The sequence below is a fragment of the Diceros bicornis genome, chromosome 4 (assembly GCF_020826845.1).
Source record: "Diceros bicornis minor isolate mBicDic1 chromosome 4, mDicBic1.mat.cur, whole genome shotgun sequence".
NCBI lineage: Eukaryota > Metazoa > Chordata > Mammalia > Perissodactyla > Rhinocerotidae > Diceros > Diceros bicornis.
In genome coordinates this window covers 79987728-80131906 of record NC_080743.1, presented here as the reverse complement: position 1 = coordinate 80131906, position 144179 = coordinate 79987728, and the positions used below count along the sequence as shown (strand labels likewise).

The 144179-nt window shown below is 38.5% G+C and overlaps 1 protein-coding gene across 3 annotated transcripts; it reads right to left on the bottom strand.

The window, feature by feature from the left end:
* Window positions 1–70427: 70427 nt before the first annotated feature.
* CENPF (centromere protein F) lies at window positions 70428–128392 on the bottom strand. 3 transcript variants are annotated; one of them, XM_058539848.1, is made up of 20 exons: window positions 128284–128392; window positions 125554–125753; window positions 124499–124695; window positions 120152–120273; window positions 119359–119450; window positions 117393–117678; window positions 116074–116276; window positions 107539–107664; window positions 106041–106169; window positions 101947–102069; window positions 96226–96361; window positions 91080–94471; window positions 86965–89811; window positions 85074–85226; window positions 82306–82482; window positions 81801–81962; window positions 79287–79449; window positions 77618–78091; window positions 75766–75944; window positions 70428–71421 (listed from the first exon to the last, which is right to left on the bottom strand). In XM_058539848.1, exons 2-20 carry the CDS (start codon window positions 125713–125715, stop codon window positions 71218–71220), a joined length of 9327 nt encoding a protein of 3108 aa, XP_058395831.1. In that variant the 5' UTR covers window positions 125716–125753; window positions 128284–128392; the 3' UTR covers window positions 70428–71217. The 3 variants fall into 3 exon arrangements, with proteins under 3 accessions (XP_058395831.1, XP_058395832.1, XP_058395833.1); XM_058539849.1 differs by lacking the exon at window positions 128284–128392 and adding an exon at window positions 127998–128253; XM_058539850.1 differs by lacking the exons at window positions 101947–102069; window positions 106041–106169; window positions 107539–107664; ... (5 more) ...; window positions 125554–125753; window positions 128284–128392 and adding an exon at window positions 101566–101647.
* Between the last annotated feature and the right edge of the window lie 15787 nt (window positions 128393–144179).

Genomic DNA, 144179 nt, shown 5'->3' with positions numbered 1-144179 from the left:
TCTTCTCCCTCAAGTTCTTTATGACTTGAGCTTGTTACTTGCTTTAGATTGGCAAGGCCATGTCCTCCAGGATACAAAGAGATCATTCTGGCCACAGACATGCTCAGGCCTTGACTTTTCTTTAGTCAAGGAGGCAATTTGCCAACAAAATAAACTAGGACATGTCTCAGCTGACTGCAAGTCAGTGGTTTTCCCTAAAAGTTTATCCCACCTACCCCAGACATGACATAAAAATTTAGTAAAAAGTAAAAGTATGGGTGTCATCTTGAGCTTTTAGCTTTTTGTTTATTTCAAACAAGAAAATACGAAATGCACATTTTCTTTTTAAATATCTGGAGATAAGAATTAGAGAGAGCCATCGTAAATATTTCAATTTCTTTAAATATTTTAACCTCCTAACAAAATACTATGCACTAAATAAATATTTGTGGACCCATGAGCAAATGAATGAATAAATTTTAGCATTTAATAAAAATGTAGAGATCAGAAACCAGAGAGCAGGAGTCCACTTGTGTGTGTTTCATTGTTGCGGAAAGAGGTGGCAAAAGAAACACGTTTGAGTCCTGTCACCTCTGTTACTAGTTTTGTTTTTGTGCAAGTCATTCTGACCTTTGTTTTCTGCATGAAAAAAATATATATCTCTGAGCCTCAGTTTCCCCATCTATAAAATTACATTATAATAACTTGTCTTCTCACATGGGGGTGATTAGTTGAGATAATAATGATTTTTCATATGTTGTAACCAGCAGAGTGAATGGACTTTGGAGACCAACAGACTTCAGATCACATTCAGCTCCTCATTTTTCAGCCGTCATCAGAAACTTATTTAGGGATTGTGATTCAGGCTCATCATGACACATGTAGCCCAAGATAGGCGATATCAGAGCGCAAATCTAGCGTTCTCTTCTTCCAGTCTCCGGGCTCCAGCTCTTCCTTCAGGCTGCACCCCCTGATCTTTTCCAGCCATTAAATACTCCTTTACTCTGGAACTAAAATTGTTTAAACTTAAGAACTTTTTAGATACAGATTAAGCTGTAATTATGTTTTAAGAACTCTTGATGCCAGGATAGTAAAAGCGGGGAAGAAGACTTGTTTGTATTTAATTTTTTTTTCTTTTTTCTCCCCTCTGCTAGTTTCCTAAAATAGAACAACTTTTACTCTTCCTGACATAGATATCAGGCAGAATTTTAGGAAACTCCTAGTATTTAACTTCAAAGACATTTGGCTGGTATTAATGATGAATTTTGTGTTCAAACATTAATAGTTTTCATAAGAAGTTTAAGGAGCAGACTTCAGAATTACAGTTATGCTTCTTTAATGAAATGATTACCAGCAGATAATATAATCTCAAGAACACAGTTTATTAATAAAAGTGTAATGAACAAAAGCCAACTACAATGTTGAAGTTGCTAAAGTGATTTAAGTTTATTTGAAATATTTTTGCTTCCATTCACATCTCTGCAATGTGAATTTTTACGTTTTTCAAAATAAAAAGGAATTGAGCCCCCAGACACAACTCCTCCCAGAAGCTCACCCATTAGGAAGCCATGTAAACTCCTGCAGAAAATTGTTTAATGCATAGTGATAGACTGTAGCTCCCAAAGTCTTGCAATAGTTAATTCGTGTACCATGGATTAGCGATAGTTTATTTCCAGATAGCTGTCATTATTTTCTTTCCTCCTAACACAATTCCTCCATCAAACAGCAGAATCTATTTTTGATGTCATTCCCGCATCAAAAAGTGAAATCGATTGCCTCTCTCCCATTGAAACTGGGCTGTATTGGAAGACTTGCTTGACCGATAGAATGCAGAGGAATGATGCTCTGGGACTTTTGAAGCTAAGTAATTGGAAGCTTTACAGCTTAGTACGTTTTTGCTTTTTCTTAAAATGCTTGCTCTGTGGGGAACTAGGTACTGTGTGAGAAGTTTACTCCTCTGGCACCACTAATATTATAAGTCCAAGCAACTTGGAGAAGCCCTGGAGAGTGAGAAGCCAAATGGAGAAACAGAGGTACCAAAGAGCACTGAGCAGCCAGGTATGGGAGTGAAAAAGCCATCTTGGGAATGAGTCCTGAAGGCCCAGCCACCCTAGTTGACACCACAGGGATCAGAGAAGAATTGTCCAAGGGAGCCTTTCCCATAATCCTAACCTACAAAATTATGAACAAAGTAACATGGCTGTTGAAGCTAATAAACTTTGGCATTGTTTGTTACTCGGCAATAACTGCGATACAAAAAATATTCTTTTAGAAAATTGGTGTCATTAATCCCTCAATAGTCCACAAGTCCTCAATTGTTCCCATCTGACCTTGCTATGAGCTGATCTACTTACACTCTCTCACCTGGTTTCCATTGTGATCTGTCACAAGCATTTATAAGGCCGCTGGGAGAGTCCAAGATGCAGATTCTGGCTGGAGAAGAGGGAGACACTAAACGGCTCATATAGCAGTTGAAACTCTGACCCTGGCCTCATGTCGCTCCAGGAACTTCTAGGACATAATGGGAAAAGTGTGCAGGATTCAGCCTGTCAATTTCATAACAATGTATTTCCTATCTAATATTCAAATTAGTGTGGTCTCACCCACCAACTAATCGGAGAGAGCCTGCAGGGAGGAATTGAGTGGAAGAGTTAAGGAAACGTTGCCTTAAACAAAGTGAGTAATACAAATGCAGTCTACTTAAGCTTAAGATCTATGATGATTTGGGTTATAACTAATTTGCCCTACAATCACCTTTAGTAAGATAACTGCAAAGTTTAAATTGCAAGCCCTGTAATCAAAACCCTGATAGTTATAAAGCAGAGAGACTTGTGACAAAGGCTTGACCATGGGAAATGTCTGAAATAATTTCCTTCTAAAAGTAGAAAAGATTGAAGCCGGCCCGGTGGCATAGCAGTTAAGTGCGTACGCTCCGCTGCTGGCGCACACCAACACACCGCTTGTCAGGCCATGCTGTGGCAGCGGCCCGTATAAAAGTGGAGGAAGAGGGGCACGGATGTTAGCCCAGGGCCAGTCTTCCTCAGCAAAAAGAGGACGATTGGCGTGGGTGTTAGCTCAGGGCAAACCTTACTCCTCTTCCCCCCAAAAAAATAGAAAAGATTGATACATCAATAAATTGTGGTGATGAATCAAAATGTAGATTTTTCTTTAAGAAACCAACATGAACAACTAGAGGAATTCAAATTATTTTAATAAAATATATTTTCTTCACTATAGTTTTAGAAATAAGAGATAAGAGGATTGAAACAAAAAATATGACCGCAAATGACAATACAAAAATTCTGCTCTAAGGTAACGCTCAGATGAAAGTAAACATACTCATGTGTCATAAGTGTATCTTTTGATCATGGTTTAGCACTGTAATACTAGGCTTTGGCATTTCCTTTGTATTAAACTCTTTTAGCCCTAGTGGGAGACTATAAATTAGAAATTAAAAGACACTGAGTTTTAGACGTTTTTGCAGCCTGCCATGTCATTGATTAAATATTTAGAGCTTAGAAAGCTCCAAAAAGTTACAACCTTATTTAGAAAACAAAGGAACCTGCCACATACTTAGAATTTGTACCTCACAGCTATTGTATCACAATCAATTATGCCATCAATATTTTTGCTTTATTTTTTAAGGGAATTAGATATTGTGTTTTTATTTTATTTTTCTAATAATCTCTTTTTATTATTTTATTCTAAATCAAAGTACATTTGACTGCATTCCAAACACATATTAAGAATAGATAAGCCTGAGCTTAATGAGATGGCTTAGTTTAAATATCTTAAATTTGCATTTTTGTAGCCACTTCACACTCATTTTTATGTCTTCCAAAGCAAGCTTGAAAATTAAACAGCTGTTTTAACCCACTGTGTTCACAGACAGTAAAGAGAGCCTCCAAGCTTCCTTTTATATTTTTAAACATATTTTTTTACTTCTGCCTCCAAAATTTTAAGTTAAACCATTTGGATACTGTACTTATTGGTGTAAATTCTTTAGGCCTTGGTGGAGGTGCTATTTGTCACTACAAATTTCTTCTCTGTCATGCGTGAGGCACGGGGAGAATCAGCATATAATTCTCTTGTTTTGAAAATCAGTCTCAGGCTAGATCCACTTCAAAAGCTTAGGGACCAACTTTGAAGTTCGCTCCACTTCAAAAGCTTTGCCTTGAAGTGTATTATGGAGAGAAACACACACCAAGACATCCTGAATTTTAAGGTTTATTGAGAATTACTTCCTGTGGTGAAAAATAAAAGCAATATAATAAATGGGGGAAAGTCATTCTGAAAGAAAACTTGAAGAGATGCAGAAATCACCTTTTCCTTATCAAAAAAACTAAATATTTATTTTGCAAAAGTTTTAGCATGCTTTTTCCTCATGGTTTATTCTGTTAGTAACTTTCAAGCAAAAAATACATGTTGTTCATCCTAAATAAGATAATTTTGTAAACTGTTTGAGTATTTTTAAAAATCTTAATAAAATTTAAAATAGTGTTAAGTAGAGCCTACCACAAAGAGCCAAGGGTAAGAGGGAGTAGTGCTATTTGTCTTTGTCATGTAAAAATAATGTTACTTTGTGAAATGAGGAAGAGGAGAAAGATAGTATAAAAGACATACACCATTCGTTTTTTATTTACAAGTTACACTTAAACTATGGTAGTTCCTTAAGGATGGAAGTGTTTGTCTGTTTTGTTGACTGATATGTCTCTTTCAACAGATCAATGCCAGCCACATGGTAGGTGCTCAAAAAACATTTGTTAAACATGTGAATGAATCACTAATAAACAGAGAAAGCACAGAAAAGAGAGCAAAGTTTTCTCAGGAATAGAACGTGATGGCCTACTACTCATAGACCATTAAAATCTAGAGCTGGAAGAAACCTTCAGAAATTGTCTAGATCTTTGCTTCTCAAAGTGTGGTCCACAGACCAGCAGCATCAACACCCCCTGAGAGTTTTCAGACATGTAGATTCTCAGAGCCCACCCAGATGTATTGAATCAGAATCCGCATTTAAGCAACCCCCAGGTGATTCACATGCACAATAAAGTTTGCAAAGCCCAGACTTAGATGACTCTAGTGCTCACAGTACAGTCACATCTCGAGACCCAGGAGGTAAGTATGGTAGCCTACCGCAGGACAGGACAGAAATAAAGGCCTTGGGAAACGCATCCCACAGCTGATATGATAAAGAAGAGTCAATCTGAGGAGAAGGCCCAGGATCCAAAAGAAAACAGAAGTCTCTGATCATAAGCTGAGCAAACTGTTAACAAAATATGGTTGAAGTCCAAGCAGAAAGAAGTATTTCCCAATAGGTGGGGAAAAAAACGGCAGTGGTACATTCAGTTAGGTTTCTTAGAAGTCCAAAACGGTAGTAAACGCCTTTTGGTTCCTTCAATGGTCCACGTAGGTTACAGAACCTAAGACACTGAGCTGGAACGTAAGAGAAGGGCTCTGAGGTTGGGATGACAAAGGAAGAAAGAAAGGAAAGAAGCAGGGAGACAGGGAGGGAGGGAGGGGAGGATCCAGAAATGTGTGAGAAGACCAGAAGATAACCTTAGGAACAGAAGAAAAGAAAGAAAAATTTCTGTTAAAGATCTACTATGTGACAATGCTAAACCAGATGCTTTGCATAGAGTATCTGGTTAAACCCCATAAGAAATGCATTATTATCTGAATTTGCAGATGAAAAAAAAACTGAGGCTCAGAGAACAAAAAAACATGAACAGTGATTTCAGAAGAATCACATATGACCAACACATACGAAAAGTTCAGCTTCACAAGAAATCAGGGAAATGCAAACTAAGACCAAATGAGATCCCATTTTATAACCACAGATCGATAAAAATGAAGAAGCCTGACATCAAGTGTTGTAACAGATGTGGATTAATAGAATCTCTTATGCATTACTAGCAGGAGTATAAATTGGGATAATCACTTCAGAAAAACCTTTAGCGTTGTCTTTTAAAATTAAAGATACCTTCCATTCTTAGACATACACCTTTAGCTAGAGACAATCTTGCACATGTGAACGAGAAGACATCAAAAGGAATCTTCATTGTAGCATGAAATAATAATAGCCAAAAACTGGAAACTACTAAAATGTACATTGACTGAAGAGCAGATGGATAAATTGTGGTATATTCGTACAATGGAATAATATACAGCAATGAAAATGAATGAATTAAGCCATATTCAGCAGCATGGCTGAATCTTTACAATATTATATTGGGAGAAATTAGCAAGTTCTAAAACACAATATATAATATGAAAGCTTTGTTTTAAAGTCCAAAAGCAAACAAATCTAAGTAAAAAGTTGAAGCAAAGGTGAGTGCTAAAACTAAAAAAATAAGGCAAAGGCATGATAAACACAAAATTCAAGATAGTGGTAACAGAAAGTGTAGAAGCAGATAGAGGGAAGGGAGAGGAGCACAAACGAAGATGTAAATTGCCCCATAGCTCTTGAATTGCATCGTGGATTCAAGGGTATCAATTATATTATTAAATAAATAAATCCAAAGGCCAATGATTAGACTATATCACAAGCAAAGATGATGATCAACTCAGTAACGCACATGGACATCCAAATTTTGAGAAGAAAAAGAGAGGATAATCAACAAAGCATTAAATCTTTTTGACCAGGTTTCACAAGTTAAACTTGTGAGGACTATCACATCATACCATCATCTAATGTAATCAGAAATAATTTACTAAAAAGCATTTGATTTATTTTTATTCCAAGAATTAATACATATGTGCATTTAAAACCAGAATTTTGTTAACTCTAAGATGAAATAAATTTATTTTCATAATTTTAGTTCCAATTTTAAGTCTCAAAACTTTTTTTTTTTTTTTTTTTTGCTATTTATTGTATTTTCTGTTCAAAATGGTATTTCTTTAAGTGGTCTTTTCTTAGAACTAATAATTTTTCTTTTAAGATTTTATTTGTTTATTTTTTCCCCCCAAAGCCCCAGCAGATAGTTGCATGTCATAGCTGCACATCCTTCTAGTTGCTGCATGTGGGACGCGGCCCCAGCATGGCCGGAGAAGCGGTGCGTCAGTGCACGCCCGGGACCCAAACCCAGGCCGCCAGCAGCAGAGCGCACGCACCCAACCGCTAAGCCACGGGACTGGCCCAGAACTAATAATCTTAAACTAGTATGGCTCTCCATATTAGAAAGAGCTTCCTTATATTAGGCCAAAAAATCTGCCCTTTTGTAATTTTTGTATTGACTCTAGTTCTGTCTTCTGCGATGCTTCTCTACTTATTTGAGATCATCTTCCTTCCAGAGTTCTACCTCCTCCTTTACAAATCCTACTCTGAGAACTCCAACCCTCAATGATTGCTGTCTTTTATGAATCCCTGTCTGCCATCATTAAGTTGACACTCACAATACTTCAAATTTTTAATTAAATTTTATATGCTTATTCCTGGCCTCCTCAACTACATCATAAGCTGCTTGAGGACTGCAGCTTTATGTGTTTGATATCTCGTAATATGAGAGATTTGCAATGTCAATCACTCACCTTTCCTCCCATCAGGCCCTTCCCAGTAGAGAATAGCTATATAGAGAACTATACAATTGGATCTATCAATTGGAAGCTGCATGGAGATCTAAAAATCAGTTTTGTTAATGATGATACAATAAATTAAAAAAAAAAAGACTGATAAAGCTGGATTGGAGAATGTAACTAGAACCTGAGGCCAAACTGGGAGCCCTTGAAAACTGCTGAGCCTGCAAAGCATCTGCAACCACAGAAAATAGAATATGTCAGACTTTCCCTTCTCTAGCCCTAGTTCCTTACAAGGTCCCACCCTGGGGGCCTAGGATGTGGAGAATAGTCATGTAGACCCATTTTGCGTGAACATAGGCCACAGGCACTTCCCAAGAGAGACATTTCCCATTGTCAGGCAATAACATTGACCTATAAAATTGGTTGGTCCAGCTAATTAGGTGAAAAAAGAAAGAAGCTGAAATGTTCACTCCATTAGTCCCCCACCCACTGGGAAAGGAGTAGCACTCTCCTTTAGTAAAAGTATGAGGGGAAACATGGGCATCCTCTATTGAATGAATGAATGAACTGAAAATGCTCATGGGACAAAAAGCAAATTTTTTGTGATGAGGCATGCCCCTGTCCAAAGAGAACTGAACACAGATATTCAGATGCAAGTGATCCCCAGCCTACAACCTTATCAATTCCTTGGACAACAGCTACAAGTCAAGGTCTTGTAAACTGGGCTGATATTCTCCATAGGCACAATATTATCAACTAAGTTTTCACGTCTGGAAACACTTTTCATACCCAAAAACCTGAAAATAAAGCACAAACATTTTTACAAACAACTAAATATAAAGCCACATACGAATGTTCCTTTTGCTGGGGGAGGGTTCCCTGACTGATTTGGACTAGGAGAGGCTCTTTCAAATACATGTCCAAGGAAGTGCCTCTTTCCCAATCAATCTCCCTACATCAAACAAAGACATTCTTCTTTCCTCCAAGGAACTTTGATCTGCATTCAAAATCAAGGTCATCTTCTCTACAATTATCATTGCCCAATGTGCATGAATGTGTCCAGATGCTTTTGAACAGTAAACGGTATGAGGGTGGGGAGTGGAGGGGAGCAGAGATTGCAGTTTCCATAGTGACTTTTTCACTGTGAACAATAGATGCAGCAAACAATCATTCACCCTGGGTCACATTCTTTAGGCTGTCATCCATAAATAAGAGTTAGGATCAGGATCATAATAGCATAAAAGCAGCAATGGAGGGACTGTTAGATCAACTATTTATGAATGTCCTGTGCCAGTAAGTGACTTAAGATGTGCCTGTTTATTCATATCCTAGTCTCTGCTTTTTAAAACTAAGAAAGTAAAAAATGGAAACTTATACATATTTATCCCTTTCAGGGATCCAGAAATAATGACTCTTAGTTCATCATTTCTAGAAAGTGATAAACCTCATCATCCATTTGAGGTGGAAAGAGAGGAGTTTCAAATATCTTTGGCAGATAATGAAGGAGCCATACGTGTGAAGCTATGGGATATAAAAATAAGAAACGGTAGCATCTATAGTTCCTTCTCAGTCATTTAGCCTAACCGGCCAACAAATAAATACAGAACTGGAATCAGCGCTAAGTCGTTAGTTTTCCACCCTTTTGCAGGTTTCTGGCATGAATCTACCATCACGAAAGGAGAAGGAAAGTTGCTCAGTGACTTAGGTCGACATATGCGCTGCATCAAAAAGAAGAGTGTAATCATCTACTTGCAGTTCTTAAGCTTTATGTGTGTTCAGTGGACCTCTTCAGCTGGGTCATTTATAGAGTACGACTTTCCTGAGAGGATAATTGTTTACAGTCTGGCACAAAGAAAAGCAGTCATTAGAACCAGCAATGACAATAATGCTATTGTCACGCTGTAAGGATGTAAAAATCAATTTAGTAATTTCCTTCTGCAGATTACCAGTTTTATCATAAAAGTGCATTAAGCACTTATAGAGGTACAAAATACCTGTGGTGGGTGTTAGAAGGAAAGACAGTGAGGGAAAACACACAACCTCACCCTCAATGAGCTTATAGTCTGATCTAGAGGTGATAATACAAAAGAATGAGAGCTGGCTTATCTGAAAAGAAAAAGATATTCTAATAAACAACAGCTGGGTTAAAGAAGAAATTATAAGGGAAATTGTTAAATGCTAAGAACTGAATAACAATGAAAGCACTGCGTGTCAACATTTGTGGGACACCACTAAAGCAGTACTCAAAAGAAATTTTATAGTTTAAATAAGAAAAATTGAAAATAAGTGAGCTACATGTTCAACTTGAGAAGGTAGAAAGAGCAACAGAATAAGCCCCAAAGAATAAGAAGGAAGGAGATGACAACTGTAAGATATCAACACATTAGAAAACAAGAGAATCAAACATGATAACTTACACCAAAATTAGATTCTTTGGAAAGTTTAATAAGATGGAAAAACTTCTGGTAACAAGATGGGAAAAAAGAAGATCTGGCTAAACAAAATACATAATAAAAGGGAAAAATAACAAAAGATATATCAAAATGTCAAAAAATATTTTAAAATAATAAACAAAAAGAAAACATGAAAAATTATATACTATTATATCTTATAATCTAGAAGAAATGGACACAATTTTGGAAATACATAAAATGCCAAAATTGGAAGAAAGAGAAAACTTGAACAGACCCAGAAGATTGCACAAGTGAATTCCACCCAACATTAGCATAACAGATAACTTCTATATCACAAAAGTTGTTACAAAAAACAAAGTTAGAGTAGCCCACTTTATCTTATGAGGTTAAAATAATCTTGATTCCAAAATTGGAATTTAAAAAACAGGAAGAAATGAAGAGTATAGGACTATTTCACTTAAGAATAGAGATGAAAAATATCCTAAATAAAATATTAACTGAATCCAAAAGTTTATTTAAAATACAGTAATACATCACGATCAAATGGAGTTCATCACAGGAACACAAGATAGTCAAATCTCAAGAAAATCAATGTGGTTCACCACATTAGTAAACCATGGATGAATAAAATCACATGATCATCAGGATCAACCCAGAAAAGGTTCTGATACAATTTAATAAATTAATTTCTAATTATTGGTAACTGGTAATAGAACAGAATTCCCTTGACTTTGTAAAGGCTATTTACCGAAAACCTCAGTAAATACCATGGTTAGGGAGAAATTTTATTTGAATTCTCTTCAATATAAGAAGCAAGACAAGAATGTCCTTAGTATAGTGAAGAAGGCTTTGTTTGCCACAGTGGCTAGAACAGTGTCTGGCATAAAACAGGTGCTCAATAAGTATTTATAGAAGGAATGATGTTGGTACTGTGAAGTCCTGGTCAGTACACTGAATTAAGGGGAAAGAGCAGTTCTTATAAAAATTGGAAAGATACAAGTTAGCATTATTTGCAAATGGTTTGATCCTCTACATGGAAAACTCAAGCAAATCAATCTAACAGAATCCTAGCTGTTCAATAGAACTAATAAGAAAATTCTTCAAGTTTATTAGACGCAAGATCAATCTACATAAATTAATAGTGTTCCCCTATGCCAGCAATATCCAATTAGGAAATACAATGGAAAATAAGCCACATATCAGTTAAAGCTTTTGTTCAGCTACACATAGCGCTCCACTTATAGCAATTTAAACAAACAGGAGTTGATTTTTCTCACATATCTGAAGGTAGATGTATGCTTGCCTTTATTCAGGGCTGCAGCAATATTGGGGAAATTGCTTCTGCCAACGCTCTTGTCTTTCCCCTCTTGGGTGCAAGATGGCCGCTGAGGCTTTGGGCATTGTATCCACACTTAAGGCAGAATGAAAGAGGAAAGGCTGTGCCAAGTGCATCCATCTCTTTTTTTCAAGAGAGCAAAATTTTTCACAGAAACCACCTCCTCAACAGACTCCAGGTAACATTTCATTGGCAGAACTGTATCACAGGATTACCCCTAACTGGGAAATCAGAGTGTTTCGTTAGGGCATCCTTGGTAGCTAGAAAAGGGGTTGGAAAGAATGATTGGGTCATCCAAGCAATAATGTCTGCACAGATAATGTTCATGGTTCTCAAGAACTTTATGGAGAAGGGTTTTTTTTAATTCTATTAAAGGACATTTTATTTATTTATTTATTTATTTATTTATTTATTTATTTATTTTATTTTATTTTTTTGTGAGGAAGGTCAGCCCTGAGCTAACATCCAGGCTAATCCTCCTCTTTTTGCTGAGGAAGACCGGCTCTGAGCTAACATCTATTGCCAATCCTCCTTCTTTTTTTCCCCCCAAAGCCCCAGTAGATAGTTGTATGTCATAGTTGCACATCCTTATAGTTGCTGTATGTGGGACGCGGCCTCAGCATGGCCGGAGAAGCAGTGCATCGGTGCACGCCCGGGATCCGAACCCAAGCCGCCAGTAGCGGAGCGCACACACTTAACCGCTAAGCCACAGGGCCAGCCCTATTAAAGGAAATTTTAAAAGATCATGTAAAGAAGGGTTAAAACATGAACACAGATAGAATGACTTAACATTATAATGCTGTCAATTCTTCCAAAATTAACTTATAAAATCAAAGCAGGTCAAATTAAAATTCCAGTAAGGTTTGGAGGGAAACTTGACGAACTTAATCTAAAATATATAATAGTGAATAAAGATCACAAATAATTAAGATGATTTCAAAAAAGAGCAGCAGGTGAAGGGGCGATAAAGAGACTCTCCTTACCACATATTAAGACAAACCACAAAGCCATACTAATAACACCGTGGTACTGGTGAGCACACACACACGTACACACATCAATGCATCAGAACAGAAAGCACAAAAATAGTTTTTGGAAGCTTGGTATATGATTAGTGGCATCAAAGATCTATGGAGATACCAGTAAGTAAAGGAGTGCTCAAAAAAAATTTTTTTAAAGATGAGGACACTTCAAAAGGACACAGGAGCAAACCTGAAAGAACTCCCATTGGCCAAAATATAACATAAATATACATGAATTCCTAATGATATAAATGAATAATTGGATAAATAAATGGGAGACAAGAGACAAATCGTCCTTACAGAGGAATGCGAAATAATATATGTAGACACTGCCCACTTCAGAATGTGGAGCTAAGTCTCCCCACCCAATGAGTGTGGGTTGGACTTAGTGAACTATTTCCAAAAGATAGAGAATGGAAAGGGAAAACTCGTAATTTTACAGTTAAGACACCTGACAAACACTACCTTCACCAAATTGTGTTCATTTCTTAGGGCTGCCATAACAAATTACCACAAACTTAGTGGCTTAATACAACAGAAGTTTATTCTCTAACAGTGCCAGAAGCTAGAAGACCAAAATCAAGGTGTTGGCAGGGCCACTCTTCTTCTGCAGTGTCTAGGGGAGAACACTTGCTTGCCTCCTTTGGCTTCTGGTAGCTCTGAGTTTCCTTGGTTTGTGGCAGCCTAACTCCAATCTCTGCCCCTGTCTTCACATGGCCCCCTCTCCTGTATTTTTGTGTTCAAATCTTCCTGTCCTATCTCTTATAAAGACACCTGTCTTTGGATTTAGGGCCCACCCTAAATCCAGGATGATTTCATCTTGAGATCTTTAACTAATTACATCTGCAAAGACCCTATTTCCACATAAAGTCATATTACAAGGTTCTGAGTAGCATGAATTTGGGAGAGACACTATTCAACCTAATACACAAATAATCAAGGTCAACATCACCAGTGATATCACGCGGACATCGTGTGCCCACTTGCATGACGTGATAAGAAGGGTGATTTAGCTCTGTGGCTTTCTTCCCAAGCATCCACAAACACAGTCTAATCATGAGAAAGACATCAGACAAACTCAAATAAAGAACATTCTACAAAATACCTCACTATACTCTAAAACTATCAAAGTCATGAAAAACAAGGAAAACTGTCATAAAGCAGAGGGGCCTAAGAAGACATGACAACTAAATACAATAATGATAACCTAAACTGGATACTAGAATCAAAAAAGGACTTTAGTGGAAAAATTGGTGAAATCTGAATAAAAGTCTAGAGATTGGTTAATAGTAATCAACCAATGTAGATTTCTTAGTTTTGACAAACGTACCACAGTGACATAAGATGATGACATTAAAAGAAACAAGAATTGGATGAGGGGTATACAACAAATCTGTACTATCTTTGCAATTTTCCTGTAAATGTAAAATTATGGGAAATGATGGATAGTTTAATAGGTGGTAATGAAGAAAATTACTAAGAATATGAAAAAAAAAATGGCTCCCTATCTTATACTGTATACAAAGGTGAGTTCCTAAATGTGAAAAGGCCAATAGAACTCATAGAAACAAAAAATAACCAGGACATTTCACAGGCAAGAGATGAGGAGAAAATACTTGCAATTTCCAAAACTGTTGAGGAATTAATATCTAAAATATACAAAGAACTTCTGTTCAACATGAAAAAGACAAAAACCGGTACAGAAAAATGAGTAAAGAATATGAATAGACAATTCACAGAAGGAAAATCTCACATTTCCTTCTTAGTTATGAAAGAAATGCAAAGTAAAACAAACATTTACACTCAGCAGATTGCATCAATTTGATGTAGGATAACACAGGTGCTGCAGGGAAATAGGATTCTCATGAAATGCTGGTGGAAGTACAAACTGATGCGGTCATTCTTGAAAACAAGATGGTAGTCTTTGAAGAAATGTATTCTGCCTATAGCTTACAGTCTAGCAATCCTACTCTTGAGCACACATCCCAGAAAACTTTCACACAGATCCATAAGAAAGCGTATACATGGAGGTTCATCCAGCATTACTGTTAGCAGCAGAGAGTTGAGATCAACCTAGGTGTCCATCACTGATGGAGCGGAAAGGTTAAGAAAAAAGAAAGTAACATCATCCAATATGCAACACAGGACTCTCTTAAAAACATACCAGTGAAAAAAGATAAAATAACAGAACGGGATCTCTGTATTATAACTCAGAAATTTAAAATTCACACACGTAAAAGAATACTATTTTTTAACGAGATATATATCCAAAGAACTATTTCAAATCCATTAGAGGGGATGCTTGAGCAGAAAAGGGGGAGGAGAAATAGAGTGTGGATGGGGAGTAAAGGTTAAAAAGAAAAAACGAAAGCAATAAAATAAAGCAAGAGTTAGACCTTTCATGGACCAATCATAATATATCATGAACTGGGTAGGGTTAACTCTGAGCTTGAGATTGAGAAAAAAGAACCATATTCCAAAGCCAATTATATATGTTATTTTTCCATTAACTCACTTATTGCACACCTCCTAAGTGCCCAACACTCTTCTAGGTACTGGGGCTCCAAGGCTAAAGGAGACAAAATCCTTGTCCTCAATAAGTTAGCCTTCTAGCGTCAGTGACAGACAGTAATCCAGTAAACAAGTGAGCATACGATATAATATCACGTATAAGTGCTACGAAGAAAGAAAAATCGGAGCGGGGAGTTAATAGTGAGGGGGGTGATGGAGCTATTGGACAGAGGGATCACAGGTCATGACAGACTTCCTGAAGAAAGCGACATGTGACCACTGGGAGATAAAAACAAGAGATTATTATGGGAAATAAAAATGAGGTAATGAAAAGTGTCATTTGAAAATGGTCGTGAGGATTGTTGGATTGCGACAAGTGGTGTTCCCAAGGTAAGGGGACTATCTCGAGGGTAATCCTCTTGAATGTGAGTGCTGTATAAAAACGTGTGATGGCGCTCAAATGGAAGGCCAGCGCTAGAGACCCAGTGTGGCATAGCGCAAACAGCAAAGCAGGAGCACTGGATGAGATTGATGAGGAAGCAAAAAAAGAGAACTGTAGAGAGTGTCTACATTCAGTGGGCAGAAAAGAAAAGAGAAATCAATGAAGGAGACAGTAAAAGCAACAAGGTAGGAAAATTAAAAGGATTCAATATTGTGGAAGTCCAGAGAGAAGGTAATCAAATAGATGAAATAATGCAAAAAGGTCGAGGAGATGGAGGACTGAGAAATCGCCATCAGATTTATATATTTTTGTTTTGCCTTGTATTGATAATCTGAAGACAATTTCAGTAGTGTGGAAAAGCAAGGAAATAAATATTTAATGAACATTTTCTATGTCCTAAGCATTTTATATATATTATCTCATTTAATTTTCCCACCCTAAAATGTAGATATTATTGTCACTGTTTTACATATTTTTTTAAAACTATCACAAACTCACACAGTGTAGAAGTAAGAATTCAAATCAGGTTTATTTAACAACCAAGTCCATGCTCTATCCCCACAGAGCTCCCTAGCATTTAAGAAATGAATAAATGGTTAAGGATATTTTTTTAAATTCTCCCAATAATGAAATAACAAAAGCTAGCATTTATTGAGTGCTAACAACGTGATAGGTCCTGTTCTGAGTGTGTTGCTTATAGAATCTCAATCATCCCAACAACCCCCTGAAAGGGGGACTCAGTGGCGTGCCGAAGCCAGCTGGCACCTGCTGCCCAGAGCTGAATGTGAGCATCTCATCCCAACTCAGAGTTCAGCGAGGTCACGTTGGTAGCTTGAAATCAGCCACGGTAGAAGTATTTACACGGTGGAAATTGGCACACTCACACATCAGGGCTTCCTCTCTCACTTGCCCCCAGAACTGGTTTAACAGCTTACCACTGTTATTGTTATGCCCGTTTTACAGAGAAGGAACTCTTGCAGAATATCACACAGCTAATAAGAATCAGAACCTAGGGAGTCTAGCTTAGATTCTAGATTTTTAATCCTTGCACTATACTGAGATACTTAGAACTGGAGGTGCCGGTAGGATCAAGGGAAAGTACATTGTACTGGAAGACTTGATCTGTTTAGAGTCAGAAGAGGAGGAGCAAGCAGGCAAGGAAAACGTGAAGAGGTGAAAGAGACTGGGGATCTCACATGAAGTGTGACCACGGCGGAGGACAGGCAAGATGGAATCGCGAGCTCAGATGTTGGCTTTGGACTTCGCAAGGACAAGGACCATTTTTGCCTAGAAAAGAAGTGAGCAAAGGCCTAGGGAATATACACAGGGGTCTTAGAGGTGGCAAGGAGGAAAATCAAGACACGCATGTGATATGGAATTCAATCTTATCCATAAAATTGAAAGCAAGGTCATTTATCAAGAAAGAGATAGACAATTAGTCTTTGGGTGGTGAACATGAACATAGAAACAGAAATACAATGATGTACACCTGAAATTTGCATAATGTTATAAAACAATGTTACGCCAATAAAAGAAAAAAATTTCCAGATTAAAAAAAGATGCTGGTAGAAAATGTAAAATAAACAAAGAGACAGATGGACAGAGATTAGTTGAAAATATTAAAAAAGCAGAAAATATTTTTAAAATCTTATTGTCTACAGTTTCATCAGCCCTGAATATTATATTTGAAAATGAATATTATATATAGAAAAATATTAACAGAGAGGCTGAAATCCACCATGTGGTTGATATGCTGCAATTTGCTAAACTGATCTTACAAAAACCACTTCATTCATTCAATCTGTGCTGCCATTTGCACACCTGCTATCTGGCCAGTAGGCCCGTGTCAGGGAGTGTGGAGGAAGCTGGTTTTATTTACCGGGTTTGCCTTGCCTAGGCAAAGAACAATTAGTAAAATACATTCAGTAGGATGATGAATATTGGCACTTATTTTGACCACAGGATGAGACCCCTAAGAAATAAACCAGAAATCTTCCCTAAAGGAAATGTGTTTGCAACCAATTTGATTTTATCTAAAATAATTATAATGTATTTGAATCTTAGTAGTGATAGCTTCCTCGAGATTTCCTAATAATATTCATATGCATTTAGCCATTTTCTGGCAACCAAATCAGAAGCACAGATGTCTCTGAAACGAATGTGATGTGATTTTAAAGTTATTCAAATTGTAAAGGAATCAGATTGACTCTACTTTTTTGAAAATTTGCCATAAATTTTTTTTCTAGTATAATCTTTTTATACAGACAATGTCAGCATCCTGATGTTTGGTTTTACATTCTTTTACACGATAGATATGTGGGAGTGAAATGTGCACAATGATGAAAATTGAATTACAATCTACACACTTTGAAAGTGCACTAAATGCAAAAAATAACCTTGGATTCTTCATGAGGTCTCAATGAGTATAGAATGGATGTTTTCAGTGGTTGTTTAAATTTTAATTTGAATAACATATAGTAGGCAGTGAATAGTCTCTTAGGGAAAAATAAGGTGAAATCTTTTAAAATCAGTTAATCTTTTTGACAAAAAGGAACTTTGTAGAAAGAAATGCGTGCCTATTATGATGCGTGCTTTCCCCCTTCTAGATTCACTTGAGAATTTTTTCCTTTTTATTAGCTTTTCATCCACATGACTGTTGACTTTCAACTGGTTGTTGCTATCTGGGGGTTCTCTTAAAAATCAGCCCCAGAGGGCCTGGCGTGGTGGCATAGCGGTTAAGTTCACGCACTCCGCTTCAGCGGCCTGGGGTTCACAGGTTCGGATCCCAGGAGCAGACCTACACACCACTCATCAAACCATTCTGTGGTGGCATCCTGTATACAAAGTAGGGTAAGATTGGCACGGATGTTAGCTCAGGGATAATCTTCCTCAAGCAAAAAGAGGAGGATTGGCAACAGATGTTAGCTCAGGGCCAATCTTCCTCATCAAAAACAAAAAATATCAGCTCCAGGCATTACCTTATAGTCCGTCAGCGTCGGCCAAAGCTGTAAACTCAACCCCGTTCCACGGAACATTGTGACACCTTTCTTTGGGATTTATAACGGTATGTTAAATTTTTATTTTATTTACGATGTGTACTAATCGCTCTCCCTGTGTGTTCTGTCAACCCAAATAATCCATAATCAATCTATAAATCAAACTGGGGTGAGTTTATTACGAGCCAATACTGAGAACCATATAGCCCAGGAGAGAACCTTCCCCGAGGAAGGAAGCACTACAAAGAAGCGGGGCGTACAGAGAGGTTATATACTGTCTTGGAACATGGAACAGACATAACATATGACAGGAATATCTCTTTTGCTACTGTCACAAGATGCTTTGCTAGCACAGCAGGTCAGTGGTCACAAGACGAGCACAGCAGGTCGGGGGTCAGCAGATTAGTAATTAATCCTTAGTTTCTGGGAAGAAATGCTTATCTTTAAAGAAATGCTGATATAGGCGGAGGCATACATCCCTATCTTTAAGGGGATCATTCTTGACCTTGGGACATTGTCAATGTTTAAAGCAGATGTACAATGCACGCTCAACAGGCCACGTCAGGCCTTTCCAGAAAAACAACGTCAGGCCGAATTAGTTCTAAACCAAATGGCTTCCTCATATACTCCAATGTATCTTATTGCCTTTCATTTATTCAACAGTTCCCTAGCAAACAAAGAAAGCTCCTTGAGAATAACTCCAAAACTGTCTTGTATGTTCTCCCTCTTCAACTGGAGTGAACATACAGAGAGACAATTTCTGCACGCTGTAAAAGAAACAAACAACTGGTCTCCTGCTGCTTTTCCTTTTATCTGCCTGTTACGTTTAGTCCATGCTCCACATTCAGGAGCATTTTGTAGTCTGTGATGTACTTCTTAATAATACACCAAAGATATCCTATTTGGCAAAGAACAGCTAACAGAAATTTAGATCCAGACGTTGTACAGTTTTTAAAACTTACATGGGCAGCTTGTGCCAGCAACTAGAACAGCTAATTCTAGAAACCCAGCTACATTTCAAATGGAGAACTGTGGCTTTGTTCCTCACTGAAGAAGGTTGGTTCATAAATCCAAACCAGTTCTCAAGTGATACAAGGACAGCACACAGATCTGTCTAGGAGAAAAAAAAAAAATCAGAGCTTTCCGGGAATTATTCTATAAAGCACCAATAAATATAACCAGTCACACACCAGGATAGGAAAAGATATGAGGAACTGCTTCTTTTATTGTAGTTCTGTGTTTTTCCAGGATTACTTTTCTTGTGTTTTTCATGTTAGTTTTTCATGCTGTTTCAGCACCAACCGCAGATCCCTGTCATGCTGGGAGTGGCTGGTTACTCTTCCTCTGGACTGATCCAGATTCTCACACCTCAATGCACCTGTGAACACATCTGCACAGAGCTGCCAGTGAAGGTAGGGTGGGGGTGCAGGTTTTATAGTTGGCCTGGAAGGAAAGTTCAACATTTTTAAAATTGCTCTCCTGCTGTACAGAAGAGTTGACTTCTTGTTTCCTGTGTCATGTGATCCAACATGCTACACCTTCTCTCCCCAACTTCATCCCTACTCACCCACCACGAGGAGAGCAGTCTAGGATTTCACTATTTAAAAATGTCTTGCCCCATATGCGGTCTGTTTGGGCAATTTGTACAGATTGAACCGTATGAAATTGTCAATATTTGACCTACAAAAATGATGGTTCCATATGGTTCCAACCTAAAAACCTCTATTCAAATACCACCTTCCAGTACAGTGAAATATACTATGAGTTTAAGAAATGTTCCTTTTCAGGCTGCAAATATTGCACTAGCACAATTTTTCCACAATTTAATAATTAAACACTATTACTTATATTTTATATCTACATCATGATATGAAGACGTTTGATTGGTATTTCAGATTCTATAATTTGAGAAGAGAATATTCCAGCTAACTCTGGCTAATACAGTCATCTGCTTCCTTTGTTATTATTTCAATCTGTCTTTCACATTGCATTAGCAACAGTCTCAGAAAATAAACAGGTAGAGGCGAGTATAAATCACACTAATTTCCTTGATAGTTTATAGTTTGGGTAACTTTTTATTATGAACAGAGCTGAAATGAGGTTTAGAGATTAATCCAGTGCCTATGTCCCCTTTCCCTGGAGAAAATTGAATGCCAATTGCAGCTGTAATAGTGAAATAGATACCTACATTATCATCCGTAAAATTTCCCAAAACTTCCAAAGTAATTTTCATCCAGTCCAATACAGTATATGTGATTATGTGAGGCCAGTAACACAAAACCAAGGAATGTAATCCTCTAAAATACTTTTCTGAGGAAACTAGATATGCTGTGAATTCTCAAGAGCATTGTGTTACAAAATTAATACTACATATAAAAAGCACATAAGAGGCTGAAGGCATCTTGGGAAACAGGAAAAGTAAGCCATTACCCTAAAAGGAAACTTATATGTAGATAATATTTCTTTCTTTATTGGGACCTAGTAATTTGATGCATTTAGTAAATTACAGTATGGTTCTATTATATCCTTAAAAAAATCATTTAACCCTCACAGAGACTATTTATCTTACCTAGATTATCAAGAGTTCTACACCTTTCAAAGGAATTCTTATCTAAGTACTTCCAATGCTTTAATCTTATGTCTCTTTTGTGCATTGCACAAAAATAACAAAAATGTAATAAAACAGGCTCTCTACATCTCCAGTTTTAAAGGAATCTCTGACATCTCCATGATACCCTTGTAAATTGAACATCTTCATTTGATTTATAAATATTTTTCTTCTTTTTTTTACAACTAGAGATATCACAGTAGGATGAAAAAATTTCCAGAAATGCATATATTTTTTAAACTTCCTTATACACACAAGAAATGTAGATTGACTGATATTTCACTAAATTTTTTTTGTCAAGTCTTTTACATTTTGAACCTTAAAATTTGTAGCACCTTGTCAGCCCTGATGGCCTTGTGGTTAAGTTCAGCACGTTCCACTTTGGCAGCCCAGGTTCGATTCCCGGGCACCACTCTCTGTCAGTGGCCATGCTGTGGCGGCAGCTCACATACAAAAAGAGGAAGATTGGCAGCAGATGTTAGCTCAGGGTGAATCTTTCTCAGTGAAAAATAAAATTGTAGCACCTCTATAATTTCATAATTTTGCTTCAAATTGAACTCGTTGATATCAAATTTCATATACTAGCCATTGGCCAGTCATATTTCTTTCTATTTTAATGGTCTGTTTTTGTTTTGCCCATTTTAAAAAATTTTGTCTTCTTAAAAATTCCTGGGCTGGCCCCATGGCTTAGCGGTTAAGTGCACATGCTCTGCTACTGGCGGCCCGGGTTTGGATCCCGGTTGCGCACTGACCGCACTGCGTCTCCGGCCATGCTGAGGCCACATCCCACATACAGCAACTAGAAGGATGTGCAACTATGACATACAACTATCTACTGGGCTTTGGGGAAAAAAAGGAGGAACATTGGCAATAGATGTTAGCTCAGAGCTGGTCTTCCTCAGCAAAAAAAGAGGAGGATTAGCATGGATGTTAGCTCAGGGCTGATCTTCCTCACCAAAAAAAAAAAAAAAATTCCTGTGACTGAAACGGTAAAAGACTTCTGAAGCAAAATTCAAAGATAAGTTACAGCTGGGAGAAAATACTTGCAATACAAGTAACAGAAAATGTATTAACATTTGGATACTAGAAGAAATCTTAAAAATCAATGAGGAATATTTTCACATCTGGAAAGATGGAACTGATATACTTTTCCCTATTCCTCTCACCAAGAACAACTAAAAACCCTGGACATTTATAAAACAAACATAAGAAGACTCTGAAAGTTGGAGAGAAGAAGGCAAATTGGCTAAGGACCTTGGGACTCAAGGAACAACACATTGATGAGTCTACTGTGTTGTTGTTGTTGTTGTTGTTGTTTTGGCCTCAGCACAGAATTTAAGCTGAAGAAGGTGCCAATCCAGAAATGACAATGGGCACAGACCAAAGAAGTCCCAACAAAAGTATGCAGTCTCTAGTCAAAGGATCAGGAGAGGAGAAGCCTAGCAAAACAGAAACATTTACTACCACCAATCTACTCCACCAAATGCCACAGAAAACACTGTGACCCCTCTCCTACCCATGCCAGCAAAGGGCAAGTGGAGTGGCCAGACTCCCACCCTAGTGAGGCTGTAACAAAGTACCCAAACACTGCTCCATAGGGGTGGTATCAGAGGAGGTCCAGTGGAGACTCAGGGCTTTCACCATCACCCAGCAGTAGCAAGGAGGCATCTCCCTCACATGTCAATGGAGGCCAAGTGGGGAAACTGGACTTCTACCTCCACTTGGCAGTAACAAGGCGGAGCTCTCCTTCCCCTACTAGAATGATGTTAGAAAAAGCCAGTTAAAGCAGAAGATTTAAATAAGACCCAGAGTCTCATAACATAATACAAAAATGTCCAAGTTTCTAATGAAAATTACTTGTCACAGCATGAATGAGGATTATCTCAAACTGAAGGAGAAAAATAAATCAATAGATATCAACAGAGATGACAGAGATGTTAAAAGTATCTGACAAAGATTTTAAAGCACCCACGATAAAGATGCTACAATGAGCAATTAGGAACATTTGCTTGAAACAAATGAAAAAAGAAAACCTCAGCAAATAAATAGAAAGTCTCATCAAAGGAATATAAAGGTGATATAAAGAAGAACCAAGCGGAAATTTTAAAACTGAAAAATACAATAACCAAAATGAAAAGCTCAGTGAATGAGATCAATAGTAAAATGGAGAGGACAGAGAAAAGATACAGTGAATTGGAAGCTAGAACAATATAAAGTACTAAATATGAACAACAGGGAGAAAATAGACTAAAAAGTGAAGAGTGCTTCAGGGACCTGTGAGACTACAACAAAAGATCTAATACTCATGTCATTGTAGTCCTGGAAGGAGACGGAAAAGAGGATGAGGCTGAAAAGTACTCAAGAAAATAATGACTGAACCCTTTTCACTTGGCAAGAAACATAAACCTACAAAATCAAGAACCTGAAGGAATCCCGAAAAAGACAAATCAAAAAAAATCCATAGCAAAACAATTAGAATTAAATTTCAAAATTCTGTAAACAAAAGACAAAGAAACAATCTGAAAGCAGCCAAAGAAAATAATACCTATCTACAGGAGAAAAACAATTATTTCAGAGCAGATTTTTTTTTATCAGAAACTATGGAGGCCAGAAGGAAATGATACAATATTTTTCAGGTGCTGTCAACCCAGAAACCTATAGCCAGTGAAAATATTCTTCAAGAATGAAGGGGAAACCAAGACATTCTCAAAGGGACACTAAGAGTATTTGTCATCAGCAGATCTACCCTAAAATAATGGCTATAGGAAGTCCTCTAAATAGAAAGGAAATGATAAAAGAAGGAATCCTGGTATATCATAAATGAAGAAAGGGTACTGTAAGCAAAAACATGAGTAAATACTTTCCTTCTCCTCTTCAGTTTTCTAAGTTAGGGTTGACAATTGAAGCAAAAATTATAACACTGTTTGATGTGGTACTACATGTACATAGAAGAAATATTTAAGGCAATTCTATTATAAACAGGGAGGGTAAAAGGACCTAAAGGGAGTCAAGGTCTCTATACTTAATTCAAACTGGTAAAATGGTATTTATTTGGGTCATATTTTTTTTTTTGGTTGTTTTTTGTTTTTGTTTTTTTTTTTGCCTCAAATAGCACAGAATTTGAGCTGAAGAAGGTGCCAATCCAGAAATGCCAATGGGCACAGACCAAAGAAGTCCCAAATAAATACCATCTAAAAGAAACATAACTCAAATATAATGATAGTGTGAGTTGCAAGTAAAAAACGGAAAAACATTAACCAAAAGAAAGAAGGAGTAGCCAAATTAATATCAGATAAAATATCCTTCAGAATAAAGAAAATTACCAGGGCACTGAAGGACATTGTATAGTGATAAAAGGGTCAATTCATCAAGAAGACATAGCAATTCTAAACGCATATGCACAAAACTACAGATTTGCAAAATATGTGAAGCAAAAAGTGATAGAATTGAGAGGAAAAATAGACAACTCAACAATTATAGTTGGAGTCTTCAATATCCATCTCTCAATAATTTATAGAACAACTAGGCAGAAAATCAGCAAAGATATAGAAGAACTTAACAACACCATCAATGAACAGGATCTAATGATATTTTTATTCCACTCAACAACAGAATATACATTGTTTTCAAGTGCCCATAAAACCAAGATAGACTATAACCTAGACCATAAAATCTCAATCCTTAAAGAATTGAAATCAGTACACCTAAAGGAACTGGAAGAAGAAGAAAAAACAAAGCCCAAAATCAGTAGAAGGAGGGAAATAATAAAAATCAGAGCAGAAATAAATGAAATAGAGACTAAAAAAACAACTAGAAAAAAATCAATGAAACCAAGAGCTGGTTCTTTGAAAAGATAAATAAAATTGACAAACCTTTAGCTAGACTAACCAAGAAAAAAAGAGAGAAGGCTCAAATAAGCAAAATCAGAAATGAAAAAGGAGAGATTACAACAGACACCTCAGAAATACAAAAGATTATAAGAGAATACTATGAAAAGCAATATACCAACAAATTGGATAATCTAGAAGAAATGGGTAAATTCATAGAATCATACAACCTTCTAAAACTGAATCAAGAAGAAATAGAGAATTTGAATAGAGTGATCACAAGTAAAGAGATCAAAACAGTAATCAAAAACCTCCCCAAAAATAAAAGTCCAGGACCAGACGGCTTCCCTGGTGAATTCTACCAAACATTCAAAGACTTAATACCTATCCTTCTCAAACTCTTCCAAAATATTGAAGAGGAGGGGAAGCTTCCTAACTCATTCTACAAAGCCAACATTACCCTGATACCAAAACCAGACAAGGACAACACAAAAAAAGAAAATTACAGGCCAATATCACTGATGAATATCGAAGCAAAAATCCTCAACAAAATACTAGCAAATCAAATACAACAATACATTAAAAAGATCATACACCGTGATCAAGTAGGATTTATTCCAGGGATGCATGGATAGTTCAAAATCCACAAATCAGTCAACATGATACACCACATTAACAAAATGAAGAATAAAAATCACATGATCATCTCAATCAATGCAGAGAAAGCATTTGACAAGATACAGCATCCATTTATGATAAAAACTCTGAATAAAATGGCTATAGAAAGAAATTACATCAACATAATAAAGGCCATATATGACAAACCCACAGCTAATATCATTCTCAATGGTGAAAAACTGAAAGTTATCCCTGTAAGAACAGGAACCAGACAAGAATGCCCACTGTCACCACTCCTATTTAACATAGTATTGGAAGTCCTAGCCAGAGCAATCAGGCAAGAAAAAGAAATAAAAGGGATCCAAATTGGAAAGGAAGAAGTGAAACTGTCACTATTTGCAGATGACATGATTTTATACATAGAAAACCCTAAAGAATCCACCAAAAAACTTTTAGAAATAATAAATGAATATGGAAAAGCTGCAGGATACAAAATCAACATACAAAAATCAGTTGCATTTCTATACATTAACAATGAAGTAGTAGAAAGAGAAATTAAGAAAACAATCCCATTTACAATTACAACAAAAAGAATAAAATACCTAGGAATAAACTTAACCAAAGAAGTGAAAGATCTATACACTGAAAACTATAAAACATTATTGAAAGAAATTGAAGACGACGCAAAGAAATGGAAAGATATTCCGTGATCTTGGATTGGAAGAATTAACATAGTTAAAATGTCAATACTTTCTAAAGCAATCTATAGATTCAATGCAATCCCTATCAAAGTTCCAAAGACATTCTTCATAGAAATAGAACAAAGAATCTTAAAATTTATATGGAACAACAAAAGACCCTGAATAGCTAAAGGAATCCCGAGAAAAAAGAACAAAGCTGGAGGTATCACACCCCCTGATTTCAAAATATACTACAAAACTATAGTAACCCAAACAGCGTGGTACTCGCACAAAAACAGACACACAGATCAATGGAATAGAATCGAGAGCCCAGAAATAAACCCACACATCTATGGACAGCTAATCTTTGACAAAGGAGCCAAGAACATACAATAGAGAAAAGAAAGTCTCTTCAATAAATGGTGTTGGGAAAACTGAAGAGCCACATGCAAAAAAATGAAAGCAGACCAGTATCTTCTACCACACACAAAAATCAACTCAAAATGGATTAAAGACTTGAATATAAGACCTAAAACTATGAAACTTCTAGAAGAAAACACAGGCAGTACACTCTTCGACATTGGTCTTAGCAACATATTTTCAAGTACCATGTCTGACCAGGAAAAGGAAACAATAGAAAAAATAAACAAATGGGACTACATCAAACTAAAAAGTTTCTGCACAGCAAAGGAAACCATCAGCAAAATGAAAAGACAATATAACAATTGAGAGAAGATACTTGCAAACCAAAAACTGATAAAGGGTTAATATCCAAAGTATATAGAGAACTCATACATGTCAACAACAAAAAAACTAACAACACAATTAAAAAAATGGGCAAAAGACCTGAAGAGACATTTCTCCAAAGAAGATATACAGATGGCCAAAAGGCACATGAAAAGATGTTCAACGTCATTAACTATCAGGGAAATGCAAATCAAAACTACAATGAGGGGCCAGCCCGGTGGCGCAAGCGGTTAAGTGCGCGCGCTCCGCTGCGGCGGCCCGGGGTTCACTGGTTCGGATCCCGGGCGCGCACCGACGCACTGCTTGGTAAGCCATGCTGTGGCGGCGTCCCATATAAAGTGGAGGAAGATGGGCACCGATGTTAGCCCAGGGCCGTCTTCCTCAGCAAAAAAAGAGGAGAATTGGCGGATGTTAGCTCAGGGCTGATCTCCTCACAAAAAAAAAAAAAAAAAAAAAACTACAATGAGATATCACCTCATGCCCGTCAGAATGGCTATAGTTAATGATACAGGAAACAATAATTGTTGGAGAGGATGTGGAGAGAAGGGAACTCTCATACACTGCTGGTGGGAATGCAAACTGGTACAGCCACTATGGAAAACAGTATGGAGATTCCTCAAAAAATTAAGAATAGAACTACCATACGATCCAGCTATTCCACTGCTGGGTATTTATCCAAAGAACATGAAAACACAAATGCGTAAAGATACATGCACTCCTGTGTTCATTGCAGTGTTATTCACAATAGCCAAGACTTGAAAGCAACCTAGGTGCCCATCAAGGGACGAATGGATAAAGAAGATGTGGTATATATACGCAATGGACTACTACTCAGCCACAAGAAACGATGAAATCCAGCCATTTGTGACAACACGAATGGACCTTGAGGTTATTATGCTAAGTGAAATAAGTCAAAGGGAGAAAGTCAAATACCATATGATCTCACTCATAAGAAGATAAAATCAACAACAAACAATCACATAAAGACAGAGATTGGATTGATGGTTACCAGAGGGGAAGAGGGGTGGGAGGAGGGTGAAAGAGATGATTAGGCACATGTGTGTGGTCATGGATTATAATTAGTCTTTGAGTGGTGAACTTGATGTAATCTATACAGAAATCGAAATATAATGATGTACACCTGAAATTTATATGTTATAATCCAATATTACCACAATTTTAAAAAAGTGCACTACAAAAAAAAAAGTTAAAATCATAAAGTGTATGTTCTCTAACCACAATGGAATCAAACTAGAAATCAATAAAATAAAGATAAGAGGAAAATCCATAAACACTTGGAAACTAAACACTTATAAATAATCCATAGGTCAAAAAAGAAATCTTAAGGAAAATCAAAAAGTACATTTAATTGAATGAAAATGAAAAGATAATGTATCAAATTGGTGGGTCACAGCTCAAGCAGCACTGAGAGAGAAATTTATAGCACTAAATGCATACATTAGAAAAGAAGAAAAGCCTCCAATCAATCATCTAAGCCCCGATCTCAACAACTTAGGAAAAGAGCACAATAAATTCAAAGCAAAGAGAAAGAAGGAAATAATAAAGATAAGAGTAGAAAACAATAAAATTGAAATTATAAAAACAATAGAGAGGAGTGACGTCAGCATCATGGCGGAGTGAGCTTTCCCGTGAATTCTTCCCCCACAAAATACAACAAAAGTAACAGCCACAGACCAACAACGGAATCCCAGACAGTCAAAAGCTGGAGCGGAGGGATCCACACTGCCGCACATCTGAGAGCGGAACGTGCTGGGCCCCCGGAGGAAGTGGGGAGAGGTAAGGAGAACTCCGCTCCCTCCCCATCAGATCAGCGATCCGGTCCGCGCGGCTCCCAGAGAGGGGGGAGGGGCGGCCCTCGGCGGGAAACTGTAGCTCTTCGGGCTCTCTCAGCCAGTGGGAAACTCCCGCACAGAGGGCTCAGAGGAGCCACAGGGCTACCATCAACATCTGAGCAACCCAGAGAGCGGATAAAGAGGGGCAAACGAGAAGCCTCCCACGTCAGGGACCCAGAGGGCAAAAGAGAGAGCTCCCCCCTCCCCGCAACCCGGAGTCTGCAGCTCGACCAGATCTAGCGGTCCGAGGCAGACCTGAATAAACTGGACTGGACCCGTGGATCGCAGTGGGGAAAAGAAACAAAACAAAACAAAACAAAACTGCGGATCGCAGCAGAAAAACTGGGGCAGAGCGCAGGGGGCTTAGACTACACAGCCCTTTACCACCACACAGTGGCGGCAGGTGGAAATTGCAACCAGAGACTTCCAGGATGAGGAAAATCAAAACCAACACAGGAACCACAATGCAAAAATATATGAAATCACCAGACCAGAAACAAAATGACAAGCACCCAGAAATCAACCCCGAAGACACAGAAATCCATAAACTAAATGACAGAGATTTCAAAATAGCTATCATAAAAACACTCAACGAAATACGAGACAACACAGACAAACAATTAAATGAGATTAGGAGTTTCTTCACAAAAGAGATTGAAATCATAAAGAAAAACCTATCAGGGCTGATGGAGATGAAGAACACAATGGAGGAGATAAAGGAGAATCTGGAATCTTTAAAGAACAGAGCTGACAATATGGAGGAAAGAATTAGTACTTTAGAGGATAGGAATACAGATATACTCCAGATGGAAGAAGAGAGAGAACTAAGACTAAAAAGAAATGAAGAAAGACTCCGAGAAATATCGGACTCTATTAGAAAATGTAACATAAGAATTATAGGTATTCCTGAGGGAGAGGAGAGGGAAAGAGGAACAGAGAGCCTATTCAAGGAAATAATAGCTGAAAATTTCCCAAATCTGGGGAAGGAGCAGGAAATACCAGTAAGCGAAGCCAACAGGACTCCTATATATATTAACAGACAAAGGCCTTCACCACGACACCTAGTGGTAAGGCTAGCCAGGGTCAACGACAAAGAAACAATATTAAGGGCAGCTAGACAAAAACAAAAAATAACGTACAAAGGAACTCCCATCAGGCTCTCAGCGGATTTCTCAACAGAAACTTTTCAGGCTAGAAGAGACTGGAATGATATATTCAAAATACTAAAAGACAAAAACTTTCAGCCAAGAATACTCTATCCAGCAAAAATATCCTTCAAATATGATGGAGAAATAGTAACTCTCCCAGATAAACAAAAGCTAAGGGAGTTCATGGCCACGAGACCGCCACTACAAGAAATACTCAAGAAGGCCCTTAGGCCTGAAAACAAGAAGAGAAAGGGAACACAAAGCTTGGAGTAAGGAGAAAAGTAGGTAGACAAAATCAGAGAAATAGTAGATCTTTACCGGAATAGGTTAGCAACCACTTAAATACTAAACTCAAAGATCAAAGGAAGAAATTCACCAAAAATAAATTTAACCTCATCACTGTAAACACACAGCCACAACACAAGATAGAATAAGGTATAACAAGAGCAACTTAGAAGGGGAAGAGGAAAGTGACTGAATTGACTTAGTATAAGGAAATAGGAGGCTATCAGATAATGGACTATCTCATACAGAAGATTTTTCGCCCAAACCTCAAGGTAACCACTAAACAAATAATCAAATTAAAACCACATATGATAAACAAAGAGAAAACTAGAAGAATCATAAGACAGAACAACCAAACTGAATTGGCAGTCCAAAACAAATGGGACAAGAAACAAAGGAAATGCAAAAGAACCAGAAAATAAGTGACAAAACAGCAACATTCAACCCTCATATTTCAATAATTACCCTAAATGTAAATGGATTGAACTCTCCAATCAAAAGATACAGAGTGGCAGGATGGATTAAAAAGCAAGACCCAACAATATGCTGCCTTCAGGAAACACATCTTAGCACTAAAGACAAGCACAGGCTCAGAGTGAAAGGATGGAAGACAATACTCCAAGCTAATGGCAAACAAAAGAAAGCAGGTGTTGCCATACTCATATCAGACAAAGTAGACTTCAAGATAAAACAGGTTAAGAAAGACAAAGAAGGGAAATATATAATGATAAAAGGGACACTCCATCAAGAAGACATATCACTTATAAATATATATGCACCCAACATAGGAGCACCAATGTACATAAAACAACTATTAACAAACCTAAAAGGAGAAATCAACAACAACACAATAATAGTAGGGGATCTTAACACCCCACTTACAGCAATGGATAGATCATCCAGACAAAAAGTTAATAAAGAAATATTAGACTTAAATGAAAAACTGGACGAGATGGACCTAGTAGACATATACAGAGCACTCCACCCAAAAACAGCTGACTACACATTCTTCTCAAGCGCGCATGGAACATTCTCTAGGATAGACCATATGTTGGGAAACAAAGCAAGCCTCAATAAATTTAAGAAGATTGAAATCATAACAAGCATCTTTTCAGACCATAAGGCTATGAAACTGGAAATGAACCAGGAAAAAAAAACTGGGAAAGTGACAAAAATGTGGAGATTAAACAACATGCTACTGAACAACCAATGGATCATTGATGAAATTAAAGGAGAAATCAAAAACTATCTGGAAACAAACGAAAATGATAACATGCCATATCAAACCATATGGGACGCAGCAAAAGCGGTCCTGAGAGGGAAACTCATAGCGATACAAGCCCACCTTAACAAACAAGAAAAAGCCCTAATAGGCAACCTTAAATTACACCTAACAGAACTAGAAAAAGAAGAACAAACAAAGCCCAAAGCCAGCAGGAGAGAAATAATAAAAATCAGAGCAGAAATAAATGATATTGAGACCAAAAAAACAGTAGAAAGGATTAATGAAACAAAGAGTTGGTTCTTCGAGAAGATAACAAAATAGACAAACCCTTAGCCAGGCTAACTAAGAAAAAAAGAGAAAAGGCTCAAGTAAATAAAATTAGAAATGAAAGAGGAGAAATTACAACGGATACCATGGAAATACAGAGGATTATAAGAGAATACTATGAGAAATTATATGCCAACAAATTGGACAATCTAGAAGAAATGGATAAATTCTTAGACTTATACAACCTCCCAAAATTGAACCAAGAAGAAATGGAGAATCTGAATAGACCAATCACAAGTAAAGAGATTGAAATAGTAATCAAAAACCTCCCAAAAAATAAAAGTCCAGGACCAGATGGCTTCTCCAGTGAATTTTACCAAACATTCAAAGAAGATTTAATACCCATCCTCCTCAAACTATTCCAAAAAATAGAGGAAGATGGAACACTTCCTGAATCATTCTATGAGGCCAACATCACCCTGATACCGAAACCAGACAAAGACAATACAAAGAAAGAAAATTACAGGCCAATATCGCTGATGAACATTGATGCAAAAACCCTCAACAAAATATTGGCAAACCGAATACAACAATATATTAAAAAGATCATACACCATGATCAAGTGGGATTTATACCAGAGACGCAGGGATGGTTCAACATCCGCAAATCAATCAACGTGATACATCACATCAACAAAACAAAGAATAAAAACCACATGATCATCTCAATAGACGCAGAGAAGGCATTTGACAAGATACAACATCCATTTATGATAAAAACTCTCAATAAAATGGGAATAGAAGGAAAGTACCTCAACATAGTAAAGGCCATGTATGACAAACCCACAGCTAACATCATACTCAACGGGGAAAGACTGAAAGCCATTCCTCTGAGAACAGGAACGAGGCAGGGCTGCCCACTCTCACCACTCCTGTTCAACATAGTACTGGAGGTTTTGGCCAGAGCAATTAGGCAAGAAAAAGGAATAAAAGGAATCCAAATAGGTAACGAAGAAGTGAAACTCTCACTATTTGCAGATGACATGATTGTATATATAGAAAACCCTAAAGAATCTGTTGGAAAACTGTTAGAAACAATCAACAACTACAGCAAAGTTGCAGGGTACAAAATCAATCTACAAAAATCAGTTGCATTTCTATATGCTAATAATGAACTAACAGAAAGAGAGCTCAAAAAGATAATACCATTTACAATTGCATCAAAAAGAATAAAATACCTAGGAATAAATCTTACCAAGGAGGTGAAGGACCTATACAATGAGAACTACAAGACATTATTGAGGGAAATCTACGATGACATAAAGAAATGGAAAGATATCCCATGCACGTGGATTGGAAGAATAAACATAGTTAAAATGTCTATATTACCTAAAGCAATCTACAGATTCAATGCAATCCCAATCAGAATCCCAATGACATTCTTCACAGAAATAGAAAAAAGAATACTAAAATTTATATGGGGCAACAAAAGACCCCGAATAGCTAAAGAAATCCTAAAGAAAAAGAACAAAGCAGGAGGCATCACAATTCCTGACTTCAAAACATACTACAAAGCAATAGTAATCAAAACAGCATGGTACTGGTACAAAAACAGACACACAGATCAATGGAACAGAATTGAAAGCCCAGAAATAAAACCACACATATACGGACAGCTAATTTTCGACAAAGGTGCTAAGGACATGCAATGGAGAAAGGAAAGTCTCTTCAATAAATGGTGTTGGGAAAACTGGACATCCACATGCAAAAGAATGAAAGTGGACCATGTGCTATCGCCATTCACAAAAATTAACTCAAAATGGATCAAAGACCTGAAGGTGAGACCTGAAACTATAAAACTCATAGAAGAAAATATAGGCAACACACTGTTTGACATGGGGTTTAAAGGAATCTTTTCGGATGACATGCCTACCCAGACTAGGGAAACTAAAGAAAAAATAAACAAGTGGGACTTTATCAGACTAAAGAGCTTTTGTAAGACAAATGAAACCAGAATCAAGATGAACAAACAACCAACCAGCTGGGAGAGAATATTTGCAAAACATACATCTGACAAGGGGTTGATCTCCATAATATATAAAGAACTCACACAATTGAACAACAAAAAAACAAACAACCCGATCAAAAAATGGGCAGAGGAAATGAACAGACACTTCTCCAAGGAAGATATCCAGATGGCCAATAGGCACATGAAAAGATGCTCAACATCACTAATCATCAGGGAAATGCAAATCAAAACAACACTAAGATACCACCTCACGCCCGTTAGAATGGCTATAATCACCAAGACAAAAAACAACAAATGTTGGAGAGGATGTGGAGAAACAGGAACCCTCATACACAGCTGGTGGGAATGCAAATTGGTGCAGCCTCTATGGAAAACGGTATGGAGATTCCTCAAAGAATTAAAAATAGAGATGCCCTATGATCCAGCCATCCCACTACTGGGAATCTATCCAACGCACCTGAAATCAACAATCCAAAGAGGCTTATGCACCCCTATGTTCATTGCAGCATTATTCACCATAGCCAAGAAGTGGAAGCAACCTAAGTGTCCCTCGACTGACGATTGGATTAAGAAAATGTGGTATATATATACAATGGAATACTACTCAGCCATAAAAAAAGACAAAATCGTCCCATTTGCAACAACATGGATGGGCCTGGAGCGTATTATGTTAAGTGAAATAAGCCAGAAAGAGAAAGACAAACACTGTATGATCTCACTCATATGTGGAATATAAACCAACACATGGACAGAGAAAACTGGACTGTGGTTACCCGGGAAGTGGGGGTGGGGGGTGGGCACAAGGGGTGAAGGGAGTCATATATGGGGTGATGGACAAACAAAAATGTACAACCCAAAATTTCACAATGTTAGAAACCATTAAAATATCAATAAAAATCAAAAAAAAAAAATAGAGAAAATCAATTCACCATTTAACTAGTAAAACTGATAAAGAGAAAAAGAGAAAACTCAAATTGTCAATATCATAAATGAAGCAGGGTATATCACTACAGACCCTGAAGATATCAAAAAGACAATAAAAGAATACTATGAGCAACTCTACACACATAAATCTGAAAATTCAGATGAAATGGAACAATTCCTCAAAAATCGCTAACTACCACAACGCATCCAGTATTAAATAGATAATTTTAATAGCCCTGTAACTATTAAGGAAATTGAATTCTTAATTTAAAAATTCCACAAAAAGAAATCTCCAGGCTCACGTGGTTTCACTGGCAAATTCTATCAAGTGTATAAAGAAGAAATAACACCAAGTCTACATAATCTCTTCTAGAAAATAAAGGAGAAAGGACTACTTCTCACATCATTTTATGAAACTAGTATTAACCTGATAACAAAACCAGGCAAGAATAGTACCAAAAAAACCTACAAACCACTCAATATCCCTCATGAATACAGAAACAAAAATTTTTAATAAAACATTATCAAATAAAATTCAGCAACATATAGAAAGAATTATAAAACATGACCAAATAAAGTTTATTTTAGGGAAACAAGGCATATTCAATATTCAAAAATCAATCACTGTAATTCACCATATTAACAGGCTAAAGAAGAAAAACCAATGATTATATCAACTGATGCAGAAAAAGCATTTGACAAAATACAACGTGTATGATAAAATACATGTATGTATGATAAAAACTCTCAGAAAAATAGGAATAGAGAGAAACTTCCTCAATTTGATAATCTATAAAAATAACCTATAGCCAACACACGTACATCAACATGTTGAAAGATTGAATGTTTCCCGTAAGATGGGGAACAGGGCAAGAATGTCCGCTCTCACCACTCTTTTTAACATAGTGCTAGGAGGTCTAGTCAGTGCAATAAGGCTAGAAAAGGAAATAAAAAGCATACATATCAGACAGTAAGAGGTAAAACTCTCCCTATTTGCAAATGACATGACTTTCCACATAGAAAATCCCAAGGAATCTACAAAAAAAAAAAATTAGAAATAATAAATGAGTTTAGCCAGGTCACAGGATATAAGACAAACATACAAAAATCAATTGTGTTTCTGTGTACTAGTAATGAGTTCAGGGAGACAGAAATTAAAATGCAATATCATTTATAGTCACTCCTAAAAAAATTAAATACATAGGTGTAAATCTAACAAAACAGGTACAGGACCCATATGCTCAAAACTACAAAACACTGATGAATGAAATCAAAGAAGATCTAAATAAATGAAATACATACCACGTTCACGGATCAGAAGACTCAACATAGTGAAATCATCAATTCCCCTTCAAATTGATATACAGGTTTAAAGCAATTTCTACCAAAATACCAGCAATATTTTTGTAGACATAGGAGAAACTATTCTAAAATTTACATAGAAAGGCAAAGGAACTAGAATAGCTAAAACAATTTAGTACAAGAGCAAAGTAGAAACAATCAGTCTACTCAATTTCAAGATTTATGATATACCTACAATAACCAAGACTGTGTGTTATTGGCAGAGGGATAGATACATAGATCAACGGAACAGAATTGAGAACCCAGAAATAGACCCACACAAATATGCCCAACTGATTTTTGACAAAGATGAAAAATTACTTCAATAGAGGAAAGATAACATTTTCAACAACATACTACTGGAGCATTGGACATCCATGCGACAAGAAAAAGAATTTCAACTTAGGTCTCACGTCTTATACAAAAATTCACTCAACGTTGATCACGGACTTAAATATAGAAGATAAAACTATAAAACTTTAAGAAAAAATCATAGGAGAAAAATCTTCATGGTTGAGCTAAGCATAGAGTTCTTAGACTTAACAGGAAAGGAATAAAAATAAAAATGTCATAAATTAGACTTCATCGAAATTCAAAACTTATGCTCTGTGTAAGACTCAGTTAAGAGAATGAAAAGACAAGCTATGGAGAGTGAAAATATTTGCAAACTACATATCCATCAAAGGACTGCTATCTAGAATATATATATATAGAACTCTTGGGGCCGGCCCCGTGGCTTAGCGGTTAAGTGCATGCGCTCTGCTGCTGGCGGCCCAGGTTTGGATCCCGGGCGCACACCGACACACCGCTTCTCCGGCCATGCTGAGGCGGCGTCCCTCATACAGCAACTAGAAGGATGTGCAACTATGACATACAACTATCTACTGGGGCTTTGGGGGAAAAATAAATAAATAAATAAATAAAATGAAAAAAAGAAAAAATACTTTATAGAACTCTCAAAACTCAACAGTGAAAAAAAGTAAACAATCCAATTAAAATATGGGCAAAAGCCATGAAGTGACACTTCACCAAAGAAGATATGCAGATGGCAAATAAGTACGTGAAAAGATGTTCAACTTCTTTGCCACTACGGAAACGCAAATTAAAACCACAATGAGATATCACTACACACCTATCAGAACGGCTACAATAAAAAATAGTGGCACCACCAAATGTCAGCAAGAATGCAGAGAAACTGCATCAGTCATACATTGCTGGTGAGAATGTAAAATATTAGAGCCTCTCTGGATAATAGTATGGCAGTTTCTTAAAAATTAAACATGCAGCTACCATATGACTCAGCTATTACCCCCCTGGGCATTTATCCCAGAGAAATGAAAATTTATGTTCACACAAAAATACCTGTACACTAATGCTTATAATAACTTTATTCAGAACAGTCAAAAACTAGAAACCACCCAGATATCCTTCAAGGAGTAAATGGTTAAACAAACTGTGACACATCCATACCATGAAATACTACTCAGCAATAGAAAGGAACAAACTATGAATACATACAACAACCTAGATGAATCTCCAGAGAATTATGCAGTTTAAAAAAAATCCCAAAAAGTCTCCAAAAAGGTGCATGCTATATGATTTCATTTCTATAACATCTTTGAAATGACAAAATTATAGAAATGAAGAACAGATTAGCAGTTGCAAAGGGTTAAGGAGGGGGTAGGGGTAGAAAGAAAATGGGTGTGGTTATAAAAGATAACCTGGGTGTTCCTTGTGGTGAGGGAAAGATTATGTGTCTTGACTGCATCATTGTCAATATCTCAGTTGTGCTATTGTACTATAGTTTTGCAAGATGTTACCATTGGGGGAAACTGAGTAAAAGGTGCATCAAATGTCCCGTGTTGTTTGTTACACTTCAAGAGAAGCTATAATTATCTCAAAATAAAAATTTTAATTAAAAAGAAAAAAATCAATGAGAAATTAATTTTTAGAGTCAGTTCTACAAGTTTTGTCTTTATAACTCTAGTGTTATATCTGCTTGGGAAGCCATCTCCCCCTCCAAGATTATAAAAATGCCCTCCGATTGCCAATGCTTCGATAGTTTTATTTTTTAAATATGGAACTTTTCTGCATTTGGAAGTTTTGAAATCTAGTAAGATATGGCATTCCTCACCCTGGATCATACTACAGGTCTCTTGATAAAATGCTATATGCATATATGCTCTTTTCACAACACCACACACTTCATCCACATTCTCTAAGAGACAAGGGGTGATACAGGGATATCTGTATTCTCTATTAAATACCATAAACCGTGCTTTTGACAACTATGATGGATTTTATAAGTTCTCAAAGGAAGTTGCTATTAAAATACTTAATTTTTTCAATGTACTAGAAGTGTTTTCATAAGCAAACCTAAACACTTAATTAGGAAGTTAGTTGCCAATACTCAAAGTATACCAGTAAATCTTCAAGTCAAAGTTCTGTTACACTATTATTCTGGTTAAGGTGGCCCCAGGCAGTGGTGCAGGTAGGCATAACTCCAGATAACACCATGAACGTGGACTACAACCTGCACAAACTTAGGTGGCAGTACTTTTAATTCAGCCAGGTCACCCTTGGGTCCATTCCGTCTCTGCCAGTTTACAACATTCAGGTGCTATAGACCATGGCTCTGCAACAGAAGAAAAGCTTTGGGGTGAAGGGAGGAAGGTTTAATATACAGGCAACAAGAAAGGCTTGTTAGGAGAGGAGAGTGACTGAGCCTCCTCCTCAAACACCTTGGCCAGGCATTTCACTGTGCTGAGAGAGGGAAAGAAAGGGCCCTTTTCTCTACCACGTTCCCCCGTCTCCTGAGTTCCGGCTCTCTAAATCTAGAGTAGGACCCCCAATGACTGAATGCAGAGAGAAAGGGTCACACAGGAAATGGACCCATGGGCTTGGCCTGCCTGAGGCCATGGCGCTCCCTGACATTTGGAACAGTTTCTCTGACATTCTACAGCTGACAGTTCAGAAGTGCAGCCTGGGGAGATCAAAGAAAGCACAATAACTACAGCCTTCTGGTGAGCAGCAGAAACATGTGATTGTCATGAGCAAACTGGTAACCACAGATTTGGAATCCTGTTTAGTATATTACTCAAATTTCCATAAGCACTGACAAAAAAAATCTAACCTCCAGCTTAATTATTTAGCTTTCTTGAGAAAACAAGAAAATGACATCACATCAAGCCTACATAGTCAAAGAGAATAACTGTCTTTAGAAAATGGACCAAGAGAATGTCCTCAAAATGTTTAATCATGAAGACTGATTATAACAGAGATTTGCTGAGCACCACCCCCAGGGGACAGCGTTCCCAGCGGGTTCTGAATAGAGATGGAATCTTGTAGGTAGAACATCTTTTATCAACTTCATTTGCCCCCTGCCAAAAATGAATGCGTACACAATTAAAACAAATGTATGAAATGAAATAAATGTAAATGAAAGAAATTCTAAATAAAAATCTAGCTTTTTCATCCAGGTTGTCATAGAACTAATGAGAAATCTGCATTTCTAACATAATCCAAACACATTTTTCCCAGTCAACCAGACGCTAAGAATTTTATGTTAATGTTTTGCAGATTGAAAACTAAGAGATTTATATGTATAAGGAGAGAATATTCCAGAAGTTGAGTTTGGCTGAAATAACACCAGCACCTTTGATTAAGATGGTGCCTTCAGTACCAAGAGTTCGAAGTGCCTTCCAGGGGAGGTGCTCCATGTGCCTGTAAATCCAGAGATTATTGGGATTCACACTGTTCCTCATGTTTGCAACCTGATTGATGTTAAAAACTAGAAATTACTTGCAGTGAATGTTACTTGAAATAAGCAGGGAATGAAAATATTTTTTATTAATTTTATACTGATATTTTTGTTTGTTTGTTTTGGTTTTCCTCATAATGGGATTACATCAAACAATTACATACTAGGCATAACACTAACTGCAAAAAAACACGCTCTTTATGTGCGATTTCTAAAAGTTTACCTCTAAAGTACGGAATCCTTGTCTACTGTTTTTTTATGGCTTTAGCTACTGTTACTAGTAACGATATTAATAATAGCTACCTTTTTTTGAGCATTTATGATTTTCCAAATGCTATCACTTATACAAACTCATGTAATCCTCACAATAGCCCTTTGAAGTAGGTACTATTGTTATACTCATTTTAAATATAAAGAAGTTGAGCCTAGGAGAAATTGAATAACTCCCCAATATCACAGAGTTTATAAGTGAAAGAGGCAAGATCTGATTCTGATCTGTCTGCCTCCAAAGACTGGGTTTGAACCACTAAGTTCTACTGCTATTCTGAATGTTTTCTCCCCACACGTGAGTAACGCAGGTACTAGAGAGCGCCTCTCAGCTCCGCGGTATTAGGGATGACTTCACACTCCCTGAAACACACTCCACTTGTGAGTTTTCTCTAGATTGTAGTGGAAAGATAACTCTTTCTTAACTGAATGTTCCCTAAAAACACTTCACCTTCTACTTAGACAATTCTTCACCCATATGCAGTTAATAATCATTGCAAACACTTTGAAAGTACTTGCTATGTGCCAGGCCCTCTTCTAAACACTTTATTTATGTTAATTCATATACTATCACCTAATAATCGGTACTATTATTGTCCGAACTTTACAGCTGAGAAAAAGAACTTTCCTGAGAGCATATGGCTAGTAAGCAGTAGAGCCAACATTCACACAAGGCAGCGTGGCACTAACCTGCATGGTAGGGTCCCCTAACATTCCGTGAACCAGAGCTACATGCTCAGTTATGTACTGGGCTCCAAGGAGGCAGCTATGAACCAAGCAGACTGAGCCTCTGTCCTCCTGGAGCTAACAGTCTGGTGTGGGAGACAGAAATTAATCACATCAATACAAATACGATTACAAACTGTGAGAAATGTATAAAGGAAATGAAGAGGGAGCTGAGAGAGTGTAACAGGAACCTGTTTTAGCCTTGGCAGGCAAAGCAGGCCTCTGTGGGAAGCTACGTCCAAGCCGAGACCTGAAATGGAGAAGGAGCTGGGCACATGAAGGCTCCGAGCCCGGAAGGAAGGTGTTGGGAGCAAGGGAGAATTAGGGGACATCCTGAAAACCTCAACTTGTTTCTTTATTATTTTAAAGTTGTAAGGGGATGCTAAACTATGGCTCGAAAAGTCTGAGAGCAAGAATTTCTCTGGAGAAGCTGTCGTCATGCTGTGCCTCCACTCCCTTCTTCCGTCTCTTCCACAAAGGAGAAGAGGGTGTTCTAGCCCCACGCTTCGAGATCTAGTGAGGAGGCTCCAGGGGACTGCCCAATGGACCGGTGTCTGACTCAGCTGAAATATCCAAAGGCGAGAGGCTGTGGCTCATCCATGCCAAGGAGCAGCATTCAGAGGAAGTGGCAGCCTCGGAAGAGAACTGCACTTTCACACAGGCAAGTATATAGGAGAGGTTCCCATCAACCACATATGGGTCTCGGGGGAGCCAGGCCGGAGCCATCTTCAAAGAGACCTTGCTCAAGAGGTTTACCAGAGAGTCTTGTGGGGACGAAGGCCCGATGCCAGGGGCCAAAAGTTTGTGTTGTTGAGTGGCCAGCCACATCCCACAGCACAGGACTGGTCATTGGAGGTTCTCAGTGAGGAAGTTTCCTAGAAACCCACAAAATGTATCCCAAGGGAAAGACCTAAATTTGCTAAGCCTCATGAACACCAAGGACAGATTGTAAAAATGCCAATCTCTGTGCATTTCCCTAGTTCTCTCTTCCCAATTCAGAATGAGTCAAAAGCCTGGGCCAGTGAGCAAGGCTTGGAAAAGTAGAACAGGGTGGGATATGGAACAGAAGCATCCATGCTCCCCTCTCCAGTGCAGGATTCAGAAACTGCGCATGCAGAAACTTTAAATTTGCCTGAAGCTCTGAATTTTAGTATTACATGGAACTGGGTCATTTAAAGCACTGAAATAAGACTGTCCTTGTGACAGGAAGCACTCCACAGCCTTTTCATTATCTAACTCTAACTGGAAAAGCTATACAACCTGGTCAAGTCTTTATCTAAAAGCAAGGGGAAAAACGCAGACCTTGTTGCACAGGGTTGAAAATTCCTGGATGAGTTACAAAGAAAATTGTTTTTAATCACTCAGCAAGTATTTTTTGAGTGCCTACAATATACTATGTATAATTCCAATCCTTGGGATATATCAGTGAACAGACCAAATATGTACATTCTATTGGGTGGGGGTTTGAGGGGTAGGATGAGAGGCAAACAATAAATGTGATAAATAGGTAAATTACATATTATGATAAAAGTGATTAGTGCTGTGAGAAATTGATCAAGCTAAGGTCGTTGAGAATGCCCAGGGGAGGGTAGCTCATAATTTTAAGTTGAGTGTTTAATGTAGGTCTTATTGAGTGAGTGATACTTGAGAGAGGAGACCGTTTTAAAACAAAAGTCAGATGCTATCACTCCTCTAGTCAAAATCCTGCGATGGCTCCTACATTCTGGCTGCCGGTCAAGAAACTGTAAATGAAAAAAATAGAAGCAAAGAGAACAGCTAGGAGGCTACTGCAATAATCAAGGTGGGAGATCGTGGTGGTAAACAGTAGCAGTGGAGGAGGTGAGAAGTTGTCAGATTCTGGAGATATTTGAAAGAGAATTTCCTGACTGGTAGATGTGAGATGTGGAAAAAAAGAATTAAGGTTGATTCCAAGGTTTTTGGCTTAAGCAGATGCCATTTTGGAATTACCAAAAACTGACACAGGGAAGACTATTGCTAGAACAGATGTGGGGTTGAAGGACAGTTTTGGACACTGTTAAGTCTGAGATGTCCATGGGACCATCAAGTGGAAAAGCTGCCTAGATGATTGGGTATATAGATCTGGAGTCCAAGAAAGAGGTCTGGGCTGGAGCTACAAATTTGGGAGCAGAGACTGAGAATTGTCTATAACTTGTAAAAAGAGCCTCGATATAAGAGAAAAAGCAGCCCATTGTAAACCAGCCTGAGTAAATCATGAAGTGTCCAGAACCTAGATAGAAAAGAAAAAAATGAATGAATTTGCATAAAACCGGAACAGAGATTTCTGCCAAATCTCATTATTCAAAGAAATCCTGCATATATATTCTTTGCTAATTTGGAAAGTTCTTTTTAAATAATAGCTATTCTTCTAAAGATCTTCCGGGTCTTTTTGTCTAGATTTTTGTTTATTGAATTTCTTTAGATGAGAAATGCCATGTTTCTTCCATGCTCAGGGGAAGGACAAAAAGCCTAGGGTGAGGGGTGGCTTGAAAATGTGGTAGAACCTCTCTATTCACAACACAGAAAATGTTCTATTACACTTCTCTCTCTTGTTTCATCTGTTCATCTTTTGTCTTAGTTGACATAATAATCTGTCAATCACATAATCAGATGGTTGGCCTTGGAGCAGCCCACTGCCCCAATGGTCTTCCTAAGGAGCACACAGGTCACCAGCAGAGACTTAGTCTGCTTCACCAGGAGAGCCTCTCGGTCACCCCATCCTGTTAAGCCTTCTTTGGAGCCCAGTCATTTCTGTAGCTCTTGGCAACATAACCAGCACATCTTTCTGGTAGAGGAAATACAAATAAATGTCCAAATTGCTGTTATCAATAAAGCTGAATATGGTGACTTTACTTTCTTAGGAGTTGTGGTGAAGTCATTCTCTAGCAATTTATTTCAACTTTAGAGTACCACATATCTCTTATATAGAGAAAATTATTTTTTATAAAAGAGTGTTAATTTCTTTAAGCCAACCAGTCAGTTAAGAATATTTTTGGAGTCCTCTCTGTCTGTAAAATATTATTTAGTTATGCAGGATTTAAGAATTCAGAGCTGCATTCATGCCATTGTTCCTTGGTGAACCCTCTAACCACAATATAAAGAGAAATTTAGTCTCCCTCTCTGTAGCCTAGTCAAAGAAAATTGCAGCTAGAGGTCAGAGGGACAAACTAAATGTCATTCTGACCCAAAGGTTTGGAAAGAACGTAAAAATTCCATTATGAAAAATGGGGGGACTAGAGAAATCATGGTGGTAATGTCCAACTGCTAGATACCCCTCTGGGCTGATTATGGTCCCATGGAGGATGGGGCCTAGAACACAGGAAGTATAAACAGTCTGTTCAGTTGAATTCTGGACTGGAGGCAAAGATACAGACTAGACTATTCAGTCCTTAACTGTCCTCTGGCTCTGAGACAGTGAGTAATTAGGGTACAGAATACAATGTAACAAACATTAAAAAAACATAGAAGTGAGAATAAACATAGCCAAACAAAGAAAAACATTTGTCATGTATTTAAACTCGGAGGATTTAGCTTTGACTTAGAAGGCGGTAAAACCAGTCCCAGATCAGGCTGGGAGGGTTGTTTATTTCGCTTTGCTCAAGTCAGATCTAACGATCCTAATGACTTTAAATGTTCCTAAATTATTCCCCAGACTTGGTTAGGTTTTGTATTTGGGCCATAGTTTAGACAGCAAACACTGATTTATTTACTATTCAATCAACCCAACTCTCAATTTGCCAGCATTCTGGTCCTCCATCAGAACAGTGAGTGTTGAAATTCGTACTCCTGCCTCTAAAATATTTCAAGGTTATAACATTCCTCCAGATTATCAATGTACAGTTTTAGGTTTAAGTTAACTGTAGTGGCTTCTTTTTCCTTCTTCATTTATTTCCTTCTTTTATTTTTATTTTTTTAGACTGACGTGGAGCCTGTCAACTAGAACACAACTGACTAGAATACCTCCTTCTCTAGAACAGCACTGTCCAACAGAACTTTCTGCGACAATGAACATATTCTGTATCTGTATTGTCCAATACAGTAGCTACTAGCTGCATATGACTATTGAGCACTTGATATGTGGTTACTGTGTCTGAAGAACTGAATTTTTAATTTAACATTTTAATTAATTTAATTTAAATTTGATGTTAAAGAGCTACATGTGACTAGTGGCTACTGTATTATTGGACAGTGCTGCTCTAGAATAACAAAGTATCGTATATTATTAGCTTATAGACCAATATTGGCTTTGTGTGCAAATGTGTCTGCAAAGCACAGTGGTTCTTTTCACACTCTAAGCAGAAGAAACTTATCTTTTCTTATATGGCCTGGGGTAGGCCTTAGGCAGACCTGCTGTGAGACTGTTGACAAAGTAAGAAGGAGTATTAGTTTCCTATGACTGCTGTACCAAAAACTGGGTGGCTTGAAACAGTAGAAATGTATTGTCTCACAGTTTTGGGGCTAGAAGTCCAAAATCAAGGTGTCAGCAGGGCCATGCTCTCTCTGACAGCTCTAGAGGAGAATCGTTTCTGGCCTTTTCTAGATTCTGGTGTTTTCCAGCAATTCTTGGTGTTCCTTGGCTTGTAGATGCATCACTAGAGTGACACAGCTGTCTTCTCCCTGGGTGTCTTCACATTGTTTTCCCTCTGTGTGTCTGTCTCTATGTCCAAATTTCCCCTTTTTATAAGGACACTAGTCATATTGGATTGGTCCTACCCTAATGAACTCATTTTAACTTGATTACCTCTTTAAAGACCCTATTTCTAAGTTAGGTCACATTCTGAGGTACTGGGGGTTAAGACTTCAACATATCTTTTTTGAGGGGGGACACAATTCAACACATAACATTCAGTATAGCAATAATTTCCTTACATGGAAGTAGGCGGATTCTTGAAAGCTGACATGGTTCCTCTCCCATTCTAATCCTTAAAAGGCAGCAGGACCAAGTCAGAGGTCCTGGCAGGCTCCCATTTCCTCATAAACAGCATTGACCATAAAACTCAGATCAGGAGAAATTGAGAAGCCTCATCCGCTCATGTTTAACCTTCCCTAGTGTCTTCTCTGCTTAGCTAGGCACGGGTTTAGCAGTAAACTGAGGAGAAAGCAATTTTAAGTGGAACCCAAGGCATCATTTCCCCAGCCTTCAAACCAGACTAGCCTCTATGGTCTGGCCTGCACAGTACTGCTTTCAGAACTCACCGCTATTCACAGCCTCTCAGAAGCTTAGATAAGGGAAGCCTTTCCTTAAAAAAAAAAAAAAAAAGTGCTTTTGCTTTTGCCCTTCTCTCCTTTTGTCTTTCCCCTCAATTCCCTCTGCTAAGTCAGTCTGATGTGTCTACTGCTCCTTTTGGTCAAGCAGCATCCTTCCACTACTGGTTGTGGTATTTCACGTTGCACCCAAACCTTTAGGGAACTTGTTAATGTTATGTACCAGCCAAGAGCAAAGGGCACAAGTTTCCCCCAGATGAAGTGTGATCTTGGTAGCATCTCTGAGAAAGCCATAGGCCTTGATGAACTGAGCTGCTGAAAGTTTGCTAGTGAAGTTGGAGAAATGAGGCTGCTAGGAGCACTGAGTAGGGCGAAGAGGAATTCCATTGAGCAAGCAAGTCTGAAAGCCACAAAAGGAAGAGAGAAAGATGTGAAGGGACCAGAGAGATGAGGTTTGTCAGGATAGTTTAATAAGGACTATGAAACTCGGAACAAGAATTAGGCCCTGCAGTGAGATGCTGAGGAAACCACTAAGGTAGTATGAGGAGAGGGGAATGGAAAAACAAAAAAACAAAGAAGACAATTCAATTAGCATCTCTAAGAGTGGCGTAAGATGATGTCAACCAAAATCTCAATAATATTTTGCCGGTGGATAGTTGAGTCGAGTTAGACAGTAAGATCTCTTTTTTTTTTTTTTTAATAGTTCCCAACATGGTTATTTATTTATTTATTTATTTTTTTTTTTTTTTAACATTTTCTAATTTCTTATTTATTGCAGTAACATTGGTTTATAACATTGTATAAATTTCAGGTGTACATCATTATTCTTCTATTTCTACATAGATTACGTCATGTTCACCACCCAAATACTAATTACAACCCATCACCACACACGTGTCGAATTATCTCTTTTGCCCTCCTCCCTCCCCCTTTCCCCTCTGGTAACCACCAATCCAATCTCTGTCTCTATGTGTTTGTTTATTGTTGTTATTATCTACTACTTAATGAAGGAAATCATACGGTATTTGACCTTCTACCTCTGACTTATTTCACTTTGCATAATACCCTCAATGTCCATCCATGTTGTCACAAATGGCTGGATTTCATCATTTCTTATGGCTGAGTAGTATTCCATTGTGTATATATACCACATCTTCTTTATCCATTTGTCCCTTGATGGGCACTTATGTTGCTTCCAAGTCTTGGCTATTGTGAATAACGCTGCAATGAACACAGGGGTGCATGTATCTTTACACATTGGTGTTTTCAAGTTCTTTGGATAAATACCCAGCAGTGGAATAGCTGGATCATATGGTAGTTCTATCCTTAATTTTTTGAGGAATCTCCATACTGTTTTCCATAGTGGCTTCACCAGTTTGCATTCCCACCAGCAGTGTATGAGAGTTCCCTTTTCTCCACATCCTCTCCAACATACGTTGTTTCCTGTCTTGTTAATTATAGCCATTCTGACAGGCGTGAGGTGATATCTCATTGTAGTTTTGATTTGCATTTCCCTGATAGTTAATGATTTTGAACATCTTTTCATGTGTCTGTTGGCCATCTGTATATCTTCTTTGGAGAAATGTCTGTTCAGGTCTTTTGCCCATTTTTTAATTGGGTTGGTAGTTTTTTTGTTGTTGAGATGCATGAGTTCTTTATATATTTTGGAGATTAACCCCTTATCAGATGTATGGTTTGCAAATATCTTCTCCCAATTGTTAGGTTGTCTTTTCGTTTTGTTGATGGTTTCCTTTGTTGTGCAGAAGCTTTTTAGTTTGATGTAGTCCCATTTGTTTAATTTTTCTATTGTTTCTCTTGCCCGGTCAGACATGGTGCTTGAAAATATGTTGCTAAGACCGATGTCGAAGAGTGTACTGCCTATGTTTTCTTCTAGAAGTTTCATAGTTTCAGGTTTTACTTTCAAGTCTTTAATCCATTTGGAGTTAATTTTTGTGTATGGTGTAAGGTAAGGGTCTACATTCATTTTTTTGCATGTGGCTGTCCAGTTTTCCCAACACCATTTGTTGAAGAGACTTTCTTTTCTCCATTGTATGTTCTTGGCTCCTTTGTCAAAGATTAGCTGTCCATAGATGTGTGGGTTTATTTCTGGGTTTTTGATTCTATTCCATTGATCTGTGTGTCTGTTTTTGTGCCAGTACCATGCTGTTTTGGTTACTATACTTTTGTAGTATATTTTGAAATCAGGGAGTGTGATACCTCCAGCTTTGTTCTTTTTTCTCAGTTATTTTTTCTCTTTTCTCTTTAGCTATTCGGGGTCTTTTGTTGTTCCGTATAAATTTTAGGATTCTTTGTTCTATTTCTGTGAAAAATGTTGTTGGAACTTTGATAGGGATTGCATTGAATCTATAGATTGCTTTAGGAAGTATGGACATCTTAACTATGTTAATTCTTCCAATCCAAGAGCACAGAATATCATTCCATTTCTTTGTGTCTTCTTCAATTTCTTTCAGCAATATTTTATAGTTTTCAGTGTACAGATCTTTCACCTCTTTGGTTAAGTTTACTCCTAGGTATTTTATTCTTTTTGTTGCAATTATAAATGGGATGGTATGCTTAATTTCTCTTTCTGCTACTTCATTGTTAGTGTATAGAAATGCAACTGATTTTTGTATGTTGATTTTGTATCCTGCAACTTTACCATATTCGTTTATTACTTCTAAAAGTTTTCTGGTGGATTCTTTAGGGTTTTCTATGACAGTAAGATCTTTGAGGGCAATAAGAAGAGATTGTCTTATAAGTCTTTCTATACCAGCACCTAGCACAATGCCTGGGGCATGCAAGTTGTCCGATAAATGTTAAACAGATAAATAGAAGAGCAAATGAATTTAGGAATTACTGTATGATGTCAAAGTGTGGGAAAGAAAGGCTCAGGTACTATTCCAAGAAGTTAGTTGGGAGATGGAGGTGGATAGCCTAAGAAAGATATTAGGAAATAAGTGACAAAACATGAAGAACAAAAATAGCCTTCACCATGCATGTTCCAGCTCTAGCCATCCCACCAGGGTGGCCCAGTGCAGAGCAACCTGGGATCCCCCAACTCATGCTCCCTCCAGCTCCAGCCATCCCACCAGGGTGGCCCTAGGGTGATGCACCCCAGGACCCATCGGCCCAGGCACACTTCAGCTCCAGCCATCCCTCTGGGATTCCCCTAGCTCACACCCACTCTAGCTCCAGCTGGCCTGCCAAAGCCGCCTAGTATACACAGTCTACACAGGGAACACTTCTACACAAGGCCACTCCTTCAAGACTGGGAGAGGTAGCTGTTTCACGTAATTCATAGAAACAAACACAGAAACTCAAACAAAATGAGGAGACAGAGGAATATCTTCCAAATGAAAGGACAAAATAAAACCCCAGAAAAAAGCCCTAATGAAACAGAGATAAGTAATTTACCTGAAAAAAAGAGTTCAAAGTAATGGTCATAAAGATGCTAACCAAAGTCAGGAGACGAATGGAGGAGCATAGTGAGAACTTCAACAGAGAGTTAGAAAATATAAGAAAGAACCAATCAGAGCTGAAGAATACAATAACTGAAAAGAAATATACACGAGGGAATCAGCAGCAGATTGGATGATACAGAAGAACACATGAGTGATCTGGAAGACAAAATAGTTTGCAATCAGAAAAGCAAAAAGAATTTTTAAAAATGAAGATAGTTTAAGGGATCTCTGGGACAACATCAAGCATACTAACATTTGCATTATAGAGGCCCCAGAAGGAGAAGAGAGAGAGAAAGGGGCAGACAACTTATTTGAAAAAATAATGGCTGAAAACTCCATAACCTGGAGAAGGAAATATATCCAGGTCCAGAAAGCACAGAGAATCCCAAACAAAATGAATCCAAAGAGATCCACACCAAGACATATTATAATTAAAATGGCAAAATTTAAAGATAAAGAGAGAATCTTAAAGGCAGCAAAAGAAAAACAATAAGTCTCATACAAGGGAACACCCATAAGACTATCAGCTGATTTTTCAGTAGAAACTTTGCAGGCCAGAAGGAAGTGGCATGATACATTTTAAATGCTGAAAGGAAAAGATTTACTACCAAGAATACTCTACCCAGCAAGGTTATCACTCAGAATTGAAGCTGAGATAAAGGGTTTCCCAGACAAGCAAAATCAAAAGGAGTTCATCACCACTAAGCCAGCCTTACAAGAAATTTTAAAGGATTTTCTTTAAGTGGAAAGGAAAATGCCATAACTAGAAATAAAAAATATATATATGAAAGAGAAAATCTCACTGGGAAAGGCAAATATTTAGTAAAGGCAATGGATCAGCCACTTAAAAAAGTAGTATGACGGTCAAAAGACAAAAGTAGTAAAATCAACTATAACTACAATAAGGAGTTAAGGGATACATAAAATAAAAAGACGTAAAATATGACATCAGAAATGTAAAACACCAGTGGGGGGGAGTAAAAATATAGTGATTTAGAATGTGTTCAAACTTAAGAGACTATTACCTTAAAATAGGCTGTTAATAAACAGGTTGATATATACGCACCTCACAGTAACCACAAACCAAAAACCTAAAATAGATACACAAAAATAAAGAGGAAGGAATTCAAACGTAACAGTAAAGAAAACCGTCAAACTACAAGGGAAGAGATCAAGAGAAGAAGAAAGGAACAAATAAGAATTACGAAAACAACTAGAAAACAACTAACAAAACGGCAATAAGTACATACCTATCAATAATTACTTTACATGTAAATGGACTAAATGCTCCAATCAAAAGACATAGGGTGGGGCCAGCCCCATGGCCAAGTGGTTAAAGTTATACATGCTCCTCTTCAGCAGCTTGGGTTCACAGGTTTGGATCCCAGGTATGGATCTACACCACTTGTCACCCATGCTGTGGCAGCGTCCCACGTACAAAATAGAGGAGGACTGGTACAGGTGTTGACTCAGGGCTAATCTTCCTCAAGCAAAAACAAACAAACAAAAAAGACATAGGATGACTGAATGGATATAAAAACAAGATGCATCTGTATGCTGCCTACAAAAGATTCACTTCAAATTTAAAGACACACGCAGACTGAAAGGGAAGGGATTGAAAAAGATATTGCACGCACATTGAAACATAAGGAAAGCTAGTGTAGCAATACTCATATCAGACAAAATAGACTTTAACACAAAGACTATAACAAAAGACAGGGAAGGGCATTACATAATGGTAAATGGGTCAATACAAGAAGAGGATATAACATTCGTAAATATTTATGCACCCAACAAACATAGAAGTGCCTAAATATTTAAAGCAAATATTAACAGACATAAAGGGAGAATTTGACAGTAATACAATAATAGTAGGTGACTTTAACACTCCCTTACATCAATGGACAGATCATCCAGACAGAACATCGATAAGAAAACATTGACCTTAAACAACACATTAGACAAAATGAACTTAATAGATATACACAGAACATTACATCCCAAAACTGCAGAATACACATTCTTTTCAAGAGTACATGGATTTCTCCAGGATAGATCACAGGTTAGGCCACAAAACAAGTGTCAATAAATTTAAGAGGACTGAAATCATATGAAGCATTTTTTCTGACCACAACGGCATAGATGCAGAAAAAGCATTTGACAAAATTCAACATCCATTTATTATTTTTAAAAAGCAGATATAGAAGGAACATACCTCAACATAGTAAAGGCCATATATAACAAACCCACAGCTAAAATCCTACTCAACAGTGAAAAGCTGAAAGCTTTTCCTCTAAGATAGGAACAAGGCAGGAATGCCTACTCTCACCACTTTTATTTAACATAGTATTGGAAGTTCTAGCTACAGCAATTAGGAAAGAAAAAGAAATAAAAGCCATTCAAATTGTAAAGGAAGAAATAAAACTGTCACTATTTGCAGATGACATGACACTATATACAGAAAACCCTAAAGACTCCAGCAAAAAACTATTAGAATTAATAAATGAATTCAGTAAAGTTGCAGGACATAAAATTAATGTTCAGAAATCTGTTGCATTTCTATACACTAATAATGAGCTATCAGAAAGAGAAATTAAGAAAACAATCCCATTTACAACTGCATCAAAAAGAATAAAATATCTAAGAATAAATTTAACCAAGGAGGTGAAAGATCTGTAACTCTGAAAATGATAAGGCATTGATGAAATAATTAAGGTTACACAAATAAATGGAAAGATATACCATGCTCATGGATTGGCAGAATTAATGTTGTTATAATGTCCATACTACCCAAAGCAATCTACAGACTCAATGCAATCCCCATCAAAATGCCAGTGTCATTTTTCACAGAACTAGAACAAAGAAGCCTAAAATTTGTATGGAACCATAAAATCCTGAATAGACAAAGCAATCTTAAGAAAGAAGAACAAAGCTGGAGGTATCACACTCTCTGATTTCAAACTATACTACAAAGCTATAGTAACCAAACAGTATGGTTTTGGTATGAAAACAGACACATAGATCAATGGAATAGAATAGAGAGCCCAGAAATAAACCCATGCATATATGGTCAATTAATCTATGAAAGAGGAGGCAAGAATATACAATGGGGAAAAGAGAGTCTCTTCAGTAAATGGTGTTGGGAAAACTGGATAGCTACATGCCAAAGAATGAAACTGGACCACTATCTTATACCACATAAAAAAATAAATTCAAAATGGATTAAAGACATGAATTTAAGACCTAAAACCATAAAACTTCTAGAAGAAAACACAGGCAGTCAGCTCTCTGACATCAGTCTTAGCAATATTTTTTTGGATCTCTCTCCTCAGACAAAGGCAATGAAAGCAAAAATAAATGAATAGGACTACATCAAACTAAAAAACTTTTGCACAGCGAAGGAAACCACCAACAAAATGAAAAGGCAACCTACTGAATGGGAGAAGATATTTGTAAATCATACATTTGATAAGAGGTTAATATCCAAAATATATAAAGAACTCATACAACTCAATATCAAAACAACAAACAATCCAATTAAAAAATGAGCAGAGGACCTGAATAAACATTCTTCCAAAGAAGACATACAGATGGCCAGCAGACACATAAAAAGATGCTCAATATCTCTAATCATCAGGGAAATGCAAATCAAAACCACAACGAGATAACACCTCACACCTGTCAGAATGGCTGTCATCAAAAAGACAACAAATAACAATTGTTAGTGAGGATATGGAGAAAAGGGAATCCTCGTACACTGTTAGTGGGAATGTAAATTGGTGCAGCCACTATGGAAAACAGTATGGAGGATCCTCAAAAAATTAAAATACAGCCCAGCAATTCCATTTCTGGGTATTTATCTGAAGAAAACAAAAACGCTAATTTAAAGAGATATATGCACCCCTATGTTCACTGCAGCATTGTTTACAATAGCCAAGATATGGAAGCAACCTAAGTCTCCATTGATAGACAAATAGATAAAGATGATGTGGTATATATATACAATGGAATATTACTCGGCCATAAAAAAGAATGAAATCTGGCCATTTGCAATAATGTGGATGGACCTAGAGGGTATTATGTCAAGTGAAATAAGTCAGACAGCGAAAGACAAATACCACATTATTTCACTTATATTTGGACCCTAAAAAGTAAAACAAATGAACAAAGAAAGCAAAACAGAAACAGACCATAGATACAGGAAACAAACTGGTGGTTACCAGAAGTGGGGGGATTGGGGAGCAGGTGAAATAGGTGAAGGGGATGAAGAGGTACAAACTTCCAATTATAAAATAAATAAATCATGAAGATGTAATATACAGCATAGGGAATATAGTCAATAATATTGTAATAACTATATGGTGACAGATGGTAACTAGACTTATCGTGGTGATCATTTTGTAATGCATATAAATCACAATAATATACACCTGAAACTAATATGCTATTGTATGTCCAATTATACTTCAAAAAAAAATAATCCTCAGTAGTGTTGAATAAATAGAGAAATGAATGAATGAGGAGATCAAAAACAATTGAAGTTTCTTACTTGAGACATTAGTGTTATAATGCATCAGTTATTAAGATAGAAACCTGAGTTATGAAGTCTCATATGATGACAAAGGCCCATGATCATCCTGCAGATGTGTTTTGTTTCACCCACAAAGGGTTAAAGAATAGTTTTTAAAAAGGAGAATTCCAGTGGACATTAAATCCACTGGACTGCAGCCAATAGTAGCATGCCTGCTCAGGTTACCACAGTCTGCACCACTCTCTATTGTCTCTTCATGGAGTCCACTTTACTCACGTGGGAAAGGCTGATAATCCACCAGTACAGTTTAGCCAAACGAGTTGTTAGACTATTGAAATACTTTATATTGGTTGGTAAATCAGCACTATCCTATGCCTCCCAAATGTATCCCTGCCTCTCCAGCTGTCCCGGACACACCCCCTAAGGATCCTCCAGATCTCCCTAAGATCTAGGAAATAAAAGAGAAATGCCAGGTGTTACAAGGGACCTATTAGACCCTGATCCACCTCTGTGGCCAGTGTCTGTTCTGATTGGTAAGGGTTGGTACCATATCAGTTGTTAAACGCTCTTAACAGCATCCTTGCATGTAGATCACCTCCTAGTCCCTTCAGGCATTTGAGTTTGCCACCTCTGCTCAAAACTTAGCCACCTCTCCATCTCATCCATAGGTGCTCATCTGAAGTTCCTATCTCTCTTCTGCTGCGCCATATATCTCAAAATATTTGGCTTGTTGACATCCTTATGTAGCCTTCAGAACATGGCTTTGTTGTAGCCCCATTCCCATGAAGGGCCCTAAATAACTTCTATGCTCAACCTCTCAGCTTAACCACCCTTCTAATCCTCTGCATTGCTGGTTGTCAATCTGCATGGTGTCTTCCCAGAAAACCCCCATCTGTTCCCTTCTCTGGGCCTGCACCCACCCATGGTTGCTGTTTATTACTGGATTTGAATACTAAATTCAGGGGTACTCTTTGTTTACCTAAAATTTAGGCAAAATAAAGCAAGGAGAGAAAGGTCATATTACAGAAAAAGCTCCAAAGATTGAAAGGTTACTGTCACTTTCCTAATGAAACTCAAATAATCAGCAGATAAAAAAGAAAACCAGAAACACAATTTTTATGTCCAATTTTCTAAGTGTTTCTGCACAAGCCAAGAAAATATCTAAAGTCCTAGGATCTCCATCTTAACACTGGACTCCTGTGGTGGCCAGAACTTGGCTGCATTTCAAAATAATAAGCATTTTGTTCAGAAGGCTGTTTAAAGGAAATAAAAGGCATAAAATCTCAATCATCCAATATGGTTTGTATTAGAATAAATTGATTACCCAAAACCTAACACGATAAGAGCCTTGCCAAGAGGCTGGCAAGCAACCACTGTTGACATCGTCCAAATCCTCATCAGTTGCTTGTAACAAGTGATTATTTAATAACTATTCACATTCATCTTTGCTCCTTCAGCTGGATGGAGGAGGAAAAGAAAGAGAAGAACCCTCAGAGGGAATAAAAAGAGCTCCAAGCCTATTTTTTTCTCTTTGTGAGTGCAAGAAAATGTATCCACATGCAGAGAAAAATTTACTATTGTCAGTCAGACCCTGCACCGTGAAAACTAAGCGACTCTTTCCGCTCTGGAAACTCTTCAAGAACAGTTGACTTATTGAAGTGGTCCTGAGAGTGGAAATATTGGATGAGGAGATTTGGTGTCATGATGCTTCTCCTAAAGAGAAAACTCTTTTTTCTCTTGTAATATATATAAAAATATAAAATTGCAAAGCAAACACTTAAAAAATGGTCCATTCTTTCTTAGTTGTACTTGATTGAGAGATGAATCCAGTTCATCAAGCTTCTGCAAGTCCAAACGCCAAATTTCAGTCAAGTACACTGAATAATGTTAAGCACGGCAAATTTAAAGAGAAAACTCAGGACATATTTAAGACATATTGATGGTTTACTGATAGATAGTAAACTTAAAAAAAAAAGAAAGAAAATTACAGCAGTCTCCAACAAGAAAGCAGCATTCTTTACTCTGTGGTATCACAATAATCTCTCTCCTCATTTCTTCCTAGACTAGTTCTGGTAGAAACATTGGAAGTTACTTGTTTGACTTTCTAATCTTTTACATTCCTCCCAAGACAGCCTTCAACTTCCCAAGTTACTATCTTGACATCCCCCGAGAAAAAACATCTTTTGTAACTGTCTTAAAATGTGATAGAACTGTCACAGGCATAAGGAATCACTTATATAAACCTTGAAATACAAGTCAGTATTATTTGTTCTCTAATGGCATAAGTTTTCAGCAAAACAGTTAATACTAACAAGAAAAGATATAAATGCCATTTGATGGAGAGACCAGACACGACCTGGCCCAGTTACCTGAGCAAGCACCAACCAGAGCATCGGTGATATTATAACGGCAGTTCAATGGCCACTTGCTCTTGAATTGAACTGAGAGAGGGTGTTGATGCAGACAGTTCCCAGCCCAGTGCACACCTCTACACTGGAGAACGCTGAGAGCAGAGTCAGCTGCATCACCTTTTTTCCACGTTTTCCTGAAAGAGCTGTGCTGGGATGGGAATTCCAGCTGGGATCCGAGAGTGACTCTCTGAGAAGGAGAACTTTCCCCAGGTAATCTCTAGTGCTCCCTGAGAAGAGCCCATGTTTGAGAAAATTACTTCCTCATTTTAGGTACCTCAGGTGTTCCTAATCCTCTGGCATTTTGCGTTTTGATGCAAATGAACGAAGGCCTTGCTGGGATGTTAAATCCATTCAGTGCTACCCTCCACGGCCTGTTAGCTGCCAAGCAAAGGTCACCATGGCCACTTGTCAAGGCTGCTCTCAGAACCCTCTGATGCATACTCCTGCATTAGCAGACATCTCAGCCAAGGTACGGAATTTGGGAGGGAGAAGAACTCTTTTTCTTTGCCTTTTAATTAAGGCTCCCTTCCTTCAAAATCCTATCAAGGAATATTCTAACACATGAAGCCTCCTATGGCTTCTAATGAATCCCATTGACCCAATTAGTTCATCTTGCTTCAGAGATTATAGTTTTATAACGGTGAAGTGGGAAAAAAAACCAAAACAACAGTATCCCTATAGTCTCAAATGCCATGTCTGCCAGTACTGGGGTACATGAACTTAAGAAATCATTTAAGGTTTTGTGCCTCAGTGTTCTCAACTGTAAAGTGGGTATACTGTTTTTCATTTATTCAGCATTTATTTTACGCCCAGGTACTGGGAATCAATGATGGCTTTTATAAGCTCCTCTTTCCTCGAGAAGCTGATCATTTACTGGGATTACCCCCAAAGTGTCCTTATTTCTTTTCCATGTTTTCATTCCTTCCTTCCATAAATATCTGACAAGTTCGTACTATATTCCAAGCATTATTCTAGGCATCACAAGGGAAAAAAGAGGAGGAGGAGAAGGAAGGGGGAGAAGGAGAAACAAAATTGCATAACCTCATAGAACTTACTGGGGAGAGACAGTTAAAAAAAAAAAAGCAGAAGAACTAAAATATTGAGCAGGTAATAAATAGCGATAGTATAGATTATATCAAGATCTAAAGGAACTGAGGGAGGAGGGCACGCAGATAGCCGCCAGGTGATCCCTGGCAGAGAGCAAAGCTAAAGCAAAGCCCTGAAACGAGAGGCCTGCACCACTGAGGAATAGCAAGGAGGCCAGAGCGGCCAAAACAGAATGATGGAGGTGAGAACAGGAGATGACGTCAGGAACATGAGGGGATCCAGCTCATGAAGGCTACTGTGAGGACTTCGACTTTTACTCTAAGGTAGAAGTTACTGTCTTGACATCCCATGAGCAAAAAACATCTTTTAAAGGAAGATTGGAGATTTTGAGCAAAGGAATGACCTAACTCCACTTTCTTTTAAAAGAAAGGCAAGCACAGAATCAGAGAACCTAGTTAGGAGGTGACTTTAAAAATCCAGGTAAAAGATGAGAGTGCCTTGGACCCAATGGAAACAGTCATGACAGAGGCAGGAGAAATGGCTGTAAGCTTTATATGTTTGTGTTCTGGGAACCCTTAGTACCCTGCGCATGCTTCTGCTGTATCATTTACCAAGCTCTGCTGCAAACTATGGCTTTGATGAGCAGGACTGAGAGCTACGCAAGAGCAGTGACTCTGTCTTTCCTCTCTGTACACAAGCAGAATGTCCCCCTCTAGTAGGCACTTAATAAACAATATCTGAAAAATGAATGCACATGGATCAAAATAGAGAGCCCAGAAATAGACCCACAAAAATATAGTCAATTGATCTTTGAAAAAGAAACAAAGGTAATTCAACAGAGAAAGGACAGTCATTTCAACAAATTGTGCGGAACAAGTGGACGTTCATATGCAAAAAAACGAACCCAGACGCCTTTCACAAAAACTAACTCAAAATGGATCATAGACCTAAAGATAAAACACAATATTAAAAAACACTTCTAGAAGAAAACTTTTGCTCTTCAAAAGACACCCTTCCATAATGACGAAAAAAAAAAAATCCGATAGAGAAGCAGAAGTAGCTATGAAACGACTAAGAGCAACCAGCACCACCTCTGAGCACAGAAGTTCTCAAGGGAGAAATTTTCCTCTGACCTCAGAACAGCCACTTCAAGCCAAAGCATCTGTCCCTAAAACCCATTCGCACTCATGCTGAGCGATGTTGAAAGCAATATTTAAATCAACTCTGTTGCTCCCACTGGGGCTTCTCCTCCCCCTGCCAGGAGCAAGGAAGGCCCAGGATCATCAGCTTACTGGGGGTAATGGTTCTTAAAGTGTCCTGTGTGGCCCCCTCCTGTGATTTGGAGATGTCACAAGATACTCCTGTTCCAAGTCATCCCTCTTTCTGGAGCGTGGGAGGAGAGGGCAACACACAACAATATCAACTCTCACTTCCTGGAAATGGAGATTTGTGGATTTTTTTTTTCATCTTAAAGTATTAGCTTCAAGCCTGGTAAATACATTATTGTAGAGGGGAAAACATAGTTTCTAGAACATGTCACTAATTCAGACACATTTGATGGAAATTTTAAAAGGTAAACAATACAGATTAAAGAATTTACGTAATATATTTTTATTGCCTCCAAATATATAAACAACCTACACGATCTGTGTCAGTCAGGGTCCATTCAAGAGACAGAAATGACACCAGTTCTTTAAATAGAGTAAATGTAAGAAAGAATTGTTAACTAGATATTGCAGAACTGAAAGAGCAAAAAAAAAGAGCACAAAGGATCCTCAGACATTGCAACTGCAATAAGCAGTTACCAGTCCTAAGGCCAAAGGAACAAACAGATGACGTGAAAATTATTAAATTGAAAAAAGCTGGAGGAAGAGTTGGTGCTGGTTCTCTAAGGGAGCAGGACAAGGCTGATCTGTGCTGGGAAAATTGTAAACTGAACCCAGATGCTGCTGCTGAAATAAACTGCCACTGCTCGAGCAAAGAAGTGAAGCTAAGAGTGGTGCTGAGAGGAAGCAAACAAGGAATGAGTCCTTTGCTCCTCCTCGAACTTCCCAGGATCCCTCTAGCACCCATTCCTGGGAAAGCCTGTCAGGGAGCCAGATGGCAAAGCAGAAATGTGGTTTACAGAGGGCCAGCTGCAGTATCACAAAGCGAGTATAGAAGGTAGGTTTGAAGCTCAGAGAAAACTGCTCTATATTTATTTATTTGTGTGTGTGTGTGTGTGTGTGTGAGGAAGATCAGCCCTGATCTAACAACCGTGCTAATCCTCCTCTTTTTGCTGAGGAAGACCAGCTCTGAGCTAATATCTATTGCCAATCCTCCTCCTTTTTTTTTTCCCCAAAGCCCCAGTAGATAGTTGTATGTCACAGTTGCACATCCCTCTAGTTGCTGTATGTGGGACACAGCCTCAGCATGGCCAGAGAAACGGTGCATTGGTGCACGCCCAGGATCCGAACCCGGGCCGCCAGCAGCGGAGCGTGCCCACTTAACCGCTAAGCCACGGGGCCGGCCCAAAAACTGCTCTATAAATGGTACTTGTACAAAGTGCCATTGATGAAAAGGAGGAAATTTTTTGTAAGCGAAAAAATGAATGCTAAAAAATAAAACTTTAGGGGCCAGCCCCGTTGGCGTAGCGGTTAAGTTCAGCACACTCCACTTCAGCGGCCCCAGTTCACAGGTTCGGATCCCAGGCGTGGACCTACACCACTTGTCAGCCATGCTGTGGCAGCAACCCACATACAAAATAGAGGAAGATTGGCACAGATGTTAGCTCAGGGTGAATCTTCCTCAGCAAAAAAATATAATAATAAAAATAAAATAAAACTTTAAAAGTTAAGTAGGTTAAACATTCCTCTTAAGATCTTCTATATCTTTTTAAATTCATTTGGAAAACCTGTTCTTCCCAGATAATGCAGACAGATGGCAATCTGGAGTATATAAGACATTTTCACAAATTCCAAATTTATGAGGAACAGATACATTAGGTTCTACTGTACTTGCAGAGTCATATAAGGTAATCTTCGTAAGAGAGAAAAGATGAAGTACATGCAAACTTTCTGGGCTTCAATTTGTTGACCTTTCTGTGATTAGATCCTTGAACTATATACCATCTTGATTTCTCTCAAAGAAAGATTGAAAATTAGCTGTCAGGGGCTAGGGGGGTGGGGGGTGGGCACAAGGGGTGGAGGGATGCACTTTTATGGTGACTGATAAGCAATAATGTACAATAAAAATTTCACAATGTAAAAAAAAGAAAAAAGAAAATTAGCTGTCCTGGAAGTAAAGAGTTGGCAAACTAGCGGGAGGAAAGTGCTTTCTGTGTACTATTCTCTTGGATAGTGGAATAGCTCTGTGGATTCTGAGACAGAGATTGATCACATGCAAATTTTCCATAAGATGTTCACCCAATCCATCCGTTGAAACAGCTGTGGGCAAGGATTTGATTGCTTATTAAGAAGCATTTGGTCTATCTTTATCAAAAACAAGCCCAAGATGATGGCTTTTAGTACCAGTCGGGGCTAAGACTGAGAAATCAATACAACTCTGTCAATTTCCCAGCCTTCTGTGTCCTGATAAAAAAGAGAAGGCAACTGTCATCCAGGCAATAATCATCAATAACTATTTATAGGCTGGACCCTGTGCTTGAACTGGGAGTATAAAAAAGGTATAGGACACTCTACTGACCCCTCAGAGTCCTAGAATTCAGATGGGGGAATAGGATTATATGTACAAATGTAGCATATGTTACATTGTCATGATTGAAGTGCCAACCAAATGAAAGGTCACTAAGTCACTCCCAAGAGGATGTGATAACCAAGGAGCATTGACAGAGAAGATTGCACAGAAAAGGTAGGGCTACCCTGGGCCTTGGAGAGTTAGACAGAACTGGGGATCAGGAAGGAGTTCAAGAAATGGTGAAAATCAGTTTGGAAGCAGGAATAGGAATGGGTCGATTAGGGCACCGTGAACCATCTAATTTGGTTGGAGTGAATGTTTGTTCTAAGATATAGTGAAATAAAATGTTTCAAGAGGTTATCATGGCAACCACAGTCTTAAAAATAAAAGTCAGGGGCCAGCCCAGTGGTGGCGTAGTGGTTAAGTTTGCACACTCTGCTTTGGTGGCCCGGGATTCGCAGGTTCAGATCCTTGGTGCAGACCTATACACTGTTCATCAGGCCATGCTGTGGCGGCGTCCCATATACAAAATAGAGGAGGATTGGCACAGATGTTAGCTCAGGGCCAATCTTCCTCAGCAAAAAGAGGAGGATTGGCAATGGATGTTAGTTCAGGGCTAATCTTCCTCACAAAAAAAATAAATAAATAAAATAAAACTCATTTAACTTTAGAGTTTTCTTCTTTTTATGAAAATCTAAAAGACCACAATCACATTCTTGATTTTCTGATTGAAAAAAAATCTATATCCAGACTCTGAGCAATTATAGTTCTGTTTTTTTAAAATTAATCATTCAGCTATAGGTTGATCAATAACCACTTATTGAAGCTTTCTCCATGCGGGGCACTGTGCTAGGGATTACCAAGTTTACATAGAATTTCAGGATAAGTTCTACTTGGAGAGTGTGGACATGAGAAAGATAAGCAATAAAAATTTAAAGCAATGTATGATGTATAGAAAATCAGGGATACAGTCATGATGCCTGCGGTGTTTCATAGACTGAAATGTAAGTAGCATATCTGCAATGCAGGTAAATGCCACCAAGTGTACCTTGTTCTTGGACTAAGTATAAGCCAGGACTATGCCAGGGAAGAAAAGGAGAAAGAAACGGAGGAAGAGGAATGGATGAGGCTGGGGCGGGGAGTTGGGGGCACAGGGGGACATGCAAGAAGGCAGCAAGCCAAGGGATGCAGGAAGACCTGTTAGGAAGCTATTGCAATAAGCAATCCAGGTGGCTTGGAATAAAGCTGAGGCTGTCTGACTATGCCTGGAAAACAGGTGGGGGTGGGTAAAATAGCAAGGAGAGCATTGGAGTGGCCTCTGTGAATCTGTAGTCATAAAATCAGGGTCTTCACAGGGAATATCAGTGAGACTGAGGTCCAGGGTCTTCCCTCCCCAGCCTGGAAAGCAGTCCTCCATAAGACAATTAAACTTCCAATTCTTGAGCTGAAATTGTAAAAGAGCAAATGCCTCTCTGGGGTGTTCTGATCCCAACTTTGCATTCCTTTCCCACCCACATCCCATCTCCTATCTGCTCAGTGTTCCTCCCTCCTACCTTGTTTTTGGTGGGTTTTTGTTTTCGTCCCTATCCATCTCTCAGCATTTCCTGACCCATCACCATCCATAATATATTCATTATCAATTACTGTGAGATGATTATGGATTCTAAGCCAACCAATCTTAAAAGGCCCCAGGGCTCATTTGCCTCAATCATTTAAAAAATTATTTTGGAGAGTAGAAACAAGTTAAAGTGGGAATTTAACATATGAAACCAGAAAACAAAAGACTTTTTCTAAATGTTCATCTTTTTCAAACTTAAAAAATGTAACAATAAGCAAAGCATAGATTTCGGAGGAAACCCAAGTAAATCGCTATCTAAATAGGCTGAGTGTGTGGTTAATAACTCTTCTCTGTGGATGTGTCACGAAAAATTACATGAGAAAAGGGCCGGCTGGTGGCGCAGCAGTTAAGTGTGTGCACTCCAATTCAGTGGGCCGGGTTTCACAGGTTCGGATCCCAGACGTGCACCAACGCGCCACTTGTCTAGCCATGCTGTGGCGGCATTCCGTATAAGGTAGAAGAAGATGGGCATGAATGTTAGCCCAGGGCCAGTCTTCCTCAGCAAAAAGGGGGAGGATTGGCATGGGGTGTTAGCTCAGGGCTAATCTTCCTCACACACACACAAAAAAGTTACATAAGAAAAAAACGTTTTCTCTGTACATCTATTACGGATAATAATTTGGGGGTTAGGGTAAGTTTATACACAATATTTTTCTCTATTTCCCAAATTCTCTGTTATTATTCTATTGACATAAAAGATATTTCACCTTTCCAGTGACCACCGCAGAGATTCTTATCTGTATTTCTGCAGTGGCTGTGACTCTCTAACTAACCTCACTATTCAACTTCTTTCCAAAACTCAGTCTGTCTGTCAAGTGCTTAATTGTCTCTAAAGTAATATGGCAGGGCTCCCACCTGCTGTTATTTAAAGGGAATACTTAGGAATCATTTGGAAAGGCCGATATTCATTCTCTGATTTCATTCTGGTTTTCATAAATCCAATTGAATTCAAGTAGGTTGTACTTAGGAAGGAAAGGAGTCTGGGAGAAGAAAGGAGGCCTTAAAATTCTGACAGGTTATAGCTGAAGATGTTTTTAAAAAATTTAAAGCCCAAATTGTGTAAAAGGCACATACCACCATGTTTGAGAAGCCCGTGAGTCCATAAAGAGGCAGACTTCGTGTGGGCTTTGGCTTGGGGAAAAGCCTGGTGGGGGAAGCGGAGAGGTTCTGTGATCCTGCCACCAAAATCACTGGGTGTTCAGGCTCTGTGTGTCTGTTCCCATAACTATTCCATTAACATGCACACACACACCTCTCTCTGCAGCTGGCAACCTAACCATGGCTTCCCTGCTGGGTTTTCCTAATAACATCCCCTGGTCTTTAAGGCCAGGGCAAAGTGGTGGGATATTCCATCCGCCCAAGATCCAGTTATCTTGATGTGATCCAAACTTGCCACTGCTTTTGGTACCTTAAATGATTACTTCTAGAAAAAATGTGCAAATAATTATTCACATTGGCCACATGCTCTACTTTTTAACAAGCACCATTCTGAGTGGCTGGAATCTAGGTTTTAGGACATAGTATGGGATGCAGAGAAAACTGTTTCTTATTCAGGATCTCAACTTCTTCATCTTCAAAGGAATAAAGAAAACCTAGATAATTAAGCCATATTGTTGTAATAGAATTCATGGACGCTTTAAAGTCGTGATTTTGCACTTGTAGTGATTATAATTTAAATTACCGGCTATTTAGGGAAATCACAACAGGCAGAATAATGAATCACTTTAAAGATTTTCATCAAGAGGCATTAGAAAGTTATGTACTTTCTTCAGGTTTTCCCCTGTGTAACTTAAGTTTCAGACAGGTGCCCTGTACCGGTCTAAGCAGAATTGCTTTCCGTGACAGACCTGGAGACAGGAAGATCATTAAGCAAATGGGTTTCAAATGGCTCTCTCGCTCCGCGAGCAGGCCAAACCCAAAGGAAGTATAAAGAGTGTAGATGCTGACTAACAAAACCTCAGAAAACGGGCCTTGCAATTATATCAGGAAGTTGTGGGTGAAGTAATAGAATTTGCTACTGGAAGTTGCTTTAAAAAGTAATGGTTTATTTTCTGATATGACAAGAAGTCCACAGTTGGTTCAGAGGCTTATCCAATTTATCAAGGAGCCATCTTTCTGATCTGGCATCTTGTGTTTTGGAAATGCTTCATTTCTAGTTGCAGAATTGGTTACTGCAGGGTGGTCATCATAACTAATCACCGGCAAGAGAATAGGATGACCATAATTGGCTTATACTAATTACATTCCTTCCCTGGGGATGAGGCCATACTTCCTGAGCAAATGCTGCCCAACATCTGAACAAAAGTGGGGTTCTATTGGCAAGAAAGAAAGTAGGAGTGACAGCTGGGTAGGCAATCAACCAGCTCTGCCACAGTAACAAAAATTTTCCGTCTGGAGATAATAATAAAAAAAAAATGGCTGAATTTGGTTTAAAAAATAACTCTTCATTGACTACAGCCTATGCCACATTTTTCCAAACCAACGTATTCTCTTCTCAACTGAGTTTACGTCAATCTCAAAAAAAATCTAATTTTGTTATACATGTTGGAACAAGATATAGAATGCTAATTTGGGTTTCTGGTTTTCATAACAACAGACTGGTAAGTGGAATCTACAGTAAATCTTCTCACTAAGAACTTGTTTTAAATTCTAAGAACGATGGGTATCCTCCATTTACTAGTTCTGCCATATGCAAATCCACACAAGTCCATGAACATATATGCAAGTCCATGAATATCTGGTATTTCCACATGGAGGGAGCCCCTGATTATCTCATAAGTTGAATACCCAATCTCTGAAAAAACTAATTGGGCAGAGCCAGGATGTAGCTCACCTATCTGCTTGGATTTGTGGCTGTTTCAGAAGGAAAATAGTCTCCACACTCACTTCACCTGTTTACAAATCAGAGCAGTGGCACTTCTTTCCTTCCCCACAGGCCTATGATTCCATAGAAAGCACCCACCAGCCTGCTGTGTAGACATACAATATAGGCTTTCCATAAATAGCATAGAGGAGATAAAGCATTGTGGGCTAACACAGGACACCCTCATGACTCTCTGCTGGCCTAAGTCCAAGAAGATGACCATTAAAACAACAAGCAGGTGGCATCCAGCACAAATAACACCCTCGCGAGGACTGCCCAAGGTCTAGCAGGAAGGAGTGGGCATGTGGCCAGCAAATTCTGTTAGACAACACAGCTGCAATTTCAACACCAAGAGGATCTGTTCACATTTAAAACTCAGGAATATCCCAATGTTTCACTAAAAAGTTGGTAACTCTGGAAAGCTGCCATTTTCCTACCTTCTTGAAAAAAAAAGCTTTGGGGAAAAAACGAAAATGGGAGAAATGAAATTCTCTATTATTACAACAGCGTAACTTTTGCTGGAAACCCAAATGCCAAATTCCTGACTACCTTCAAGAGTTCAATTGGGCCGGCCCAGTGGAATAGCAGTTAAGTTCGCGCGCCCTGCTTTGGCGGCAGCCCAGTGTTCGCGGGTTCAGATCCCAGGCGCAGAGGTACACACCACTTATCAAGCCATGCTGTGGCGGCATCCCATATAAAGTAGAGGAAGATGGGCACAGATGTTAGCCCAGGGCCAATCTTCCTCAGCAAAAAGAGGAGGATTGGCAACGGATGTTAGCTCAGGGCTAATCTTCCTCGCGCACACACAAAAGAGTTCAATGAAGTTAAATAAAGCACATTTTCCTTAGGTGTGGAGTTGTCTTAAGCCCTAAAAGAAGGAAACTTCCCCCACTGGGTTCAGAAAGGGATCCTAAAAGAACTTCTCAGGCTAATATTTATCTTCTTGGCCTCCTGAATCCCTTTACTCTCTATTGAGGGGTGTATGGTAATATATGAGGAGATTTGGACTGGGAATCAAGACTAGAACCTGTTTTGTTTTGCCACAAACTTAATAACCTTTGGGTCTCTTCTTGAGTGGTAAAATAGGACCCACTTCACAAGATTATTAAATATCAAATGAGATAAAACACTGGAAACTGCAAGGATTTGGTTTGGCAAATGTGATATTTTTATACAGATAAACATGACCCTCTGATCATCCTCAAGGTGTCCTAGAGGAGAGAATAACAAAGTTCAGTAATATTCATCAGCCACATTCTTGGCATTGAGGGGATCGAGGCTGGTGGGGATTTTGCAGGCTGGAACTCAATCTGATAGAAAAAAATGTATGAAGTTTGGAGATATGTGTGTTTTCTTGTACCATTACATTTACACACACAAATACGTCGACATTACACAGGATGGACCTTGCCTGCGGCATCAGAACCAACATAACAGCCATCACTTTCTCTTTCATACTGGGAGCAGCTGCTGTTAGAAATGTGGCAGACAGGAATCTATACCCCCATTACTCTCTCTGGAGGCGACTAGGTAATTCCAGCCCAACACCACAAAATGGGAAGGGAAGAGCAGGGACACACTGGAAAAATGGTTGAGGGGTAGAAAAATGAGTTTCTGGTAACCTAATGTTTAACATCTCTTTTTCCAGAGAATGCTGTGACTAGAGGTTCTGTATGGTTGAAACAAAGTAATTGCCATTTTAACATATTTTGAGCTAAGTTGACTTTCTGGGCTTGAATGTAGGCACAATTTGCAATGCTGTTTCTATAAGGAAATGTATTGAGTTCTAAATGACCAATTTATATATGAACTTCAGCAACACGACTCATTTGTACTTAAAATTACAGTAATTTTTTTCTTTGGGTATCTTTAACGAGCCAAAGAAAAACCAAAATCAGTGGATGGTTCATTTGCATGATCAGTAATTGAATGATATGTCCAAGTCTACAGTGATTAAACTCATTTGCAAAATAAGCATTAGTAGTATTGAGAATGGTGAGATTTTTGTAGAACAGAACTTAATCTGAAATTAATGTGTTGCATTGGATGAACAGATTTACCTAACAATTTTAAGCTGTGATATTTAATTATGTGTAATTATCTGTATACAGAAGACATTTTATCGAGTGCAAAATCACACATATAGTTAAATATTAACTAGTTAACTAGTCATCATGACAACTCCAGGAGGTATTATTATTGTCACAGTCATGCACTACGTAATAACGTTTAGTCAATGACTGACCGCATATATGACGGTGGTCCCATAAGATTAGATCCATATAGCCTAGGTGTGTAGTAGGCTATACCATCTAGGTTTATGTAAGTACACTCTATGATGTTCGCACAACGAAAATGCCTAACACCACATTTTTCAGAACATATCCCCGTCATTATGCAACGTGTGACTTTCATTATTATTATACCCAATTTTACCAGAGGAAACTGAAGCATAGTGAATTAAGTAATTTGCCCAAGGTTACATGGGAAACCCAGGAATTCTGACACCTCACTTTCACTTGTAATGTCTACTTTTATACTAAACTTTTGTATTCAAAGCCTTAGAAATCTTTAGATTTTTCAAGGTTTTCCAAAACAGACTCTTTAACAGGATTTACTTTTATTTAGGTAAATAATACTTATGCATTGTTAGTAGTTACAATTTTTAGAAGTTGAAATTTACAGCCAGTCTCATTTTATATTTTTGAAAATTCGGTATAAAGTAACACACATCAGCTGCCATCATCCTAGACTAAGGATGTCTCCATTGCACAGAGAAAGTAGAAAAGCTACTTTATCACCTGAGTATTCATACTATCAGAATTATTCTGGAACAGCCTGACTCTAGAGAGGCACAAGACAAACAAGATAGTGGGCTCTGTATTCACAAAACTGAGGTTGAAATACTTCAACTCTGAGTCTATTTCATCTTTTCTCCAATGAGGATAATCTCCACTTTCCAAGGTTGTTGTGAGACATATCATTACAATTATTAACAAGGTCTCCCCAGATGTACGAGTCAGTTCTGCCTATCTCTTACTTAGTCTCAGTCTAAGAAATGGAGATCCTAAAGTGTACCTCACAAAGGTGTAAGGTTTGAGCAAACAAGTGAAAACACTTTGTAAAATGTATATAACTTTCCACATAGTGTTTTAGGTGGTTGAGCCATGACTCAGGTGAGTGGTGGCATTAGATACATAGCTCTACCTGGAGGTAGGATGCTAGCTTTAGGTCCTCAGACTTTCTAATTAGAATGGCCTGATTCTTCTGAAGCACTCCAAGTTCTATTCTCTGTAGTCAGTGAGTCTCCCATCAAGCCCCTTCCTCTCAAGGGAAGGCAGCTTACATGAATAGAACTGAGGGGGCGGGGGGAGCATAGTTCAACCATCCTCAACTACCAATTCCAGGTACTCAGTGTCCTCCTAAAAAAATAATTGTAAACCCTTTCTCAACCACAAGAGAAATATGAAATATATGCCATTGATTAGTTCCATTTCTGATTGTGGTGTAATAAACCTATCATTTAAAATAATTGATCATAGTTTACTTCCCATTTAAATTACTTTCAAGACACACAGCCATAGCCTGAATGACTTTGGAAGAACTTGAAAATTCTAAGATCCATGTTCTGAGCCACTCTAAGAGTAGTTAGAAGTCTTTATGGACTCAAGCCAGTTGGAAAGTAGAAGAGGTCTCCCCTCCTAGAGTTAGGGGCCCCTGGGAAGACGTGTCCTGACTTCTTTCCAGATTCGAAGAAATCTGTGACAATTTGATAGTTCCAACAAAATAGATTGGGGTCAAGTGAGAAAAACCACAAATAAATCTCAAAGGAGGTGAGTGTGTGCAGGGGTGATCTTAGGAAATCAGGCTACACTTAAATGTTGGTTTTTATTCCCTTCTTACTGAAGATGCAGTCCGTTTGGACTCTTGATAACTCCCAATAACACAAAGGGCCATCTCCATTTCTATAGAATATTCAAGATGAAAGAATCATCTTGAACCAAGCCTCTCGTTGTACAGATGAGAATCCAATTCTTAGATCTCTGGACTTGGTCTATTTCCCCACACGATTTGCCAGCTGGGATCTTATTTGCGACTCAACTGGTTTATCAAATACTTCCGAGTTGGAACTGTGTAGCGTATTTACTTTTCACCCTATATGCAGCTCAGCTCATAGTATAACAAACATTGTTGGCTCAAGGAAAAGAATATTTAATGTCCTGGCTGTCCAGTTATAAGACTGTGAACAATTCTCTACAATTATGAAAATAGAAGGCATGCCAAGTACTCCCTGTAACAAGGAGCAGCAGCTACAATCCACCCAGGAAAAGATGAAGATGATTCAAGGACCCACCAAACTACCCAGCCAGACCTACTGAGTGGAATCTTCCAATAACTAAAGACAGCCAATAAAGCTGATGGCCTGATCCCAGCGATGCCTACTCTGGGCCATGCCCTTGAGCACATGGCAACCTTGAGATAATTTATGATGAGGATATTGCACCAGACCACAACCCCCGGCAACTGGAGAAACAAGGAGGAAGAAACACGAGTCAGGATATCACTTTCAGTAGATGAATACTAAGTAGCTTAATATTATTGAAGCGTTATTGAACAATAGAGCCACCTTGCAAAGGACAATTTTAAAATATAAATGATAGTATTTGTCAAGGTTTATATTTCAATCTGAACTGAAAGCCAAGAGCAAATTATCTTTTACTAGCACATGTTCTGGAAAACTTTTACCCTGATTCAAGGACACAGGACTTGTTCCAAAGTTTTTAGATTAGATATGGCTCATGATGCCTGCATATTTTCAAAACCCTGTATCAATAAATGAGCTGGAAAATACCACGTACTCGTAACCTTGCTGATGAGATTTAATGGGACACACAATGTGCCAGGCACTAGCTGGACATATTATATTCCTATATAAGCTTCATGACCCATATTCCAAATCACATCTTTTAATATAACTGAAATGTTCACTAAATACATGTTCACTAAATATACTAGTATCATTTGTTAAAACACTTTTCCTTTTCTAAGAGGTTGTTGAAGTTAGCAAGAAATGGTACCAGTGATTATAATGCATTTATATTTAGGAATCATTTTTACAGAAAACAAAGATAACTTTTTTTTTATTAGAAAAAAATGCTATATTTTAATAAAGATCACCATTTATGAGAATGCATACCAAATTAGTCTTAAAAAGAAACAGCACAATGACAGAAAACTTGATATACTACACCTTCGAGGAAGCTGCAACCAGGCTAAGTGGAAATAAACACACAACTCCCACCACCTCCACACACAAATATGTACAGCTTTAATAAGCAAAGATTTAGAAAACACATTGGAAGAGAAGGATGAACACAGTCATATATGTATGTGTGTACATGTTTTCCTTAAACACATACAACATAGTTTTCCTTCATTTTATTCAGCTCAAAGAAATTCTTGATCTAAAACTATTTTATGCCTAACGCTCTACATAGGAAAATCATAAAGCAAAAGTTTACGTTTTCCTGGGAGCTGTTAACTGGAAGTATAAATGTGTTTTGCATTTTTTTAGTGTAAAATCCACACACAAACAGAAGTTGTTAATATAGTGCTTGCCATGTTAAGTGTAAAATTACCAAAAGGCTTTATATAGTACCATTTACATCACAGAAGAGGAATATCGATGATGAATAGGTGATCAGTGCTTCCAAACTCTTCTAATACTTACATATGGGAGATCTAAAGAGTACAATATACTTCAACTTATAAGGAATTGTTTTCTTCCCACTGATAATGTGCTTCCTGACTACTTTCTACTCAACTACTGCCACCTTCCAGGAGTCCTGACACACAAGGTCTCTTCTACTGGACCCTGCAGTTCTCGCTGCTCTTGGACTCGGGGCCAGCTTCTGGGCTGGGGGCGAGGCGGCCTCGCTTGGCCCTCAGGCCCTCCCTGGGGCTGTCGGCCGAACTTCTCTCGGGAAGGTTACTGACCGAGAGAGACTTCGTGGTGGGTTCTCGACAGGCAGCACCTGAATCCACTGGGCTTTGTTGAGCACCCTTGACCTGCAACACAAACATCTTTGTTACAGGTTTCAATCACAGTCACATTTCTACAACATGAAAAATAAAACACTTATGTCACCAAAGTTTAAGTTCTTCTTCTCTCAGAGCTGTACACAGTTTTGCTATTGCTTCTTCCCTAACAACAGGCCCCACCTAACAGAGAAGCTAGAAGGGTGTTGGACGCGACCTCTGACAAGTCACCTTGCAAACTTTCCTTGACACCTCTGATGGCCAGCGTCCTTGACACTCCCAAGGCCAGTGTGACATTCTCAGATCAGCAGGTAAGCTCTCTGAGGGCAAAGACTACATCCTCTTAACCTTTGTATCCCTAGTGCCCAGAATGTGCTTTACCACCCGGCAATTGTTCGATATATACCTAAGAGAGAACCCCAACCAGCTTCCATTGAGCCCCTGCTGTCATTCAAATGAATATAAGCCAAGTGAGTAATACCTTCATAGGGTGGAAGCTTTATTTACAACATTTCAAAGACCTAGAACCTGTTCCTCATATAATGGCATTTTAATCATTCTCCTTACATTGTTGCTTTGTTTCCATATTGGATTCGGATTATAGCCGAAGAGCAAATCCCCTGAGTCACTCCCCCTTTTAAAGAGAAGAGGGATCTCAGAAGATGTGAGGCTTTAAGAAGCATATTGAGAGGTCTGAGTAGCTTTTTGAGGTTTACATAGTAGTGAAAGAAGATGAGGGGTCCGGAAAAAGAAAGAGAAGCAAGAGAGATGACGTACAGAAAAGATTCACTTAATCAAAAAAGGCGAGAGTGGAAGATTCAAGTAGGAAGATCTTGACAAGAAAAAGAGGAAGGATTCTCAACAAGGGCGACATGTGTTCAGTGCTGTTGCTGGGAAGCAGCTAGGTGACAGATCACTTCCAGAGCAACTGACTGCCTGTGACCTCCTTCTGAAGCAGTAAGAAGAAAGAATGGAAATTATTTCCCCATTTATATTCTTTCCACAGGAAGTATGTGGTTTTAAAAGGCAGCTAAATACTTTTCATTACAGAAAACATAGTAAATCTGGTCAACAGATCAAATCCCTGGAAAGCTTGCCTCTGCCTCAGATTATGTGCAGGACACTTAAAAAGAGCAGCCTTGAAGGATCAGGACTTAATGGAAAATTCCCGTCCATGGAAAGTTGAAGGAAAAAAACAGAGTTTTACTGGTACTTTTTTAAATTTTTTTCAAGTAGAAAGTGATGCAAAAGACAGGTGTTTCCCTTGAACCAATCAGATGCAGGCAAGTCAAACCTTTAGGTTCACGATTAAAAAAAAAGAGAGAGATCACATTGGAAAAAGAGAATCTGAGCCAGGAAAACTCGTTAGCTTCCCCCTCCAGACTCATATTCTCTGATACTGAATTGAGGAAATTGTAGTCAGTGATCAGAGTTTAAACTCGATTGGATCCTCATGTTGGTTAGTTAGCCTCAGACTTGCCCATAACCTGACGAGGTCAAATTCACCGAGTATTTAAACTATTAGATGCACTCATAACCCAATTTTCTTACAAACTGTGTCTGCAGCCACAGTGGGGAGAGGGCAAGTGTGCAGATGGCTCAGTGAAAAGGAATCTCATTAGGAGAAAACATGCAAGGCCCCACTCTGACGGATGCTGTGGTAATGGCATCACTGTCATCCTCTACAATTTAGTGGCCCGTCCTCTGGCACTGACCGCCCACCCAGGTTCAGCAGACCAAGTCTACACACAATCACCGACTCCCTTGTCCCCAGCAAACCAGGAGCTCCTGGGTTTATTCATCCCAGAGACCTAACAGAGAATGCCCCTCACCTCATCTGCATTTTGCCTGTTTTCCCCTTTGAACTTGTCAGATGTCACAAAGGTCCTGCTAAGTGACCTAGGGAATCATCTCTCTCAAAACTCAGCCAGTCACTTCAGGAGCGGGCTCATAATCCTGAGCTTCTAAGCAACTGCTTTAGGAAATGATATCTTGCTTTGTATTTTTCTAACTGAATGATGAAATATGCTTAACAGATGAGGCAAGCATTTTATAAGGCGACTCGGAAAATGCTGAATTTAATTAAAAATAAATAGACCAGGTTTTGGAGAGTTTGCATCTAATCGTGAAGTCGCCTATAACCTCCTCTGAAGAGGAACCCCCTCCCATTCACTTGCACAAGTGCACAGAATTGCTTAGCAATTCATAACCGCTGCTGCCTACTGTGGCCTGTAGCTAATGCCCTGAACACAGATCTGCAGGAAACCATGGTTACTACTCCATACTCAACAGACTCAACAGCACCATGGAGCGCTGGCCCCCTAGTGTGCAAAGCTCTTATTCTTAGATAATAAGTCTGATCTCCACATGCAAACTGCTTTTACATCAATTCCTCATAAAAAAACAAAAAATGACCCATATGGTGATTTCATAAGATGATTTCCTAACACACCTTTAAACATCTATAACTGCAGTCACCTCGGCAACATTAACAGCTCCATTCATTCAACAAGTATCTGTAGAACGTCAGACACTGTGTTAGACGTGAGGACACAGGTAGCATAAACATAATCAGGAACCTCACAGAACTCATACTGGAACTCAGACGGCAGAAACTCAAGCAACTATTACAATAAAGTGAGCCACCATGAAATGGTGGAAGTCCAGGGTACTGCCTCTGTGTCATGATTTTGTTTTGCGAGAGCCAAATACTTCATTTGATCCCCATAAGTGTGAGACAAACAGGAATGGGTACTTATAAGGACTGAGGAGTCAGGAGTGGCTCCCAGTCACTCATCTAAGGAAATGGCACAGCCCACACCAGAACCTAAACCCGACCCCTCCTGTATTGTAAGTCAGGGGTTACCTTGTGGCTAATAGCTTTGGTCAAGCTTGGAAGCTTCGCTCTTTAGGAGCACTAGTTGTTTTATCGAAAAGAAGTTGTTCTTATGGTCACTGGAAAGTCAGGACCTACTCCAGTATACCCTTCAGTGTTTTGTTGTTACCAGCATCCAAAAGTTAAATCCAAATGTGAGTGAATGAGAGAGAGAGAAAGAAAGAAAGAGAGAGAGAAAAAGAGCCGGGGGGCGGGGAGGAGGTTTGCACAAAATGGTGGAATATTTCTAAGACAAGAAATGGATGGGCCTATTTTAATGAATGAAAGAAAATCTAAGACCCTTCTTCGTCACCCCTGAGTTAAAAAAATTTTTATTATAACATAATTTATGAACAAACTTAATACCAGGTATAAATTCCTCAATGCTTAAAGCTCTTATACGTCAACATAACAAATTTGCAAATATGTTCTTGTTTTGATGCAACTAATCACCAGTGTCTTTGTATTTTGATATCCAAAATCCTACTGAGGAGCACGCCTGCTCATCTAAGAATTGTTACATTACACAAATAGGGGTTACTACACTTTCGAAGCTTTGTTTGCTGGTTCAGATTGCATACTTAATCAAACTCGGACAAGTAAGCAAAGTAAAATCACAAAATTTTTTAAATTCCTGACTCTATTCCAGCAACTTCCAACAATATTCCTGTGATCCCTAGTTTGAGAAACACTGGGAAAAGAGCAAGACTGTGGAGTTGAGAGAGACTAGCATTATCTCCAGGCAGGTTAAATCTTTATGAGTCTTACTTTCTTCATCCTTTTATAATACTACTCACTGTGAGAGTTCAATAAAATGAGAAAATCAACTATGAGAATTCAATAAAATGCATATATTTTGCATATATAAATGGTAGCTGCTATGGATTATAGTAATGAAACAAAGACTTGTTAAGCAAATATTAATATTCTCTTATGCTTTAAATAACATTTCCTGGGCTGTTTGCAAGGTACATAGAGATCACTCAGGTCCTAGCCCAACCCTCAACAATCAAAACAGAGAAATCCATGAACAGAGCTCCTTTCCTTAGACATCTACTGAAATATGTGCTTTTTGTAGAAAGTAGAGTAACAAAAAACAAAGAATCGGCAGTTGGGCGGCAGATGGGTGAGAGGAAAAAGGATGAAACAAGCAGTGCCCAATGCCTATGCCCAAAGAGAAACTACCTCTTCCCATCCTTCAACGGTAATGCTCGAAACTTTCTTACATGTCCTTTGAGTTCCGATCTAACAACGCCATTTCCCATCAGACTATTTATAAGTGGTCTGCTGGGTCAAGGACGAGATTGTGGGCAGGATAATGTAATGCTCATCCTCAGGTCTGCTCACTCCTCTCCCCAACACTGACTTATTTATACCGCATCTAGAAGGTCAGACTTTAAAGAGCTCCTGAGTCAGAGGGCGCAGTGTCAAATCCTCCCCCAGATAACGCTGTAACTTCCTGGATTTCAAACGGTAGATACATGTGCACAGGCGTTTACCTTTTGTGATCTGCTGCCACCAGCTGTTGGTTTGGAGGTCTCAGCATAATTTTCTTTGTCGAGACTCAGTGGGGATGGTGCTAACTTCTGTGCAGCGAGACGGGGGCTGGTCCTAGTTGCCATGGTTGTCCGGCGCAGGACATAGGGACTTGTCTTTCCTGTTGGGATATCAGCAAACCCTAAGAGCAAAAAAAACGCTGACTGTCAACGCTGCTGGGTCCAATTCTATCTACAGTGGAAACGACATTCATTAGGTAAAGTTGTAACGAAGATAAGGGTAACTCCAAAAACACTTTCTCCTGGCCACAGTGGACCATGGATTAACTTCATAGTTACCCTGGGAGTCATCAAATCGAATAAATAACTAGCAGGTTCTCTCTTATCAGAAACATAAGAAACCACAATGAGAAAATAACATTAAGCAGAAAATTTTTTCCTGCTTCTTCTATGTGGATGTCTTAACTCGCATTTGCCTAAGATCTGAAGAACACACCAGCAGGCTTAACTGTAAAATTTGGATTCGAGAAAGTAGGACGATAAAATGGAAAGGAAAAATTAAAAAGAAAGGCTAGCTCTTGTTTAGGGGGATAATGTAAAATGGTCACAGCTACTTCAGGTGACAGCTCCCATGCAGAGCAGGAGGGAGGAGAGACTTGACCTTGCTCAGAGTGGCCTCACTCTCTGCACACACACACCTCCTTCCATTGAGGGGACGGACAGGACTTGTGGCGACCATAAGGAGAAAGTCAATCCCAAGGATACTAAAGACAGCATATCACACACACTCCAGGGTGGCATTAATGGCTAATTAAAGCAGTGTTTGTTTCTGTTTTGTTTTTAACCTTTAACTACAAATAAAAAACAGTGATGAGAAAGATAGCTAACTATTTTTGAGCTAGATTTCCTAAAGGCTAGAGTTACTCAGAACAGGGCTTCTGAAACCATCTATGGCAAAGAATCAGCTCTGATATTTTTGGAGGGGAGGGGTGGGGAATAATCTGCTGTGGAATGATATTTTTGTATAATACAATAAGAATCAACCAACAGAAAAACGATTATGTGCTTGGATGTTGAAACAATGTCAAATTGCTATGAAAATTTTAAACTCTTACTCTTGATTTCCGCACATTTTTTTTTCTGTCATGGACCAGGAACAAATAGTTCCTAGACTGGCCCCAGTCCCTGGGCAACGATTGGAGGACCACTGGGGTTTAAAAAAAACGTGGTAAGTGGCTCCAGCCAGGGGGCCAGCGTCATCGGGCCCATCCTCCAGCTCATCTACTACCTAGGTCAGACATGACCAAAGGTAGCAAAGCTTGAAGGGTGTCCTTGATTTGGGATTTTTCAGCACAGAAATATCAAATTCTAAACAGGTTTTTGACAGTCATTTTCAAATCTATGAGCCCTTTTTGTAGTGTGACATGAGTAATTAGATCCTAGTCATTCTCTCATGACAGAAAGGAAAATATATACCTTATCAATTTAAAAGTGGACAATCACTTCTGAAGATCAATTCATACTGTTGCACAATAATGTAAAAAATAAATGTTTGTCTCTTTTCTATGAGATTTTTTTCTTTCTTTCTTTTTTTTTTGCTGAGGAAGATTCACCCTGAGCTAATATCTGTGGCCAATCTTCCTCTATTTCGTATGTGAGCTGCCACCACAGCATGTCCACTGATGTGTGGCAAAGGTCCACACCCTGGAACCAAACCTGGGCCACAGAAGCAGAGCACGCTGAACTTAACCACTAGGGGCTGGACCTGTATGTGAATTTTTATGTGGACTTCCTTGTATGTGAATTTCTATGTGGACTTTCAAAAGAACACACATAATTTTTAAATTATGCGTACCTTTCTTTACAACTTCTGGGAGTCCCTCTGGCTCGAACTCAGTGTATTCCACGTCCTCTGCAGGGTGGATCCCACTTTTGAGTGCTTTCCTGCTTTTCTTAGAAAACGTCTCTGGGGTAGAAGGCGTTCCTTCCCCATTCTCACGAATCCCACTAGACCTCTGTCTTTTGCCTGAAGCTTTATTTTGGCCGGACGATAACTTCTTTTCAGTAACAGAAGGGACTGGAGATGGTCCTGGAACAACTGAATTTAGCCAAGGAGAACTTTGGAGACTAAGTTTAGATTGTTGTGAACTCAGACGAGCAACTTGTGTTTCTAACATCTCTTTGTCTTTCTCCAACTTCTCATGGCTTATAAGCAGGGAGCAGTACTTGTCCAAGTATTCATCTGCCTCCTTGTTTTTTTCTTCAAGAGTTTCTTTCAGTTCTTTCATCTCAGTCATTAATTCATCTACATTAGCATCCACAACAGTACCTGTCATAAATAAAGTGACACATCATGTGTAACTTGATGCTTCTCTAGTTAACACTGGGCATCATAATGCAGGTAACCTTACACTTGTTTTTTGATTTTTTTGGAGGACATGGGGAGATGTATCTGTATATGTTCTTATAGTTCAAACAACTCTTGTTTGGGAGGGATCATACCAAGGTACATATTCTAGTAAGTTACATACTCATTGAGACAGCTTAAATAAAATCCACTGAAATCTCAAACTCATATTTTAGCCAATCCATCAAACTTTCTTAAAGTGATCATATGAGATCAAATGAATTAATTTACACATCCTCTATTTTCCCCTGTCCATTCTTTCCATCATAAACGAATGAACAACAAAAGCTGGTAGAGAATATAAAGTCTCTGTTGTTATGGCTTTGGGAGACAGGAAGGGGCCAGTGACGAGGCAAGCCCAAACCATCTGGAAACAACGGAGGAGCTGATGTACAAGAGCTTGAGGGATATGGCAAGTAGAAGTCTTAGTCAACTTGTAGTACCATGGTCAGCATTAAATCCATTGGAAAAACTCCCTGGAGCCCCAATCTATCCTCAGTACTCTTCTCAACAGGAAAGATTACTGACCTGCCCTGCAAAGCTGTGGTCCAGAAGAGCCACTCCTGCTACGCTTGCCATAATCTACCCACACAGTAAGAGCATTCCACTCCGGGGTGTAAGGAGAGAAAAGTGACCAGGAGAGTTGTCATTTCTCTTCTTTTTTATTTTATCTCCACCTCCAAAAATATAGCTCCTCAACCCTTCCATTTAGTTGACCCACTAGGATGGGCCAAGGACAACCAGAATCAGCTGTTTATAAATTACCAATGCCAGCTCAGATGCCAATCTGCCTTTGACGGAAGAACTAGGTAAATGGACATCCACATGAAAACTCTTCTTGGAATGGCTTGTTAGCAAAAAGTGCTGTCAGTTTTTTGTATGTTTTATGGAACAGAAGATGCAATAATTCTATTTCAAAATGCAGGCTTCATTCTGAATCCTAGTAATGTCTGCAAGCTGAGCACAAAATTCAGAAATTGAAAAACTGATAACTGCTGAAAATCGACAGTAATAGAACAGAGCGCTGAAAATACTTCCTATGCACATACACCATCCGTGTAGGGTGTCACTAGTGGAAAACGGTTCTGGCTTATTGATGTGCTCAGTTCACGCCCACCTGTTTTCTGCTTCTCTCGTGCAGCTTCAAGGTGAGACAGCTCTTTCTGCAGCATTTCCTTTTCCTCTTCCAGCTGTTTACAGGATTTGATCAACAACTTTATTTTCCCCTGGGCACGTTCATTTTCCTTCTTCAATTGATTTGCATATTTTAGATTGTCCACCTACAAAACAAAAGTAATTCCACCTAAAACTTTGAATTGCTTTTTATGAGCATATGGAAATATTAATTAAGAGATATAATTAAGAATCATATATTACCAACTTAAGAATTATTATGTCTAAAACAAAACATTTAAAGATGCATAAAACAATTCACCTTCTCTACTGTACTCAGTTTCCTAGGTTGCCCCAGAAGACACTGGTTTTGTCACTCTCTTTCTTAGTATCAGCAAGCATAAATCTTGGTTCCTAAGATAATGTCCTATTAAGTAGCCCACTATGTCTGTGTTTATCCAATGGGAATCACACCTGGGGAGTGGGGGTAGGGGTCCACGGACATACTGTTGGTGAGTCAAAAATTTTCAGTAAGAGAATTGTGTTCCCATTTGTAATCTTGTGCTATTGCACAATTTCAATACCTAAGATGGCATCTGTTTTAGTCACACAGAGTGAAGACCAAATTATCGCTCAAAACACAAATTCAAATTTTATAGTTGCTCAAACAGAAAGGAATAGAATGGTGGGAGAATTGTGTCATCACCCACTTCTCAGCCGCACAGTTCGCAGTTCCTTAACTGCAACTGCAAAATCCAAACAAAGCTATGAAAAGGATTTAGGGGCAAAACTCGACCTGAACAGATACGAAGGTATTTATAGTCTTTATTTATCTCACCTTGTGAGAATAGTCATACATTTTGCTGCAGAAAGATGAATTGGATTATGAAGTATTACCCCAGACCTCGCTGGGATATTATGCACTGTATTATGTAATATCTAAAAAATGCAGAATTCTAAAGCAATCTAGCTCCAAGAGTTTCTGATAAGAGATCATGAACAGGGGCCGGCCCGGTGGCACAAATGGTTAAGTGCGCGCGCTCCGCTGCGGCAGCCCAGGGTGCACTGGTTCAGATCCCAGCGCGCACCGACACACTGCTTGCAGAGCCATGCTGTGGCGGTGTCCCATATAAAGTGGAGGAAGATGGGCACGGATGTTAGCCCAGGGCCAGTCTTCCTCAGCAAAAAAAGAGGAGGATTGGCAGATGTTAGCTCAGGGCCGATCTTCCTCACAAAAAAAAAGAGAGAGCGAGATCACGAACATATAAGGCAGACCACACTATTTAAAATAAAAAAAGAACCTGAGCATCACAGTCGTGTTGCAAGTAGATTTTATTCTTTGTATATTTCATCTCGAAACAACTTATTAGCAATGTTGTGGTAAATCTGCACTTTCAGAATTTTCTATTTCTGATTCCAACCATAACTGGATTAGCAATCCATTTAATTCAATTTCAACAACGCTTATCAACTGGTACCTTATTAAAACTATATGATATCTGAATAGACTCAGCTAATAAGCAATGTACCATTTTGTACATAGTATATATATAAATAGACATTCCCCACAGAATTGTCGAAGATCAAAAAAGCAGAAAGTGAGTAAAAAAAAAGTAGACCCGAAGCTACTTCTTTCTATTATTAAACCTAATTTCTCTCATTTTGTAGCAGCAGAACATAACTGATCATTAATGTTATCTTGAATTTTATTAGTTTGTATTTTATTGGTATAGTTCCTTCACCTTGATAGTCATGTAAGAGCTATAAACATAAGAAGCTTATACCTAGTTTTCTGTTTCAATATACAATTAACATCACAATTTTAAAAATTTCAATCACCCTAGAAGTGAAGACCTTTACTGAAAGATATTTATTTTCCAGGTTCATTATTATGCATTCTGGATGGTAGTCATTTTATGAAAAATATCTGTAGGAATGAAAACAGCCTCCCTTTCCAAGTAGAATCACTGCAGCACCATCTACAGTCTAACAATCCTGAGCCCAGGGTTCACCTCCTTTTTTCCTAAAGAAAAAAGTTTTATGATCCTTGCGTGGAGAGGAAGAGGAGAATGGACACATACGTGCGCCTGATCAAGTGGTGTGCCATACTTTGATCTCCCCGTAAGCCACAGCAAAGTGGGTTTGCTGATAGCAGTGAACTTGGAGATCAATCAAGCAGGACTTTGGAATTACCCACCAAATTATTATCTACAGCTGGAGCGGCCTGCCCTAATCGGTTATCAGCTCGACCTTCATATCCATCTTGAGAAGTCTTGAACATCCTCTAGTTTGAAAGGATTCACTGAGCAATGGATAAAGTTTATTCAAGCTATGAGACTGCAGGCCATCCACTGATTTTTAAAAATAACTCAGTGGAGAATTGATGAACAATATTATTTTTTGACTACGAAATAATTTTCATAAAAATTAAAATGAAAGCACTTAATTCTATACCATTAAAACCACTATTATCTGTATGAACCATTCTAAGTCATGAAGTTATGAGAAGTGAACATACCTTGGCTTTCTTCAATTCTTCTAAAATCTCAGTGGTTGCTTTCAAAGCATTATTGAGTTCTTCTTTACTGGACTTTAAGAGGTCCATCTCCACCTTCTGTGAGCTGAGACATTCTTCTTTAGAAGTCAATTTCTCTCGATATGTCTGGATTTCCATTTCATACTAGGGCAGAAAAATGTTAATTTAGCCAGGAGACTCAGCTAAACAATTGTAGGGAAAACAAAACAAAACAAAAAACTGATGTTCCAAGGACCATTTCAAACAGTCTTTGTGACTTTCCTACTATTCTACTCCAAGACGGAAATGTAGTTTTAAAAATCAAGTCATAAAATAAGACACGTGCAAGTAACTGGGGGAAAGATAGTGAAGTTAATACAATGGGACCTTTCGTAAGATTATACAGCATGATTATAACACAGAACACTGACCTTCGTGCAAAAAATGCCTCATTACCATGGTCAAAACACTCTCCAGCAACCCCGGTAACCAAACCCCACGTTTTTACCTGTTTGTTTGTCTCCAGAAACAAAGCCTGGTGTTTCTTTTCAGCCTCCTGAAGCCGTAGGTGATATTCAGCTATTTCTTCTCTCATTTTCTCCTGCTTTTCCACCTGGTCTTTGTGTAAGCAATCCAAACTCTTCTTCAATTCACTGTTTTCTAACAGAAGCTCCTTCAATCGACCCTAATGAGAAAAGCAAGAAAATAATTAAGAACTTGCATATATATCTTTAGGAAATTCTGAGTACTGAGGGGGAAAAAATAGTTTACAGGCAAGACAAAACCTATATAGAATAGTGCTATAATCCTTAGCAACGTATTCACTTTAAATCGCGACTTCATCTCCGGTGAAAATTTCCTCTGCTCCAGCCCAGTCACCCACAAAGTCACGTCCGCAGGGACCACAGAATCTCAGAAACCTCGACTTCAGCTAACCCACTCTGGGACCACACCTTCCTAGGCTTCCAGGCTCGCTTATTTAAGTACTTGCATTGCAGTCATTCCTTGACCTCATCAACAGTACCACCACCACCACCACCTCCACCCTTCATATTCAAGCCCCTCAGATTTATGTCTTTTTCCTCGACCAGCTTAGATTCCACATTCAATCACTATACGACTTTCCTTCCAAATGCCCCCAACTCTTTGCCCCTCTCTCCCTTCCCTGTGCAGGACTGGCTTTGCAGTCCTGGAGGCATCTGGCTTCCCCGCGCCTGATCCCAAATAGTTGTTTCCATACATCTTAATACACATGCAGTGTCCACTTCCTCATCGCCCATTCACTTTTTAACCCCCTCCAACCTGGTTTCATCCCAAACTCCTCCTGAAATAGCTTTTCATGGCATCATCAGCCTCCGTTTGCACATCTGAAGAGCACTCTTCAGTCCTCATCTCATTCTTCCTCTAAGTTGATCTGATGCTGCTGACCACTCCTTCTGTCTTGAGATAGTCTCCACTCTTGGCTTCTAGAACTCAACACTCTCTTGGTTTTCCTCATCACGTCTTCTTGTTTTCTTTGCTGGCTCTTCCTCCTTCATCTCACCCTGCATGCTGGAGGTCCTCTCGACTAGGCCCTGAGCCACCTTCTCTGCCCCATCATATTTTCTACCACTTCCATAATTTTGAAATAACCTATATTCTGAACTAGCCAAATTCCTGTATCCACCCTAAACCTTCCCTTTAAACTCTAGCCTCCTGTATTTGGTGTTACTTTAGATTTTATTCTAATTCTTTACCCTGGCCTTCCTACTGCTCCAATCTTTTTTCTTATCACTTTCCATCTGACTCCAGCCACAATGGCTTCCTTTCAATTTCTAAAAAATATAAATATCTTTCTAATTTCAGAGATTTCATCACACTGCTCTCCAGACCTAGAAGCCTCCTTCTTCTGCCCTGTTCTTCGCATGGTGACTCCTCATCCTGCAGGTGACATTCTCTGAGCACCCTATCTAAAATAGGTTGTTCCCTACCCTCATACCCCACTTCCCAATTATCGTGCAGTAAAGAATCTTATTTGTTTCCTTTATAGCACTGAACAACTTATGATTATTTCATGTTTCCTATTTAATGATTTATTGTGTGTCTAGAATGTAAGCTCTGAGTACAGGAACCCCAGAATAGCTATGGTTCAACATTCCATCCCCTGACTTTAGTAGGGCTTATTATTTATAGAATGAATAAATGAATGAATAAAGCCATTGCAAACTAACACACTTATATGTATGGACTTGAGGCTGAACACATCACTTTTCCTTTTAGTAGAGCCTGTAAATGAAATACAAATAACAATATGCTGGGGATTCTCCCACACTGCTCAGTACCCAAGATTTCAGCAGATGCAATACTCAAATACCATCCACAGGAACTCCTTCCACAAAGCTTTGTCAGGAAATTCCATAAGTCAACTGCTGAGAGTAAACGCCAAAACTTGACAATTTTCATTAGATTAAATCCTGTATTTAAAGAAAAGTACAAATTTCCCCAACTCCTTATGCAGGCTATTACAAATATCATTTCAAGTTTTTGTGATTATTCAGGGTCATAATCACAACTATATTTTGCTCTCTTTTTCTAAGTACTACATAGGGATGAAGTTGCATGAAGCCTATATGGATATAGGAATGTCTACCATTTAACTAGGTTTGGCAGACGGGTTTCATTGCACCTGCCAGCTCTGCGTGCATGGTAGCTGCTACCTAGGACACAGTGTTAAGAGATTCAGGAGAAAGGGAGGGCACAAATCAGCAAGGTCTGCTATGGAAACAGCAGCAGGGAGTGTGGCCCAAATGCTACAGATTCGCCACATTAACCCTGCCCTAAAATAACACCGGGAGACTGCACCAACTCTACATTTTACTGTGACTTCTTTCTGTTACTTTGTTACTTCTTAGCAAGATCAGCGCATCTGTCTCTAGGAACATTCTGGCTTGTAATCTGTGGCAGGCTATGAAAGCAGATAAACCTGCTGAAAACTGCATGAAATCTATTTCTGATGTGAGTTCATGTTGTACAAGGGTCGACTTCTGTGAAAAAATATTTGGACTCTGCAACAGGTATTTTCACGTGTTCAGAGGCCTCTCATGACTCCTTCTGGGCTCACAACAGTGCTGGATAGTGAAGATTACTGCAAGTCTAATCATGACCTAAGCATGGGGTTATTTTTTCTCAAAAGCTAAAAAAAGTCTGGTATATTACAGAAGGTCTTACACAAACAAACAAGGACAGTGTGCACACTGAATTATCAGAGTATAATGAATTTGTCACAGGAAAACTTACTTTGCTGCTCTTTATTTCTTCCGACATTAATTTTATTTCTTCAGTTAGCCTATTTTTCTCCCCAGTAAACCCTTCTTTCAACTCTGTTGTTTCCTGTACCATCTCGTGCATTTCCCTCTGCAGCTCAGTTTCCTTCGCAGTCATTGTGTTTACCTGAAATTTAATCTTTTGTTAGGATCAGCTTTGGGTTGTCTGTTTTGATCAAATTAATCACTCTGATACAACATATTTCATGACATTCACTTTAGTCTTCAACATGGAACCCAGCTAATCCTCCCTTAACTAAGAGTCTCGAAACCTACTAGGAAGCTTACCTTTTCTTCTCAGCAAAGATTTAATAAAAGACAGCAATAAGGGAAGGAATGACAAAGAAAGATAATATTACTAAGTCTTAAAATCTCGCATAAAGGTATTAATTTGAATTAAACTTAAACATCAGAGAATATTATATGAGCAGCACCTTAGATTTTTATCAGTTCTTGGGTCTCGACTAACCCTCCAATGCCATACTAATCTGCAAGAAGCATGCCTGAGATTAGTTAACACCAATTAAAACTCTATTGTATGCATCTGCCCCTTAAAATTGAAACAGCCCGGTACAGTTTGTCTAATCGTCTCTACTATAACTCCCGTCTCTTGCAAGCTGTACAAAAACTGCAAATTCTTGGAAAAATATAGTCATGATCGATTGTATTTTCTGGACACTCCCTTTTTTCTTTTAACATTTGTCCAGCCAAAATTTAATTTGAAGGAATCACTTTCCTAGATTAGTAAGTAAGCGTATAGAGCAAAAACTTAATTTTTCTTTAATAATTGAGTCACTTGATGGCAGATCTTCCCTCTAATCATCTGCTAACAAAACAGGAGACTACACAAAGATATAAAAGGAGCTGAAAGCACAAGATCCCCAGGACACACACTGGGAGCCATGGGGGTTCTGTTGGTTATAATTATATCAATATCTTTAAGTTTTTTTCTCCTCAAGGCAAAACGGTAGGGCAGGGGCAAAGGGGATCCCTTCTGATCCTGACTAAGTATCTGTTATACTCTCTACAGTAGTGGTTCTCAACTGGGCATGGATACGGAGGCTACTGTCCTGAAAGGGAAATATAATTAGAACCAGCAACTCTGTAGAACCCAAAGCTTCTCCCATGTCTGGGTGCCACCCTGAAAACCTGGGCCAATCCATAGAAGTGTCCCGTGTAAATGTGTGCCAAAGCAAAGAAAGAGTGAATGTCACCAACTATGTGCCTCGAGAAACTCAAAGATGGGTTTGGAAGCAATTAACTGTTTTTCCAAGTTGTTTCTTTTCCTTTTGTGTGTTAAGGAGATATAACCACCAGCCATCTTGAAACTGACCAAGTGAGGCACTCAAGGGAGATGTAACCACCAGCCATGCTGAAACTGACCAAGCCTCCGCACAAGAGCTATGCCCATGAACTTTGCCTTATTTTTAATACAAAGATCTCTCCAGGAGGAGCTTAGGCCTCATTATGTGGAAGCATGTTCTCCAACTCAGCCTGTGCAAGTGAATACCCCCCTCTCCCTTTTGAATATTCATTTCCCAACCAAATAAAAGTTCCTGCTTTCCTTTGTTTGGGGACGCCATGACTTTGGAAATGATTCCTCATGGCCTCCTATTTGCTGCAAAAACACTTTACTTTGTGAGACAACTTCCACTGGTGTAGAGTCTTATTGAACTCACCAGGGGGCGAGCCCACTTGGTTCGGTATCATCACTACTGCTGAAGCCAACTCAACGTCCTCATAGTTCAAGACCCCCACAAACTTAAAGCCTTTACAAAGTTAGGTCCAATATTGCAAACACTGTCCGGAAGGAAATATAATTCACACGACCACCTACTCAAATGTAAACAGATTAAGCCACTTACTTTCTCAACAAAGGACATTTTTTCCATTTTTGTCGATTCAAGCTCTTTCTCCAGATCCGTGTAAGAATTCCGCAGTGCTTCTACGGTGTCCTGCAAAGTGTCATTTTTGGATTGCAGCACCTGGATCTTCCGCTCCAGTTCTCCCATCTGATTTCCCAGCTCTATTTTTTGCTTCTGCCAAAGTTGCTGCTCTCCCTCCACCTGGGACAGTTTCGAGATGAGCTGCTCTTGGTCTTGAATTTGACTTTTGAGTATATTGATTTCTTCATCCTTTGTCTCTAGTTTCTGTTTGCCATCTTCTACTTCTCCAACGAGGCCATTCACAGAAGACTGCAAAATAATGTAATTATTTTTGGCCTCGTCAAGGCCTTGTAGCAACTGAGCCCTCTCATGTTCGAGAGAATCTACTTGACTGCTCAGACTCTGTTCTTTGGCCTTAAAGGTCTCTTGGTCATTACACAAAGCTGCCGCTTTCTCATTTAGCTCCTTTAATTGTGTTTGAAGCATCTCCGCTGTAATTTTAGATTCCTCTTTCATCTGTACCTTTTCTTGCTCTTTTTCTTGCAATAGATTTTCAAGCGAAGAATTTAATATTTCCAATTCTGATGCTCGTCCTTGCTCTTTTTGTAATTCTTTTGTCAGATTCTCTTTTTCTGACCTTAGATTGACAAGATCTAGTTCCAAATCTCTCAGACTTTGGGCCATCTCCTCTATCTTTACTTTCAGTGCCACTGCCTCTGCTTTGGAATTCTCAGCCTCAAGAATCACATGCTCTTGTTTTTCTCCTGATATCTCCAGTTCTCTTTCAAGGCTCTCAACTCGATCCTTAAGCACATCTGCATGATGCTCACTTTCCTTCAGTTGTCCTAAGATTTGGAGGTGCTTCTTTCCATCAGCTTCCAGGTGGACTTTCAGCTTTTCAATGCTGTTTCTCAGCTGATGCACTTCCCGCGCCGGTGAGTCCAGACTTGCTTCTTCAGCCTTCCAAGTTTCCTCATCACACAAGGCTGCTAGTTCCTCATTTAGCTCTTTCAGTTTCGTCTGCAGCATCTCCATTGCAGCTTTAGATTCTTCGTTCATCTGTATTTTTTCTTGCTCCTTTTCTTCCAATAGATTTTTAAATGAAGAGAGTAACGTGTCCAATTCAATCGCTTGATCTTGTTTTTCTTGGAGTTGTTTCGTCAGGTTTTCTTTTTCAGACCTTACTGTGATAAGGTCTGCTTCTAAAACTTTCAGGCTTCCGGTCATCAATTCTATTTGGGTTTTTAGAGTCTCCACCTCTGCTTTGCAATTCTCGGCATCAAGAATCACCAGCTCTTGGTTTTCTTCTGACATCTGCAATTCCCTTTCGAGGTTCTCAACTTTATCCTGAAGCGAATCACTCTTACGCTCACTTTCTTTCAGTTTCTCTAAGACGTGGAGCTGCTTCTTTTCATCGGCCTCGATGCGGACCCTCAGTTTCTCAATGCCTGTCCTCAGCTGATGCACTTCCTCTTGCGTGGAGCTCAGCCTCACTGCCACCTCACCTTTCTCCATCAGTGCAGCCTCCAAGGCCTTGGCGACATTGAGCTTTTCATGTTCCAGTTCATTCAGTTTGGTCTGCAGGCTTTCGGATTCCCTTACGAGCAATTCTTTCTCTGCATTCAATTGCCCGACTTGGTGTTCCAGCTCACTTTTTACCAAAGACAGTGCCTGTGAGTCCTTTTCCGAACTCTGCAGCTGCTCCTGGAGATGAGCTTTATCTTCTAACAGCTCGCTTACATCAGAGGACAAAGTCTGAAGGAGCTGTGTTTTCTCCTTTACCTCAGCCCCCACCACATCCATGTGATGTAGACACTCACTCTGACGAGATTCGAGCTCTTGTATTCTCTCCTTCATCTTTTCAGACATCTGACCCAGTTCTTTATTTTCTTTTGACAAAGTATCTAATTCTCCATGAAGCTGGTTTCTCTCACTTATGACCACAGAGAGTTCTTCTTCAAGACAGGTTATAACTTTCTGCTTATTTTCATTGTCTCTTTCTAAATATAGCTTTGCTGTTTGAACTGCCTCTAAGTCAGCTTCCACACAGAGAGCGTGGTGCTCAATGCTACTTTTCGCAGATTTGGTCCTCTTCAGCTCATTTTCGACATCAAGGAATCTCTCTCTCCAGTTGTCATTCACCTTGGCTACATTATCCTCAATAATTTCATGTGACAATTTCTCTGTGCCCATTTCTAAGCTAGAACTGAGGCCTTCCGAACTCTCTACTCTCTGGTGTAACTCCTGGTTATCACAAGAAAAGGATTCCAATTTTTCACTTAAATCTGATTTTTCTTTCTTAAGTTCCTCAACTGTTTTTTCCAGTTCTATGCATGTTTCAATCTTGGTAGTTAGTTGGAGTTCTTGTAAATCGAGTTTTGAGTCCAACTCTTTTAATTTATTGAGCAAGCTTTCAACTTTTTTGTCACGTTCCTCTATGACATGAAGTAATCTCAAATTCTCATCTGATGTCTCTTTTACCTGCAGTTGGAGATTCTGAATGTTTACCTGATTCTCCAGAAAAGTCATAGGTACCAAAGCACTACGACCAGAAAGTGACAATTCAGAAACGCATTCTGAACAGCCCAGGGTTTTGTCTTCCACTGGCGTCTCATGACTGGCTCCCGGGGACTGCTCCCTAGACCATTCTCCTGTACGTGTGATCATACCAGTCTCAGTTACTTTCTCCACCTCTAGACTGAGGATCTGCTGAACATCTTTTCCATAAATCTGATGCAAGTCACGCTTTGGTGTTCTCTCTTTAGTTTCTGAAGTATTTTCTTCTGATTCTTTTATGTCACAGCTATCGTTTCCACCTGGAAGAACCTATAGTTGTAATATATAATGAAAGTGCATTTTATTTTTGCAAGAACAATCAAAATACAATAAATAGGCTTAATTATTATTTTATGTAAACTGGCTACCTGCCTCTACTAAACACATCTCTCCGAATGGCATATTCCCACCACATTCTCCTCTCTCCATCCAAATATTCAACATAATTAAACAAACATCAGTAAGTGTTCTGTATGGCCAAGGCACTGGGTAAGGTATTTATCAGGAGGACAAACCCTTCCGATCAGCTATTTAATCACCTAAATTGTGATGTATCTAAATTTCATATTTTTTTCTTGCTAAGAATAGTCTAGGTAGCCTAAATATAAAATTTCTCTTTGTGATTATCAAATAAGAGGCTACCAAATTCCAGATAAAATGTTCAGCTTTCATTTTCAGCACTTATGATGTTCTTCAATAAGAGAAGACAATAAGGTTTCATGACCAGATTCCCAGCCCAAGGATGAATCACAGATCCAGCACTTAATATCCATATTCTAGGATAAATCACAGATCTGGGCCTCACCTTCCTCTCATCTGTAAAATGGGAACCTGCTGCTGTGACTACTACTGTTGCCACGTCACCACCTGCCCTCCCCACCTTACAGAGGGGGGCAGGGGCAGTTAATGAGACTCGCCAACTGTACAGCATTATTAGTTTAGCTGGTAGACTAGAAAAAACAAAGTTATAAGTAACTGAACAATTTCATATTCAATAAAGAAAGAAGTGTCTCTTTAAATGACTGATCCCAAATCATAGATTTGTATCAGAGCAAATTGTTAGAAAATTATTCAGTAATATGTAATAAACTCCTATATTTAGTATCATGAATGTAACTCTATAACATTAAAAATAGTCTGAAAAGGGCAAGAGAGGTTAAAATTCATATCACATTACAATTCATAAGCTCTAGTTTAATACTTAAATGTGCTTTATTAACTCACAAAGAGTAAAAAACACATACACATCCTGAAGACTTTCTGACTCCATAATATAATTTTCTCCAGGAGACTTTAAAAAACATCTTTAGTAATTTCCCATATAACAGTGTTTAAATGTAATCATGATAGGAATTTACCCGCCAAATAAGGTTTACTCATTTTCCTAAAGTTCTGGTTTGTTTTTAAAAAACTTTATATCCTTGGACTCTAAAAATATTTTAATTTAGATTTAATGCGGATTTCAATTCAACAAACATTTATTGAGCGCCTACGAGGCATGTAATCAGAGAAATAGCATGTAAATTCCATGTACTTACATCTTCTGTGTCTGTGCCAAGCAAAGACCGAGAACTTAGGTCCAGACCTTGTAGCTGGAGTAGCGCTGCTTCGAGCTCCAGCGACAGGTGTTCCGTCTGTTTCTTTTCTGCCGCCAACTTGGACTCCATCTCCATAGTCACGCTTGTCAGCTTCTGTTGCCACTGTTCATTTTCTGACAAATACTGCTTCCTAAGACAGCCAAGCTCTTTCCTTTCAGAACTTAATAACTGTTCAAGCTCTTCAATTTCCTTATTTTTCATAATCCCTTGACTTTCAATTTTCTCTTCCAACTTCTTGAGGGACTGCTGGTACATCTGACAGAGGGTCTCAAGTTGTTCAATACTCCTCACTGGGGCAGGTGGGATTTCTTTCTTGGTCAGAATCTCCTCCTCCAGACTGCTGCATGCTGCTTCCTCTACATTAGACTGGTTTGCCAAAACATCCCCTTCTAAATTATTCAAAAGGGATATTTCACCTGTGTGTTCTAAAAGATCTTTGTAAAAAGACAAGTCTCCCAAACTTGAAAGACCAGGGCTGTCAGTCACACAAGAGAATGACAATGACAAACGCCCCTCCCCAGATCCTGGTATTACCTCCTTTACCAAGTCACCTTGAGAGTTTCTTAAACTCATTGACAAGACCGAATTTTCAGCCTTCAATGTGTCAACATAGGACTGTAGCTCTGACATCTTAGAGCTCATTTGACAGTGCTGATCATGTAAAATTTTGTGTTCGCTTTGTAAAGATGAGAATTTCTCCTGTAATTCAGCAAAGTGCATTTGAACTTCCTTGTTTGACAATGTCAAGTGCTCATAGAAATTACCGTCGTCCAAAGAATTTAAGGACACAGACCTCTGCTCATTTTGTTGTTCACCAAATTCACCTTCTGGCATTTCTTTCACTAACTCACCTTGGAGAAGACCAGTCTCATCGTTTAATATTTTAACTTCATTTACCAGTTTCTCTACCTCTCCTGCCATTTTACTAGCTGCCGCGATACATTCTGATCTTGAATCATTCAGCTCAGACATTAGTTCAAACTTTTTGACTCGCAGTATTTCACACATCTTCTCTAGCTCATCCAGCTTGTTCATGGCTGTTTGTAGAGAGCACTGCAGATGCGCATTGTCATTTTGACTTGTTGACAACTCATGAAGCACTGAAATATACTTTTCTTCTGTATCGTTAAGGCCACTAATTTCTTGAGACTGAGTGTCCTGTTGCAAACTTCCAGTTTCTAAGTCTCTTCTAACTGTCTGTAATTTGTGCTGCAGGCACTCCTTCTCCTTCTCACTTTCCTGAAGTTTTAATTCCGTATTTCTTATCTTAGCTTCTAATTGTGCCAATTGTGCATTATAACTGTCTAGAGAAGTATCTTCAACTTCAAGATCCATCGGAAGTTGAACATTACATTTATTTATCTCACTCTGTCTTTCTTTCACTGAGTCCCTAATTGGTTCCAATTCTAGAGTTTGATGCTTATGTTTAGTCTTCATTAAGTTCATCAGGTGCTCATTCTCTTGTAATAAGGCATTAACTTCCCTTTGCATCTTACTTTGTTCTTCCTTTAAAGTCACGATTTCTTGCTTTAAACCATCAGCCTCACTCTTGGAATTGTTTTGGATATCTGCAATCTTGGATCTCAGATCTTGTTGCACTGCCTCTAAGTCTAGTATTAGATTCTGGTTTCTTTCTTCAGCTAAAGCTAATTTGGTTACAAACGCTTGGTGTTCCCTTGTAAGTGTTTCCTTTAGCTGTTCCGATTCATTTTTCCTATTTTCACAAACATCAGTGCATTCATTGAGCAAGCGTTCTAACTTCGAGTTCTTTTCTTGTGCAGCTTTATATTTTTCATTAAGATCCTCAAACGCATTTCCCGTTTCTTCACATCTTTGCAGTAAAATAAGTCTTTCTTGCTGGTACTGATTAGATAACTCTGAAATGCTTTTGTCTCTTTCATCTATACAGTTTGAAAAACTCTCACTTTTTTGGAGTAAGTTAATCTTCTCTTGATTTAAGGTTGCATTCATTTCCTTGAGAGTCCCATTCTCTTGGGTTAGCTCTTCAATTTCCCTTTTATTTAGAGAAATGATGGAACTCATTTCCTTTTTCTCCAAGCTCAGAGTTTCAGACAAAAGTTGCAGCTCCTTTAGAGATTCTTGAAGTAAATGATTGCTCTTTCTTAATTCTTGAGTCTCTGCTGCCTCAGTCCCTAATTTTTCATTCAAAAGCTGCAACTCTCTTTCCTTGTTCTCCAGGGCAACTAAAGTTTCAGCAACAACATTCTGATGAACAGAAGTGTCTTCTTGTAACTTACTAATGCGTTGACTTGTTTCAGCCACAAAACTTTGATGCATCTGTTCTGCTTTGATGAGATTTTCTTCTATTTCTCCTCTGATTTGCACCAACTCTTCACACTGCTTTTGCAGATCTGAGTTCATCTGCTTTTGAGACTCTAAGGAAAACTCAAGAGAAACAACTCTATTTTGTAAGATGGATGAATTTTTTGGACTTTGGTCCACTTTTAAATGGCAGTCGCTCCTTTCTGAAGGCATGCTGGCTTGTTCTGCAATTATATTCGTGAAGGAAGTATTCACTGCAGACTGCTGTTCAAAAGCCAAAAGACCTCTGTGATGAGCCTCGTTTGTCACCAGAGAGGAATCTTTGGATTTTAGCAGGGCCCTGAGGCTCTCATATTCAGTATGCAAGTCTTGGTAACGCCGGTCTTTGTCCATTATTTCACTTGACAGTAGCTGAAGCTTGTGTTCTAGATCTTCAACTTGCCCAGTAAGCTGAGAAATTTTCAAACACATATTTTCCATTTCCTTCTTATGTTTCCGATCTGAGAACTCAGCTTTCTGTTGTAGTTCTACATAAGCTTGCTTCTGTGTCTCAATCTCCACAGTCTTGCTGTCTATTGCATTGTGAAGGTTCCTGATCTCGACGTTCAGGTTTTCTCTTTCCATCTCCAATGTTCTTACTCTCTCATTGTATTCGTGACTTTTTATTTGTTGGGTCTTAAGACAAGTTTCGAAATGATTAATTTTACTCTGCAAGCTTTCCTTCTCCGATTTCATCAGATTTAAAAGTTGTTCGTTTTCACTTTTACAACGAGAAAAGAGAGTTTTCTCTTCTTTCAATTCTTCACATTCTTTCTTTTTTAACTCCAAAGCATTCAGTAAAGCTTCAGACTCTCTCTCTGTTTTGCTTAACTTATCATTCAGCTGTTCAATGTGATGTTCCCTTTTCTTCAAAAGGTCTTGAGAACAATCTCGCTGCTTTTCCAGATCAGCCAAGGCAAGCTTCAGTTTCTCTAATGTCAAGGAATTCTCTTGCTGATTTATTTTTTCTTGAAGATCTCTTAACATGGTTTCTTGAGAGGTATTCTTGGCTATTAAAAAAATAAATTTTATTAAGTTGTCACGTGTTTAATAAATATTTATTCTACAAGAATTCTAAACTCTAAAATGGCTTTTCAAGTCCTGTAAAAATTGGCATTATTGCCTGGGTACCTCCTGGAAAGTAGATCACCTGATAATTATCTAAATTATCTAAAATTGTCTTATATAAAGACAATGAGAAAATGGTCCTTTTAAAGATGGTAATATATTTGTTCATCTTCTTTCTAAGCAGCTTAACAAAGTATTGTTGTATAAAATACCAGGAGATTAGTTTCCTAAGCACTTGAAGCTTTCTTTTCTTCTTTTTCTATGTATGTGTTTATGTATATGTGTATTTTTCCCCTTTTGAAATACTTATTCAAAGAGAGAAATCTGCGACAAGAGCAGCACTAAAATGGAAATATCCCACTTCACTGTGGAGTAATTCCGATTTCCCAGAAAAGTAAATAACTACTCCACCATTTTAGCCAAAAAATCCATAGGATCAGGCTTAAGTAGAAAAGACTAAATGATGCTATATATCAGTAACTCTCAAGGCCTATATGTGTTACTGAGGAACAACGTCACCCACATCACAGCCCCTCACAATAAGAGTGGTGTCTATGGACATGAGAATCATCTGGAAGATTTTTCAAACTCCATTACCACCTTGTTTTCTGCCTAATAACTCACCTCTACCCACTGGCCCCTCCTAGTTGAGAATAACCACAATGCTTTCGTTCAACAGTGATGGGAAGGCTTCATATTCCTCAAGTATGTTGGGGGAGAATAATAGTTGAGAATCTCACTAGATGATAAAGGCAGCACGTGTTATAAACTCAGATGTTACACTAAATGGAAAAGAATTCCTATTTTTAACCCACTAATCTCATTCTACCTACTGAGAGTTGATGGCTTGTGGAGATGGTACCACAAGGGCTATTATCAATCCACTTTGCTTGTGAGGACCTAAAACAATGACACTAGTGACCAACACTGAAAAATGCCCTAACCCTTCCTTTTCCAATAGTTCTTTCAAGAAAGCTGAAGACTGACATTTCTACCTACTGCCATGGAAAAACTGAAAGCTGTCTTGGAGAGATTATAATTTAAAAAAGAAAACCATCACAGAGAAGTGTGACACACATTCCACAGGTCAGGTTAAAAGAAATCCTAGATGTGCAAACACCTCAGGTGAGAAAAAAAAAAGTAAGTAAAAGACATATGGTACCTACAAATAAATGTGAAATTAATGGTGGATTCGTCTGCTGTGTATAGCATAATTCTGTGGCTCTACAGAAAGTAAGGAAATAAAATCATTCAGTCAAGTAAGTCATCAAAAAACAATGGTTATTAAAGGCTGGTAAAATATGCATTTAATATAGGGTTTTTCCATTATCTGGGAAATGGTAATCAGCGAGGAGATGATCTGTCTGAACATAACTAACAAACACACTTGAGACACAAAGAATAGCACTCTGGGGCGAGAGACAGCACTGATAATTTACTTTCGTGTGGAAAATATTTACCCTTCTGTTGTGCTGAAAAACCAGGCAGTTTGGGACGCAATGTGTTCCAATAAAAAATGTCCAACTATCATTCTGGAAATTAAAAAGTAGAAGAGGGAAAACTTTCTCCACATCAACTGCAGACATCTTTCTGGGAGAATATATGGAAAAATTCAAAAAAGTTTCTAAGGCCATCCATTCTTCCTCATGGGAACATGAGCTTAGAGAAATAACTCTACAACACAAAGTTTACTTACCCCTCATTTCTTCTGCAAAATTCTGGCTCTGATTCAAACACTGTTTGGCCTTCTTCAGTTCTTCCTCCAGGTGGCAGACTTCTCTGGCCCTTTGCTCGGACTGACTCTTAAGGAGGCTGTTTTCCTTCTTCATTTCCTAAAGGACACATTTAGTTGGTTATAATCAAAACAATGCTCAAGCAAGTTATGACTCCTGCCTTCGTAAGGATCCCTACAGGAACTGTTTGTATATCTCACTGGGGGAGGAATCACACTTTCCCTTTGAGCCCTTAATGAAGTTAAACATTCTTACTTACGTCACATGATTTATGAACAAAAGCCAAAAAAAAGCACAAAACCCAAAACTGACAATAATCTTTTTCCTTCAAGAAATATATTTCTTGGGGGCCGGTCCGGTGGCGCAAGAGGTTAAGTGCCTGCGCTCCACTGCGGCGGCCTGGGGTTCACCGGTTCGAATCCCGGGCACACACCGACGCACCGCTTGTCAGGCCATGCTGTGGCGGCGTCCCATATAAAGTGGAGGAAGATGGGCACGGATGTTAGCCCAGGGCCAGTCTTCCTCAGCAAAAAGAGGAGGATTGGCAGATGTTAGCTCAGGGCTGATCTTCCTCACAAAAAAAAAAAAAGAAAAAGAAATATATTTCTTTTGAACTTTCTGGATGTGCCTATGCTTATTAAAGAGCTACTTGCTCATAAGGAAAATCCTAAAGATCCTCAAAGACACAAGCTCCAAGTTCCTATCACACCTGAATGATCAAAAAATACCTTTGCAAAGATCTGGTGTGCTAATGAACCAAAAAATTCACGTGACAAATTTTTACTTTTCATTAAAACCATCTTAAGGTTCACTGTTATGAGAATGTCTTCATGAGTAAAATTACCTTTAATAAATGTTTATTAAGAAAATCTGCAATGTGCAAGATGCTGGAATGGGCATTATGAAACATGCAGATATAAATAAGACTGAGTCTCTGCCCTCAGGGCAGGCATCCCCCAGTGGGGGAAGATGTGATACCAACCACTTAATACACACCAGGATGTGCTAAATACTAAAAAGAGGTGGAGGATGCCATGGGAAATCAGAGGGGTGGAGTGCGGAAAGAAGAATTAAGTTTAGATGGGGGAATTTGAGCTTTCATAATGAAAATAGGTTCTTTGGGTACCTAATTAAATGAAGTATCCATGCATTGATGTGCAATAAAGTAGCAGAGACACATGTGCACTTCCATTCTATTGCTAGAGCGACCTATTTTTCTGAATCTTAAGACCAAGCAATATATATATGCCAAATAAAAACACTATTGCTTGTTAACCAAATAAGACTTGCATAATAAACAGTATAAATCCTCTATTTATATTCCTCAACCTGTTTTTCAACCTTCAATGATTTTATAGCTGATAAATATCTCAGCCTATATTATATGCCACCCTCTGGACCATGGGGAATTGGCATATATCATTACAAACTGACAGAACCAAGCACCTCACATCCTTGGGGGGAAATATTCATAAGGCTAACTTCTTTTAAAACTGCACTTCAAAAATACCCCTCTGAAAAGCAGGGGAAAATTTTGAATCTTAAAGAAACAATTAAGACCCATCCTCCAAAACCCTACTGCACCGTTAGAAAACAGATGGCCCTGGCAACGCTGTGCTGGAAGGCTGCCTTCAATTATCAGTCTGGTTACTACCAGCAGATGGGTACCGAGGTAGCTAAGCCAAATTCAAGAAGAGGGAGACTCTGGCTATGGAAAGTACTTGAGGACTTGCTGGCAGCTGCTGTATTCATGTATGTATGTTCATTTCATCAACAAAATAAGACAGAGCCTGTTGTAGTTACACTTCTGTCTCCTTTGTCTTAATCCTGCCTCCCTTCCACGAGCTCAACTCATACTCAACCAAATTAAGAGATCAATCAGGACTAAAGGGCAGCTCCAACTGATCAAGACCAAGAGGCTAATGTTCACACCAGTCAGTGTTAAATTCTGCAAAGAACGATCATTAAGGTGCAACGACGTTATTGACTTCAACTAGCATCATTAAACTATAGAAACTATAATTGCTTGTTTGCTCTTCAGGCTCAGAATAATCACCACTCAAATGAGACCACAGATGTGAAAGGAAAAATACCTTAACGCACTTTAACAAGGGTAATGGAGCATTATTATTAGTATTTCTTCCCAAAATTTAACAGCAGCCATTTCTGCGTGATCAATGCTAAGATCAGCTGAATGAGTTCAATGTAAGCGAGTCACTAGACTTTAACCACCTAGGTTCACTTAGCATTTTTATTTTGCAACTTATAAAATATTTTCTTACCCTAAAAAATTAATCAAATGGCATCTACATCTGGAGGTGTGACAAGAAAGCTGAGAAGACACTGTGTGCAACGCTGGGTGCGTCCCAATAAGAGGAAGGAAGGTAACAAGGAGAAAAGGGAGGGAGGGAACCAGGGAGGGATGGGCAGCAGCGTATGTTTATGTATATGTTGGTCTCTATCCATCTTGGTCCATAACTGGAGACATTTAAATGAACAGTAAGCTCAATGGAAAGATTAACATGTCTTTCTCTATGCTGGCATTAGCTCTGTAAATATTTGTTTCTAACGAAGAAATGTTCAGCCAATCCTGGGACCCGGCAGGCTTATAATGCTATGGCTATGACCAACCCAAGAATTTTAAAAGGCCAGAATTTAGAAAATGAACATCTGAAAATGGAGTTGTAGGCTGCCATCCATCAGCAATTAGTTTTCTGCAAGGCTACAGCCACTTAAGACTTGATTGGGTAGCTCATTGTCAACAATGAGTTAAGTATACAAGGATATATTCTCCTAGGCATCTCTCACATCCTCATATGATTTGCAAAGTTGGACACTAGTCTGGAAAAACACAACAAAAATCCCTATAACCACCAGCCAGCGTGAGAGCTTAGCAAACATTTCCACCCAGATCAACTTCGGTTTAGGAGCAGCAAGGGAAGCATCATTTCCCAGGGCCAGACAAAACACATTTCAGTTACTGTGTGGCACTTCATGATCCCATCCATGAATGAAGCTTAATACATCCCCTGCTGGGGTGAAGTCTATATGGTGAACAAGGGATGGATGCAAAGGATGTGTTTCTCCCCTTCCACCTCATCATTCTTGCCTGCCAGACCAAGCTCCTTAGAGGACCCGGTGTAATACAGATCCCCACACTCGAGAAGGTCCCCAAGCTAGCGTTCTCTCATCTTGGCTGTCAAATGATGGTCCATTACTGCTAACCCCAACGCGATGGGCTGGCACTGGATGTTGGATGAGCGGCTTCTCTAAACCCTCCATTCACTTTGATACTAAACGTTAACTGCACCCTTGATTGGGCCATTAAATCACATTTCCACTACTGATAATTTCTCATTGTGAGCCGCATATTAGTTTGCTACACACGGACAAGGAAAATTTCAGTACAACTGTCACATTATTTCGGCATCCAAAACCTACAAGCGTGCTAAATTTGTTTGTACTTACTTATAATTAAATATAGAAAGATACTCAGAGTGATAGAATAGCAGAACAGGCAAAATTTGAAATGTGAAACATCTCATATGTACTGTCCTCTGCTCATGACTTTCTGTGCCTAGGGTGACAGCAAACAGTGGTAACCTCAAAAGGCCACAAGAGTTATGAAGACCAAAGCAATGAGCAGGTGGACTGTAATAATTTACTGAGCACTTGTGTGGGCACTGGTCTAAGAACTTTACCTACAGTGTTTAATTTAATCATTAATACAGCTTTGAAAAGGGAAGGTATTATTAGTCCCTATATGCAGATGAGGAAGGTCAGACTCAGAAAGGTAAGTCATTGTCCCAAGGTCACACAGTAGGTAGGTGCCAGAAAAACAATGTAATTTCAGATCGCACTCACTCTAAAGCCACCAACATTTCACCACTAAGTTATACCACTGCTCTAACTGGGTAAATCACTTTTCTGATCCCAATCCCAATTGAAAATGCAAGAGTCAGCTAAATCCTTTGAATTCTTGATATCATCCTCAAAAGAAAACATACACACAAACATAAATTAAGATAAATACTAAATGAATTCCCTGGCCCTGTGCTAGACACTTTCACATGACCACCCTCAGTGAATGCAGAAATCAATGAAATATAAATGCAACATTTAACTCAGTCCAGGCTCGAGCTCATCGTTGACAGCTCTACTGACAAACCAGACCCTGTGGGGATGCACAAGGCTTCAGAAACACCTGCAAGGCAATGTCCAGCCCACTACTGCGCCTTGGCCAAGCAAGCAGTTTTACAAGTGTTTGGACCCTCTTCACCAGACTATTGCTTTTACAAAATGTTTCCACCAAGCAGCCAGTGGAGTCGCGGGAGAGTTTCTGGCTGAAAGGAAAGCTCACAGAGGGAAGAGTTCGGTGCCAGTCCGCCTGTGGAAATGTGAGCAGAAGCATCTGTTGGTTGGTCCCCACTGGCCAAAAGGCAAACATTTGTTTTGCTGAAACAAACACTTCCATTTGAAAACGTTGCTGATGAAACCATCATCTGATATGAAGTTTTCTTCCAGTTGGGTTCCTGGAGCTGTGGCCTCCTGTCTCCAGCAAGACTTCCCCCTCTGAGGCTAGATGCTTTAACAAGAGCCTCTTCTAGCAACATCTGTTCTGATTTTACAATCATGCTACACACTTCAAAGCTGTGGGGATAAATCCATTCAGATTTTCCTCACCTGGATAAATAACTGTCCTTTATAGAGAATTTTTTAAACAAAAGGAATCTTGACAGTCTAAAAAGTGATTGCAAAATAGTTCAAGAATAAGTGGAAAAAATTCTTTCCTGTGACATTTGATGAAAAAGAAACTTCTACTGTTCTGCTGTGCTTCTTTGTAAAATCACAATGCTGATTTATGGCTCTATTCAAATTATTTCAGTCTATTAACCATCCTGAAACGGTTCTTAATTAAGCCCTTAAAATAAACTCCAGGCCACTAAATAAATTCAGAGAGAAGCCAAATTAAAGTTAAGTATGGATAAAATCCTATCGGCAGAAGCAACATCAGGGTGCTACTCATATCCACACCATCGGGACTACCATCCACCATTTTGTATAAAAAACATGAATCTTCAAAGACACTGTCAACCATGTACATACTCAATACTAAGGTTAGTGTTGACTTTTGAAGCCAGAGTAACATAATGTACAATAACTTGATGTTTTTATAAGAATTTTAAATCTAGAAATTCTTTATGGGTCATTATATTTATTCATTTAAATCTATGACTTTCCACATGGTTTTTAATATTTGATGACTCAAAAGCCAACCCTTGGAAAATGGATTTCAATTATACCTCCCATCGCCAATTTTGTTTCTTTCCATTTGGAAAATCCCTTGCTTTCGTCCATCCTTCCACCTCCCAGGTGGTCTAAAACAATCTTAAAAAAAAAAAAAAAGTAGTAAAGTAGTAGGGATTCTTAATACAAGTCATGTCTTCCTATAATCGCTAGATGTGTATTAGTAATTATACTGGAATAGAAAGTTAAAAAAAATAGCACTTATGTTCTACGTCATAGGTTGTATACAAAATACTTTGTAATACTTCTGGCAAATTAAAAAGAAAATTATATACAGTCATGATAAACCACTGAAAACCAGTGTAGAAATTCTCTTCAACCCTCCCTCTTCATCCTGTACAGAAATGGCTAGATACTCCTCTCTGCTCCTCACTCACCTCACTGCTTCGCCTCAGCTCATTTTCCTTGATCTGACTCGCCTGTAAGGCCTGCTCAGTTCTGCAGAACTTTTGCTTAAACTCTTCCAAGTTTTTTTCTAGCTGGTGTTTCACTGCTATGCCCTACAAAGAGAAAACAAGGCAAAGTTTCATTTTTATGTTCTTTACTTTTTATATAACTATTGACTCTTCAATAATAAAAAGTCATGGAATACAAAATTGATGCCATCGCTATCAGTTGAGACACAATATATAATTTTGGTTGAGACAGTTAAATACAGCACTATAAGTTTAACTTAAAATACCGTCATATCAACCTGTGACATCACTTAGCAACAGCATATAAGAGAAGAAAAAGGCTGGGTTTCAGGAGGAAGCCACAAAGGAAAAAAATTTAACCACAGGAAAAAAAAAAAAAAACTGGGGCCAGCCCGGTGGCATAGTGGTTAAGTCAGCATGCTCTGCCTCAGTGGCCTGGGGTTCGCAGGTTCGGATCCCAGGTGCAGACCAACGCACCACTTGTTAAGCCATGCTGTGGTGGCATCCCATATAGAGTAAAGGAAGATGGGCATGGATGTTAGCCCAGGGCAAATCCTCCTCAGCAAAAAAGAGGAGGATTGGAATTGGATGTTAGCTCAGGGCTAATTTTCCTCACAAAAAAAATAAATAAATAAAACTAAATAATAGTAAATAAATAAATAATAGTAATAAACAACTAAAAAAAAAATTGGGATAAGAAACAGACTAGGAGAACATATTTGCAATATATATGACAGAATAAAAATGATACATCCATAATACAACAAGTACATCTATGATTCCATTTACAAACAGACAAAATAATTTAAAAAAAGAGCAAAGAATAGAAACAGAAAATTTTACTAAAAAATACGAACAGCAAAAGAACTTCTGAAATAACCTGAATGTTAATCAAGGAAGTATGAATTAAAACAATGATAAGATGACATTTTTTACTCCTTAGTTGGCAAAATTTTAAAAACCAGGCTTAGGGCCGGCCCCGTGGCTTAGCGGTTAAGTGCGCGTGCTCCGCTACTGGCGTCCCGGGTTCGGATCCCGGGTGCGCACCGACGCACCACTTGTCTGGCCATGCTGAGGCCGTGTCCCACATACAGCAACTAGCAGGACATGCAACTATGACATACAATTACCTACTGGGGCTCTGGGGGAAAAAAAGGAGGAGGATTGGCAATAGACGTTAGCTCAGAGCCGGTCTTCCTCAGCTAAAAGAGGAGGATTAGCTCAGGGCTGATCTTCCTCACACACACAAAAATAAATAAATAAATGAAAATAAATAAATAAAAACCAGGCTTATCTCCTATTAGCAAGGATGGAAGGAAACAGGCCTCTCTTATACCTGGTGGGAGGGTAAACTACATTTTTTTGGAGGGTAATTTGGCACTATCTATCAAAGGACAGAATACACATGCCCTCGAAGCCATCAATTTCACATGTAAAAATCTGTCCACAGAAGCATCAGCGTGCATACAGATACCTGCCCAGTGATATTACCAATAGTGCTACAGTGAACAAGAAAATGCTGAGAACCTAAATATGCATGGGGGGAGGGGCGGGAATGAGTAAATAAACTACAAAACATCTAATATAAATAAGGCTCAGACACTACCAACAGAATATTCCCCTTTAAAAAAAAATTAAACTAAAAAGCCCCAATTATACATTTGTAAAAGTAATTTTTTTAAAGGCCTTGGAGGAAACCCATTAAACAGTTAATAACAATTTATCCTGGGAAAGGAGGATTTTTTTCTTTTTACCAAACCTGGAAAGATGGACAGATAGAGGGATGCCTATACAAGCACTTTAGATAGTCCCTCACATATAACAGATGTCAGTAAATGTTAGCTCTCCTCATCCCAGCTGCAATCCTCCACCCTTGGTCTCTACTAAGAGAGGTCAACATGTCCTACTCTATCATATCTTGAAACTGAGAGTTAACCTATATTTTTCATAAAAGAAGAGACTCTACCTAAATGGTAAATCTTTAATTTGAGAAAATAAACAAAGAAGCAAACACTAAGAAAATAAATGTAACTCTAACAAAAAATGAATACCAGATATATTCAGGGTAAACTCTCAGATGTGTCACCGTCTCAGGCAAAATGGGTCAAGAAAAGAATGACCAAGGGCACTGCCTCTGTTCTGCCATTTTAAAGCTGTGGATATGAAGTGCTTACATGTTGTAGTCAGATAAACAGATGAAGCCCTGTCCTCACAGGAAGATTTGAGCGATGGAAGAAAGACAATATAAAAATAAACAAATAACTTGGGCCAGCCTGGCGGCATTAGCGGTTAAGTTCGCGCACTCTGCTTCGGCAGCCCAGGATTTGCGGGCTCGGACCCAGGGCACAGACCGACGCACTGCTTGTCAAGCCATGCTGTAGCAGCATCCCGTATAAAGTAGAGGCAGATGGGCACAGTTGTTAGCCCAGGGCCAATCTTCCTTAGCAAAGGATGTTAGCTCAGGGTTGATCTTCCTCACAAAAAAATAAATAAATAAATAACTGTCTTGTATGTCAGATGATACGCCCCATGGAGAAAAATAAAGCAAGGTAAAGGAAACAGGAAGCAATGAGGGTAGGGAATCTGTAGTGACCACAGGGAAGATGTCATTGGTAAGGTGACACTGGAGCAGAAAGCTCAAGAAAGCGAAGGTGTGTACCCTACTGTCCGGGGAAAAAGTATCCCCAAGAGCCAAGCCAAAGTTGCCATGTGCTGGGTGTCTTCCACTAACGGCAAGAAGCCAGGTGGCTAGGACAGAGTGAGAGAGGGGCGTGGGGAGAGACTAGGCCAGAGCATGAGGTGGTGGGGAGGCCACTGAGGGTCCCGCAGACTTTTGGAAGGACCCGGCTCTTACTCTGAGAGAGATGGGGAGTGACGGGAGAGTTTTGATAGAGGAGGGATATGATTTGACTTACACTTGAAAAGACTCACTCTGGCTGCTAGCTGAAAACAGATATTGGGGAGAAAGTGCAGAAGCAGGGAGACCAGCAAGGAGGCTAATACAGTGACCCAGGTGAGACATGATGGCGTCTTAGACCAGATATAGCACTAGAGATGATGAAAGCAATCATATTCAATATAAAACATAGATAGACATAAAAGTCACGTTTATTCTTAGCAGGGAGGTATGTAGCACACGAAGGGTTTCTGGGGTGGCTGACAAGATTCTAGCCCGTGACATAGATAACGATTGCAAGAGAACATGCCCTATAATAATTTATTGTTCAACATTTGTTCTATATAAATTTTAACACAAAAAAGTCCAGATATACTATACATATAATACACACACATATACACATATACTCATGCACAGAAATATATATATGCACACACCCATACACAAATACATGCATACATGTGTGTGTAAATAAAGGTAGAGCTGACAGAGTTTTAATGGATTACTTTGAAGTGTGAGAGAAAAATAAAAGTTGAAAATGACATAGAGGTTTTGGCCTGAGCATTGTGAAGAACGGACTGTTATTTACTGGGATGAGGAAGACTAAGGGAGGAGCAAGTTTGAAAAACACAGCTGAAGTCCCATTATTAACATGTTAAGTGTGAGTTGCCTATTAGACACGGAAGTGGAAATATCAGGTACACACCCACAAGTCTGACATTCAGAAGAGAGATCCAGGCTGGAGATACAAACATGGGAGTTGTCATCATGTAGATGATAATGTAAAGCCATAATACTGGATGAGATCATTTTTGGAGTGAGTGTTAAGTGAATTGATTATAATTTTCAGAGCTATGACTATTTGGGGGAATAAACTACTTGGAATAGCTCCCACCTGGTGACGTGACCAAGACCCACCAGAATATCAGAGACCTCCACAGGCCTTCAGATCTGAGACCCTCACTCACTCCCCCTTTCTGTAAATGAGAAAACCCAGACCCCGAAATGTTCAGTTTGCTCTCCTCTTTGATAAGTAAGGAAAGTGAGGGTAGAGCATTTGTTCTTTACAAGTACGATCACGTCAGGTGTGGTATAGAAATAACATGTATAAGGAAAAGGGGGTTATTGAGCAGAGACAAGTAAGTTAGCACCCTACTTTATCCAGTTCAGCCTGTAGGAGATTGTGAGTATTCTTGGCTTGCTGTAACTCCTGTGTGAGCTTGGCTTTCATCTGCGTGCACTCCTGGTCCAGCGTCTGGAACGAGCGCTGCTGACGGGAGAGCTCCTGAAAAGCAAAAGACACACGCATCAAGCTGACGATGGTCAACAAGGGAGAGTCACAAACATCCTAGGGGCAATGCTAGACTGCACGAGTGGGAGACAATAGGGAGCCAGCTGACCATCCACTTAACAATAAACATAATCAGCCTGAGCACTGGTCCCGGTAATCAAATCCAGGTCTCTGAGGGAAAGCGGAAGGAGCCAGCCAGTTGAACACAAGGAAACTAGCCTATTTCCGCCTCATCCCCAATCTTAAATTAATTATCTCTGTTTTGAAGTACCCAGGGGCAAAAGAGAGTAGAGCTGAGCTGTAACGGACACAACTCAGCTGAGAAATCAAACACACTCAAAATTGGGGTTTAAAATATCAAATAGCATATCCACTTACAATTTAGACTGATAGGAAGTATATGCCACCAATTAACTTTGATAACCAGATTAACATTTCCAGTCGCTCTTATTGAAAGACTATAGGCCTTTAATCTGTATGATACACTTCCAGGCTGACTCAATGGAAACTGGTACCAATACTTACGGAAGGGCATTTTCAGCCCTAACTTGCCTGCCAACTTCTTTCCCCACCACATCAACTACCTTTCTGATTTATTTGCCAACCCACAGGCTTTAAAAACAGCTGGAGAATGTAATACAATTTCCTCCACAACAAAGAGTGTTTCAAAGAAATATGATTCCTTTCCTTTGATATTAGTGCCATGGAGTCGACGCCAACTCCTAGCGACTCTGTGTGCAGCAGAGTGGAATCTTGCCCCGTCTTTTTGCACCATCCTTTCACCTTCCAGCACTATATCACACAATGCTCTGTTGCTATTCATGGGGTTTTCATGGCCAATTTTTTGGGGAGTGAGTGGCCAGGTCCTTCTTCCTAGTCTGTCTGAGTCTGGAAGCTCCACTGAAACCTGTCCACCATGGGTGACCCTGCTGGTATTTGAAATATCGGTGGAACAGCTTTCAGCATCACAGCAACATGAAGCCACCACAGTATGACCATCGACAGACAGGTGCTGTGGTTCCCTGACCAGGAAACGAACCTGGGCCACAGCTGTGAGAGCTCGGAATCTTAACTGCTAGACCACCAGGGCTGGCTATGATCCTTTCCTACTCAGTACCAAATCTCAAACAAATCAGAAAACATGGATAAAAAAGAAGATTCTGACTACTAAGTCCCTTCTCCAGTCAAAAACTGAAAGATGGAAAGTGTGAAGGAAAATACAGTGACCTTTTCCTCACAAAGCATTTCCTCTCTAGCAGAACATCCCAAATGATGATCAACAGCTTCTCTTTTCAACTGATGAAACTACAAAATGCCCACAGCAGCCTTCCAGACAAACTCCTCCTGAATCCATTTACCTTACCTCTTGAAACTCCTTTTCTTTTTCCTTTATTTTCTGTTCCAGAGAACGTCTGGCACTGTCTGCATTTTGTCGCTGACAACTCAAATCTTCGGTCAGTTTTTTCAGTTTTTGTTCCAATGCAGTACACTAACAACAAATAAAAATGTTCAACAGAAAACAAAAATTATTCAGGGAAAGAAGCGAATATTTTGAATTTTAGAAAAATTCATCCCAAGATCTGGTTCAAGCTTACCATTGTGTTTTAATATTTTTATTTCATAAAAAGTTGGGTTTAAAACTATTAGCCAAATCCTAAAACCACTGTAATTATTTCAGCACACATAAAATTTATATTGGGGAACTATTAGCAAGGAGGTAAAGCATTAGACCATTTAAATAAATATTTCATAATTTGCTATGAAAAAAGAAATCAGCACATCTGAATGATTCATCTAACATTTTGTTGCTTGGAAATGAGAGGTTAAAATGCAGTAATGTTGACCTGTGTGATTTGGAGGCTGTAAAATAATCAGAGGGTGCCCATTACCCTCATATGGTAGTCTGTTTCAAGTATAACAGACTTTGTGGGAAATTTTAAATAACTGCTTTTTTCCACAATGCTCCCACTATGCCATTTTAAATTTCTGGTTCATAGTATTCCAGATATATCACAAGTGTTTTTTTTAATCAAGCTGCCATAAGCAACACAAATAACATTCTCTTGCCTTTTTACATAGCCAGTTATCCTTAAAATAATTTTTAAAACATGAACCACATCAAAATTTAGGGTGCTCTTCTAAAATTAAATTGGAACAAAACGGTCTTAAATCTTCAAGTGTTGAAAACCATTCCTCTGAATCTTCCCCATGGTGTTCAAATCCTTAAACTGCCCTACCAAACAACTCTCAAGTTGTTTGGAATTAGAACACTTTATATTGATGAAGGAAGAATTCTTTGGTCTAAAAGAAATGTGCCCCAATTTGGCAAATCATCCCACTACTACATTTCTCTGAGACTCATTGTAGTTGCTTTTAGAACTACTAGAAATATTAGAAATTTAACAGAGAATCCAGAGGAAAAGAAAACATGATGTAATACTTTGCCACAAGACCAGTCAGATACCAACTATTAACCAACCAAAGATGAAAATATAAAACTGGTCATTAAAAGCTGGTCTGATTTTGCAAATATCAGAACTTTAAAAATACCACATTCAAAAAGTAAAATATTGAGCCAGTGGTTCAAATCAATTCACAGCCTTGGACGTTAATACACCTTGGTCATTATCCTTATCATTCTTGCTTTTTTTTTTTTTGTGAGGAAGATCAGTCCTGAGCTAACATCTGTGCTAATCCTCCTCTTTTTACTGAGGAAGACCAGCTCTGAGCTAACATCTATTGTCAATCCTCCTCCTTCTTTTTTTCCCCCCAAAGCCCCAATAGAAAGTTGTATGTGATAGTTGCACATCCTTCTAGTTGCTGTATGTGGGACGTGGCCTCAGCATGGCCGGAGAAGCAGTGCATTGGTGCGCGCCCAGGATCCGAACCGGGGCCGCCAGTAGCGGAGCGTGCGCACTTAACCGCTAAGCCACAGGGCCGGCCCCATTCTTGAATTCTTAAATCCCCAAGGAAAAGGGCTACAGAAATGAACTATAATGACAATAAAAATGAATTCAACAAATATTTGTTGGGAGCCTACTATACGTCAAGCACTATTCTAGGCACTGGGGATACAGCAGGAAACAACGCAGACAAAAAATCATTGCCCAAATGATGGTCCAAAATTTTGATGGTTAACAATTCTCAGGAAAGAAAACCATGCACGGCAGAGTAGATGAATGAACCCTTGGCTCCCTCTGCTGGCCATCCTTCAAACTGCAACACATTCCACTAAAGGACCTCAGAATCAACAATTCTTTCTTGCTAGAAATAGTAGGTTAAAAAAGATCCTTAAGAGGTATTTATATTTCACTCAAATTTTTTAAAAATCACATTATCATACTGACGACACACAAATCCATGTAAGAGTAGCTGACCACTAGGTGTCATGATTCTCCATAGTGCTCTAAAATAGTGTACAGAGCTCAAGTCCTTTAAAATATGTAGCATATGACCCTGGGCACTCACTCATCACTCTGGGCCTGAGTTTTTCACCTGTAAAATGCGAGTACTGAACTCCAGGTTTGCTGCCAGCCCCAACACTCTGTTTCTACATGCATTCAAGCCTTGTATCTCATGCAGTTTGTAAATACTTGGAAAAGAAGCCTACTAGAAACAGCATATGTTCACTAACGAACATAGTATTGATTTGGGTTAAATTAGCTCCATTTTATTTAATAGGTAATTCTAATGGCAGCTCAGGGAACAGCATAAACAAAGCATAATTTGATTTCAGCAACACATTTGACAAAGTCATATTATCCTTAGAGGCAAGACAGAGAAAGGTGGGCTGAATTTTCAGATGGGTGGATTTGTAGTTCACTGGAAAAAACGCAATCCAGAAAGCACTGAACAAATGAGTCCCAAGAACCTGGAGGAAGTCTCTAATAGAAAGAAAGCTAGAGCTTTCTCTAGCTAAAGCTATAGCTGTGTTCTCAGCACTGTCCTAGTCAAAAATTTTAATTCATGATCTGATAAGAAGAGACCTCATCAAATAAGTTAGATAGAACAAGGATTCAGTGATCTTATCACACCAAAACCAACAAGACAAAATGTTAAAGGATAAGTATAATTCTTATATATAGGAAGGCCTGACTTGGCAAAAATGCAACTGAAAATGAGCTTAATTGACAAGGAACTCGATATAATAATAACTATTATTATATGTTCATCATGTGTCAGGCACTATGCTAAAACCGTGACAAAAATTATCTGTCTTTACAACAATCCTATGAAATAGGCGTTATTAATAGCATTTTATTGATTAGGCAACTGAATTTAGGCTCAGAAATTAATTAAATAGCTCCAAAAGTAACAAAATTGGGATATGGCAGAGCCGGGGCTCAAGTCCAAGTCTTTCTAACTTAAAAAACCAATTTACAAACTTAGACTGCACGAAGAGAATAAATATACAGATCAAGGTAGGTCATGGGCCCATTACCGTCCACTGCACCTTCATACATCTAATCAATATTTATCAAAAATTTCTCTGTCCAAGCACTGAACTGGGAAAATATCTAAAAATGAACCTTGACTACCACTCCCAGGAAGATAGAATAGATGTACATTTCCCTATTCCTCCCACCAAGAACAATGCAAAACGCTGCACATTATATTAAAACAAACTTAAGGACACTCTGCAAGGAGAGAAGGCAGATTGACCAGGGACTTCAGAACTCAAGGGAAAAATATGATGGTGTGGAAAGAAAAGAACTATCAAACCAGAATCCCGAGGACATATTTTCCAGGAAGAAAGAGGAAATAAACACATTCTTGGATAAAGGAAAACTAAGAGAATTTGCAGCCAGGTGACCTATCCTAAAAGAACGGTTAAAGAAAGTCCTTTAAACGAAAAAGAAAGGATGAAAAAAGGAAACTTGGAATGAATCAGGGAGGAAGGAAAAACAAAGTAAGCAACAATATTGGCATATATTATAGGCTTTCCTTCCTGTCCTCAGTTTTCAGAATTATGCTTGACAGTTGAAGTGGTTTAATGTGGTTCTAAATGTATGTAGAAAACACACCTAAGAAAATTATATTATAAATGGAGGAGTTTAAAGGACGAAAAGAGAAGTAAATTGCCTATAATTCATTAGACCTGGTAAAATCACACCACCAATAGATTGTCACAAAGTGTGCATATAAAATGTAATATCTAGAACAATCACTATAAAAGTTCCACAAAGAAACACACTCAAAAACACTATAGATAAATCAAAATGGAATTCCAAAAAATGTTCAACTAACCCACAGGAAGAGAGAAAAAAGAGAAATGAAAAATAAAAAGAAATAGGAAACAAAAAATAAGACGGCAGACTTAAGCCATAACATATCAATAATTACATTAAATGTAAATTATCTAAATACAGTAATTAAAAGACAGATAGCAGAAGAGCGGATTAAAACACACAACCCAAGACAGCTAATTTTCGACAAAGGAGCCAAGAACATACAACAGAGAAAGCAAAGTCTCTTCAATAAATGGTGCTGTGAAAACTGGACAGCCACATGCAAAAGAATGAAAGTAGATCATTATCTTATACCATATACAAAAACTAACTCAAAATGAATTAAAGACTTGAATGTAAGACCTGAAACCATAAAACTTCTAGAAGAAAACACAGGCAGTATGCTCTATGACATCAGCCTTAGCAGTACCTTTTGAATATCATGTCTCCTCAGCTCAGGCAAGGGAAACAAAAGAAAAAAATAAATGGGACTACATTCAACTAAAAAGCTTCTGCATGGCAAAAGAAACCATCAACAAAACAAAAAGACAACCCATCAACTCAATGAAAATATTTGCAAATCGCACATCCAATAAGGCATTAATATCCAAAATATATAAAGAACTCATACAACTCAATAATAAAAAAACAAACAACCTGATCAAAAATGGGCAGAGGATATGAACAGACATTTTTCTAAAAAAGATATACAGATAGCTAACAGGTACATGAAAAGATGTTTAACAGCACTAATTATTAGGGAACTGCAAATCAAAACTACAATGCAATATCACCTCACACCAGTCAGAACGGCTATTATTAAAAAGATAAGAAAAAACAAGGGTTGGGGAGGATATGGAGAAAAGAGAACCCTCATACACTGCTGGTAGGAGTGTAAACTGGGGAAGCCACTATGGAAAAACAGTATGGAGATTTCTCAAAAAATTAAAAATAGAAATACCATATGATCCAGCTATTCCACTTATGGGTATTTATGCAAAGAAAACACTAATTCAAAAAGATATATGCACCTCTATGTTCATTACAGCAAAATTCACAGTAGCCAAGACTTGGAAGCAACCTAAGTGCCCATCAGCAAATGAATGAATAAAGAAGATGTGGTATACATATACAATGGAACACCACTCAGCCATAAACAAGATGAAATCATGCCATTTGCAACAATATGGATGGACCTTGAAGCTATTATGCTAAGCGAAATAAGTCAGAGAAAGACAATTATCTTATGACTTCATCCATATGTGTAAGATAAACAAACACACACACAGACATAGAGAACAGATTGGTGGTTACCAGAAGGGAAGAGGGTAGGGGAAGGGTGAGAGATTAAGGGGCACATATATATGTTGATGGATGGAAACTAGACTTTTGGTGGTGAACACAATGCACTCTATACAGAAGCTGAAATATAATGATGTACACCTGAAATTTACATAATGTTATAAACCAATGTGACCTCAATAAACAAATAAAATAAAATAAAAAAGGACCCAACTATATGCTGTCTACATTTTATATAAAATATAGATAGGTTGAAAGTAAAAAGACAGACAGAAATACATCATGAAAACATTAATGAAAGAGTGGCTATATTACGATCAGACAAAGCAGACTTCGGAATAAAAAAAATTACTGAGGGAGATTATCTAATGATAATGGTCAATCCACAAAGAAGACATAGCAATCCTGAATATATATGCACCAAACAAGAGATGCAAAATATGCAAAGCAAAAACTGATAGAACTGAAAGAAGAAATAAATCAACAATTATGGGAGACTTCAACATCCCTCCCAAAATTGGTAGAACAACTAGCCAGAAAATCAGTAAGGATATAGAAGAATTCAACAACACCATCAACCAACAGGATCTCACGACATTTTTAGAACATTCCACCCGAAAACAGAATATACTTTTTTTTTTCAAGTGCCCATGAAACATATACCAAGATAGACCAAATCCTATACCATAAAACAAGCCTCAACAAATTTAAAGGAATTCAAATCACAGAGTATGATCTCTGAATACAGTGGAAACTAGAAATCATTAACTGAAAGAGGAAAATCTCCAAACACTTGGAAACTAAACAAGGTATTTCTAAATAATCCATGGGTCAAAAAGTCTCAGAAAAATTTTTTTAAATGACATTGAACTGAATAAAAAATGAAAATACAATATATCAAAATTTGTAGAACACAGTTAAAGCAGTACTCAGAGGGAAATTTATAGCATTAAATGCCTCTATTAGAAAAGAAGAAAAGTCTCAAATCAGTCACCTAAGCTCCCCACCTCAGCAACGTAGAAAAAGAAGAGCAAAATAAACCCAAAACAAGCAGAAGGAATTAATAAAGAGCAGAAATCAATGAATTTGAAAACAAAAGAGAAAATCAATGAACCAAAGAGCTGATTCTTTAAAAAAATCAGTAAAAGACCAACAAAATTGACAAATCTCTTCCAAGACTGACAAAGAGAAAAAAAAGAGAAAACACAAATATCAGAAACAAACAGGGACTATCAACTGACCTATAAGGGAATACTACAAATAACTCTACCTACATAAATTTGACAATTTAGATGAAATGGACCATTTCCTGTAAAAATACAAACTATCCTAACTCATCCAATATGAAATAAATAACTTTAATACCTATATAACTATTTCAAAGATTGAATTTGTAATTTTAAAATTCCCAAGAAAGAAATCTCCAGGCCCAGATGGTTTCATGGAGAATTCTACCAAATGTATAAAGAAGAAATAACATCAGTTCTACACAATCTCTTCCAAAAAATAGAAGAGGAGGGAATGGTTCCCAATTCATTATATGAAGTTAGTATTACCTATGATATAAATTACCAAAGACAGTACAGAAAAAAAGAAAACAGCTGACCAATATCTCCCATAAATATAGATGCAAAAATCCTTAACAAATAGTTAGCAAATAAAATTCAGAAATATATAAAAAGAACTATACACCATAACCAACCAATCCAAAGATGCAAGGTTCATTCAAACATTTGAAAAGCAATCAATGTAACCCATCATTTTAACAAAGTATTATTTCATACAACTACATATGAATCTACAATTATCTTAAAATAAAAGATTAATTTAAAAAAGACAGAAAGAACCTGTCCCCAAGAAGCAAATAGGAGATATAGGTCTACCTATGACAGTGGTTTTTACCTACTGCCTTAAAAATATCTAGAGAGCTTATTAAAAGTAAACTCCTTAGGCCCACTTCAGACATGGGCCTAACAGGATTAATTTTGCAAGGTTCTCAATGATTCTGACAATTAGCCAAGCGTGGGAACCCCAGGGGTAGAACAAAAATAATGACAATAAAAGGGTCATAAGGGGAATCCCAGGAGAAAAGACCTCACTGCATTACAAGATGAGGGAAGGAGCTCATAGGATGAGGAACAGGTCAAGAGTATTCCAAGAAGCGGGTAAGCCAAGCAGAACGGCGAAGATGAGCAAAACACTGGGCCAAGATAAAGATTAGGTTCGAGAATCACTGAATAATCATGGTTGGTCCTAAAAGATAATTCATTTTTCTCTACAGTTGTCACCATATACCATACTACCTATGTGACTCAGATATCCATGGGGGATATCTGATGCTCCCTGATGCCCCATCAGGATGAAGCTCCACAAGAGCAATGATTTTTGTCTATTTTCTCACTGCTCCATCCCAGGTCTAGAACAGTGCCCGACATATAGTAGGGAGTCAATAAATATTTGTCAGATGAGTCAGTGAATGAATGAATAATAAAAAAAAAAAAGAAAAGACTAGAGAAGTAAGTAGGTTAGGGCTAAAGCAACAACAACTCAAAAAAAAAAAAAAAAAAAAACCCTCAAAAATAACAGGCTAAGGGGCTAGCCCCGTGGCTTAGTGGTTAAGTGCGCACGCTCCGCTACTGGCGGCCCGGGTTTGGATCCCGGGCGCGCACCGAGGCACACACCGCTTCTCCGGCCATGCTGAGGCCGCATCCCACATACAGCAACTAGAAGGATGTGCAACTATGACATACAATTATCTACTGGGGCTTTGGGGAAAAAAAAAAGGAGGAGGATTGGCAATAGATGTTAGCTCAGAGCCAGTCTTCCTCAGCAAAAAGAGGAGGATTAGCACGGATATTAGCTCAGGGCTGATCTTCCTCACAACAAAAAAAAAAAGAAAGAAAGAAAGAAAGAAAAAATAACAGGCTAAGAAGCTGAGCCTTAACTAAAGTCTTAAGATTAAATGGCAGGAGTACATACACTAGATCCCACGAATAGATCAATTAAATTCTATCATATGTCCTAAACCTTTTTTAAAGTTCCATTACTTTAAGCACCTCTTCTATGTGCCAGGCACCATGCCAGGTGCTGTATACACATAATCTTTATTCTCCACCACCCTCTGAGATGTACGAGATCAGCAACTTGCCCAAGTCACTCAGCTGGGAAAACGTGCAGTCTGCATTTGACCCCAGATCTACCCAACTCTAAAAGAATTTACTAGATCAACTGCATCAATATTGCCTAGTATATATTAATAAGGTTCACTACTAACATTTATTGCATAAACCTAAGTGCAAAGTACTCTTTCCAAAGGATTGTATAGAAAAATGGAGATTTTTTTCAGTAACTCATGAAAAGTCAAGTACCTTGGTTGACGCCTGGTCATACTGTGCTGTTGTTCTCACTAGTTCATCCCTACTTTTATTCAAAACTTTCTCTTTTTCAATTAATTCCACTTTTGCTCTCTCCATTTGCAGTTGGAGTTCTTGAAATTTATTCACTTGGCCTTTCATTTCTTTTTCTTGTCCTTGTAGACGTAGTTCCAACTCACTAATCTTGTTCCTCAGCTCTTAAACCACAAACAAAACCCATACTTCAATTAATATATTTTTTTCAGAATAATTTACAACTAAACAGAATATGTCACTTATGTTACTCTGCACAAATATAAATCAATTCACATTAAACACAGAAGCTACGTTAGTGGGATTTAATTTCAATGTTTGGTCTCCATTGTCGTTCATTTTCAAATATCCTATAGAAAGCAGAAGAAAAATTGTTTTATGTTTTCACAGAGAGACTTGGAGGAGAAAACACTTTTCTAAACTCATGAATAGTATTTCAGCGCGGCTGCAAAAAGTGCATCACATTTAACATCCTTTGTTAAAATTACCACTTGGTTTTACACACTGGCAAAATAATATTTGTTTTGTGCCCCTATCAATGCAAATGAGCACTAAGCAGTGACAAATTCACCCTCCCATATTCTCTGGTAGTTTTACCTCCAGTAAAGATCAAGACTGGGAACTTCCTATATTGCCAAAATTAACAATAATTTTTTTTCGCACATCGACACAACATTGGTTCCAATGGCATTGGCAGTATGACAGCTCTCACCAGTGAACAATGGCGGTGATTTTCAATATATCACAGCAGTGGAAATTATCATAGTCTGCAGAGCAGATTCCAAAACACCACCTGGTAGCCTTGGCTGTCAGCTGCAGTGTGGTGCAGTGGCCAAGGTTACAGGTTTGCTCCCATATGGACAACCTGGCAGGGCAGAGCAGAGCTGTTCGGCAGACACATGCCACACCTCTGGCCAAAGCAGGCCAGGCCACATGCCTGTCCAACGGGCCACAAAGGGAGCCAGAGGAGAAGTGTGGATAGTGTCAACTACAACCAACCTACTCGCCCTGCTTCTGGGAAGACAAAGTAAAGCCACTCATCCTACTTTTGAAGGCTTCAGGGCACCAGCTTTTCAGTACAAACAAAGGCACATTCCAAAATTGCGATATCTTTACTCATTATTGAAAAGACAGTATTTCACATCACCAGACTGGGGTGATGCCCGCTGATGTGTCTAACAAAACACATAAGCGCTTTGTAGGACTAAAAATGTCTGGAATCACCTCTGAAATTATCTCAGCAAAATTTAATATAGAATTAATTTAGCTCAAGAAATTACCTTGATTCTGGGCTTTCAATTGATCCAAAAGATGAGAATTGCTAGAATCATCACAGAAACTGCTATTAGCATCTCTTTTCCCTATTTGCAAAGTCGATCTACTCGGAGTCACCTCCCCAGAGAAGTGGGATGCAGAGAAATCTCTCCTAATTGGAGTTTTTTGAGCATTCGCTGAAAGACGACTTGGGGTCTTTTCTTGTTGCCATGAGAACACAGACGATGAAGCCTGATGTCGGGCAATGTCTCGGTGATTCATAGCGCTTTGGGGAACAGCCTGGCTCACTTTCTGTAAAAACAGAAATCTTTAGAGCTCTTTAGAGTCTCAATATTCAAGGCTATTTGTTTTCAGATAGAACATAAAGATATGATGCCAAGAAGTCAACACTTCCACTGTGTACCAAGAAAGAATGTTCATCAAGTCAAGGGCACCACTGAGTCCCAATACCCAGTGAGGGATTTTCTAATGGTCAGACTTCCGCATTGAAGGGTTAAAGTCAGTACCATTTGAGGCCCAATCTATTTAAAATGGGCCTTTTGTATTTACTCTGCATCCCTCAATTACTCCATTAAACACATGTGAGTATTCACTGCCATTTTGAATTCTGATATTGATTTTCCTTTGCCATCTTTGGTCACCTCCTCCTGTGGCTTTGCACAAAGAGAATCAAAATTAATTATTAACCTAAAGAATTCTTCCAAGATTCTCACTTTCTACCACATCACTCACCCCAAAAAATGTCATATAAGGTATTTATATTATATAATATGCATTGGTGGATTTTCTACTGCTTTGAATTCTTCTTTTTGTTCTTCTCTCTGCCTCCGTTCTGACAAATATCAAGACTTGGCTATAGATGCTGCATTAAATTTTTTATAGCAAGTGCTTTTCTTGCCACAGGGAGAGGTTTCATGTTTATGGAGACGCACATTCTGCCACAAAATAACTCTGAGCATCAATGTCAGGGGCAGAATCAGTACCAATGACTGAATTGGATAACAAAGCATATGATATTTCTAGGACAAACCAGAAAATTCTTGTTTAATTTTTATCCATCTTGATAAGCAGTGCCTTTGCTACATATCAGAATCCCAGTGACCTCAAACAGGTCATAAAAAAAATTAAAATTGTTAAAGCTCCAACAGGTACTTTTTGATCCTCAATATTTAAGGTATATAATTATAAATTCAGCCTTAAACTGTCTGCTGAATTGTGCCATCTCACCAAGTTCTTATATTTAGTGGAAATGTACCATTAAGTGCCAAAGTGGATTTTTTTTTAAGCAAATAAGATCACGTGAGCAGAAACGGTAACGGTAAATTCTAGAGATACCAGATATTTTCAAGGTCAGTCCCTGAACTATGAGCAGGGGTTTCTAAAACCTGCATTTTTGTTTATTTTGTCAAGATTAAGCAAATCTCCTCACTTACCTCTCTTATTTACCCATATCAAAATGGAGTTTAGAACGCTTGTCAGGAATTTACTTAAAAGAATTGAAGAGATTATGTTGATAATGTTCTCCTCTGAAATAAACATTTCATAAATAATGATCCTCAAACCCCATGTCCCTCGTAGCAACCATCACATTCTAACAAAAGAACCCAATATGAAGCAATTGCTTCCTGGTGACAAAGCCAGTAAGTGTCAGGAATGACTCTGGTCCTACCCTCTCCAAACATGTTCCTTTATCATTAGATCTTAATAGGGAAATAATTACATGGTTATAGTTTCCATAGACTCTGATGAACATTTAATATTTAGGAATAAACTAATCTCCCCAAGCTATTTTACTCATCTTACCTATTTTTAAAACTAAAAAATAATCACAATGTGGCAGGAAATTTATTTTCTCCATGTAAGAAAAATGTGTTAGCTCTGTGTAAAACAGATTTTTTTCTAACCTCTTCTTCCTATATCGATGTACTTTTTTAACTGCATACTCTGTGATAAGGCCCGTAATTAACTTACTTTAGCTTGCAAGGCGTTAACTTCAGCCTCTAATCTTTTTCGTTCTTCAACTTCTTTATGATATTTTTCTTTTAGATCCTCATACTTGGAACCTAAACACAGACAATGAGACACAGTTTTAATTGGATCATTGATTTCATGAAGGAATTCACAGATCAACAATCACTATGATAGTCTAGAAATTAGTAGCCTAGTATACTAAGTAGAAAGAACATTTTGGTTAGGGCAACAGATACTGATCAAATTACTCAAATATCAAAATACACAGAAAGGTGTTTTGAATATTCTGCATCTGAGTTATTTTTATTTTTATTTTTTTGTGAGGACGTTCAGCCCCGAGCTAACATCCGACGGCAATCCTCCTCTTTTTTTGCTGAGGAAGACTGGCCCTGGGCTAACATCCATGCCCATGTTCCTCTGCTTTATATGGGACACCACCACAGCATGGCTTGACACGTGGTGCGTCGATGTGCGCCTGGGATCCGGGCCCTGGAGCCCCAGGCTGCCGAAGTGGAGCGAGCGAACTTAACCACTACACCACCGGGCCGGCCCCTGAAACTGAGTTATTTTTAAAAACACATCACAGAAGGATAAAGTGAAATGTTAACAAGTTTAATGTGGCGGCTCAACATAGTTCAACAGATACACAAATGGATATGTAACAAGTGTTTGTGTTTTTTTCCCCAAACACAAGCAAATTAGAAGTTGAATTCAAAGTTGAATTAATTCATTTCTTTGGCAGAATTGAAATTTCAATAAAAGAGCTATTTATACCAAGGGAAAAAATCCTTACCGCTATAATATTGCCTTGGTGTCAGTGGAGTTGCAAAAACTTTTTGTGGTGTATTGCTTGGATTCGGAGAGACATCTGCAGACTGTGCAGCTTGTTGGCTTCTTTCAAGTTCAGTTTTACATCTGTTAGAAGAGGACCCAAGAGGATGCAAATCAGAGCAAAAGCTATAGAATACCTATGCACCCAGAAAGTAATAAACTTACAAACGAATCCACCTTCTAAGAATTCTTACCACTTCATTTATCCAACAGACTTTCAATAAGAACTAATTTACATGACAGACATAAACTCAGTCCCCTATCTTCAAAGGAACTCGGGCTAGTTAGGAAAACAGAAATATAAACCAATAATTACAATGTTATAAAGGCTATAATGAAGATCTGTAATAACCACTGTAGTAGCAAAGAGGAGATTGGAGACACACTCCAGGCAAATTTTATATTCTAAGCCAAAGAAAGACAGAGAGATATAATAGAACCCAGAACTTCAGGAACACAAGAGAAAATGGATATCATTGTAGCTTGGATTCAAATTGTGAGAATGGATGGTATTACTTACCATAGTAAGTCATTACAATAACATAGACTTGACATACAGACCATGTATTATATGACTTTTTTAAAACACAGATATAAAAATCAAATTAATATAAAGCATCCAGAAAAGATATGGCTGGAAACAGTTACAAAGAAGTGGGGAAAGTAAGCTGTATATTGTATATATGTACAGAATATCCCTACCATTTAAGCTCTGAACACCTTTCAGAATCAAACAACCTAAGTTAAAAGAGGACTCAATTCTTGCAAGTCTCTAATGTCTCTGATTTTAGCTTAACACAAGAAATAAAATGAATACCCTATTAGAATGACTAATGATGTGCACCAATCTCTTTGCCACCACGGACGCATTACTCAAAGCAGGGTGTGAAGAAGGTGCCCCACGCCCTAGCTCCACCCAGCTCCAAATTCAATCTGGGAAAAGAAGCAACATGTGAGCTGAAAATAACCACTCAGCAAATCAAATCATCACATTTGAGCTCACAGTAGGTAACAGCACTGTCCAATAGAAAAGTTCTAGTAACATGAAAAAGTAACAAGAAATAAATAAAATATTGAGATTAAATTAACTTGATATTTTCAAAATACTATCATTTCAACTTGTAATCAATATAAAAATTATTAATGAAATATTTTATATTTCTTTGCACTAAATCTTCAGAATTTGGTGTGCACTGTGAATTTGCAGCACATCTCAATTTGCACCAGCCACATTTCAAGTGCTCAGTAGCCACATGTAGCAAGGGCCTCCCATATTGGACAGTGCAGGTCTACAGAATACCTAAGGTGTAACAAGCTTGGTGATTCTAGAGATGAATTTTGAAGACCTTTCAAAATCGGTGTTTCTTTTCCCTCTCAAATTCACGTCTTACCCCTTTTCCCTATTCTTTCACTTTAAAAACATAAAAGTTATTTATCTTAAATATTAAATAAAAGTATACCCTGCTATTATTTTTACAAACCTTTTGTTTCTCCTTTATCTTAGGGATAAAAACACAAGCCACTACAGCCAAAAAAGGACTAAATTAAGCTGTTTTCTACTAGGTTTAACTTTTTGAGATTGCCAACATGCTACAGTTTTTGACTAACATTTCAAATGGTTCAACCAAACTTGTTCGAGATGTTCCTGAAACCTAATCAGTGGCCACTGATGGAGAAAATAAGTTCCTGCACTGCACTTGAAGGTTACCAGTGAGAATTTGAAAACTATACTCAATAGTTTTTCAAGTCGCAAGTTTATATAGTTTACAACCTTTTATAAACATCTATATTCACAGCATACATAATAAGAATATTTTTAAACAAAATGGGCTATGGGGGTATCCTAACCCCATGATGTGATGATGACAACTAATAACAACTAATAACAATGATAACAATAATGCTAACAATAACAGCTGCTATGTGTCATGTACAATCCTGAGCACTTTATATCTGCAAGTGTTGCTACGAAACAGCATTTTGCAACGAAATATAGAAACGTATACAAAAGTACCTTTTCCTAAAATGTTAAAAATACAAACATTTCTGTCTAAATTATTAAAACCAGTAGCCAAAATGTGCTTTCAAAGAAATAATTATTCCAGCATACTGAGGTGCTGGAATAATTGTGCATATTCCCATTTCCCTAACACCTCTTTTCCAAAACAAATGCCTGTCTTTCATTCACTCATTTAACAAATATTTGAGGGCCTACAATTGCCAAGTGCAATGGATACAGTAATGAACAAGATAGACACGGTCCCTGTTCTCATGGAGATAGGGATGGCGGACAATAAACAAGAAAACAAAAAACTCAACGAGATAGAAGTTTATCATTCTTACATGCAACTTAGAGATACTACCCTCCTACATGGATAGGAAACAAAATTAGAAAAAAGACTTCTGAGCATGTAAATTATCTTCACAAAAAGACAAATAAGAGTGATTTTAAAATGTTTTAACTTTAAAAAATATGTATGATATGTAGGTAGAATTAAGATTATTGTCGCTATGCTAGGAAAAAAAAATGTCTTGGTATCAAGATATTTATTAATTACAAAAGGGCTTTACGGTAGAGAAACCCAAACAACACCTTAACCAAGTGATCAGGTTAAAAATCATATTAAATCATGTACCTTCTGATTTGATGCACTGAGAAAGACACATCACTACTTCTGCAGTATTCTTACCAAAAATTCATAACCTTAGTCTGACCCAGTGATTCTCAATCCAGGATGATTTTGCCCTCCCAGAGAACATTTGGCAATGCCTGGAGACATTTTGATTGTCAAACCTTGGAGATGGGGTATATGCTACTGGCATCTAGTGGGCAGAGGCCAGGAATGCTGTTAGGTATCCTACAATGCACAGGACAGCCTTCCACAACAAAGAATAATCCAGTCCAAAATGTCAACTGTACCATTGTTGAAAACCCCTGATCTAATCAATGAAAAAAAACAGCAGACAAACCTAAATCGAGGACTATTCTACAAGGGAGCTGACTAGTCCTCTTCAAAAATGTCATGGTCACAAAAGACAAGAAATTGTCATAGCTTAGAAAAAAGACTAAGAAAACATCAACTAAATGCAAGGTGGACTCCTAGATCAGATCCTGGGACAGAAAAAGGACATTACTGAAAAAACTAGTCAAATCCTAATAAAGTCTATAGTTTAGTTAATAGCATTGAATCACTGTTTATTTCTGGGTTGGTCATTGTACTTTGGTTATGTGAGATGTTAACTTTAGACTTAAAGAAACAGTTGTTATTTCAATATAAATTTTTTTAAAATTTCTGGGTGTGCATTTGCAAAATCAACAATGGGACAAACTGTTAGTCTTTTTGCTTTTAGCCTTTATCATTCCTTGTTATTTTCACAAAATTCCACTATTAGAACAAGAAAATACCATTTATAAGTTAGCAGTGTTTAGGACCCACTAACTTTATTTTGATTAATGCCTCTTGTTGTTTGGGGGATTTTTTTTTTTTTTAATAGAAGAGTAATAATCAGCACCTTTTTTTTTATTGCTTAACTATGGCATTGAAACTGGCAAAATGATTACTTAATGCTTAAGATGGAAGATGGGTCTGTCAGATGGGGATCTCAGTAGGAACCTCTTCTTGACTTCATTTCCCTCCCTCTCCAATTAGATTCCATGGCACATGACTTTAACCACTCTCTTCCCAATATCCTCAATTATTCCATTGTCTTCTATCTCATTACCCTGGCCAAAAACAACCCTAAATCCATCCTCCTGTTTACCTTCTCAGCATTTACATCCCAGATGCTAAAGAAAAAAAAAAAAAATCATACAAATCTATAGATTGGTCCCACTATAAATTCCTGGTCTCCAACCTCAACCGGGCCCTCAGTGCTCCTCAGGCCTTTTGTAATTCCCTACCTCTCATTCTCTACAACAGCTTTTCCACTCAGAGAAAGCATAAGCCATCAGCATAAGCCATGCTTTAACTTCCCTCCCTCTTTTCAGTAACCACCATTGCCAGTTTGGGTACTATTTATTCTAGTATCACCCAGTAACACACACAGTGTCTGGCACATAAAGCAGCTTGATAAACATTTGCTGCACGAATAAATGAATAAGCGAGCAACCATTTAATGAATTTATATAGTCCTAAGCCTTGCAATGATAGGACTGAAGTATATAAGAAGAGAATTAATTTTCCTCAAATCATTGTTTGTTGCACTGGGAAAAAAATCTTGCAATGTATAATTACATCCTTAAAGGAAAAGACAAATGCATCTGACAAACATACAAAGACATTCATATAAATACCATTTAAAAAATTACCTTTTAAGTTCTTGTTCCAGTTTTTCTATTTGTTTTTTGCTTGAATTCAGTTGGCCTTCTTGGAAATTCACTTGTGACTCCTTGACTTGAAGTTCATGAGCAATCTTCTGTTTAGTCTTCTCCAGATTTTCACAAATTTCCATCAAGCTTTGGTTCTCCCTTTTCAGGTTTGTGCCCTCAGTTTTTTCATTCTCAACCTAATGGGGATTGTTCAAAAGGAAATAGTTCTCCCACTTCGTAAATTTACCAGGTATTATTTGTAAATCTGAGTTTAACACTGACAACTAATTTTCTGAGATATGGTTGTAATAACCCAGATGTCAATGCCTAATGAACACAGAAATTTTAGATGACCTCACTTTGAAGCCTATAGACAGGAAAGTTCTACAAAGTCACGTATTACATTGTCTTTAGTCAGGGCTACACACACCCATCCTAGAAAGAGAAGCTTTAATATGCTTTCAAGAATCAAAAAAATCAAAAATAAACCCTATAAATCTGCCTTAGTGGTTCCTTTTCAAGTTCAGCTGCTCAAGCCAGTTATTGTAAGAAACTGGAAAATTCTCCCACTTACAAAAACCTTTTAGAAATAGTGATTGTATCACTACCTCGTTGGCTAATGCAGAGGGTAAGAAAGAAAGACTGTTTAAGTTTTCATTTCCTAGTCCTGAAGAGAAGAGGTCTGGGAATACCAAGGTGAAAAGTGCACTCTCAGAAAGCGATATCCATTTGGACCAGAAAGTGCTCTAATACTGTCCCCAGATTCAGAGCCAGGGACTTTCGGCCTTGTTGGTGCAGAATGCAAAGGCAGTTCCCAATTCCTGGTCCCAAATGGAAGCGAAAATGAAACTCAGCAGCTCTAAATATTAGCAGAGATGAGGACAGAAGATAGAGAAAATGAGGTAATTAAAATAAAAATGACGCAAAAAAAGGAGGGGAGAATTACCAGCTGAAGATAGCAAAATCATTTCTCTCTAAATTTAAAAGACCAAGATGAAATCATTAACCCAAAAATAATGAGTGAACAGTTTCAAAAACCAGCATTTCTGCAATACCTTTTGTTTTTGCTTCTGCAAAGCAGCTTCCAGAGTTTCAAGCTGAAACTGCCTTTGCTGCCTTTCTTTCTTCAGTTTGTCGAGCTGTCCTTCAAGCTCTTGAATTTTCTGAAGAGCTCTTGTAGGCAGGCCTTCTTTCCATTCTTCCAAAGCCCAGCTCATTTTGCTCTTTCTTTATCATTCAAACATTTATAAATTAACTGAAAAGAATAACCAGACGGTGGGTCTTACTATAGTACAAGGAAACCTAACGTCTCAGAGACTAAGGAGTCTACACAACCAGCTTCATGAATCAAGTCTCAAAACTTCACATTTCAAAAGATAATGCAGTATAACATCTATCCTCCATCCTCTGAAAGGCCGCTCCCCATAACTCGGATTGTGAAGGACATCACATGCTTGTTTGGCTTCCCCTTGCTTTCCGATTTTCTTATTTCTCATTTTTTTAACAGTAATCACTACAAGAGATAGGGATTTTTTTTTCTTTTTTGAGGAAGACTGGCCCTGAGCTAACATCTGTTGCCAATCCTCCTCCTTTTTCCCTTTTTTTCCCCAAAGCCCCAGTAGATAGTTGTATGTCATAGTTGTACATGCTTCTAGTTGCTCTGCATGGGACACGGCCTCAGCATGGCTTCATGAGCGGTGCGTAGGTCTGTGCGCAGGATCCGAACCACAGCCCGGGGTTCCCTGAAGCAGAGCACGCAAACTTAACCGCCACGCCACCCACCGGGCTGGCCTTGCTTATTTCTCATGTTTGACTTCTTATACGGCTACAAGTCTTCCATTGCTTAGTTGGTTTTAATTATACAAAACATGAATATTTTGCTCTAAGTTTTTGGGTGAAAGAGGTCCTATAAACAAATAAAATGTATGACAAGTTATTTTGCAAATGCTCTTTCCCCTCTTTACATTGTTCATTCCCACTCACACTTTGTCCCTCTTTCTATGGGAAGCCTTCCCTGAGGACACCCATCCATAACTGGTCCTATCTCCTGGTCATAGTCATAGTCTCTCATGGCACAGGTCCTCTCTCCCCTTCCAAGCAGTTATCATTTGTTAATTAATGCATGAATGAACAGAGTGAATGCCATATTAGTAATAGAATCATTGCAAAATGTGGTGAAGTCATGTTCCAGACAGACCTTACCAGGAGACAGGTCTACAGTCTTAATGATGCAAATCCCAGCTCAGCCATCTACAAAATGTGTGACATTGGGCATGTTATTTAACAGCTTTGTGCCTCAGTTTCCTCATTTGTAAAATGGGGATGGTAAAGCTGGTGACCTCCTAAAGCCTTAGAACAGTATCTCCTGATAAGCTTTCTGTACCTTAGCTATTATCTTAGTCCTTGAAAACACTTGCTTGTTTGTATATTTCAGCCTATGGTACCAAGCGGGAAGTGGCCTGCCTCCTTCTCAGCCACATCTCAGAAAATTTAAATCAGCTGGGAGAAAAGTATGGCAACTGTTCTTTACTCATTAGCCTTTAGAACTTAAAGAAAAAGGATTCATTTTCCAGTTATTTTGGCAACAGTGAGGATTCTTTTTTTACTAAATGAAGTCCACAAGCATTTTAGTGTTTTGTTTCAATCGACTTTATCAATGAAATTTTTTTATCAGAACAACTAATAAATAGTTGATGAAAGTACTGAGAATGACAAAAAGATTTTCAAAAATTGAGCGAGAGAAGCAACGGTCTTAGAAAACACATAATGTAGATATCAAGCCTTGGAAAGCTGTGTTTTCTCTGCTAGTTTAATTTTTTTTTCCAGATCTCAGCTCTTTGAACACAGCATCTTCAACTCCACTCCTATTTGCCCAAAAACGACTGAAAGGAGTCTCACGCCTCTCCGCCAACAAAAGACAATTTACACGGTCCCAGTCGGCTACTCCTTCCATTCCGACCTAGCTTGCTCATTCAGGGGTGGGAGTAAGGTACCCCAGAAGCACACAACTATAACTGTCCTAAAGAATCCTGCCAGCCACTGAAATCATTACGTCAAGACGCCATGGGCCAAAAAAAACGTGACATGTGACAGCCACCCCCAGCACCGCAGGCCCAGTTTGCACGCTTTTTCTTTACCAGAATCCCCCATTTCCACCAACAAACCCGAGTTTGGGGGGTGGGGGGTGCCACGGCGGAGCCTGAGAATAAAAACTCTGCCTGCTCCTCTAGATCAGGCTCCAAGGTAGGACTCAGGTCATTTATTTCTGGGTCCTCATAACATAGCAGAGCCAGGTACACAGACGCGTCCGAAATGTGGAAGGCAGGAGAGACAGGCTCTAGCAACTAACAATGGGCACACCAACCGCCGCCCAGACAAAACGCAAGCTCGCATCTACTTCATGCAACAAAGGACCGATGCCCAAATTTCAAGTAGGAGCCACTGGATCCTCAAAGTGGAGAGCTGCTGGGCAATACCAGCTGATCTCCAATCCTTTTACCTTACAGAGGAGGAAACTGAGCCCCCAAAGTGCAAGTTGGTGACAGAGCAGGGTCTCCGGACACTAGCGCGAGCACAGCTTGACCCGGAGCAAAGGGGCGCCGACACCCCTAAGAATCACACCCGGGGCGGATTCTCCAGTCCCGTCAGGCAGGAGGGGGCGGTCCGCTGCACCTCCAGGACCCGGAGCACGATCCCACGGGCATCCCTGCCCAGCACCCTAGGGCAGACAGCCAGCGGCTCCCCCACGCACGCCGCCGGAGCCAGACCCCAGGCCGGACGCTCACCTCGCTGGCGGGGAAGGGAAAACAACCCCTCCGAGAGTCGGGTCCCGATGCAGCCTCCGCGGGCTGGAGCCCAGATTCCGACTCAAACTGCCCGCGGCCGCCACCCGTTTTCGATTCGCCCGCTTCCGGTCCCGACCGAACTCGCCTCCAAGCCTATTGGTCACTGTCAGCAGCTGTGAGCCAATCCGCTTCCGCGCACTCGGACTGCCGCCTTTGATTGGTCCTTTCGGATGGATTTAAAAATCAAGCCCTCGCCACCTGGGTGCCAGCGCCGGAGTTAGAGAGCTTTTTGTTGTTAGGGAAGGCGGAGACCACGTGCTCTCGCTGAGGCTAGAAGATGTTTTGAACCGCTATTTCCGCAAAAGCCCGGGAATGGGCCGGCTGATTAGGAGGGTGTGGTCTATCGCCTTACAGCCAGCGGGAGAGTGCTGTCTGGTGAGAACTCGTAATGCTGCACATATATATCTACCTATTTATTAAATATATAAATTAGGACAAAGGTACTAGGTACTATGCGACCATGCATTCTACATCCAGTGTCATTCTTAACAATTCTTTGAGGAAAGTATTCTTATTTTATTTAAAAGTAAACTGAGGCACATAGAAACTAAGTAATTTGAAATTAAATCTAAAACATGCGGGATCTCACTCTTAACAGCTGTCCTCTAAATCATATTCTAAAGAGGTGAGTGTGAACACTTGTTAGCTGGGATCCCAGGGGAGGACACTGTAGCCAGAAGAATCTTCAAAACTGGATGTAATTTCTCCCTTTTTTTTTTTTTGAAGCCCTCTAGTATTATGTGTATTTGTGTACTTGTTTTATTTCCCTATCCAACTAAAAATACACTTCTAAAGGCAGAAGCAAAACAATGAATTGTTAAATTAATATATCTCTGATGCTGTTGTCCTCCTCAGAAGATTCCAAACTTTTGGTATCAGTCTCTGTTCCTTTCATCAGACTATTCCTGCAGCCTAGACTGTCTCTTATCTTTCACAGAAATTCTGCTCATCCTTCAGTACCCAATTCAAATGCCACTTTTGTAAAATCTCCCCATTCCCACCCACAATAATTATTTCCAATGCCTCTCCTAGAATTTCGTTTATACTTCACTTTTAGGATTTTTGCCGTATATTTATATATATATATATGTCTATGTCTGACTCCCCCGTCAGACTCAAAAATTCCTGTAGAGTAAAATCTGTTTTAATTCCCTAGTAACTTTGCACGTAGTAGTTTAAAAATAAGACCGTCTTGGGAGGTAAAAACTGCCATCTGGAGAAAGGCCTTGTTCTCCACTATCCTTGAATCCCCGAGGAGAAAGGGGGAGCAGGTAAGGGAGGAGAACTTTTATCCGACACTGCCATATCAGTCTAGTATCTGGTGGTTCTGGGATTTGAACCAAATTCTGTCTGACTCCAACACCAATTACAATTCCATTGCTTTCCAGGGTAATTATTCAACTATTTATTAGCTGCCTAAGGAAAACAGAACTAGAAAGACATGTAATAGAGGATTTTCAAGGTTTGAATGAAAAATTTACATTTACTATTCATTCATTCATTCATTCATTCATTCCTTAGCAGATATCTATTAGTGGCCACTGTATAGCCAAGCCTTGTGCTACATTCTTCTATAATAAACAATAAAGAAATACATTCACTTCTTGAACAAGGAGATTATGTGGTGGAGACTATTCGAGCAACTTCTGTGATATTTCTGTGACTTCATTTTTGTGGTTCTCTTTTTAAATCCACTCTCTTGCTGAGTCAGTCCACTCTCTCTGGACAGTTCATCCACCATTTTGACTTTCTGCCTATGAATCAGTGCTCTTGAGTCTTTCTGTTTTTTCCCCTCCAGCTTAGACTGCAGGATCCATCACTTAAACCATTCTTTTGCTAGTGTCCTCAACTCTCTTGCCCCTTATTCTGTCTCCCCAAATTCATGCAACTTTCCATTTCCTCCCGAAGAGCACTGCTGCTGCAGAATGAGGCTGGAGGAAAATCCTAGGACTGTGCAGATAGCTACTTTAAATGTACCGCCTCTAAGTGCGGCCTCAGTGCTCCTCCCCAGCCCTTTCTTCCAGCTCCAAAATTTCTCTAATTTCCTCCAACCACCACCTTCCCTGTAGCTCTCAGAAGATGACTTCATCTCCTAGTTGACAGAAAATGTACGACCTCTGACAGGAACACCCTCCACTTCCAGCCACCCAATCTACAAACTTGCCAGAATCTATACATTCTTCTCTCCATTTATCCTGTTACAACCGTAAGAAACATATTTCTGACTCTTTCTAAGGCGGACAATTGTTCTGTGTTCTGGAGCCCCTTGCTTCTCAGGAACTTGGCCCTCAATTATGCACTTGCAAACAAGGATCTTTAACTTGCCTACACTCCTGGGTCTTCCTCAGAGCACTTAAACTATTCAAGTCTTTCTCTTTTTTTTTTTTCTCGAGGAAGATCAGCCCTGAGCTAACATCCATGCCAATCCTCCTCTTTTTGCTGAGGAAGACCGGCTCTGAGCTAACATCTATTGCCAATCCTCCTGTTTTTTTCCCCAAAGCCCCAGCAGATAGTTGTATGTCATAGTTGCACATCCTTCTAGTTGCTGCATGTGGGACGTGGCCTCAGCATGGCCGGAGAAGCGGTGCGTTGGTGTGCACCCAGGATCCGAACCCAGGGTGCCAGCAGCGGAGCGCGCGCACTTAACCGCTAAGCCACGGGGCCGGCCCCCAAATCTTTCCCTTTAGAAAGAAACGCTTTCTCAATCTACATTCCCTTGCAGTGGTCATCATCTCTCTCATCACATCCCATTTCCTTTTCAGACTTGATAAAATAAGTTGCCATACTCCCTTTAATCAATTGTTTTTCTCCAAAAAAAAACCCCATAAAAGTACTTTCTATAAATGAAAGCTGTCTCTATCTCTGAATTACAAAGACAATATAACTTATTTTAAGCAGCAATTTATTTTTTGTTATTTCATGTGAATGTTTCAGCTACATGAAGACTAAAAACATTTTACAATTATACATGTATCTATCTAATTATGAGATTGTTTTCCTACTACAGTGTCAGTTCCATGAGGAAGGAACCCTATCTGGGTGGTGGTGATGATGGTGGTGGTGGTGGTGGTTGTTATTTTGGTTTGTTTTGGTTCGATTTGTTCTAGAATCGCTTGTTGTTGTATCAGATGGAATATATTTTTTCATCTTATTTGCAGCATTTCTATGTCTATATGCTTTAGCTGTTTCTCTTTCAACCAGCACATGATTTAATTTTGTTTTTATCCATTCTGAAAATCTAGGTCTTATTTTTAAAAAAAACTTTATTGAGATATATTTCATATAAAATACACTCATTTTAGGTGTATAGTGCGATGAATTTTGAAAAATATATACCTCTGTAAGCAATGCCAAAATGAAAACATAAACATTTCTTCACACCAAAAGATTTCCTTGTGCCCTCTCCCCAATTATCCACCCCAAAAACTCCAAGACGCAGCCAACCACTGATCTGTTTTATGTCACTATACATTATATTTGTGTTTTTCTAGAGTTGCATATAACTGGAATTACATAGTCTGTCTTTCGTGTCTGGCTTCTTTTTCCTCAGCATGATGTCTTTGAGACTCATCCTTATTGTTGTACAACACTGTGTTTATTTATTTTTTTATTTCTTAGTAATATTTCTTCAAATGTATATATAATTGGTTTATCCATTTACCCATTGATTGACATTTGTGTTGTTTCCTGTTTGAAACTATTATGAGTAATGCTTTTATACACTTTAGTGTACAAGTCTTTGCATGGACATAGGTTTTCATTTCTCTTGTGAAATACATAGGAATGAAATTACTGGGTCAAATAGTAAGTGGACGTTTAACTTTTCCAGAAATGTCCAAAATCTTTTCTAGAGCCTGTATACTTTATATTCCCACAATGCATGCGTGTTCTGTCTGATCCCCATCCTCACCAACACTAGGTATTGTCAGTCTTTAATTTCTGCCATTCTAATTGGTGTGTGTGTTTTCTCACAGTGGATTTAATTTGAATTTTTCTGATGACCAATATGTTGAGCATCTCTTGATGTGCTTATAGCCAGTGAAGTGTTTATTAAAATATTTTTCCTGTATTTTTATTAAGTTCTTGGTCTTCTTCCTATGATTTCTCATATACTCTAGATACAAAGTCTTTGTCTGGTATGTGTTTTGCAAACATTTTTTCCAACTGTATTGCTTGTCTTTTCAATTTCTTAATGGAGCCTTTCAAAAAGCACAAACTTTTTATTTTGATGAAATCTATTCAATTTTCTGTTTCTTGGGTCATGCTTTTTTGTGTCTTACCTAAGAAATTTTCACTTATCCCAAATTTGCAAAGACTTTGCTATGTTTTCTTCTAGAAATTTTATAATTTGAGTTTTACATTTCAGTCCATGATCCATTTTGAGTTTATTTTTGTGTATGGTGTGAAATAAGAGTTGAAGTTTACATTTTTCCATAGAAAGATCCAATTGTTCCAACACCATTTGTTGAAAAGATTATCCTTTCTCTACTGCATCACCTTATCACCTTAGTTAAAAATTAATTGAGGGCCGGCCCCGTGGCTTAGCGGTTGAGTGCGTGCGCTCCGCTACTGGCGGCCAGGGTTAGGACCCTGAGCGCGCACCGACGCACCGCTTGTCCGGCCATGCTGAGGTGGTGTCCCACATACAGCAACTAGAAGGATGTGCAACAATCACATACAACTATCTACTGGGGCTTTGGGGAGAAAAAAAGAGGAGGATTGGCAATAGATCTTAGCTCAGGGCTGGTCTTCCTCAGCAAAAAGAGAAGGATTAGCACGGATGTTAGCTCAGGGCTGATCTTCCTCACAAAAAAATAAATAAATAAAATAAATTGTATATAGAAACATGGATATATTTCTGCTTCAATATTCTGTTCTGCTGATCTATATGTTTATCATTACACTTGTATCATATTGTCTTGATTACTGTAGCTTTACAGTAAATCATGAAATTAAATAATGTAAGTCCTCCAACTATGATCTTTTTAAAATTGTTGTCTATTCTTGCCTTTATTTTCCATAAAACTTTTAGAATAAGAATATTAATTTTTCCAAAAGCCTCCTGGAGTTTTGATTGGGATTGCATTGAATCTGTAGATCAATTTGGAGAATTTAGGAATACCATGGCTTCTGGTCTGTGAACATGGTATATCTCTTCAATTATTTAGGTCTCCTAAATAACACTTCTCTTAGCAATATTTTATAATTTTCAGTGTACATACATCTTTTTTTATATTCATCCATAAGTATTTCATTTTTTTTGCATGCTAGTATAAGTGGTTTTTTAAAAATTCAGTTTTTAGTATTTTGTTGCTAGTATATAGAAATCAATTTATTGTTGTAAAATGACCTTGTATCTTGCAAACTTGCTAAACTCTCTTGTATTAATTTGCTAGGGCTACTATAACAAAGTACCACAAACTGGGTAGCTTAAACAACAGAAACTTATTGTCTCACAGCTCTGGAGGCTAGAAGTCCAAAATCAATGTGTTGAGAGGGCTGACTGCCTCTGAGGGTTATAAGGGAAGAATCTGTTCCAAGTCTCTCTCCTTGGCCTATAGATGGCTATCTTCATGTTTACATGGCATCCTCCCTATATGCAAGTCTGTCTCCAAATTTCCCCTTTGTATAATGACTCCAGTCATACTGGATTAGGGCCCGTCTTAGTTCAGGCTGCTATAATAAATTATCATAGATTGAGTGGCTTAAACAACAGAAATTTAGGGGCTGGCCCTGTGGCTTAGTGGTTAAGTGCGCGGCGCTCCGCTATTGGCGGCCTAGGTTCAGATCCTGGGCGCCCACCGACGCACCGATTCTCCGGCCATGCTGAGGCCGCGTCTCATATACAGAAACTAGAAGGATGTGCAACTATGACATACAGCTATGTACTGGGGCTTTGGGGGAAAAAAAAAAGGAGGAGGATTGGCAATAGATGTTAGCTCAGAGCTGGTCTTCCTCAGCAAAAAGAGGAGGATTAGCATGGATGTTAGCTCAGGGCTGATCTTCCTCACAAAAAAAAAAAAAAAACAGACATTTATTTCTCATAGTTCTGGAGACTGGGAAGTCTGAGATCAGGTGTGCCAGCATGGTTAGGTTCTGGTGAGAACCATCTTTCTCAGCAGACGGCTGTTTTCTTGCTGTGCCCTTATATGGCAGAGAACAGAGAGAAAGTGGAAATAAGCTTTCTGGTGTTCTTTCTTGTAAGGGCAATAAGAGCATTCGTTATTAGGCCATAAGGGGTCATAAGGGGTCTACCCGTATGACCTAATTACCTCCCAAAGACCTTACCTCCTAATACCATTACACTGATGTGTTAGGATATCAACATATGAATTTTGGGAGGACACAAACAGTCATAAGAGGGCCCAACCTAATGACCTCATTTTAAATCTGTAAAGACCCTATCTCCAAATAAAGTCACATTCTGAGGTACCGGGAATTAGGATTTCAACATATGAATTTGGGGGGGGGGGACACAATTTAACCCATGATATCTCAATAGTTCTAGTAGCTTTTTTGTAGTTCCATTAGTATTTTCTACATATGTTATCTGCGAATCAACGTGGATTTACTTCTTCATTTCCAATCTATACGCTTTCTCTTTACTTTTCTTCCCTTCTTTCACTGGTTAGGACCTCAGGTATAATGTTGAATAGATGTGATGAGAGTGGACATCTTTTATTGTCTTCCTGATCTTAAGGAAAAGCAATCTTTCTTTCACCACCAAATATGATGATAGCAACAAATTTTTATAGATGCCCTTTATCAGATTAAATTTCTTCCTGTTTCAGTTTGTTGACAGCTTTTATCATGGTTAAGTGACAGATTTTACCAAATTCTTTTCTGCATTTATTGAGATGATAATATGGTAGTTCCCTTTTATTCAGTTAATATGGAGATTGTATTGTTTGATTTTCAAATGTTAAAGCAACCTTGCATTACTGTTACATGCGCCACTTGGTCATGGTGTATTATTCTTTTTATATATTGATGGATTTGACTTGCTAATATTTGTTGAAGATTTTTGCAACGATGTATAGGAGGGATATTGGTTCATAGTTTTCCATCTGTTATGTCATCAAGTATGATTATAAACTGGCCTGATTTTGGTATCAGGTTAAATCTGGCCTCATAAAATTAGTTGAGAAATGTTTCCTCCTCATTTCTTTCTGAAAGAGTTTGTGTAGAATTGGTATCCTTTATTCTTTAATGTTTAGGCCTGAAGTTTTCCCTATGGGGGGTTTTAATTAGGAATTAAAATTTTTAACTGATAAAGAGTTTTTCAAGTATTCTGTTTTTACTTTATTCAGTTTCAATAACTTGTGTCTTTCAAGGATTTTTTCTATTTCATCTAGGTTGTCAAAATTATTGGTACATAGTTTTTTGAAATTTTCTATTATTATCCTTTTAGTGGCCTTATGGTATGTAGTTACGTTTTCTCTTTCATCTCTGATGCTGATAATTTATATTCTCTCCACCCACCCTCTCTCCCATCAATCCAGCTTGAATTTTATCAATCTTCTTGATCTTTTCAAAGAACCAGCTTTTGATTTTATTGATTTTTTCCCCTAATATTTGTCTACTTTCTATTTTATTGCTTTCTGCTACCTTTATATTTACTTTAAGTTTAATTTTCTCCTCTTTTACTAGCTGCTTGAGGTGGAAGTTTAGATAATTGATTTTAGACCTTTCTTTTTTTCTAATATAAGCATGTAAAGTTTATAGTATTAACTTTACCTGATCACACAAATTTTGTTCTGTTCCTAGGCGAGAGATAGATGGACAACACACTTGCATTTAGCTTGATTTCTATAACCAAGAAAACTCAAACATTGGCCCAGGAGAAAGCTGAGAGCCACTACAGTGCAAAATCAAGGGAGGGCCCTGCACTTAGCCATATCATCTGGAATATCTAATAATGCTAGTGATAACTATGGCAGATAAGGCTGACCCTCTGGCAAGCCTCAACAAGAGATTCATTGCACAGACTCCCCAGCATTCTGGAGCAAGGCCATGTTTTCTTCAGTGAAGAATGACTCACCATTTGAAAAGCAGCTCTTGTTGTGCTACTGACTTTAGTAAAGACTGAGCACCTGACCTTGGAACATCAGGTATGTAACCACAACTGCCCATCACTATCTGAGTATTCTCAGATCCACCAAGTCAGAGGTGCTAGTTGGTGCAGCAGCAAACCATTCTATGATAAGGCCCAGCCAGGTCCAAAGGGAACAGATAACTTCATAAATAAGTGGCCACAGGTCACCTGCTCTATTTCACCAGGGCTCCCTCTCAATGCACACATCTATGGTCTTGTGGTGGGTTCCCCAAACAAGCCAGCAGAGGGGAAAAATGCCTGACCCTGGGTCACGAACGGTTTGACTTAGTATGTTGGCGTGTCCTGAAAATAGACTGCTCTTCCCTATAGTACCACTAAGAGAGGACTCCAGTGGGCAGAGCTGTAAGCAGAACAGTTGATTATCTGCTTCATATGAAGACAAAAGTAGCCTGAAGTCAGGGTATACTCCTGGGCAAATGATTTAGCTGATAGGTCAGGGGCCTGGAAGGAGAGGATCGTACGTAGACTTTATGGGAATGGGAACAAAGTATGTAAGTCTTTGTGTCTTATGTTAAAGCTCACTACAGAGTATCCACCGCAGAGGAAACACAAAACAACCAGGTGAACAGGAAGATTTGTCTGGTGGATTGTTCAGTGGATGTCCTCAGTCACCCAAGTGCACAGTGGTCTTATCATCAGAGTAGCCAGGGTGTCAGCGATGGGATGGTGGCTATAGATGGGCCCAACAGCATGGGCTCCCTCTCACCGAAGCTGGTCTAGCCACTATTTCTGCTGCATAACCAGTCTGTCAGCATCAGATTGACACTGGGTCCTCGGTATGGAACTATCTTGAATAGAAACAACCACCTTCTTGGTGGCAAGTCAATTGCATTGGATCTCTTCCACTCTGAAGGAACTGATACCTACTCCAGATATGGGCTTCTCTTCTCTTTCTGCAGTGCCTCTGCCACTTTACTCTCTGAGGACTTATAGAATACCTGGTTTACAGTCATGAGATCCTGCATAAAATTGCCTTGGAACAAGGGACTCATTGAGAAATGTGTACATGACCATGAGATTGCTAGTTCTACCATATCCTACCTATTTCCTGGAAGCAGCTGGTCTGATACTGTTATGGGTTGAATAGTGCCCCCTATAAACTCATATATTGAAGTCCCAACCCCTAGTGCCTTAGAATGTGACCTCAATTGGAAACAGAGTTGTTTCAGATGTAATCAGTTAAGAAGAGGTCATTAGGTTGGGCCCTAATCCAATATGACCATGTCTTTATATTTGGACACAGAGACAGAGACACAGGGAGAATGCCATGTAAAGAATGGAGTTGCCACAAACCAAGGAACATGAAAGATAGCTGGCAAACTACCAGAGCTAGGAGAGAGGCATGGAACAATTCTCCCTCACGGCCCTCAGAAGGAACCCATCCTGCCAACTAGACTTCTAGCCTCTAGAACTGTGATACGATAAATTTCTATCGCTCTAAGTCACCCAGTTTTTGGTACTTTGTTACAGTAGCCTGAGGAAACAAATACAGATACCATTTTGGAATTGCCTATTAAGGCACTAGTTCAGGCATAGCGTCCTGTAGAGTTGGGGAACTATCCTCCATGATGCACCATCTGTATTAAGCCAATATATCAAGCTGTGTTCTTAATAGCTAGAATATCCAGGTCAAGACACCAAGAAATGGGACAAGAATTAGCTCTTCTCATTATCACTTCTAATAATCCATTTGTGCTTCCCATTCTGCTTTGGGCTCACTGGATAAAGTGGGGATTATGGAACACTACTCCCAGCGACACAAAAGGATTCCACAAAACCTGAAGCTACAACTGGGTCTCTGGTTTCCTTATGTGGATAGACCAACAGACAAAGACAGGAGTTACAATACTGGTGAGGTTAATCAACCTAAATTATCATGAGAAACTAGGCTTGCTGCTACATAAAGGGGGCAGGGAATAATATGTCTGGAACTCAGAGGAATCACTAGGGTCCTCCTATGTGCTTTTATGTCTGATAATAACAGTGAACGAGTAATTGCAGCCACTACCATCCAACAAAGGCAAGGCAACCAAAGGCCTGACCACTGTGAGGTAAAGTTCTGGAATCCCGCACCAGGCAAATAAATTTGACCAGCTCATGCTGGCCAAGGATGGGCAAAATCTAGAATGAGCGGTGGAGCAGATAGTTGATGAATATCAGTCATGGCCTTGGGACCAGCTGTAATAGCACGGACCATAGCTCATTCCACTAATTCTCCTGTACAAGAGAATTATTCCACTAATTCTCTATAGAGATTGTGGCGCCATTTTGAAGATACAACACAGTGAATTTAATATGAGAACAAGTGGATCTGAGCAGGGTAAGTTGTGGTCTACAGCAAGTACTTTTATGACATTCCCTTCGCCCACCTCTGATTTCAGCCACAAGTGTGGTAGACCACTCTGTGTGGTCTCAGACTCTTTCTACCTCAAGTGCAAGCTATGAGTTGCTCCACTTCTCTGATCCAGGGCTTTCTCCGAAGCTGAGGGAGCTGCTAAGCCAGCACACAAGTACAGCCTGCAAATGCGGGGGCAGTTATAGCTTCCAGGGGCCATCCTCAATGAATGGGGTCAGGAGCCAGTGGATAAATGCCTTAGTGTTCCATCTTTCACATGGCCAATTCTGCGAGATCCCATTAGAATTCAGCCCCTGGCGCCTACCACAACAATTGCCAACTAGCACCCTTCTATTGCCTTTTCCTCCTTCCTTGTCTCACTCTTCCTGCTCCCCACTTTGCTTCCTGGAATCATCACCCAAATAAACTACTTTCATCCAAGTCTTTATCATAGTCTCTGCTTTGGGGAGAACCCAAGCTAAATGGAAGGTGTCATATACATACGATTAATTATTTTTGACAAGTGAAAAATCCATCTTGGACTCCCAAATGTTTCAAAAGCTTCTGTTACGTAGACAGAACTGCAACTACTTCATCTGTGAAATTGGAAGTATAATCATAATGGGTTTGCCTGATGTGTGTTGTTTTAGACCAGGGGTTTCTGGTAGATAAGGGTCATGCTTTCGTGCTTGTTTTGTGCATATCTAGACTTCTTTTGACTACAGAACTGTGAATTTAACACATTCTTTGAGACAAGAATTAATTTTCAAAGCTTGATATTAGGAGATTTTTGATGCCTCTAGGAAGGAAAGGCTTATTAGTATGATTTAAATAAAGTTGATTATAAAAAGTAAATATTCAACATCTTGGTATGTTTTAAGTAAACTGATTACAATATGGACACTACTCAGTGATATGAACTAAAGCACAAGAAAAAGGGTCTTAAACTTTTAAAGAGCTTTTTCTATTCCCACCACTAGGTGATTCCCTATACCTTAGAAAACCTTTAAAATTAACTACTGTCCCACATACCCTGACTCACTACATTCTCCTTTCTTTCTAGCTCCCTCTGTCCCTTCCCTCAGTGTAGCTAATGTTCTTGTTTACTCTCTTTTTAATATAACACTTGCCTGTTTAAAGTAGAGGAAAATAACAGAAAAAATAATGGCTCATAACCCAACTGCTTATATAATCTTTCTTATTAACAAAATAATAAAATAAAAACACATGCACATGATAAGAAATTACAAACATTCAAAAAAGATATAAAAGATGAATTGGAAAACTAGAACAAACATTGGGCATCCACTAGACTAAAATTTTCATTTTGTAGCTGAGGTCAGTGAGACTAAGATATTTCTGAAAATTCACACAAGTAACTGGCAAAAAAAAATGCAAATAAAGCAAATAGTTTAAACAGATAAAATGTCATCATTCTGGAACCAATTACCTTATAGAAATTCAAAACACATTCTTATGACTCTTACACAATAGTAATTTTTATGAATGAAGTGAAATAATTTATATATTTTTAAAATTTCAGTAGCATTTCTTAGGAAAAAATGCTTACTTAGTGTTTATTTTTTCCAAAGTATTAAAATCAATGTTTATTATATTTTCTGTTCCTTGGCTTGAAACTTGATCCTCAGAGAAAGAAAGTGGCTGGTACAGGTCCAGGCTTCTAAAAAGACAATGATATAGCCAAAAATAAATCTCCCAATATGCAAGACAAGTTTGCTCAAGGAGACAACAGTATTTATCATCACCTGACTGAATTTAAGTTCAATTTGTCTTTAGCTCATTTTCTTTTTTTTTCAGTATTAATATTTTTATTTTTATTTTTTAAAATTTTTTGTTTATTGCAGTAACATTGGTTTATAACATTGTATAAATTTCAGGTATACATCATTATACTTCTATTTTAGCTCATTTTCAATAACAGTTTTGATCCAGGTGTTAGGTTAACTATGGAGTAAAGTGCATGATTCTCCCGACCTCTATGATTAGGGAGTTTGACACTTTGGAATAAAAACTGAAGAAATTCCCTAATCCAGGAATGAAACTTTAGTGTCCCTAAGAATGTCACGGAAAGCTTTTCTAAAACGCAAATTTTGAGGCCATAGCTAGCTCTGATCAATAGGTTTGGGGTGGAGTACACAAATTCATTTTATGAAGCACCTCTGTGGTCAATAAATAAGGTGAATATACTTCCTGGTTTACTTTTATTGTCCTGGCATCCCTCTGGTTTAACATGTGTCCCAGAGTTGTTGTTGTTAATTGTTGTTGTTTTAACAAAAATTATTATTAATAGTTGTATTAAAGTAAGACAGGATGGGTTTGGTAGATCACTTTGTACTCCCATATTCTACTATGGTCTTTTCTAGTAGTGTGTGAGATACACTTGCAGTAAGCAGAGTTCAACATGTAACAAGTGGTTAAATCTGAACCATCAGTGATAACCCCTCTCACTTTTCTAAACCTCTCTAGACATGGGTAACCAACTCCTCCACTTTAAGGATAGCATGCAGGATGTTGGCTGATAAAGTGTGGTTGCATACAGATGGCTTGGGGCAAGTCACTTCTGGTCCCAAGTGATGTGGGAGAAGTGTTTGTTGCTGCTGCCCCTGGTGGTCATCTGGTGGATGAGTCAGCTGTGCCTTCGTCCAGAGTGGGGCCTGCAAGATGATCAAGCCATTAGGCTACCAGGCTGCCAGTTGGCGGGATCATTGTGAAATGTGGAAAATTAGAAATTTGGTAAATATGAAACACATGTGGGAAGTGGGGTTTAAGCATGCCTGCCATAGAGCTTATAGAGAATGGTGTGGACATGCTGCTAAAACGGTTTTGCCATATACTACTAGATAGTATAAATCTACAACTATTTATTTACTTTATTGTTTGGTAATACTTTTTAAAGATTTTGCAATGAGCCTTCTCAGCAGCAAGGGGCCCAAGAAACAAAGCAAAACAAAAATGACGTTTAGTGAAAAATTAAGTACAGAATTTTTATTGCTCAGTGAAGTTGATGATGAATATATAACATACATAAAATATTTGCCAACATTTACCAGCCACCATGGGACCTGTAGGAATGAAAACCAGAAGACATACATATGCTAGAGAGGCCCCAGAATTTACTTTAAACCTTAGACATTATTTTAAGGCTCTCTTGGACAAGTATGACATATGAAGCAATAGTTGTTAATGTGTTTGGTTTAATTGACGGGAGAACTCTGCAGACAGCTAAATGGCTCTTTTTCTATGTGTCACCAGATGCTTCAAATTAAAAATTAATTAATTCCAATAATTGCTCAATTTTTTTCATGAAATTCATGGGATCAAAGTAAAAAAAGTTCATCTCAACTTATTGTGAATGCTATTGTAAATTCAGTTAAAAAGTTTAACTTTGAAGATAAAATTATTTGTTTTGCATTAATCATATGAATTGAAATCTGCATCATTCTATCTCTTGTAAATAAATTTCTTGCTAAATAAGAAATCTATAGATCAGAAACATTCTATGAAGCTTTTCGAGAATTGCAGTTATTAAAAACAAAATTTGGAAACAAGGAGATATTGAAATTTATCCTATAAAAGCAAGAGAAGAATTGAATAAATTAAACAATGAGAGCTTAATCAATTAAAATTTAATTTTGAAATTCTATAATCGTTTCCCAAAATATCCAGTCTTGTGGAATAATCATTTGATGGAGCTCCTTGTTTTTATTTCATAAATGTATATTCTGTCCCAGAATGGAATGAAATCGCAAAAGCTTACAATTTGGAAGCATCTAAATTATACAAAATATTCTAAGAATTATAAATAGAGACAACTTACTGACAAGTTTTGTCTTGTAAAAGTATTTGTGAAAGAAATCTACTCTGAATGGAGGCAAACAGAAGTCATCTATGAAAATACTTGTACTGAAATATTTACACATTTCAAAACAAAAAGAATAGAGTTGAGACTCTCCTCCATTTCGCAGAATTTGTTCCCAGCTTACCATGAGCCTCACCACCTGAAGAGTAATTTCTCAGTTGAGAATATTGTGGGCGCTAGAGAAGAGTCAATTGAAAAAGACTGTGGCAATTTTGTGAATAATAATAAGAAGAACATCATATTGAAAAAAATACATTCTTCAGAAATAGTAACAGAGTATTAGCAAATGATACAGCTCAGAAACTAAAGTATATAAATATGTACCAACAATTATTATGCTTTTTTTATTTTTAATATTCAGATAATCAATATAAATATGGTTCAAAAATTTTGCTTTAATACATGGATATATATGTTTTTAAGAAAGAACTCTGTTTTTGAAAGTGGTTTTTAATGGAACTATTTTATAGCTCCAACAATATAAAGAAAAACAATTTGTTGGTTAATAAATATGTTAAAAATTATAAATTTTTAATAATTTTAGTCCCCTCTTTATTCTCAAAAGTATCTTAATTTGACAGCTAAATTATATAGTCACTCTATTTTAAGCCCAAATTTGAGAAACAGTTAAATCATTCACCCCCTAAATTGGTGAGAATAGTTCTGGAATATTTTAAAATGGATTTAGATGGAGGTTCTTTTGTTGTCATTGTCAGGTATAGGACAGTGAAAAAAAGACCAGAGAATGTAACATTTTAAAACTGTTTCAGTTGATTCTAAGCAAAATATAACCCCACATATTGAAGTTGCCTAGGTTGAGCTTGTTGAATTTCAAAGAGCCATGTGGATGACCAGTGCAACCAAATGCCCAGGACTGAGGGGCTTGGGACATGGGACTTTCAGTGCTACAAGTGTGACAGTCCCAGCCAAGCTGAGATTGATGGTCTCTCTCCATTACCCCAGTGTGTTTAGGTGAGGCCTAAGTCTCCGAGCCACAGTTTCAGAAAAGGTACTCTCTATCTTTAGTATATCGCAAAATAAAGAGACAGCCACTTTTGTGGCTCCCTTATATTCCAGTTCTCACTTCTCAGACCAGAAAAACCCTAGACAAATATTTTGTGATGATTCACTTCCTTCTCCTTTCTTCCTAGGAGTTCCCTAACTTCAGCTCTTTCACACTGCAACCCTAACACTACTCCGGCTTTTGAGAATAGATACAATATTTGAACAGCATTTGGGGCCTGCCTGACTTCGTAGGAGTCCATTTCCTTTGGTGCCCACCAAGAAAGCTGAACGTTGAACCTTAATGCCTAGTTCAATGCTGGGCACATAGCAAGTTTTCAGTAAATATACGTAGAATTTGTGAATAATAGATCAAAGGGCCCCCAAAGAGTGGAAACTCATTCAACTGAACTCTCCCAGCTATCTGGTGAAAGAAAGTTGTCAGGAAGGAGGGGAGAGAAAAGGTTGTAGAATAACCATTTCCCTTTTGCCTGACCCAAGAG

Excerpts from the sequence above, each read along its gene's own strand:
- CENPF (XM_058539848.1), bottom strand. The coding sequence starts at position 125,715 with ATGAGCTGGGCTTTGGAAGAATGGAAAGAAGGCCTGCCTACAAGAGCT. Across the intron at positions 107,665-116,073 it reads ATGACCAGGCGTCAACCAAG|TGTACTGCATTGGAACAAAA; the intron begins GTACTTGACTTT and ends ATTTGTTGTTAG. Across the intron at positions 102,070-106,040 it reads TACAGGCTGAACTGGATAAA|GGCATAGCAGTGAAACACCA; the intron begins GTAGGGTGCTAA and ends TTCTCTTTGTAG.